Source organism: Mobula birostris, chromosome 6 (genome assembly GCF_030028105.1).
Source record: "Mobula birostris isolate sMobBir1 chromosome 6, sMobBir1.hap1, whole genome shotgun sequence".
In the NCBI taxonomy this organism is placed as follows: domain Eukaryota; kingdom Metazoa; phylum Chordata; class Chondrichthyes; order Myliobatiformes; family Myliobatidae; genus Mobula; species Mobula birostris.
Window position 1 is genome coordinate 44937097 of NC_092375.1, and position 144179 is coordinate 45081275.

Sequence of the window (144179 nt, forward strand, 5' to 3'; positions counted from 1 at the left end):
ACCCTTTCTATAGTTTCCACATCCTTCCTATAGTAAGGTGTCCAGAACTGAGTACAGTACTCCAAGTGGGGTCTGACCAGGGTCCTATATAGCTGTAACATTACCTCTCGGCTCTTAAACTCAATCCCACAGTTAATCAAAGCCAATAAACCATGTGCCTTCTTAACCACACAATCAACCTGTGCAGCAGCTTTGAGTGTCATAAGGACTCGGACCCCAAGAACCTTCTGATCCTCTACACTGCCAAGAGTCTTACCATTAATATTATATTCTGCCATCATGTTTGACCTACCAAAATGAACTTGCTCACACTTATCTGGGTTGAACTCCATCTGCCACTTCTCAGCCCAGTTTTGCATCCTATTGATCTCCTGCTGCAACAGTCTATCTGACAGCCTTCCACACTATCCACAACATCCCCAACCTTTGTGTCATCAGCAAATTTACTAACACATCCCTTCACTTTCTCATCCAGGTCACTTACAAAAATCATGAAGAGTACGGGGCCCAGAACAGATCCCTGAGGCGCACCACTGGTCACCGGCCTCCATGCAGAATATGACCCGTCTACGGCCACTCTTTGCCTTCTGTGGACAAGCCAGTCCTGGATCCACAAAGCAAGGTCTCCTTGAAATCCATGCCTCCTCACTTTCTCAATCAGTCTTGCATGGGTTACCTTGTCAAATGCTTTGCTGAAATCCATATACACTACATCTACTGCTCTACTTTCATCAATGCATTTAGTCACATCCTCAAAAAAATTCAGTCAGACTCTTAAGGCATGACCTGCCTTTGACAAAGCTATGCTGACTATTCCTAATCATACTATGCTTCTCCAAATGTTCATAAATCCTACCTCTCAGGATCTTCTCCATCAACTTACTAACCACTGAAGTAAGACTCACTGGTCAATAATTTCTTGGGCTATCTCTACTCCATTTCTTGAATAAAGGAACAACATCTGCAACCCTCCAATCCTCCAGAACCTCTCCTGTACCCATTGATGATGCAAAGATCATTGACAGAGGATCAACAATCTCCTCCCTCACCTCCCACTGTGGCCTGGGGTATACTTCGTCCGGTCCTGGTGACTTATCCAACAATGCTTTCTTAATATCTATATGCTCAAACTTTTCAGTCCACTGCAAGTCATCCCTACAATCGCCAATGTTCTTTTCCGTAGTGAATACTGCAGTATTCATTAAGTACCCCTGCCATCTCCTCCGGTTCCATACACACTTTTACACTGTCGCACTTGATTGGTCCTATTCTCTCACATCTTATCCTCTTGCTCTTTACATACTTGTAGAATGCCTTGGGGGTTTCCTTAATCCTGCTTGCCAAGGCCTTCTCAAGGCCCCTTCTGGTTCTCCTCATTTCATTCTAAAGCTTCTTCCTGCTAGCCTTATAATTTTCTAGATCTCTACCATTACCTAGTTTTTTGAACCTTTCATAAGCTTTTCTTTCTTCTTGACTAGATTTTCAACAGCCTTTGTATACCACGGTTCCTGTATCCTACCATCCTTACCCTGTCTCATTGGAACGTACCTATGCAGAACGTCACACAAATATTCCCTGAACATTTGCCACATTCCTGCCATACATTTCCCTGAGTACATCTGTTCCCAATTTGTACTTCCATATTCCTGCCTGATAGCTTCATATTTCTCCTTACACCAATTAAACGCTTTCCTAACTTGTCTGTTCCTATCCCTCTGCAGGTAGGTTAGGAAAATCAGGTTGCTGTTGCATTCAAGAGAGGGAATTTGTAGGATGCCAACAAAATGTCCTTTTGGAGCAACATGTAGAGCAATAGTTAATCCAGATCAGCTATTCTGGATTAGGTGTTGTGTCACGAACTGGATTTGAATAGGGAACTGAAGGCAAAGAAACCCTCAGGAGGCAGTGATCATAATATGATAGAATTCTCCCTGCAATTTGAGAGGGAGAAACAAATGTTAGATCTATCAGTATTATAGTGGAATAAAGGGAATTAAAGAGGCATTAGAGAGGAGTTGGCCAAAGTGTATTGGAATGGGACACTAGCAGGGATGATGGCAGAGCAGCAATGGCTGAAGTTTCTGGGAGCAATTCAGAAGGCGCAAGATAGATACACCCCAAAGGTTAAGAAGTATTCTAAAGGTAGGATGACACAACCTTGGCTGACAAGAGAAGTCAAAGTCAAAGTCAACATAAAAGCAAAAGAGATGGTATATGATGAAATATAAAGGTATGCTAGCCAATGATATCAAAGAGGTTACCAAAAAATTTTCTGTTATGTAAAGAGTAATTGAGAGGCAAAAGTAGACAAGGAACTGCTGTAACATGACACTGGCAAGGGAGTAATTGGGGACAAGGAAATGGCAGATGAACTGAGCAAGTATTTTGTATCAGTCTTCACTGTAGAAAACACTAGTTCAATAGTGTCAGGGGCAGAAGTGTGTGCACTTGCTATTACTAGGGAGAAGGTGCATGGAAAACTGAAAGGTCTGAAGGTAGATAAGTCACCTGGACCAGATGGACTCAACCCAAAGTTTTGAAAGAGGTAGCTGAAGAGACTGTGGAGGCATTAGTAATGATGTTTTAAGAATCACTAGATTCTGGAATGGTTCCAGAGTACCAGAAAATTACAAACATCACTCCATTCTTCAAGAAAAGAGGGAGGCAGAAGAAATGACATTATAGGCCAGTCAGCCTGACCTCAGTGGTTGGGAAAGTGTTGGAGTTGATTGTTAAGTATGAGGTTCTTGGAGGCACTTGATAACATAGACAAAGTTAGCATGGTTTCCCCTTAAGGAAAAATCCTGCCTTACAAATCTGTTCCGATTCTTTGAGGACATAACAAGCAAGATAGACAAAGGAGAATTGGTGAATGTAGTGTACTTGGATTTTCAGAAGGCCTTTGACAAGGTGCCACACATGAAACTGCTTAACAAGATAAGAGCCTGTGGTACAACAGGAAAGATATTAGCATGGATAGAGCATTGGTTAATTGGCAGGAGGCAAAGAGAGGGAATGAAAGGAGCCTTTTCTGATTGGCTGCTGGTGATTAGTGGTATTCTGCAGTGGTCAGTATTGGGACAGATTCCTTTTACGTTGTATGATGGAATTGGTGGCTTTCTAGCCAAGTTTGCATACTCTGCAAAGATAGGTGGATGGGCAGGTCATGTTGAGGAAGCAGGAAAGCTGCAGAATGACTTAGACAGATGAGAATGAGCAAAGTGGCAGATGGATTACAGTGTCAGGAGGTGTATGATCATGCACTTTGGCAGAAGCCATAAAAACATAGACTATTTTCTAAATGGGAAGAAAGTACAAAAACTGGGGTGCAAGGGAACTTGGGAGTCCGCATGCAGTATTCCCAAAAGGCTAATTTGCAGGTTGAGTCAGTGGTGAGGAAGGCCAATGAATGTTATCATTCATTTTGAGAGCACTAGAATATAAAAGGATGTAATGCCCAGGCTGTAATATGCAATGGTGAGGTCTCACTTGGAGTTTTGTAAGCAGTTTTGGGCCCCTTATTTAAGAATGGATGTGCTGACATTGGAATGGGTCCAGAGGACATTCACAACAATGATTCCAGGAATGAAAGGCTTGTCATGCAAGGAGAGATTGATGACTCTGGCCCTTACTTGCTAGAATTTTGAAAAATGGGGTGGGGGTGGGATCATCTCATTGAAACCTATTGAATGTTGTAAGACCTAGATAAAGTAAATGTTTCCTATGGTGGGGGAATCTAGGACCTGAGGGCACAGTCTCAGAATAGAGGGTCATCCATATAGAATGGAGACGAGGAGGGATTTCTTTAGCCAGAGAGTGGTGAATCTGTGAAATTCATTGCCTCAGGTGGCTGTGGAGGGCTGGCCATTCGGTGCATTTCAGTTGGAGTCTGATAGGTTCTTGGTTACTCAGAACATGAACGGTTTCAGGAAGGAGGCAGGAGAATGGGGTTGAGAGGGATTTGTATCAGCCATTATGAAACGCTGGAGTAGATTTGATAGGCCGAATGGCCTAATTCAGCTCCTATGTCTTATGGTCTTGTACTTAACTCCACTTTGCGAATAATCTTACCTCATATCTTTATTTGATTAGAATGCTTGCTTTTTAGTGTTTAAACACAGCAGCACCTTATCTACTGTTCTACTTTTGAAGTGTCTCATTATTAACTTTTGTCTAACTATTGACTCCAATCTAGTTCTATTTTAAACATATCAAAATTAGTCTTCCTCTGGCTATTTTTAAAGATATCTATGGTGTATACAACTGTCTAATTATTGTACATCTACACATCTGGTCTTCCTTGACACTCTCCCAAGGTATATACTCCATTTCATTCCATAGACTATGTTCAGCACAACTGCATTCCATGCAGGAATGTAAATTGATTAAAAAGGCTATTTAAAAAAAAATAAGAAATGCTGGAAACACCAGGGCAGGCAGCAACACAGATTTAACATCATTCAGGAAAGGGTTATCAAGTGAAAACTGTAACTGTTTCTCTTAACACAGATACAGCCTGACATGTTGTTTCCATAATTTTGAATTTCAAATAGTTCAAATGGTTCAATTTAATATTAGAAATTGTATATAGTATACAACCTGAAATTTTTACTCTTTAGAGACATCCACAAAACAGGAAACTGCAAAGAATGAATGATAGTAATATTGGAATTTACCGCACATTGCTCTGTGATGACATTGGTGCCAAGCTGTATGGGTCCTAATGCCCTTCCCTTGGACAACATCAGTGGCGTGGAGAGGGGAAACTTGCAGCATGGGCAACTGCCAGTCTTCCATACAACCTTGCCCAGGCCTGCGCCCTGGAAACCTTCCAAGGCACAAATCCATGGTCTCATGAGACTAATGGATGCCTATAAATATTGGAATTAACATATACTGTTTTTGTACTTTTTGTTTCCGGAATAATTATCCTCCTTCCTCAACTCCATTCAAGGCCCCTAACAGTCCTTCCAGATGAGGCAACATTTCACATGTAAATCTGTTGGGATTGCTCTCTGTACCTGGCACTCCTAATGCAACCTCAACAATGGTGAGCCCTGATGTAGTTTGGGCAATCACTTTGTCAGGTAACTCTGCTCCATTCGCAAGCAGGATATTTCAGTGACAAGCCATTTTCATTCCAATTCCCATTCCTATTCCAACATGTCAGATCATAGCTTTCACTACTGCCACGATGAAAGTTGGCAAATCATGTTGGAGGACCAACATCTCATATTCTGTCTGAGTAGCCTCCAACCTCATGGTCAATTTCTATAACATCCAGCTATTTCTCCCTCTCCTTCCATTCCCCACTCAGGCTCCACTGTTAACTCATCTCCTCACCGATCACCTCCACCTGGTGCCCCTTCAGCTTCCCTTTTTCCAATGGTCCACTCTCCTTTTCTATCAGGTTCTTTCTCCTCCAGCCCTTTACCTTGTCACGCATCATGTCCTAGCATCTCACTTCACACTTCCCCCTCCACCTCTTAACTTCTAGCTTATACTTCTTCTTCCCCCCATCTTCCTATTCAAAGTTCAAAAATAAGTTTGTTATCAAAGTACATCTATGTTACCATATGCAACCCTGAAATTCATTTCTTGTGGGCATACTCAGTAAACCCATAGAATAATAACTGTAATAGAATCACTGAAAGACCGTACTAACTTAGGTGTACAGTGTGCAAAAAACAGCTAACTGCACAAATGCAAAAAGAATTAACAACAAATATGCAATCAATATTAAGATCATGAGATGAAGAGTCCATAATGTGTGGGAATATTTCAATGATGGATAAGTGAAGTCATCTTTTTTAGTTCAAGAGCCTGATGGTTAAAGGGTAATAACTGTTCCTGAACCAGGTAGTCTGAATCCAGAGGATCCTGTACCTTCTTCCTGATGGCAGCAGCAAGAAGATAACGTGACCATGTGGTGAAGATCCCTGATCACGGATGCTGCTTTCCTATGACAACAATTTGTGTAGATGTGGTCAATGGTGGGGAGGGCTTTACCTGTAATGGACTGGGCCACATCCACTACTTCTGTAGGATTTTCTGTTCAAGAGCATTGCTGTCTCCATACCAGGCTGTGATGCAACCAGTCAATATACTCTCTGCCAGACATCTATAGAAGTTTGTCAAAGTTTTAGATGTCATGCAGAATTTCTGCATTTTTTGTTAAATTTAATTTTGGCTTCTTCCCCCTTCCTTTCCAGTACTGATGATGGGCCTCAGCCCAAAATGTTAACTGTTTATTCCTTTCCATAGATGCTGCATTGCATGCTGAGCTCCTTCAGGATTTTGTATGTGTTACATTGTAAGACATGACCGGCTCTGCCCAAAACCATACTGACTCTCCCTAAGTAGCCCATGTTCTTCCAAATACAAGTAAATCCTATGGCCAGCAATCTTCACCACAGCACACTGCCTATAATGTGTGTATTACCCTATTCCCCTTCTTAAATTTTGTGATACCAATTTGTCATATTTCCCAACAATGAATGAAATTGTCCACAGGGCAGACCAACAGGAAAATTGAACACAATTTCCTTTTAAAATTTTGAGGTGGAGATTCCCTATAATTTCTAATTGTACCAAAGCTTGATCCAAATTATATTTTTGACTTTCACCCCCCTCCTTTACTTTGCTAAGGAAAACCGGGAAGGGGCTGCTGCTAACTCTCAGCTGACCTCCTGCGACAAGCTTTAAGATGATCTGTCAATGGAAAATCCATTACAAATTCCATTGAACTTCCATAATGACAGATGATTCATTTCAGTGGAATAGCTTTAAGCAATTAACAAACAGAATGAAAACTGTCAAATGATTAAATTAATTTTAGATCATTCATGAATTTTGAGGTTACTCAGACCACATCTCTGTTATGCTAATCCCAGCATACAGACCGCTCATCAGACGCTCCAGACCAGTTCTGAAGCAGGTGAAAACCTGGCCAGCAGGAGCCATCTCTGCTTTTCAAGACTGCTTTGAGCACACTGACTGGCACATGTTCAGGGAGGCTGCAACCGATGGCGACTCCACCAATTTAGAGGAGTACACGGCATCAGTGACTAGCTACATCAGTAAGTGCATTGATGACGTCACTGTGTCCAAGACCATCACTACACGTTCTAACCAGAAGCCATGGATGACCGCGGAGGTGCGTGCGCTGCTGAGGACCCGTGACTCCGCCTTCAGAGCGGGCGACAAGGCAGCCCTAACAACAGTGAGGGCCAAACCGTCCCGGGCCATCAGAGGGGCAAAGCTTGCATATGCCTAGCGAATCCACAGCCACTTCCAGGACAGTGGTGACACGCGGCGCATGTGGAAGGGCATTCAGGACACTACCAACTACAAGACAACATCACCTGCCTGTGCTGGTGATCCCTCCCTCCCAGATGTGTTGAACAACTTCTACGTTCGTTTTGAGTCAGAAAATAATGTGGTGGCGAGGAAGACCATTCCTCCTCCCAATGACCAGGTGCTGTGTTTTACCATGGCCGATGTGAGGAAAACTCTACGCAGGGTCCACCCACGGAAGGTTGTTGGATCAGACAATATTCCTGGCAGAGTGCTCAGAGGATGTGCAGACCAACTGGCAGATATTCTCACTGACATCTTCAACATCTCCCTGGGCAGCGCCATCATTCCTATGTGCTTCAAGGCCGACACCATCGTCCCCGTGCTGAAGAAGTCTTCAGTGTCCTGTCTCAATGACTACCGTCCCATCGCACTCACTTCCATCATCATGAAGTGTTTTGAGAGACACATCAAGACGCTGCTGCCCCCCTCACTGGATCCCCTGCAGTCCACGTATCGTCCCAACCATTCAACAGACAATGCCATTGCCATCACCCTCCACCTGTCCCTAACCCACCTGGACAAAAAAGACACGTACATTCGAATGCTGTTCATAGACTTCAGTTCAGCGTTCAACACAATCATTCCTCAGAAACTGATTGGAAAGCTGAGCCTACTGGGCCTGAACACCTCCCTCTGCAACTGGATCCTAGACTTCCTGACTGGGAGACCTCAGTCAGTCTGGATCGGGGGCAGCATCTCCAACACAATCACACTGAGCACGGGGGCCCCCCAGGGCTGTGTGCTCAGTCCACTGCTGACCCACGACTGTGCTGCAACACACAGCTTGAACCACAACATCAAGTTCGCTGATGACACAACCATGGTGGGTCTCATCAGCAAGAACAATGAGTCAGCATACAGAGAGGTGGTGTAGCGGCTAACGGACTGGTGGAGAACCAACAACCTGTCTCTGAATGTGAACAAAAGAGATGGTTGTTGACTTCAGGAGAGCATGGAGTGACCACTCTCTGCTGAACATTGATGGCTCCTCCGTTGAGATAGTTAAATTTCTTGATGTTCACCTGGCAGAGAATCTCACCTGGTCCCTCAACACCATCTCCATAGCAAAGAAAGCCCAGCAGCATCTCTACTTTCTGCAAAGGTTGAGAAAAGTCCATCTCCTGCACCCCCCCCCCACCCCATCCTCACCACATTCTACAGAGGTTGTATCGAGTTCATCCTGAGCAGCTGCATCACTGCCTCGTTCGGGAATTGCACCGTCTCGGATTGCAAGATCCTGTAGCTGATAGTGAGGTCAGCTGAGAAGATCATCAGGGTCTCTCTTCCTGCCATTACAGTCACTTAAACCACACGCTGCATCCGTAAAGCCAACAGCATTGTGAAGGACCCCACACACCCATCATACAAACTCTTCTCCCTCCTGCCATCTGGCAAAACGTACCGAAGCATTCGGGCTCTCACAACCAGACTGTGCAACAGTTTCTTCCCCCAAGCCATCAGACTCCTTAATACCCAGAGTCCAGACTGGCATCTACATCATTTATTATTATATTGTAATTTGTCCTCTACTGTGCCTATTTGTCCTGTTTATTATTTATTGCACTGCCCTGCACTGTTTTGTGCACTTTATGTAGTCCTGTGTAAGTCTGTAGTCTAGTGTAGTTTTTGTGTTGTTTTACATAGTATAGTGTAGCCTTACGTTGTCTCACTTAGTCAAGTGTAGTTTTGTGTTGTTTCATGTAGCACCATGGTCCTGGAGGAACATTGTTTCATTTTCACTGTGTACTGTACCAGCAGTTTATAGTTGAAATGACAATAAAAAGCGACTTGACTTGACTTGAGGTAAACTTCCCTGGGGAATTCCATGCAGAGATACATGCTGATACTTGATATTAAAAAGTCCTTGCTGAACAGGATCACAAAGGAAACTGAAACTAAAGCAAAGGAATGACTCAGAAGCTAGCAGCTGGTTTGCTGGCTAGTGTCAGCAAAAGTCTATGAAAAACCATGTCAGTCGTCCTGTAGGTAAGCTGTTTTCATTAATTGTTCAAAACAAAAACAGATTAAAAATCAGGCTGCTCTGCTGCATTCATACTTGTTTAGACAAAACTAGGCACAACTGTGAGAATTGTGACAACTTGTTATAAGCAGATTGTGTACAGTATATTCTGCCTGTATCTTTCACCAGGTAATCAGTCTCAGCACTGAAAGCAAGAACAACTTTGCAAAGGACACCAGGTGAGATTGCTAGAAATCAGGAAGATCTGGTTCAGTCATATAAATGAGTCAATAGACAATTTCCAAAATAGCCCCTTTTAATAGATAAGTCATAGAGGTCTTAACAATTACACTGTTCAGGCAAAAGTTCAGCTGAAGACAACATCGCCATTAACTCAAGAGTACAATATCACATTAGATGGAAATCTTTTTGTAATTTAATTTTGTGAAACTTGCAATCTTGGCACAAAGCAGCCGCTCAGATTATCGTTAGTAAACTATGTGCTCCAATGGCCACCATAATTTCAGTAGCATTAAAAATTGATTTTTACATGACTCCAACTGGGCATTTGAAACATTATGATCGGGATTTTATGTTGAATCACATCATACAAAAAAAAGACTGCATATAGTCTTGACCAAGAAGTTTTTGTAATGCCAATATTATGTATATCTTCAGACTAGTAAAAGATGAAAGCCCCGATAGCTTCTATGAGATAATCACAGGTTCAATTATATAAACATGCTCCAAATGCCTTTTATAGAACTGCACAATGTCCTTGTTCTACTGAAATGGTGTTCATTCTATCAATTTTGATTTTACTTAACACACCCAGCTATTAAACTACCCATATCAGCTAAGGGGAAAATGTAAATGTTATGGTGATAAACTTTACATTGATTAGGGATTGCATTGCTCAACTTCTCTGTATGTCACTATGGAAAAATATATTTTCATACAGTATTTACCATAACTCACAAGGCTGGTTCTAAAAATGTTTTCAATCACAGAGGTAAGATTAAAGGTAACATATCTTTTAAAAAATTATCAGTCTTTAAACTAATTTCTTTGTTGACATTAGTATTATTACGTACACATACAGTAATTCTGATCATGTTAAATTATCAAATGGATTCTGTTTGTAGCAGATACACGTTGCCAACATTTGGGCTTGTGTCTCAACCAGCCAGTACAAAAGTCGCATGGAAACAGAACAACTTGAAGACAACAGATCCATCCACAATGAGGCACAATTTTGATTGTAACTTCCACTTCTTCCACTGTACTGGCACACTTACCAGCCCTTGTGGCGTTGTTTCAAAATATGAAGCTATAATCGGGCCAACTTGTACAAATGGTTTTCCAGCGACTGCTGAGAGTCCTAATGGAAAACATACATACAACAGGGGGAAGAGGCAGTCTTTTGGAGATGATGATTATTATTTTTTGATCCCTGTGCTGCACAAACTGATCCCTGTTAACCAGATTGGTCCATGGATCAACAGCAGATTAAATAGTTAATTTCAGGAATGTCCAATTGTTGTGTTCATTGATCTGATGCTGTGCAATCCAGCTCTCATCATACAGAGAGAGTAGTCTCCACAGTACTGGCAGCCTAGGGCAATAAGTTAATCACTCCTTAGCTCAGTGTTTCATATAAAAGACACCGTTTCATCAACTGTATTCAATGTCTCTGATCTAGATAGGGAATAGTTGTAAACCATAGGAGTTTTATCAATAGCTTATACATTTGTTGCAATTGAAAACTTCTGTTGCTGTGCATTTGAACATTCATAGTAGTAGCAAGGATTTGCCACTTATGCCCTCTGACCAAATATCAATGATCTAAACATTGCCTCGACAGCAGTCTGCCTACACCCAGATAACTCTTCGCTCCTTTGCTTGGTGTCCATCATTCTGTGAAGAGTTCCAAAAGCTTATAAATACTCAGGGAAAAATGTGCCTCCAAACCTTAAACGAATAACCACTTATTTCTGATAATTCCACATTTATGGAAACATTCTCTCCACACTCATTCTATCAAGGCACCTCAGGATCTTATGTCTCAAATCAAGTCCCACCTCACTCTAAAACCGAGCAGATACAAGCTAGTGTGTCTTACTTCATTCGGCAACTCATCCAATGAAGGTATCAGTCTAGCAAAGTCTCTCTGGACTTCAGATACATTTATATCTTCCCTTAAATGATACTGTACACATTACTCCAGATGTGATCTCAAAGACCTATATACTTATGTATAACTTTTTTTTTAGAAATACCTTTGCAATAAACAATGTTATTAGCTTTCCTAACCACTTGTTGTACCCGCAAACCAACCTTCCATGAATTATAAATTGGGACATCCAGATCTGACTCTCAGAACTCCGCAACCCCTCATTTAGACTGTTTAATTTTTTCCTCCTGCAAAAATACACAATTCATATTTTTCCGTATGATACATTTGCCAGATATTTCAATCTATATATATCTATTTGTATTAGCTATATCCTTTTTACAAGTTAGGTTCCTATACAACTTTGTGTCAATTTAGCAATGATACCATCATTTAATTCATATCCTTTACCAAAATTGTACCAGGCTGAAACCAAAGTTCAACAATTTGCACAAAACCACTTCACTTGTAATTGCAAATTTCCAAAGTTCTTCCTTCTCTATTCCCAATTAGCCATTTCTGATGTTAGCTTCACCTTTATTAATACTGACACAAAATGCCCATTTCATTTGACCGCATTTCCAACTCGCTTTTTAAAAAAATCGGCCAATGCTCAACTTTTTAAGGTCAACTATGTTAACTTTTTATACCTACAAAAAGTTTTATAATGGTTTTACAATTTTAGTTCTAAATTTCATTCCTTTTTAGTCTGTCATTTTTTTTCTATCCATTCCCTGACTTTGCACCCACATTTTTACAGTTTTATGCTTTAAGGTTGATACCGTTCTATTGTTTTCAGTTAGCTGTAGATAATGTGTCATATTGGTCCTAGAATTTTACTCTGCCAGCACAGATAGACAGTGGTCTTTCTTCCATCCCATTTACTGAAAATTGTTCACCTAGCAAATTTGCAGATTTAAAAAGAGCTGACAACATCTGACCAACAGCTAGTGAGTGCAAGAGCTCTTCAAACATTTAACTTTCTCTGTGGCAAGATGTTTGTCTTTTCCAAAAACCGCCCCTGTCAGTTAGCTCATTAAGTAGCATACAGCTATTAAACAGCTTAGCACATTGTAAAATTCTCATGAATAGGAAAACGTACATTTAAAAAAGTTGAACATTAGTCAGGGACTACGGAAATAGTAGGTACCTCTTGGCCCTCAGCGGCTAACCGGTGCTCCTGCTACCACCATTTATTGTGTGATCCAATACTACTTTACATCTTCTAAAGCTGCAAGATCACAAATACTTAAAACCTTCATACAACATCATATATGCATAGATTTTTTTTTTGAATCTAGCAAGTTTAAGCAGTAACTTTGACAAAGAACATCATTCAAAACTTACACCACGTAACCAAGCACATGAAGGTTTTGACAGTGGAACTACTTTATAAAAGCCTTTTTCACCTCAGTGCAAGCAACCTCAACTGGATTCCAAAGGCAGTTATAAATAACATAACTCCAGCAGTCTGTGACCTGCAGAGAGTAATGAAGGTGACAGAAGCAGTCATGTTATCATGGGTGCAAAATTTAGCCAATATAATGTGAACTCTTGTGCTAATATGCTAATCGTTTTTATTTCTGATTTCTACCATCCACAGCATTTTTATTTTGGATTACTATACAAATGGTGCTCCATTTCCAAATGTTATACAAGCTGGATGAAGGCCCCATAAGTTTGGGAAAAGGGCTTGCTTTGTGACTAGCTTTGCTTCTACCTGAGATTTACAGTAACATTCTTCAGTACAAATAGGCTTTCCCCTTCTTTTGAAGGAGCTAGGCCTCATCTCAGCCAAATCAGCTGTTACTATTTGTTATTATGAGCCACCCCGCCCAGGCAGGATTGCTCAGACACGAGACTCTTGGTGGTATGTACTCAAGATGAAGGAGGGGTGGGGTAGCATTTATCCCCATAACATTGTGATGCCTTGTACAGTGCAAGAGGAGTGATGCAGTTTTTGTAAAGGTGTGGAGGTGGGGGCAACAACAGTATCGTCATGGTGATGGACTCACTAATCTGGTTTCCAAAGCCATTCAGTTCCTTGTTGCTTTACATTCTGGATCTCAGAATTTTGACTCCTATCTTGGCTTCAAAATGCCTGCCCCCTCCCCCGCTGGCGTTTTCAACATCACATGCTCTGTTGCAGATAGAGTCAGGACTCTCCTACTGCACAGCGACGTCTGAATCCATTAGTCAGCATTGCTCAGTCTTTCCAAAACATTCTGCCAGATGAGGTAAAGCAACAACCAAAAACATCTTGCACTGTTTGTTCAGGTAGTTCACCCAAAAGCTGCAGCTTGGCTGTAAGCAGCAGTCATTGTTGAACTGGTACTACATCTTTTGCAAAATAGGGCAATGCTCCTAATTTAACACTACAAACATACAAAGCAAGGTGTCATAGGAATTCTCAATCCCAAAGGACTGTGTTGGCTCAGACACCGAGTAAATACTGGCCAAAAATCAGTGGAATTCAAGACACCAAATAAGTGAAGAGTCAGAAGTACAGGCTGGAAAGACCATACAACAGAGGAGCAGAATTAGCCATTCGACACATCTTGCCTTGTCTGCTGTTCCATTATGACTGATTTATTATCTCTCTTAATCCCATTCTCCTGCTTTCTCCCAGTAAACTTTGAAGAACCTATCAACCTCCACTTTAAATATACCCAAGGACTTGCCCTCCACAACCCTCAGTGGCAATGAATTACACAGATTCACCACCTACTGGATAAAAAAAATTCTCATTTCTGTCTAAGGGGACATCATTGTATTCTAAGGCTGTGCCCTTTGGTCCTAGACTCCCCCACTATTGGGAATATTCCCTCCACAATCACTCCATCTCTGCCTTTCAATACTGATAGGCTTCAATCAGATCCCACTCATTCTTCTAAACTCATGCGAGTGGAACCCCAGAGCCATCAAACATTAAAAATACATTAACCCTCTCAATCCTAGGATCCTCATGAACCTCCTCTGGAATCCTCTCCAATGCCAACACATCCTTTCTTAGATAAGGTGCCCTGCTCACAACACTGCAAGTGCGGTCTGACCAATGCCTTACAAGGAAAAGTGGAGTAATTACCACAGTAGAACAAATTTTAAGGGCCAAGTGATCAATTTCTTCTCGTCTTTTATATAAAGGAGGCTCCACTTCAAAATCTCAGTCCTGCAAATTGAGCAAAGCAATTAACCAAGAGGTGCCGGAGATGGAGTACAGGACAGCTCTAACCTACCCCATGCTACTGTACTGGTTTGATTCTTCCGAGAGCGAATCAGGATTAAAGTGGAAACTTAAAAGCAAGTTCTGTATCACAAAGTTATGAAACAAACTTAAACAAAGAACAGAGCTAATGAAGATTGTGAAAGCAAGTGAAAATTGTAAAATGCTATCAGGGAGACAATGACAGGAAAAAAGTAGGGTCAGGCAAAATGACAAATCGATGCACACAGTGAAGTGCAGAGTTGGGCATAGAAGAATTGAAATTGGATTGGCTTGATTCATAGACAGGAATTGAACAACGTCCACAGAGAGTGAGCATAGTTTGGAGACACCAAGGTTCAGAGAGCTGGCTTCTGGCCTCCATTTTTCTAATGATCTGCTGGTGTTTCCAGGAAATGTAACATATTGCCATGCCATATCTTTGATACACAGGCAGGACAGAACAAGAGATGAAACATTCCTGTAACTTTCTACTTAATTTCAGGTGTGCTGGATAGCTGCTTCAGGAATCAAAGTGCAGCAGGCTCAGCACCCATAAGGTGTTATAAACCAGGAAACCTTGAAGAGCAGAACAAACCACACCACACTGAACCCTTTTGCCCCAATTTTGCCATAGATACGAGTTTAGTGGTAGGGCTGGAGCAGGAAAGAACTAAAGAAACAGAAGGGTGCGAGACAGAAATCAAGTTAATAGATGATTAGTGTGAATATTAAAAAAACACCTTTTACTGCAGTTTGCCATGAGATATGACAACAAATAATCATGAACACCAACGAACAACTTTATGTAATAAATAGCTTGGTACAACTATGCCAATTACAGTGGCAAGTAAAGAGATACAGGAGTTTCAAACAATTTGAATAAAATTGTATTGTTCATGAGCATTGTAGATAATTTTTAAAAAAAGTTTTTATACTATGAAATATACAAATCTGCTGGTAAAACCTCACTTAGCAAATTAAAGAAACATATTTAAAGACCAAAATAAATTTCAGTAATTTAGCACTTTGAAAGAAACATCTTGAATACTTTGGAATATATTTACATATGATAGAATAGGGGTTCCTAACCCCTTTTTTATGCCTTGGAGCCTTATTATTAACCGAGGGGTCCACAGATCCCAAGTTGGAAATCCTTGCGATACAGAATGAGTGCCCTACAGTTTTCCATTTGGTTTCCTGCAGAACCAAGCTCATGAAATCACACAGTAAATTACAGGAAAAATGGGAAGGGCTAGAGTGAAAAAAATATTAAAGTATAACAGATATTTGATTTTTCCTTTTCCCCAGATGAACCTGGGATTGTGGACATGGCACTCACATTCTTTACAAGTGTGTTCCATTTTTATTTTTAAAAAATGATCCAGCATTACTAGTGCAAAGCTAAAGCCCACAGGGTGAAATTCCATTAACAGTTTTTCAGATGAAAGAACAGACTTTGTTCAAGCTTGATTAATATTTCCTTCCATTACTATACCCTACATAAATTACCCTCAGGCACACCAGCTGAATTGCACCACCGAAGGGTCTATCTTAAGCAAGCTGTTTTCATAGATCAAGTCTAATTTAAAATACTCTCAATCAAGTCTAATTTAAAATACTCTCATGAAGGACAAAAGAAAATCAGAGTTAACCACATCTTAGCAACCACTGACAAATGTCCAGACAGACTAGGTGTAAAGGAAGTATGGGGAGGAATGCATATATTAATAACTTAAACATCTGTTGCACAATGAAACTCAACACTGACAATATTCTAAGAAAAACAACATCAGGACATAATGCTGGTAGTTTCATGATCAGCAAGTCTGGCTGGATTTTTAAAAAATATAAACTTGCACAATTAGACAATCTGAAGAGGAAATGTTTGAAGATACAAAAAAGGCAACCATCATAAGTCTGGCAAACACATACAAGTCTGCAGAAAAAGAGTTACAATTCTCTTAAGTGAAAGAAGATTTAAGTAAGTGAACAATTGTAACTGTCAGTGGTTCTAATTTGAACTAATAAATTATGTTGTAAATGCCAATATTTAAAAGGCATGAGATTACAATTCTAAACAAAATATCAAGTTCAAAGTACACTTATTATCAATTTATAAATTATACACCTTGCGATTTGTTTGTTTACAGCTAGCCACAAAGAAAGAAACATTAAAAAACCCAAATAAAAAAACCAAAACTACTGCGCTGAGGGAGAGGGAAATCACACACACACCCCATGTAAACAACAGGAGCAAACGACAGCATTTTGAACCAGATGGAGCCCTTAGATCCGGTCCCAGAGTAGGCCCAAGCCTCAATCTCAGTCCATTATACTAGCAGGGCAAAAACTTCGCTAAATGTATCAGTAATTATTTTACAGACTCATGAATATTCCAACTAAATGGAGTGTTCACTCACCTGTACAAAACAAGGTAACTCACACACACATACTTTGCAGAGATGCGCTCTGCCTCTTCAGATCTGTTGCACAGGACTGCTAGTTTAACTTCTCTGGAGATGGTTACATCTCAAGTTTTAACTTCTGCAGGTGGGAAGTCAGCAGCAGTTGTAGCTATTGTACTGCTTTATGACTAAACATTCAAATCTGGGCTCTCACCCACTGCAGGTTCAGTGTGTGAATGCCTTTAAAGGTGTATTGCCATTTCAACAGCATGAGGAATTTAATAGTGCAGTGCAAGATTCCTGTTAGCAAAACATAGCCTGCCATTCACTGATGCTAACAAGGTTATGGCACCACTGGAAAACAGAAGTTTTAGCTGTCGAACAATTTCACCCTGTGATTTCCACACTTGGTCGGCAAAAAAAAAGGAAAGTATGTACAGTCCCTACTACGGGTGGCTCTTTAGATCATTATTAGGAGCAGAAGGCAGTACGACTGGCTGAACTTCCTTCCACCACCAATGTGATGAGACAGTGAACGGACACAGCTGGCTGACTTCCTGGTGAGGAGGTCATGAAAATTCACACTAATGCTGTGAAGATCGACACAATGTTAAATCTCTGCACCAAATTCGATCTTTCAACTATTGCACCAGGTATTTTAGGCCTATTTGTGGGGGGGGTGGGTGTTTGGTGCTGATGACGAGACACAGCTCTCATTCTCCAAATGTCCTCGGTATACAAAATAGGGGAAAAGGGCTAGTTAACGAGATTCCTCATTTATTTCACACCTCCTGTATAACCATGATGACTGTGGAGAAATGTGCATTCTAGAAAGAATGTAGCCACAGATAACGGTAGTCTTTCATTTGCAATACAAACTGAGGACTGGAAGGAGTACTGCCTTTCTGGCAAATATACCCAATTGCTCAAGAACTAGTCTTTACACCTGAACTTTTAAAGAATTCAGAAATGTTAGTACTGCAAGGGCAGACTATGTTGCAACAATGAAAAATTGTATGAATTGACTACAGCCTTTGGCCAAAGCATCTATGGCAACGTGAAAGACAAGTTACCGGATGAATACATTAGATCATGCAGCAACTATAAAAGGAAGAGTTGATGTTTCAGGTTTAGACTCTTCAAATAAGCCAAGTAGAAATTATCTAATAATTTACTGTGTCATTGTTTCAAAGTTCAAAGCACATTTATTATCAAAGTATGTAAACTGCATACAACCTTGAGAATCATCTCCTTACAGGCAGCCACAAAACAAAGAAACCCAATGGAACACATTAAAACGAAGAGCGTCCTACACCCAATGTGCAAAAAAAGGAACAAGTCGTGCAAACAATAAAAAGTAAGCAAATAACATTCAGAACAGTGAGCTCACAGCCATGAAGCCAATCACAGATGATCCAGGAGACGGCAAGCCACAGCCTCAGTTCAGCACAGAGATGAACCGCTGAGCATTGAACTGAACCCCAGTCTGCCCTTGGACACTAGCCCCGACACCCTGACCTTTTCAATCTGGCCCATTGCTTAAGTCGGCCAAACCTTGGGTTGTTCCTCGCTCTTGGGCCTGGGCCCTGCCACTTTGATACGCTCTTGGGCCTGGGCCCTGCTGCCTCGATTTGGCTTGTACCCACTCTTTCCAATCTGGCCCAATGCTTAAATCAGTCAAACGTTGACTCTTTCCTCTCTCTGGATCCATTGCTTCCAATCAGCTTCAAGTCCGCTCCAGCAATGGCCATATATTGGCTCATTCTGTGTTCTTGGGCCCGGGCTCCACTGCCTTGATTCAGCCCGCACATGCCCTTCCAACTTCTGTTCACACCGCAAAAATGCCACGTTGTACATGTGGTTCAAAAGCTCATCTCCGAAAGTGAAGTTACAGGCTATTGACTGCTGTGATCATTTTCCAGAAAAGTGTGATTAATAAAGTAGTTAATTGTTTAGACTCGAAATGCAAAATATTCTAAGAAAAAGCCAGGCATGTCATAAGTGGATTGTATTGGAGTTTGTTGTATTATACCCATCGTTCTCTAGTATAAATTTTAGTTTGTAATACACATTCAAAGACAGCAATAAAACGTTTCCCCATTTATTGAAATTCATCACTTCAAATGGAACTTCATGCCCTGCCCAAAAGCAGCAGAGAATATATTTCTCTCTGGCAGAAAAGCTCCCCACTATTCGGTACACTTTTCTCCAATGAGAAAGATTTTAAGAACATGCTGAACACATCTTGTTTATTCCCCTAGCCTCTGCCTTTTTAAAGCTGGAACTTGTCACTTTGCATAAAATTACCTCTATAATCGTCACACAATGATTTTGAACTTGCCTTGGCAAAGCAAATACTTATTCATATTAGCATTCAAGAGAATGGAGTTTATTGCGCAACCCACCAGTGGTAATTTGAAAGCACAGTAATATGGTGTCTGACCAGCAGGCACCAAGGTAGTGTGGCTTGGTCCAGCTCTACTTGACAGAAATGGCAAAGGTGGAAGAAACTGGCAGTATCTCCGTAGCATGACTTATTGCAGTGAAAAATAATAAATTTGCAAAAATCACACTGCCATTCCCAAATTATTTTTACTCAACTCAAGACTGAACATGGCTTTCTTAAAAATAATTACAAATCATTGCATGAGGCCAAACTTTTAAAGATTTGACATTTTCTTTGTCGTCCTCAAATGTCAGCATACAGGTAGTTTCAGTAGTTTCTCTCCAGTGGTCACTGAACAGTGCAAAAGATCTCAGCTCAGGCATTTCCGGAGTAACCCACGTCGCTCATCTATCGGTACATTTCCTCCTCTAGGTATGCTTGGAGAAGCGCAATATCCGATGGCACAGGCGAGAATACCAATCAATAAGGCACTGCCAATCCCATACAACAAAGGCATCTTAAAGGAATCTAGTACTAAAAGAAAAAGTGGAAACAATAAGTTAGTACATCTTTCTTTGGTCTGCTATCCTTCCTGCATTAAGCCACTTATTTCTATTCCAGCACCTTATTATTTCCAAAATGTACTTTGAAGTTTCTTTTATTCACCAAGTTGTCCAATTAAACACTCATTTCCTTGGTTCTTAATATTAACTTTGTAAATATCTTATAATTAACTTTCAGCATTTTAATATTTCTCACAATTTTTAAGCTTCTGCTACTCTCATATAACTTTGATAGTCCCAGGCTCAGGAAATTTTCACCTTTAGAGAATCACACGTTATATGCCACCTAGAAATGCACAATGCTAAAATATTCTTGTAGATATCTTCAGCATTAACTGGGATTCCTTTTTATTGAAGAGGTGTTATGTCATCAAAGCGTCTTTGCTTTTCAAGATAACCAAAAAAAAGCTACGTTTTTAGTTCAAGGTATCTGTCTTAACAAAATGCTAACCATGAAGTGGCCCAACAGCTTTTCCTCAGTCACTCAATACCAGGTTTATTATCAATGCCCAAGCGTGGTAGAACCCGCCATGAATCTTGGTCCACATAATATTGGCTAATTTCAGCCAGGTTTCATTTGATTCTGTGATCGCTCTTCGTACCCCAAGCCAGATAAAAAGGCAAAATATAGATTGCTCCAAATTAAAATAAAAATTGAACTATAATACATTTTCCAGCATGCAAAATTTAAGAGAATTTATTCTTCCTGTACCCTTGTCACTTTAAACATTGACAATTATATGAAAATACACATCCCATTTCCTACCAACTTTGGAGGAAAGACGGGAAGAAGGTATATTTTTTCCACCAAATTACATTCACACCCTTTGCACCCACTAAAAACACATGGATCATCAGAATCTCTGGCTTCTCCTTTCCAAGCAAATTGAAACTAACCTGAAATATCAACGCGTACTGAAAGTATCCCAGATTGTTGTGGTGGTATTTTCTGCCATGTTCCAGTCTCAGATTTTATCCACGGTGCCACCTTGCAAGAATAATCTCCGGAAAAATCGCTATCGGAGCAGTGTAAGCGCAGACGGAATTGCTGCATGCTGGTTCGCTCAACGCTCATGCTGCTGGTACCAAAGCCTTTCAGATATGTCACCACTGATCTCTGATCCACAAACACCAAAGGACTCTGGCTGACATTAAAAGAATGTCGTTGGAAGAACCACTCCACCTCAAATAAAACATCTGAGGAAAGTCAATAAATTATTTGGATTAATAAACAGTCTACAACATACATCTAAATTTGATTCAATCCCATTTATAGGATCCACAGTATTGGATGCTAATATTAACTTCTGGATTTGAGTAATGTTACTCAATTAATTTACTAACCTAGAAAAGGACACTCGTATAGGGATATGCACATTTACCCGAAAGGGTGTTAGAATATTATTTACGGACAAGAAATCAGTGATGGAATTAGAAAATTAGTAATCAGTATAGACTTCTGTCCAAATTGCCTTCCAAAAAGAGCACTGTTCATCTTTTACAATGGGAAGGGAGGAGTCAATGACATTGTGATTGTTCCTTAAAAATAAACCCAGATGCATACAAAATACCCTCAACCAATACCTCACAGCAAATCCAATATCCTGGCTTATAATAACATGAATAAGGCAGATCTGATTGCCCATTTTAAAAATAAGATTTTTCCAATGCTCAAATTTCACAATATTTTGCGGTATGTGCAGTTGAAAGTGTGATCTAGATAGTGCTGGTGAGGGGAGAAGAGCATTGTGACCAAAACGTAAACAACCAACCAGCTATCTTATTAACCAAATAAACTGAGTAAGCTGAGGACTTGAGAAATTAGTAGAGGTAGTGGGGGAAATTTGTTGAATTTAATGTTGATTCCTTTTTTGTATCTGATTTGGAGGAGAAAATTAGATTAAAAGCAGGACACAAAGGGAGAAAAGTTTACTTCAAGCTTTTTAAATATCCGTAACCACTTACTAGAAAGGATATATCCTACAGTTGCTTTAATTAGGTTTCAGTGCCAGAGATATTCATTAGCAAGGATCAATAGTTTCTCTTTCCTTAAAAATCAATTTGATATCCAGGCCAGTATTAACATGTGCCAACATAAAATATATCAGAGACATTTCTTGTGTTACTTCAAACCAGTTCCAATTTCTGGTAGCAAGTTAGGTTTACAAGGATCATGCAGGACCAGAACCTTCACTGCACTCAATGGATTTCATGGAGCTAAAGAACAAGTGGCTGATTTTTGCAAGGTTAATTACGGCACCTTGTACTGCACCTTGGCTGCAAATTCTTGATATCTGTACTTAACCATGCACCATCAACATCACCATTATTTTGAGAGCAGTGGAGTAGAATCTCAAAACAACACTGAACCTCTGCCTGTCACAGATTATTCAGCTGCTAATCTGAAAGTCACATACCAGAATAGTTCTATATATTTTAAATTAGTACATTAGTAAAACATTGATTAGGGACACTGCATTAAATATATTCTGAAAGCTCAAAAGGTTTATCAGTGAAAGTGGGTAAAGCTTTAACCTATTACGGGGTACAGTCATCATAACAAAATTTCAGTAGATTAATTATCGCAGAGTAACTGAATGCACTCAGTCATGCCAACCATCAGACAAACTGAAGAAACCCAAAGGTCATAGAACAGTACAGCACAGGAACAGGCCCTTCAGCTTGCAATATCTGTGCCGAACCCACGGGTATTAATTTTGTACCACCTTATTCAGTGTATTTTCATTTTGGAAGAACTTCAACTGTAACACCAGTTCAGACATGAGTTCTAAGCATATAGTATCCTGGAGAGCTGTGAATAAGACCAATAGATACTTCAACCTCTCTTACAGAGAAAGGGGAGAGAGGAATGGGGGGAAAGAGCATCAAAAAAAATTGGTTGGAAGCAAGGGATTTAACAAAGAGACACCTAAAACCCACTGATTCAAAACTTCTGCCAAACTTTTGGCCATAAATGTGGAAACCCTGAGCTTCCACACAGTTGCCTTCATTACAGACACAGTCTACATTGGTATCATTGGATTCAGTGGTAGAGGGCATCAGCCATGCAGTTATTCAGCTGGGAAATCTGACAGATGAACCAGTTCAGAGACTCCATTCATTTCAATGGAGAGGAATATCAAGCAGATAACTTTCAGCTAGTTTACATTTTAAGTCAGTTAATTTGAAAATTGAATTAAAGTTCTTTTTTGGAATGGGCTCTTAAATGTTTCAGTCAATTCATTTTCCTTAAAAATGCAATAATTTATTAAACAATAAATGCAACATTTAGTGTTCGTAAATGTTCACACACATACAAGACATTCCCAGATATTCGAGCTGTGACAACACTGACAGGCTTCAGGTCAGAGGTCACTGGTTGTGCAGGCATCTGTGCAATTCACAGGAGGCTGGTTAAAAGGTCTGAGCTGAGAAGGCTGTCACCGGGGCGGGGGGAACAAGCTAAGGGTGGTTGGTGAGCAGTTCATAACTCTGATGAAACTCTAGGTCTGCTTTTGACACAAAGGATGGGGAGCATTTAAAATGAAGAGCATTTTTTCCTTCAAGTCCATTGACTTTATGCAACCTGCACATCTGATAAATGCAACATTCCCTAAAGTACATACATTTTGTGTAAAAGACAAGTAGTGGGGCTGTATGAATTGAATCAGAACAAATTCCTAAATGGCAGCAGCTGTTATGAGAAATCACAGTAGCTTGGTGAAGACACAAATCTGCTGAATGTCAATCAACCCAGTGAAGTTATTCTGGCACTACACACCATAATAGTTCTAGAGTAAGCTTTCTAAAATTACCTGAGGTGTCTGGTATCTCTGACAGGTCAAAAGTGCAATTCATTTCCAAAGTCTCTCCTTGGTACACATGAGGTCTCTCAGACTCCAATGTCACGTTAAACTGAGGTGCTATAGAGTAAAATGAGACATTAATAGACAAGCAATGGTATTTATAAATGCTCATTAAATGCAAGCATATTTTTAAACTTTGGAATTGCATTTAGTAGAAGGAAGATAAACAAATTGTACTTTACACAACTTAAGGTCTAGAATAGAACAACTAAAAGAACTCTCAGTTTCTGTGATTGGGCAGCACTGAGCACTGGATATTAAAAGACAAACCATTTTCCTAGCAACCCTTCCAGGGATTATTTGCCTTTGCTGGTGCACAATTCTGTTGATATTGACTGATTGCACAGTTCCTTCAGCAGCACCTTTCCTTCACTGAGAATTGTTGGAAAGCATGGAAACCATGAGCAGGAAAATCTAATTGTGACCAAGTTGGAAAGGTCTTGAAATGGAGTGTGCAATCTTCCCCACTACAAAGCTTGCCGTCTTAGGTGGTGGTGCCTTTCTCTGCACAAACAATACAAGTCATGAAACTATCTGTTAGCCAAAATACTGGAAGAAACCCTGTTCTCTTCTTTGAAGCCATGGATCTTTTACTTCCACTCACGAGTTAAAAATACCACATCAGGTCAGCAACTTGAAATGTGTTGGGGAGGGGGGGAACACCATTATTTAAACTCTAAAGAAAGCAGAGAATAGTGACCTGCTGGCCTATCAATAGAATGGGGCAGAACTAATAAGGATTTATGATAAGGAAATTGTATGCAACAATTGTGATAGTCTATTTTGTTTATATGTGGTTGTAACTGGAAGAAGAGACGAGGAGCAAATGGATGCGAGAATGTTCGCATTAAGGGTTATACACACGCACGGACTGAGGATTGCTTAATGGAGAGAAAGCGTAAAAATCATCCTGGTCATTTTTGGTTTGGGAGGTTATAATTTGTGGGGTGCCAGAGGGATCATTGCTGGTTCTGAACTGTTCACAGTTCATATTAACAACTTGGGCAGAGTGAGTTCTAGGAAACAAATGAACTGCTGATCATATTGTTTCTTGTGTTGTAGTCCTATATCATAGAAACAGGCCTTTCAAGCCCACTTTTCCCTCCCACTGCATTCTACTACTCATTAGGGGATAACACATCTTCAGAACATTCATAATCACCTCCAGTGATACTTGATGCAAAGTATTGTTCTTACGTATGTGCCATTTCCTCATGATCCTCTTCCTTCCATAGTGCTCTATGGTGCTGCTGGAGCTGACAGTCCCATGGGAAGATCGCTTGGAGGAGGCCTTTGAAAGGAAGCTCTCCAAGTACGCAGGACTGGTCAGCAACTGTCAGCAGGCTGGATGGAGAGCGCGGTGTCTCCCAGTGGAGGTTGGTTGTAGGGGATTTGCAGCCCGTTCCTTAGTTAGAGCCTTCAGCATTTTGGGCATCGAGGGAGAGAGGAAGAGGAGAACCATCCGCAGTACCACCGATGCGGCAGAGAGGGCCTCAAGATGGCTGTGGCTCAAAAGAGGGGAGCCATGGAGTCTTAAGTAGCTAGCCATCTGGACACAAGCTGGGGTCTGATCAGCCTCGGCTGGGTCACCTGGAGGAGGTTGTATGATGTTGAAAGACCCGAAACACCCGATGATTCCAGGAACATCACTGAAGATGTGTCCAGAAGCATCAGTAGATGTATGTACACAGTGTTTGTTTTGATGTCTGCCAGTTTTCTCAATTTTTTTTTTAGCATTTTTCTCTCTTTTTATCTTTCTAATCTCTTGCTGTTATTTTTGTTAAATTACCAATTCTTCAGTCTACCACTAGCCCTTGCATTCTCATCCAAGGCTTCCAAACCTTTTTCATGCCATGGACCAATACCGTTAAGCAGGGGTCTATGGATCCCAGGTTGAGAACCCCTGCAGTCTTTCATTTGGTATTTGCTTAATTGCTGGAGTTAACCACAGATTTCTCCCTTTCCTCCTGGGATCCCATTTTCATATTAGGGCAGTGGAAGCTCAGCAGAAATGTATCCTATCATTTAGCTTATTCATTCAGTCAGTCCAGACCACTCTACCTTCATACCATTGTAATAAACATCATTTAGGCTGAGAACATTGGTTATGGATTCAGGGTACAGCATTGGTGCTGACTATTTGATCCACTTCAAGTTTATGCCAGCTGCCAAAAGAGCAAGATTCCAGACAATCACAAAAGCTTAGAAAATCTTAAATTTCTATGTACCTTCCCAAACTCAATCTTACACAGAACCACACTTAGATGATTAATTTTGGTCCAGCACCATTAACCTGCTACAATCTTCAGTGCAAGGTAAAATCCAGGACTTACCTGCTGTTTTAAAAGCGACAGCAATGGCATTTGAATAACTAGAAACGGCTTCAGACCACCTTCCATTTGCATCGGGAACCCATGCCTGTACCATGCAGTAATAAGATCCTTCATCAGAAAATTGAGTCCTGTACAGCCGGAAACGGAATTCCTTGTCACTGACTTTTTCCAAAACTAGATCTTCTGGTTGGTGGTTAATATTCAATTGCTCCAGCTTTACCACTGAATCCCGACTCAATGAGATCAATTTTTTACTGTCCTTTGCTTCAGTGAAGGCTGGTTCATTCATTGATACAACCACCGAATAATAAGGAACTTCAAGATGCTCTGCAGAAATGTTACATGTCATTTCAAAAGTGCTACCCTTTGTAGCTACTGGTTTTTCCTCTGTTGCTGTTATGCTTAGGCGTGGGTCTGAGGAGTAGAAGGAGCATAAATATTAAATGCTGGTCGAGGCAACTTTTTCATGATCCCTAAGTAACGACTCCTGAATGCCAAAGACTTCGTACACAATCATCTTAATCATTAATAATTCTACCACAGAGTCAGCACACAGTCCTCTGCATGTCATTTTTCCTAGCTCTCCCCAACTCACTCAGATGCTCATTGGGAAGGTGTAGAGGCCAGGCATATCTTTTAAAAACTGGCAGCATTAAAAAATGCGAAATAAGGATAAAATTAACCTATGCTGATCCAGTTTAACAGTCTCAACAGAGCACAAAATCATTTATAAATAGTATTACGTCTGAAAAAAGTTACGAGAGTTATATTTATGGTGTATAGTTTCAGAGAAAATAACAGCATAGCACCTGATGTGAAGAACAAACTTCCTACAGAATTTTTACCTTCAACTTTCCAGAACATATCAACACCGAGGGAAGATGATTCCTGTTTCTTCAACCACGTATTTCCTCGTTGTTTAATCCAGGCAGAAACATTGCAAAAATATTCTCCTCGGTCAGACGCAGATGCATGCTGCACCTGAAACTTGAAAATATACAGCCTGGGCTTCATGAAAGTAATCTCTCCTTTTTCAGCTCGCTCATTATACTGATTGCTCACTTTTAGTGTCAAATCTTGACCCATCGTTGCTATTGGGACACTCACTCTGGCATCATCATCCGACCCATTTGGCTTGAAATACCAAGTCACATCTAATCTTGCATCATCTGTGTTTTGCAAATCTAGCAATCGGCATTCAAACTCTGCTGGTTCTCCTGAGGAGCTGGGCAGCTTTATGGAGCTTAGGTGAACAGTATACGTAGGATCTGTGAATATGATTAGAGTAAAAGTTACTTTTAACACTTAAATGCTAATTAACGTATCACAACCTATTTACAAGTGATCCTTTAGGTAATTTTATTGTTATTTCAGCTGTACTTGAATCAATAAACTGGTCATAAATTTGCCAGTTCTATGATGCTTGCACAAGAAATTTGAATTAGCCAAGAGATAAAGAAGTCACAAGATTTTCAGTACTATTAGTACAGTACTATTGCAAGTTGCTTGAAGCATTTCTTGTTAGTTACGAAAAACAAAAAAAAGTCAAGTATGGCACAAGCTGAAAAAACAATTCTAATTCATATAACAATATATTAATGATAAATCTGTGGTTAAATTTGCACTATTAATCCTAGCTAGGTGCATACTATAATCTAGCTGTCACATTTAATTTGGTGCAATCCATTCATGAATAAAATAATTTATACACATACGTGTTTTTGCAGATGCAGGAAATCCTGAGTAATGCACACAAACTGCTGAAGGAACTCAGCAGGTCAGGCGGCATCAATGGAAAGGAATAAAGAGCCAATGTTTTGGGCCAAGACCTGATGAAAGGTCTCCACCCAAAATGTTGACTAGATGCTGCCTGACCTGATGAGTTCCTCCAGCAGTTTGTACATGTAACAAAAACAACTCCCAACTTTAGACACTTTAGGCCTTAATAATTCTGGCACAATGAGGCTGAGACCTTGTTAAGACAGAAATTCTCTTCTCCTTTCAACTTCCAGGTCCATATGTACAGCTGAGGCAACGTGTTGTGTCCTTGAGCAAGGCACTTAATCACACATTGCTCTGTGACGACACTGGTGCCAAGCTGTATGGGTCCTAATGCCCTTCCCTTGGACAACATTGGTGTCGTGGAGAGGGAAGACTTGCAGCATGGGCAACTGTTGGTCTTCCATACAAACTTGCCCTGGCCTACGCCCTGGAGAGTGAAGACTTTCCAGGCGCAGATCCATGGTCTTGCAAGACTAACGGATGCCTTTATGTACGTGTGACACGTTTGAGTATGGCATTAGTCAAGAATGTAGGGAAAAGACTCGGTTTACTTGGGGTACACAAAGGAGTTCTTTTCTTTCCCTTTGCTTATTAAATAAACTGTTCAGATCCAGTGCTCACTGTAAAACAGGGAAAGCAAGGGTTACTAGTCAGGATTTGAATATCATATAAATTCAACCACACGATTGTAGTAGGCTCTCACCAGGCAAGATTGTGCCTAAAAGATACATTCCTTTCAGACAAATGTTGGAATGCTCTTTCCACTGTATTGGCTTTGTTAAATCACAAGGAGTAAATAGGAAAACAAACACCCAACCCGTTCATAACGACAACCATTTGTTTACCTTTACAACATTAACTTCATTAAGTTCTATCATTTGAGTCCTGTAAAATGTAAAGTATGTCAAGGAGTCACCTGCAATGAACACAAGGTTCTCCAACTTCATGTGATGTGGCTAATTATATCCAATTACTCATGCATGAAAAACAATGAAGAATGTAATTACCTAGAAGTGCCACAGTGATATGGAGAGGATTAGAGGTTTTCTCTGCTGCTTTGATATATGGGGTCCAAACAGAGGCTGCACAGTAGTAATATCCACTGTCTGATTCATCAGCTTGTAGCACTCTCAGTCTGTAGTCATTACTACTAATTTTGTTCAAGGTGATAAAGTTTGAATCGTTAACTATTGCTGCAAGATTCATATGCACCAGAAGTTTCCCGCTTTGAGTGTCAACTGCTGGAGATGTGCTGGCATACCAGCTGACCTCAACACCAAAGTCTTCAGCACCTGTTACTGTGCAGACCAGATCAATCTCATCACCTTTGTTCAAAGTGAGCATCCTCCCACTTGCAGAGACATTTAGAGTCTGGGCTGTAATATAAAAATCATATTCTTTATTAAGATTTTTCCCATGAGTATTCCAAAAATCAACAGTCCTATTGTTTCAAAAACTTTGTAGCAGAGAAATGAGATCACCCATGAGGCGCCTCAGCAGTAACTGATAAAAAAAACAGAAGCTTGTTTGCACTGAACTAGATTTGCATTTGAGCATCTGTCTTATAAACTAAATACCCATCTCCTTTTCCCAGCTTTTGAACTTTTTCCAATGTTGATACCAGCAATAAATTACCTGAGAGCAATCCAGAGGAATCTCCTGATTGCCATATCAATCACCAATTTAAAAAGTGACTCAATTCTGTAAAAAGTGTCTTCTTGCTCTCTGACTTAATCTTTCCATGTGTAATCCACTTTTGGATCTGTGTCTTGATTCTGAGATATAATTTGCAAAAACATATTTATCTCCTAAAGAATACCTTTCAAGTTTTGAGCAGTTGCTAAAATTAATTATTTAACGTGCATCTTGCTTTCAAAGCCTTTGGTATCAACTGCATCCAAAATGCTGGTCCATTAAGCAAAATAGAGGATAGATATTCAGTGCTATTTGCATTAAGATCAAACCCATTCTAAATAAGAGATTTATTATGAATATGATCTACCTACCTAATGACTGAACGCCAATCGTTGCAATGTTTGTACTTTTCTCCTGAATTTTTTTCCAGCTGGAGCCACCATCCTTGACCCACTCTGCCGCCACACAAGAGTATACGCCACTGTCCTCAAGCTGCAGGTGGTCAACAAAGAGCTTAAAAATGCCGTTTCTTTCCAGGCCCATTCTAATATCGCCCTGCTGATACCTAGCTGCGTACGAACCGCCAGGCAGGAACTGATCGTTAGTGAAAGACAGAATGTCTTCTCTCACACCTCCATTTTTTGTCAGCTGCCATGTGACAGAAAGATGGGTAGAAACAGATGATGTTGTTGTTGCAACACACTGAAGTTCCAGGGCCTTCCCTTCGGTGTAGTTCCTTTTCGGCAGACTTCTGGACTTTGCAGGTGATACAGTAAGTTTATCAGGAATCACTGATAAAGAAATACACCATGATTACTCACAGAGGGAAAAAAAACACTAGAACGTTTAAACCGGCATTATATTTATGTAAAAATCAGAACCTGTTCTGATGTCTTACCAACAACCGCTGGTTCACATACCTGACAGCCAACTGTAAAACTGTAAGTCTCTCATCAAACCTTTTGTATGAAATTGTTAAATGAATGGTTGTAACTATTTTGGCTTATGATTAAAGCTCGAGCTCTTGTGACTCGGTGTGCTGCAGGGATCAATGCTGCATCCATTATTGTTTAGCAGCTATATTAACGATTTTGATGATTATGTGGTGAACTAGATTTGCAGATGATATCAAGAATGGAGGCATAGTAGATAGTGAGGAAGCCAATCAAAGCTTGCAGCTTGATCTCTACCAGATGGAAAAATGGGCTGAAAAGTGACAGATGGAATTTAATGCAAACAAGTGTGAGGCATTGCACTTTAAAAGGACAAACCAGGGTAGGGTTGCAAAGTGAATGGCAAGTCTCTGAGATCCGTCATTAAATAGGGGGACCTGTGAGCACCTATTCATACTTCCTTGAAGGTGCCATCACACGTAGATAGTGTCATAAAGAGAGCTTTTAGCACATTGGCCTTCATAAATCAGGGTATTGAATAGAGGAGTTGGGATGTAACGCTGAGTTGTACAAGACATCGGAGTATTATGTATAGTTCTGGTCATCTACCTCCAGGAAATATATCAATAACCTTGAAAGAGTGCAGAAAAAAGTTACAAGGATGTTGCCGGCACTTGGGGACCAGAATTATAGGGCAAGGTTGAATATATTAGGATTTTATTCCCTGGAGCATATGAGAATGAATGAGTTCTTAAAGGAGTATACAAAATCATGAGGGGTATAGAAAGGCATGCAGGCATTTTCCCTCAAGTTAGGCGAGTCTAGGACTAGAGGTCATAGGTCAAAGGGGAAATATTATGGGGAATCAGAGGGGAATCATCTTCATTCAGAGGGTGTTGAGTGTAGAACGAGCTGCCAGCAGAAGTGAAAGATGAGGGTTCAACTGTAACACTTAACAGAAGGTTGGACAGGTACATGGATGAGAGGACTAGGGTCTGGGTGCAGCTAGTTGGGAACTAGGTAGAAAAAACAATCAGCACAGACAAATTGGTCCTAAGGTCTTATTTCTGTGCTGTAGTGTTCGATGATGCTATAATGTGAGCAGCAAAAGGAAGCAGAGATAAGATGAGGAAGAATACCACATACTCAACAACACTTCAGGATACAGACTGTTTAACAGAATGAAGAATAGATATATATTCAAAAAGCATCTTGTAAAGAGAGATCAGCTTGCTAGATCTGTTTGGAAAGTTGGCAGGTGACACGACAAGGATATATAAAATTATGAGAGGTGTGTTAGCGTGGATAGCCAGATTTCACTTCCCATGGTCGGGGTGTCTAAAACTATAGGGTGACGAGAGGAAGGATGTTTAAAGAAATTTGGCTGGGTAAATGATTCATATCAAGTGTAGCTGGTCTCCGGAATGAACTGCCAGATGAGGTGGTGAAAGCAGGAACAGCAACCTTTAAGAGGCACCTAGACAGGTATTTAAGCAACACACATCAAAGTTGCTGGTGAACGCAGCAGGCCAGGCAGCATCTCTAGGAAGAGGTGCAGTCGACGTTTCAGGCCGAGACCCTTCGTCAGGACGAACTGAAGGAAGAGTGAGTAAGGGATTTGAAAGTTGGAGGGTGAGGGGGAGATCCAAAATGATAGGAGAAGACAGGAGGGGGAGGGATGGAGCCAAGAGCTGGACAGGTGATTGGCAAAAGGGGATACGAGAGGATCATGGGACAGGAGGTCCGGAAAGAAAGACAAGGGGGGGGGGACCCAGAGGATGGGCAAGAGGTATATTCAGAGGGACAGAGGGAGAAAAAGGAGAGTGAGAGAAAGAATGTGTGCATAAAAATAAGTAACAGATGGGGTACGAGGGGGAGGTGGGGCCTAGCGGAAGTTAGAGAAGTCGATGTTCATGCCGTCAGGTTGGAGGCTACCCAGACAGAATATAAGGTGTTGTTCCTCCAACCTGAGTGTGGCTTCATCTTTACAGTAGAGGAGGCCGTGGATAGACATGTCAGAATGGGAATGGGATGTGGAATTAAAATGTGTGGCCACTGGGAGATCCTGCTTTCTCTGGCGGACAGAGCGTAGATGTTCAGCAAAGCGGTCTCCCAATCTGCGTCGGGTCTCGCCAATATATAAAAGGCCACATTGGGAGCACCGGACGCAGTATATCACCCCAGTCGACTCACAGGTGAAGTGTTGCCTCACCTGGAAGGACTGTTTGGGGCCCTGAATGGTGGTAAGGGAGGAAGTGTAAGGGCATGTGTAGCACTTGTTCCACTTACACGGATAAGTGCCAGGAGGGAGATCAGTGGGGAGGGATGGGGGGGACGAATGGACAAGGGAGTTGTGTAGGGAGCGATCCCTGCGGAATGCAGAGAGAGGGGGAGAGGGAAAGATGTGCTTAGTGGTGGGATCCCGTTGGAGGGGGCGGAAGTTACGGAGAATAATATGTTGGACCCGGAGGCTGGTGGGGTGGTAGGTGAGGACCAGGGGAACCCTATTCCTAGTGGGGTGGCGGGAGGATGGAGTGAGAGCAGATGTACGTGAAATGGGGGAGATGCGTTTAAGAGCAGAGTTGATAGTGGAGGAAGGGAAGCCCCTTTCTTTAAAAAATGAAGACATCTCCCTCGTCCTAGAATGAAAAGCCTCATCCTGAGAGCAGATGCGGCGGAGACGGAGGAATTGCGAGAAGGGGATGGCGTTTTTGCAAGAGACAGGATGAGAAGAGGAATAGTCCAGATAGCTGTGAGAGTCAGTAGGCTTATAGTAGACATCAGTGGATAAGCTGTCTCCAGAGACAGGGACAGAAAGATCTAGAAAGGGGAGGGAGGTGTCTGAAATGGACCAGGTAAACTTGAGAGCAGTGTGAAAGTTGGAGGCAAAGTTAATAAAGTCAATGAGTTCTGCATGCGTGCAGGAAGCAGCGCCAATGCAGTCGTCGATGTAGCGAAGGAAAAGTGGGGGACAGGTACCAGAATAGGCACGGAACATAGATTGTTCCACAAACCCAACAAAAAGGCAGGCATAGCTAGGACCCATATAGGTGCCCATAGCTACACCTTTAGTTTGGAGGAAGTGGGAGGAGCCAAAGGAGAAATTATTAAGAGTAAGGACTAATTCCGCTAGACGGAGCAGAGTGGTGGTATTTAACTGATCAGGGCACAGAGGAGTATAGAATTAATGCAGGCAAGTGAAACCATGAACATAGTGGGCTGTAAGTCCTGGTTTTATGTGGCTAAGCTCCATAAAACTATTGTCATTGTTGTTTCTTTTCACACCTTGCAGCACATTGGGCAACATTTTTTGACGTTTCCTTAGGATTTGTCTGTTTTATTTATTAAAAGGCTGAGTTGCTAGCTTAACACTCAACCCAGCATGGATGGAAAGCAGGCAAGGGCTCGGCCGGATTCGAACCTGGGACAATTTGTCTCAAAGTCCAGTGCTCTTACCACTACGCCACCAGCCGGTTCCATAACTCTATAGGAACAGGTAAAAACCGTAAGGAGAAAACATTACAACAGGATGGGTAATCAAGCGGTGGGAATACCTCTAAATAGTTCAAGTTCAATTGTTAGTCAATCATGCATGCACATGTATACAGCTAAATGAAACTGTTTCTTCAGGGCAGAAGTGAAAAACACTGCGCAGACAGTCACAAAAATAACAGCACAAGTGCCTGAGAAGCATGTCTGACGATTGATGGTGCATGGGATGTTGTAATGAGTTCTCTTTAGCTGTAGACAATCAAATTAGCCAGCCTCAGTTTGTAATTGACTTAGTATATCTCTCTCTCTTTTAAGTTATCTGACCTACTGGGCAAGTTTTAGCTTGGGAGTAGCTTTCAATGGAGACAGAGGACATGAGACCAAACTATTCCAGGGTCGATGAACTGCAACTCTGTTGCATTTCAGATTGCACAATTTTGACGCAGCTCCATAACAACATCAAAAGTAACCTTACTCGATTTCAGGGACACAACTCAGGTTCAGAGGAACAAAAACACAGATCAGGTGGCATTCTACAGGGTGGGTGTACAAAGCAGTGCACAAATAGTACAAGGAGAGAAATCAGCCACATCTGAATTGAATCTCAACAAAGCAATTCAAGTGAAGAGCCCAGAGGGCTGAACCTCAGGTGCTGAATATGGCGAATGAGTAGGGAACTCAAATAAACAACCCATTCTCCATGTCAGGTACACAATTAAGTCAATTTATACAGTAACAAAGTCTACCTAGCTTGTCCAAGAGAAACAAAGACAAACATGCCCACACAGGGAAGACACAAAAGAAGCCTTTATTTACAGGATGAAAGCTATAAACTGAATCTGCTGACTTCTTTCCCTGATTTAGCTGGATTCACTCATCTATTGTCTAATAAAAGATAAAGATTAGCTTTATTTGTCACATGTACATTGAAGCATACTTTGAAATGCACCATTTGCACCAGATCAAGTTTGTACCCGGAGGAAACCCACTCAGTCACAGGGAGAAGATACAAGCTCCTTACAGACAGTGACAGGAATTGAACTCCGATCTAAGAACATAGAAATCTACAGCACATTACAGGCCCTTCAGTCCACAATGTTGTGCCAACTATGTAACCTACTCTAGAAACTGCCTAGAATTTCCCTACTGCATCGCCCTCTATTTTTCTAAGCATGTACCCATCTAGGAGTCTCTTAAAAGACCTATTGTATCCGCCACGACCACCGTTGCTGGCAGTGCATTCCACGCACTCACCACTCTCTGAGTGGAAGAACTTACCTCTGACATCCCCTCTGTACCTGTGTACCTACTTCCAAGCACCTCAAAACTATGCCCCCTCGCGTTACGTCATTTCAGCCTTGGGGAAAAAAGCCTCCGGCTGTCCACATTAGGAACCCTAATGTCTGTCATCAACTTATACACCTCAATCAGGTCACCTCTCATCCTTCGTTGCTCCAAGGAGAAAAGATCAAGTTCACTCAACCCATTCTCATAAGGTACGCTCTCCAATCCAGGCAACATCCTTGTGAATCCCTTCTGCACTCTTTCTATAGTATCCACATCCTTCCTGTAGTGAGGTGACCAAAACTGAACATAGTACTCTGTGGGATCTAACTGAGATCTTATATTGCTGTAACATTACCTCATGGCTTTTGAACTCAGTCCCAAGGCTGATGAAGGCCATCACACCTTACACCTTCTTAACAACACTGTTAACCTGCTCAGCAGCTTTGAGTGTCCTTTCGACATGGAACCCAAGATCTTTCTGATCTTCCACACAGCCAACAGTCTTATCATTAATATTATATTCTGCCTTCAAATTTGACCTACTGAAATGAACCACTTCACACTTACCTTGCTGTGAAGTGTTGCACTAAACACTGCGCTACTGTGCTGCCTTCATTGAAGATTAGCGGGGTAAAGCCATTGATGAATACCAATGAATGATAAACCAATGAAGATTTTGTGACCTGGCTTTGAGTAACAGTTATCCCAATTCTAACTAAATCTGAAAAGGCAAACAGAGCAGAAGAAAGAAAGAAGTCGGTCGAAAGCAAAGTTATTGGGAATACTGAGCACGTCAGGTAGCATCCATAGAGAGCCACTGTAGTAAAGTGGGTAGCATGACGCAGTTACAGCTTGCCGCATCGAAGTTCAGAGTTCAATTCTGGCTTCCACTGGAAAGAGTTTATATGCCCTCCCTGTGATATGCATGGGTTTCCTCCGCGTGCTCCAGTTTCCTTGCATAGTCCAAAAGTACCACTGGTTAGTAGGTTGATTGATGATTGTTAATTGTCCAGTGATTAAACTAGAGTTAAAATAGGTGGGTTTCTGGGAGGCGCAGCTCATATTGGACCAGAAGGGCCGGATCTGTGCTGCTCTCTAAATAAACAAATAAATAAAAAGAGAAAATGAACTCAAGCTTCAAGTACATCTCTCTGTAAAGTGCGGCCAAGGTTGTAAACAATATCATCTAGCCAATAGGTCAGCATGGGAAATTGGAGGGATTACATCTGAATAAAGGCATATAAAAACAGAAATGAGGGCAGTTAGAGAGTGAGACTACAAAAAAGGAAGTAAAAATTGTGCAATACACAGCTATCGGACATGTCTGGTTGGTCTGACAGCTTAAGAGAGAGAGATACTGAATTAATAACAAAGTTGAGTTGGCTAATTTGATTATGCACAGGTACAAAAAACTAAGTTAACTGAAGTTGGAGAATTCAGGGAGGTCTGGAAGGATACAATAATACTCAGACTGAAGAGGAGTTGCTGTTTCTCATGCTTACATTGAGCCTATTTACAAGTGTGCAGGAGGACACAGACAGAGGGGAATAGAAAGAATTACAGTAGCTTGCATGACGAAGCCCAGGGTGGTCCTGAACACTGGTGCTCGACAAAGCGTCTACCCAATCCATGTTTGCTTTCTCTAATGCGGAGGAGACAACATTGTCAACACTGTACCCAGCACATTAGATTAAAAGACATGCAAGCAAATTATTTCTTCATCTGAAAGGATAGTTCAGGTTCTGGGGGAAGTGAAGGGAAGACGTGAGAGGACAGATGTTGCATTTCATGGGAAATCGCTTCAATAAGGGAAGTGGTTGATGTAAAATGAAGAACAGATCAGTAAATCACATGGGGAATGGTCTCTTCAAAACATGAAACCATATTGAAAATGGCAGAACTTGTAAAGCACGAGGCTGATGAGGAAGAAGGCAAAGCCGAAAGAACCTTTGGTCTAAGAGCAGAACTGCGGGAGATAGAGGAGGACAAAGGTCACTGACAACAGTGTAATCATCAGTACGAATATAGAGAAAGTGAAAGGAAGCAGGACCAAAACAACTGTGGAATTATGTGGGTTTGCAGAGAGCGTTTGTCACTGGTCTGTCCCTGAGACCAGGTGAAGGTGAGAGAAGAGTGGAAACTGGCAGAAGGACCAATAAAATTTGCATGTTTTGTATGAGCGCAGGAAGCAGAGCACCAACAGGGCGAGTGCCCTGGAAACAGAAGAGAGAGTAGGTGCTCGGGTAGGACTTGAAAGGACGAGCATTTCAAATGTTGCACTGCTCCTGCCTGTGCAATTTTCTGTAGTTATATCTTAGGTATGAAATAAATGATAATGAAGAGAAATTCATTAACTTCCACCCCGCCCACTTTCACATGCAATGGATTATCCTTCATATTAACATGCTTGCATTCCCACCCACCTCTTCCCTTCCTGTTTTTTGAAGAAGCCATTCTCCTTTGTGATTCTCCCATTTACTCTTTGGTCTCCACTATTTTTTTGACAACTTCCCATGCAACCTCCTGCCTTTCCTCTTTCCTAGATCCAAGTGGCCCTTCCAGGTGAAGCAGCAATTCTCTTCAAATCCATCAAGATATACTTCGTGCTCATGGCATGCTTTCCTGTACTTCTCAGGAAACAAACATAAATAAAGCAACTGCTTATCTGTAGCCCTGAACTTTCTGTTGCCTGGCACTTTAACCCCCGTCTCACTTGGAACTGTCTGTGCTCTCCCACGCTGTTACAACATGGCTCAGTGCAAGCTTGGGGAATGGCATCTCATCTTCTGCCTGTCTAGGCAATTTTGCAGCCTTCAAGAATTAATGATAAATTATTCAAAAACATGCTGGCTATTCAGAACAACACACACAAAATGCTGAAGGAGCTTAGCAAGTCAGGTAGCATCTATGGAGAGGAAACAGCAGTCAATTTTTCAGGCTGAGACCTTTCATCAGGACTGGAAAGGAAGGGGGAAGGAGTACAAGCTAGCAAATGATAGGTGAAGCCAGGTTTTTTTTGGGGGGGGGAGAGTTGTGAGTAGGGGAGGGGTTTGAATTGAGAAGCTCCGAGATGCGAGGTGATAGGTAGAAGAGATAAGGGGCTGAAGAAGAAGCAATGTGATAAAAGAAGACAGCGTACAATGGGAGAAAGGGAGAAGGGGCAGCAGAGGGAGGTGTTGGGCAGGTGAGAAGGAGTAAGAGGGGAGCTAAAATGTGGAATGCAAAAAGGGAAAAGGGGGAAGTGGAGAAATTACTGTAAATTGTACAATGTGATGCTCAGGCCATCAGGCTGGAGGCTGCACAGATGGAATATGAAGTGTTCTCCGCCTGAGAGTTGCCTTCTACCGCCACAATGAGGCCATGGACCAATGTGCTGGATTGAGAATTAAAATGGGGAGTGGGAGGCCTCCACCAGGAAAGCCTGCAGAAGGTGCTTGACGAAGTGGTCCCTTAATCTGCGTCGGGTCTCAATGATGTAGAGGAGACCACACTGTGAACACTAGATACGATGAGCCTAACAGACTCACAGGTGAAGTGTTGCCTCACCTGGAAGGACTGTTTGGGCCCTGAATGGTGGTGAGGATGTGGTTTGGGGCAGTACAGCACTTACCCCACATGCAGGGCAAGTGCCAGGAGGGAGATCAGTGGGGAGGGTCGAGTGGACAAAGGGGTCACGTAGAGTGTGATCCATATGGAAAGAGGGGAATTGGGGGAAGGGAAAGATGGGTTTAGTGGTAGGATCCTGTTGAAGATGGCAGAAGTTATGAAGAATGATGTGCTGGATGTGGAGGCCCATTGGGTGGTAGGCAAGGACAAGGAGAAATATCCCTATTATGGATGCGGCAAGATGGGTTGAAGGTGATCTCTAGGAAATGGAGAAGACGCAGGTGAGGGCAGCATCGATAGCAGAGAAAGGGAAACCCTGTTCTTTGAAGGAGGAAGACATCTCTAATGTTCTGGAATGGAAAGCTTCATCCTGAGAACAGACGTGGTGGTGACAGTGGAACTGAGAAAAGGGAGTGGCATTTTTACGAGCAACAGGATGGAAGAGATATGGTCAAGACAGTGATGAGAGTCTGTAGGATAATAAAAGATATCAGTTGATAGTCTGTCTCCAGACACAGAGTTTGAGAAAGGGGAAACAGATGTCAGTGATGGACCGAGTAAATTTGAGGCCAGCATGGAAGTTGTAGGCAAAGTTGATGCAATTGAAATACTCAGCAAGGGTTCAGGAAGCAGCACCAATGCAGTGCAGAAAGAGTTGGAGAACATTACCAGAGTAAGTCTGCCGTTGTTTTTGTTTGGTTTAATTAAATGTAATATTTTAAAGTGGGTGAATATCTGCTGGATAGTGGTGCTGGTATCACCTGTCATTGTTAGGGGAAAGGGGAGTGAAAGAAAGCTCTATTTTGTTTTAAATCATTGAAATACTGAAAATGGATTGGTTATTGTAAAGAGGCACTCAAAATGTAACAGAGTTTACTGCACAATTTATAATACTTACCTCTCAAAACCACAGAGGCTTCATAATTTCCACTACTATTTTCATCTGTACTGGGTGTTTGGCATTGATATTCCCCATCATCTTCAAATTGAGCACTTTTTAAGTGTAGCTCAACAGAGTTGTCACTGAGTCTCTTTACCCAAATCTCATTTTTCTGAATCTTCTTCTTGTATTTAGGATCTGAATACTCTGGTTCCAGTGTGCTGATGATCTTTGATTGCTGGTGGTTACGAGTCACAATCCAATCAAAATTTTGTTCAGTCGGTCCTTGATAATCACTGACGTTGCAGGGAATGCTGACTGTGGTGTTCACCACACGGTACAGGGGACCACTTGGGACTTGTACAATACGTCCCAAGGTCAGGTCTGCAAGAAACAAAAAACAAACAATAAAAGGAACACTCTTCAGGTGAGATGTAGAGTATTTCACCAAATCCATGCCAACATAAATTCTGTACATGTCTAGAAATGAGAAAAAACATGAATCTCAAACAAGACTGAAATCTCAAACAAGAGAAAATCTGCACATGCTGGAAGTCCGAGCAACACACACAAAATGCTGGAGGAACTCAGTAGGCCAGGCATAATCTACGGAAAGAGTACAGTCGAGGGTTTTGGCCTGAAATGTCGACTGTACTCTTTTCCATAGATGCTCCCTGGCCTACTGAGTTCCTCCAGCATTTTGTGTGTGTTACACTGACTGGAATCCAGCCTCTTTAGGTAAACTGCTGCTTACCTAGCAAATTACCAGAAACACACGAAAAGTTTGTTACAGAAGGGCATTTATTAGTACTAGAAATCTCTAGCATATTTCACAAGATACAACTTCCGGTTAGGATCCACATTTTACATCTCGATTTGTACTTCTTTCAAGACCATTCTGGTTACAAGTGAGTCAGTGAACTCATCATTAAATTGGTTTCCTAACTTACACAGCCAACTAAAATCCTGTGCAACTGGCTGTATAATAATAGACCCCATTGTTCAAGGTATCATCGAAGCACTCATACACTGTACACTTGCGTACTTCATTCTCTTTGTTACTCTGAGCCAATGCACAATGGTCATTTGAACATGACAGGAGCAACATGAAGAACAATATAATGGACCATGATTTGCTGTGATCGCACAATTAATAGGATCACCCATATGGCTATTTAAAATGTGCAATGCATGTTCATGAAAGTGCATGTCAATAATATCACAGTGAGGAAATTAGGACTCTTAGGTCTCAGAACAAGGTGAGCAGCTATGCATCGCCATAAGCAGTCAGACTAAAAGACTACAAACAATGCAAGCTGCATGCTAAATCAATAACACCTTTTAATTTTCAATGTTGAACAGAACTTTTGACAGTAAGTGGGATTCCTCAAATGATCAAACAGGTATTTGGGCAGAAGTTGACAAGATTCAACACTGTCAACATGCAGTTTTCCATCCACCATGCAAATACAACCACTGAAGGGGACTGGTAAAACAATGAACAGCCATTTAACAGAACTTACAGATTTTCCACATTTTGTTTTCTATTTGTTTGATCCCGAATCTGCTGCAACACAGAACAGTACATCATAGCAAAGTCCATTTGGCCCACAATGTTGTGTTGACCTATATAAAACTATTCTATGATCATTCCAACCCTTCCTACACAACCTATAACCCTTCATTTTTCTGACATCCATGGGCCTATTTAATAGCCTTTTAGATGGATTTTGCCTCCAGCACCGCCACTGCAGGGCGTTCCAGGCACACACCACTCTCTGTGTGCAAAGAGACTACTTCTGACATCCATCCTGAACTTTTCCTCCACTCACGTTAAACAGATGTGTTCTGATATTGGCCACCGCTGTCTTGGCAAAAAGATGCTGCTTGTATACTCTTATCAGCACCTCCCGTAATCTTATACACCTTTCACCTCATCCTTCTTCACTGCAAAGCGAAAAGTCCTAGCTTGCTCAGGATACGTTTTCTAATCCAGGTAACACTCTGGTATATATCTTGTGCACCCTCTCTGAAGCTTCAAAAAACATCTGCTTCAAAAAGGATCTAGTGCTTTCCCGGCGTATATCATGAATAAACTCTTGGGCTTCCAGCCAGGTACAGGTATCAATCTTCATGAAGACAGCAGAGTTTGTCAACATCAGATATAATCGATACCTGTACCTGACTGGAAGCCCGAGAAGAGTTTATCTGCTTCAGAAAGTTACGCTTCCAAGTTCCTGCTTAGTACCATTATAATTAGCCCTCCCCCAATTAAATATTGTCCCACATCATCTGCTCCTACACTTGCTCATTGTATGCTAAAGTTCAGGGATATGGAACCATTTGTCTCACTGATACCTTTGAAGAAAAGTATGGAACAGGAGCTTCTGAAGAGATGAGATAAAAATACTGTGCCTGTTTGGATTATTGAATAAACACCATCAATGCACACACAGTTCATTGGAAATAAATTTTACAAGGCTATAGCCATCCATAAGATTTCAACATTTGATAATTTTAGAACATAGAACAGTACAGTGTAGTATGGACCCTTTGGCTCACACTGTGTCTACTCCAAGGTCAATCTAACCCTATATCTATGTGCCTCAGTCTTTGAAATGTACCTATTGTATCAGCATCTTCCACCACCCAGCAACACATTCCAGACATTGATCACTGTGTTTAAAAAGTCTACCTCTAACATTTTCCCTAAACTTCCCTCTATTCATCTTAAACAGATGTCCTCTGGTATTGGTCACTGCTGCACTGGGTAAAAGGTACTGGCTGTCCGATGTATGCATCTCATATTCTTATATACCTCTGTGAAGTCACCTCTCACCTTCCTTTGCTGCAAAGAAAAAAAGCCCTAGCTCTCTCAACCTTTCCTCACCAGTCATGCATTCTAATCCAGGCATTAGCCTGGTAAATCTCCTTTGTCCTTTCTCTCTAATGCTTCCATTTGCTCCCTAAAATGAGATGACCACAACTGAACACAATACTCCAGCTGCAGTCTAACCAGAGTTTTATAAAGCTGCAACAGGACCTCCGACTCTAACTCAGTCCCCTGACTAAACTTGCATGGCAACTTTGAGGGACCTATGGACATGGACTCCAAGATCCCTCTTTTCCTCCACACAGCTAAGAATCAAGCCATTAACCTGGCACTCTGTCTTCAAGCTCAAACTTCCAAAGTGCACAACTTCATCCCTTTCTGGTTTGAACTCCATATGCCACTTCTCTGCCCAGGAAATAATCAACACTGGTCCACCTGAAAATGTGTGCTTAGCCCACTGCTCTACTCTCTCTACACTCATAACTATGTGGCTAGGCACAGGACAAGTGTCTATAAATTTGCCGATAACACAGCTATTGTTGGCAAAATTTCCGATGGTGTGAGGAGGTAGAGTGGTGTTGCTGCAACAACCCTTGCACTCAACGTTGTTAGGACTGAAGGATTGACTGTGCACTTCAGAAGGGCAAGACGAGGGCACACATACCAGTGCTCATCGAAGGATCAGAGGTGGAACGGGTGTGCAATTTCAAGTTCCTGGGCATCAATATCTGAGGATCTATCCTGGGCCCAGCATATTGATGCAGTTACAAAGGCGGCACAACAACGGCTATACTTCAATAGGAGTTTGAGGAGATTTGGTAGGTCACTGAAGACACTCAGAAGAGTCTACAGATCTACCATGAAGAGTATTCTAACTGGCTGCATCATCTTCTGGTATGGGGGATGGGGCACTGCACAGGATTGAAATAAGCTGCAGAAAGTTGCTAACTCAGTCAGCTGTATTATGGCCACTAACCGCCCCAAAATCCAGGGCATCTTCAAGGAGCAAAACCTCCAAAAGTCACTGTCCATCATTAAGGACCCCCATCACCCAACCGTCTTCTTATTGCTACCATCAGGGAGGATGTACAAGAGCCTGAAGGCAGATACCCAACAACTCAGGAAAAGCTTCCTCCGCTCTGCCATCACATTTCAGAATGAACACTGAATCCACGAACACTACCTCACTGTTTTCTTTCTCTTTTTGCACTATTTAACTTTATTTACTGCAACATATTTTTTGTGATGTATTGTAATGTTCTGCTGCCACGTAACAACTAGCTTCATAACATATGCCAGTGATATTAAAACCGATTCTGATTGAGGTTATAGAACATAGAAATCTACAGCACATTACAGGCCCTTCAGCCCACAATGTTGCGCTGACCATGTAACCTACTCTAGAAACTGCCTAGAATTTTCCTACCAAATAGCCCTCAATTTTTCTAAGCTCCATATCTCAAGACCCTATTGTATTGGCCTCTAACACCATCACCCACCACTTTCTGTAATAAATTTACCCCTAACATCCCCTCTGAACTTACTTCTAAGCACCTTAAAGCCATGCCCCCTCCTGTTAGCCATTTCAGTGTTGGGAAAAAGCCTCTGGCTATCCACATGATCAATGCCTCTCATCATTTTATACACCTCTATCAAGTCAGCTCTAAGCCTCTTTCACCCCAAGGAGAAAAGGCCAAATTGACTCAACCTATTCTCTAAAGGCATGCTCTCTAATCCAGGCAACATCCTTGTAAATCTCCTCTGCACACTCTCTATAGTATCCACATCCTTCCTGTAGTAAGGTGACTTTCTAGTTCATGGTGAACGAAGCCGTTGAGGCAGACCAGGATACAGATATATTGGGACTGGATATTGTGGTGCAATTCCATACTGCTGTGGTAAAAATGAATAATTCTGGGGAGCTATGTGACATGGCTGTTGGGCTTCAGACAGCAATACATAAGACAAATGACAGAAAATCTGCAGATGCTGGAAATCCAAGCAATGCACACAAAGTGCTGGAGGAACTCAGCAAGCCAGGCAGCATCCACCGAAAAGAGCACAGTCAATGCCTCAGTCCTGCCGAAGGGTCTCAGCCCAAAACGACAACTGTACCCCTCCTCCCCCACAGAGTTCCCCCAGCATCCCGTGGGCAATACATATGATATTGTTGCATACTGCTGAAATGGCGGAAAACTTTGTTGTCCTGGGGCTAGGTGTGACTGAGGCAGAGCTGTTTCTTGGCCTCAATCATACCTAGCCCCACAACAAAACTTGCAGTTACCTGGGACATATCCTGTCTGGCCCCCGGGACTTATCTATCCTAATGCTTTTCAGAACCTCTAACACGGCCTCTTTCTTAACCGCAACGCTGGCCTGTTCTGCACCAAGCTCACATTTTTCAAGGACGCACTTCTGATTTTATAATGTAATTTATGCAAGTCTACCATAGCCCTGGAAAAGAGTGCTAACACCATTGAGAATCTAATCACTTTTAACAGCAAAAGTACCCCCAAATGCAAACTAAAATTAGAAATCTAAATATTTGTTCAGAGCACTACAACGAAGCCCTCAGTTAAGGTTGTACACCCACCTCAAGACGTCGTTTTGAGAACATTGTATCTTCAGAGCCTAAGTTTGGAATCTCATTTCTTGAACTCCTATATCCAAAGTTCTCTTTAAAAAAAAACTTTAAACCTTCAAATGATCCAACAGAACCTCATCTTCAGTTTTGAACTTTCCAGTTGAATGACATTATCAAATCAAAAAGGAACACAAGGACAAGGTCACAGAGATGAACAAAGGATCTGCTGCGCAAGCACACAGGTGAAAGCATAGCTGAGCTTTCTTATCCTCCAACGAAGAACAAAGTAGCCATGAAAGTGTAACTGATGAACTTTGATCAGTACTCAGCGCCAAATTTTATTGCACATGATGGTTTCCAGGCTACCAAATTATGCAAGGTGCATAGCACAAAAGGAAAAAAATGAACACTAGTCTTAGAGCACAGCAGAAGGTTGGGAAGCTAATCCATAAGGTGCCCAACACCCATGGATAAGGAAATGGTTTATATGCTCAAAGTAGTTCCATTTTCTGTGTTAATGTTTATCTAGTTATGTAATAACACTTCCCTATCAGTAAGAATATTTCTCTTTTAAGTTTATGTACAAGAGGGATCACTGATGCATCAATATTAACTGGAACTTCATCCAAACTTTAGTGCAAATACTATTAATTGCTGTTGTCAAATGAATGAAGTTCATAAATTTAATTTATACATTCAAAGGTCACGTTAAGTTTCTGGCAGGGAAGGCATTTGTCATCCATTCCAATTATGAGTCAAACACACCTCTCCCCTTGCACTCTCTAACTGCCTTAAGTGGGTTGGATTCAAGTACACTTTCCAGTGAACAAGTCAAGTTCCAGTTGTTACAAAAGATGCAAATTACACGGGGTTAATTTTGCATCTTTTTGAATATCTTTGTGCAGTTATCTTTATGCATGGGGTAGATTTGTTCTCAAGTCCACTCGAGGAAAAAGCGTGAAATATAGCTACAAAAGAGTGATAAGACCTGCCATCTGGAAAAATTCTTATCAACAAATCCAGTTAACACTAATGTAGTAATGTCAAGGCAAATAGAAACTCAACAGTCTGTGACAGAAGACAAGATGTGAACTTACTCATTCTTTGCAGGAATGGATGTGAAATTTCCATTACACCCACTGCATGTGGTCTCTCCTAATAAACTAATTTAATTACCTACCTGTTCTGAACTTTAAATTTGAGTTAGAGATATCTGGCTGTGCTGTCTCTAAAACTACGACAGCTTGGGATTTACAATGCCTTCCATGAAATATAAATGCTGTTAAGAATTCCATAAATATAAACCAGATTTTCAAAGCCTGCATTGCTTATCAATAAGCTGACTGAATACAAGCCGTATCCTTCCCATGAAGGACAGAACCTGGTCCTATTAATGTAGTCTCTTCTAAGGCAAGATCTATTAAGAGAGGTGGAAATTAACAGGAGTAGAAGACTTGCAACTCAATCATGCATTTTCAATCATCTTGCTGGGTAAAATGGAGTGATTTAGAATCTAGGATTACCTAGGATTATGTTTCACTTTATGGATTTCTTTGTATCATAGCTGACACTTTTGTGCATGAATGAGTTCACAAATGTAAATGCATATATCATTAGAACATAGTGCTGGCAAGATCGACAGACAGAACTTCAGAAGGAGCTCACAGTTGTAAAGGCTGTTATTATGTCCTTTCATAGACATTGCTGCTAGACCTAATGAGTCTTTATTTTCTATTTTCCTTTCAGATTTCCAGATTTGCCATTGCCAAAGATTACTGCAAGTCAATTTTATATCTGTTTCAAGGAGAAATAGAATGAAAGCTTGTACAATAGTACTGTGGATATGTAGAGACTTCCTATCCAACAAGTCCTATGGCACAATAATATTTAGTCAGTCCAGCCTTATGAATTTTAACACTCCTTCACACTGGTTTCTGAAGCTGAACCTGACAGCTGCAAAACATGAAAAGTTGCAGAGCATTAACACTGCAAGGATATTCCTGATCACCATAGCAACTTATTTATATAAACAAATAACTTCAGGTCATTGGGATCCTTCATCTACATATACCCGAAAGAACAAACTGCTGCTTAGGAAAAAAAATTAATTAAACCAGGCAGGAAAACTGAGTAAGATCTGTCAACACCAATTTGGAGACATTTGTTTTAAGAAACTTGCAGAACAGAAAGAGGCCCCATAGCCCACAAGATTGGCAATGACCATCAACGACATATTTATTCTAATCATACTATACCCATTTTCCCCACATCCCCGCAGATTCCACCCCTTGCAAGCACACTAGAGGCATCTGCTGAACAGTCTATTTCTACAGTGTAACATTCAGCATTATCATGTAACTGCAAATGCTTCACAAAGTTGATTTTAGTGAAGCACTTGGCCAGCGATTTCACCATGCTGGACACTAAGTCAAACATCACAAACTAAAAATAAACATAACAACAACTTATTTACGGAGCACTTTTCATACAATATAGTTCAAAGTGCTTCACAATAAGGTAAAGTGCAAACATGACAATAAGAGACAGACTTATCCCTGCAATAACTTTAAGAATTTCTCCCCGAAATACACAGTCATTCACGAGTCAGGTGCCAACAGAATTTACTGTCTTGCCAAACATTGTGGGCATGCGATGTTGGCACAAGAACATGTGTCGACACATGTGCAGTGCCCCATCACATGGTCAGCTGTGTTGGTTGTTAATGTAAGTGTACATTTCACAGTATGTTTCAACGTACGGGTGATAAGTGAATCCAAGTCTGAATATTCACTGCAAATTATTGATCATCAATTCCCCTTCACTAATGTTTCTGTGTGTTATGGCAAGACAGTGATGTCTATAAAACTTCTTAGAAATGGTTTTGCTGTGGATACTTGAGCAGCTCTCAGACTTGAAATTTGAAGATGAATCGCAGAAAATTACTATATGTTCCTGTATTCTCTGAAGGGTCAATGGTATTGGGGGTGAACTGCAGACATTTTAATTCCACCAAATACTATTCAGTTCAGTGATCTAATATCAAAAGAATTTTGAATACATATTAAATTCTACTTGTTACTGAAATGTACACTGGCCTAAAAGCTAAAGAAAGGAACGAAAACACTTGCCCTCCTACACCATGAGGTCCGAAGTTTCTTTCCAGTTAACTTTGTTGCACACCCTGTTGATACTTGGTCTTGATTTAGAAAACATGATCTTGCAAATGGTTGCAGGAATTCGAATTTATAAAATAGCTCAAGGATTTATTTGGATGTATTCAGAATTAATGCAAATGAAAAGATTAACGCTCTTAACAGTGCTCTTGAAGGATCTAGAATTAACCGTAGGCAGTATAACGCACACAGAGGATTTTCTAGACAGTTAACTCCAAGCAGAGCCAGACAGTGAATAGGACACGGTCTGGCAGGAAGCAGCCTTGGACAGGTCATTGCAGCACAACCTTCATCTTTGCCCCATATGGGCAATGTTGAGAAAACCGCGTCAAGGAGCGAAGACGTCACACGACTAGAATTTCCTGGTAGTACCACATACCCCTCAGCACACATTTGCTTTCAACTGTTGTGCCAGCAACAACTACCTCAATAAAGCTGGCTTCTACCTGTCTATGAAGGTCAAGTGCAGTGCTTGCCCTTCCACTCAAATAGTATCACGTGAATGGGCAAGAACTGATCCCACTCAAATGCTGAAAAAACCAACAACCATCCGAACCGTGACTCTCCATTAAGTTGGCTCTCAGTAAAAAGCCGTGGAAAATTGAACTAAATGAAATAAAAATGTAAAAACCTGAAAACTAGTGAATTCAGTTAACAAAGATATGTTTAAAGTATTTTCTTTATTCCTGCTCTATTGCAGTAAATGGTATCATTGTTCTTGTGCCAGTCCTGAACTGGCTCAGATTCAGAAAGCAAATTCCCCAACCCAGATGGTGGAGAATTGCAGGAAGTTACTGCTCCACAATTGGACTCTATATCATGGGGAGTAGCCACTGACAAAACCAATACCACCTGCAAAGACCAGGATTCCTGCGTTCGTGTACACTCGTGCAAGAGTCTCAGATCTCCATTGGAGAATATTTCTCATCAAAGTCCACACCAAAATAGAACATAGAACATAAAATAGTACAGCACAGTACAGGCCTTTCGGCCCACAATGTTCTGCCGACCCTTAAACCCTGCCTCCAATATAACCCCCCACCTTAAATTCCTCCATATACCTGTCGAGTAGTCTCTTAAATTTCACTAGTGTATCTGCCTCCACCACTGACTCAGGCAGTGCATTCCACGCACCAACCACTCTCTGAGTAAAAAACCTTCATCTAATATCCCCCTTGAACTTCCCACCCCTTACCTTAAAGCCATGTCCTCTTGTATTGAGCAGCGGTGCCCTGAGGAAGAGGTGCTGGCTGTCCACCCTATCTATTCCTCTTAATATCTTGTATACCTCTATCTTGTCTCCTCTCATCCTCCTTCTCTCCAAGGAGTAAAGCCCTAGCTCCCTTAATCGCTGATCATAATGCATACTCTCTAAACCAGGCAGCATCCTGGTAAATCTCCCCTGTACCCTTTCCAAAGCTTCTACATCCTTCCTATAGTGAGGCGACTAGAAATGAACACAGTACTCCAATTGTGGCCTAACCAGAGTTTTACAGAGCTGCATCATTACCTCGCAACTCTTAAACTCTGTTCCTCAACTTATGAAAGCTAACAGCCCATATGCTTTCTTAACTACCCAATCTACCTGTGAGGCAACTTTCAGGGATCTGTGGACATGTACCCCCAGATCCCTCTGCTCCTCCACACTACCAAGTATCCTGCCATTTACTTTGTACTCTGTCTTAGAGTTTGTCCTTCCAAAGTGTACCACCTCACACTTCTCCAGGTTGAACTCCATCTGCCACTTCTCAGCCTACTTCTGCATCCTATCAATGTCTCTCTGCAATCTTCGACAATCTTCTACACTATCTACAACACCACCAACCTTTGTGTCGTCTGCAAACTTGCCAACCCACCCTTCTACCCCCACATCCAGGTTATTAATAAAAATCACAAAAAGTAGAGGTCTCAGAACTGATCCTTGTGGGACACCACTAGACATAACCCTCCAATTTGAACCTACTCCCTCCACCACGACCCTCTGCCTTCTGCAGGCAAGCCAATTCTGAATCCGCCTGGCCAAACTTCCCTGGATCCCATGGCTTCTGACTTTCTGAATAAGCCTACTGTGTGGAACCTTGTCAAATGCCTTACTAAAATCCATGTAGATCACATCCACTGCACTACCCTCATCTATATGCCTGGTCACCTCCTCAAAGAACTCTATCAGACTTGTTAGACACGATCTGCCCTTCACAAAGCCATGCTGACTGTCCCTGATCAGACCATGATTCTCTAAATGCCCATAGATCCTATCTTTAAGAATCTTTTCCAACAGCTTTCTCACCTCAGACGCAAGGCTCATTGGTCTATAATTACCCAGACTATCCCTACTACCTTTTTTAAACAAGGGAACAACATTCGCCTCCCTCCAATCCTCCGGTACCATTCTCATGGACAACGAGGACATAAAGATCCTAGCCAGAGGCTCAGCAATCTCTTCCCTCGCCTCGTGGAGCAGCCTGGGGAATATTCCATCAGGCTCCAGGGACTTATCTGTCCGAATGTATTTTAACAACTCCAACACTTCCTCTCCCTTAATATCAACATGCTCCAGAACATCAACCTCACTCATATTGTCCTCACCGTCATCAAGTTCCCTCTCATTGATGAATACCGAAGAGAAGTATTTATTGAGGACTTTGCTCACTTCCACAGCCTCCAGGCACATCTTCCCACCTTTATCTCTAATCGGTCCTACCCTTACTCCTGTCATCCTATTGTTTTTCACATAATTGAAGAATGCCTTGGGGTTTTCCTTTACCCTACTCACCAAGGCCTTCTCATGCCCCCTTCTTGCTCTTCTCAGCCCCTTCTTAAGCTCCTTTCTTGCTTCCCTATACTCCTCAATAGACCCATCTGATCCTTGCTTCCTAAACCTCATGTATGCCTTCTTCTACCTGACTAGATTTTCCACCTCATTTGTCACCCATGGTTCCTTCACCCTACCATTCTTTATCTTCCTCACCGGGACAAATTTATCCCTTACATCCCGCAAGAGATCTCTAAACATCGACCACATGTCCATAGTACATTTCCCTGCAAAAACATCATCCCGATTCACACCCGCAAGATCTAGCCTTATAGTCTCATAATTTGCCCTTCCCCAATTCAAAATTTTCCTGTTTTCTCTGATTCTATCCTTTTCCATGATAATGCTAAAGACCAGGGAGCGGTGGTCACTGTCCCCCAGATGCTCACCCACTGAGAGATCTGTGACCTGACCCGGTTCGTTACCAAATACTAGATCTAGTATGGCATTCCCCCTAGTCGGCCTGTCAACATACTGTGACAGGAACCCATCCTGGACACACTTAACAAACTCTGCCCCATCTAAACCCTTGGAAATAATCAGATGCCAATCAATATTAGGGAAGTTAAAGTCACCCATGATAACAACCCTGTTATTTTTGCACCTTTCCAAAATCTGCCTCCCAATCTGCTCCTCAGTATCTCTGTTGCTACCAGGGGGCCTATAGAATACCCCAGTAGAGTAACTGCTCCCTTCCTGTTCCTGACTTCCACCCATACTGACTCAAAAGAGGATCCTGCTACATTACCCACCCTTTCCATAGCTGTAATAGTATCCATGATCAGTAATGCCAGTCCTCCTCCCCTTTTCCCCCCTGTCTATCCCTTTTAAAGCACTGAAATCCAGGAATATTGAGAATCCATTCCTGCCCTGATGCCAGCCAACTCTCTGTAATGGCCACTACATCATAATTCCATGTATGTGTCCAAGCTCTCAATTCATCACCTTTGTTCCTGATGCTTCTTGCATTGAAGTACATGCACTTTAGCCCTTCTACCTTACTACCTTTACACCCTTTATTCTGCTTCTCTTTCCTCAAAGCCTCTTTATATATTAGACCTGGCTTTACTCCATGCACCTCTTCCACTACTCTATCGCTCTGGGTCCCATCTCCCTTGAAAATTAGTTTAAACCCTCCTGAACCATGCTAGCAAACCTACCTGCAAGGATATTGCTCCCCCTCGAGTTCAGGTGCAAGCCATCCAATCTGTACAGGTCCCATCTTCCCCAGAAGAGATCCCAATGATCCAAAAATCTAAAACCCTGCCCCCTGCACCAACTCCTCAGCCACGCATTCAAATGCCATCTCCTCCAATTCTTACCATCACTGTCACGTAGCACTGGCAGCAATCCTGAGAACACCCCCCTTGAGGTCCTGTTCTTCAGCCTTCTGCCTAGTTCCCGAAACTCACACTTCAGAACCTCATCCCTCTTCCTGCTTATGTCGTTGGTACCAACATGTATCACGACTTCTGGTTGCTTTCCCTCTCGTACCAGGATGTCGTACACCCGGTCAGAGACATCCCGGACCCCGGCACGCGGGAGGCAACAAACCATGCGGGTGTCCTTCTCACGTCCACAAAATCTCCTGTCTGCTCCCCTGACTATAGAGTCCCCAGAGACGACGGCTCTCCTCTTCTCCGTCCCACCCTTCTGCACCACAGGGTCAGACTCAGTCCCTGCCACTGTGGCTCACACCTGGTTGGTTGTCCCCGCCAACAGTATCCAGGATGGTATACTTACTATTCAGGGAAATGGCCACAGGGGTGCTCTGCACAACCTGTCTACTTGCCTTCGCTTTCCCCCCCTCTGACTGTCACCCAAAGACCTGCTTCCGGCAGCCAAATATAGAGCATGGTCTGGGGAAGCAGAGTTTAACGAAGTTGTATGCAGAATTATGTAGCAATTTTAACCAACCCAAGCACTATTTACTGCAATAGTGAAACATCATGATCAGTTTGGTTTAAGATTTAGGTAGAGCCAGCTTGAATCACTACACTGGAACAAGCAGAGCAACAAGTCCATTGGGGGGGAAGGAGGAGATTTTCTAGTTCAGCATCGAGAGAATTGTTATTTTTGTGGCTGCTAGATTGTGCTGCTTTGTGATATTCAACATTATCCATCATTACTCACTGGCTGAGCTCAGGTTTAATATCACTGGCATGTATCGTGAAATTCATTAACTTTACAACAGCAGTATAATGAAATACATGATAAATAAATATAGAGAAAATATACTGAATTACTGCAAGTATACCCACGTCTGTTAAATAATTATGTTAAAAATAGGTAGGGCAAAAAAACCAGAAATAAAAACAATAGTGATGTAGTGCTCATGGGTTCAATGTCCATTTAAGAATCTGATGGGAGAGGGGAAGAAGCTGTTCCTGAATCGCTGAGTGTGTGCCTTCAGGCTTCTGTACCTCCTACCTGACGGTAGCAATGAGAAGAAGGCATGTTCTGGGTGGTGGCGGCAAAGTTGTTCATGTTTCCGTGGCTCCAAATGGATAAATTAATAAAATTAATATTTTACTCATAGCATGAGCATGTTGGCCACATTGCAGAGGAAGATCCAAAATGGTTCAAAGGGGAAAATAGCTTTACTTTCTTTTAGGAACAGCAATGTAAATGCAACAACCTCTGAAAGTAACAGAGCTTTGAAGTGTATCGAAGCATTAGAATTATTAAATCAAGGCTGTTTATATTTTTGCGTGGAGTTGAGATGCGAGTAAGAGGGTAGGAACCTGTTGCTGGCTGGCATGACGAGAAGATTTTTGTTGCTTTTACCATGGTGCCTCTGTTGATGCTTAGGTTTTGATTGGTATTTATTTTAGAAGGAAAAAAAACTCTTCAGTTAATGGCCTTCATTTGAAAGTGATAATTTAAATGACAGTCATTACATATTCATTAACTATTTGCAAAGAATTTCGACCTAGAACACTTGAAAATTAGCCAAAGATCCATTTTCCTGTGACAGTTTGAAATGAGATATTGGCTCAGGACAATTTGTCACTCTGGAGGAGACCCCATCAGTGAAATTTGGCTTCAACAGTGGAGTAGATTTCCTGATACAGAGACTAACTGGTCACAAGATATATACATGGCTTTCTTAAACACAAGAGATTCTGTAGATGCTGGAAATCTAGAGAAACACACACACAAAATACAAGAGGAACGCAGCAGGTTAGGCAACATCTATGAAGTGAAAGGAGCAGTCAACATTCCCAACCAAGACCTGATAAAGGGTCTCAGCCTGAAACATCAACTGTTCATTTAAATGCTGCCTTATCTGGTGAGTTTGTCCAACATGTGTACACTGTCACACTGAAAAACCATGACTGCAAGGTGGCCATTTGATTTTACTTTCAATATGATTAATGTTTATAACAACCCAAGATAAAGAATAGCTTTATTTGTTTCACATACGTCAAAACTTACAGTGCAATGCATCATTTGCATCGACACAACTGTGCTCCCTCCTTGCTACCGTATTGGCTGCAAAAAACCATTAGACATATTGCAGCTACATGACATTTCAACCAAAAACAAAAGTGAAAACAGGATCTTTTCAATCCTGTCATGGTCTCATTTAAGCCATGAGCCAGACAAAACTTCTGGATCATCACAACTACGAAGGTGTTCGCAGATCCACCCCGCTCCAATCACATTGGAGTGAAAATCAAAAGCTCGGTTGCAAAAATTACTTTTCAAAAGGATCTTTCTCTGTTTAGAAAGACCGCTAAACAGCTTTTCTAAACAGGAAAACAACATCCTCACTTATTTGGAGCCCAGTGACACTATAGCAGAAATCGTGTTACATCACCCTGCCAGTCAGAAAACCACCCACACTGACTAGGATTAGAAATGAACAGAATCAAACTGTACATACAGTAAACATTCAAAGGTCCACCAGTGGAAAATCCCGAAGGCTTGGCACCTGAACTGCAGATGGAGATTGCTACGCTCCCCACCCTCCAGGGATCTGAATCCCATGCCCCCAATCCTGGCAGCTGCACTCCTCAAATATAGATAGCTTTTGGAAGATTTATTACATTGTGTAGCTTCTTAAAAAAGCAAATGGAAGGGTGGGTAATAAAAAATAACATCTAATAGTCCTGAAAATCTGCCAGCCTGGCACTAATGGACCAGATTTATTTATTTATTGATACAGCGCTGAATAGGCCCTTCAAACCATGTCGCCAAGCAATCCCCCAATTTCATCCAAACCTAATCACAGGACAATTTTCAATGACTTATCAACTGGTACATCTTTGGATGGTGGGAGGAAACTGGAGCACCCGGAGGAAACACCCGCCTTCATGGAGAGAACATACAAACTCCTTACATGCAGTGGCAGCAATTGAACTCGGGTCACCTATACTGTAGTTGAAGCTTTCCTGTTAGCTGTTTTCTTTTAAAAATAACTTCCCAATTTATCCGGCTGAACAAGGTTAAAATTTCACCTGTCTTAGAACATGCACTTCATCAGCACTTAAGTAGTTTTGATACCTACAATGTTATTTGTGATCACATTTCAGTGGCACCATGAAGGTTATTTCTATTGCTATTTAACTAGAAAAGATTCTCATTCAAAAGGACATATATAACATTTTCTGTGGTAATTAGTAGCAATGTGGAAAGACCATTTTTATTTGGGGAAAAACTGCATTCAGTTAAACCTGCTCAAGCAGCACAAAGTTTAGATGAACACGGGAAATACATTGCAAATTTCATTGGTAAAATAAAGTAAATGAACGCATTTAACATTCTTGTGGGAATTAAGTGTCCGTTTCCTATTAACAGTTATGGAAGGAACACACAATGTAGAAATCAGACAAGCATTTAACAAAACAGTGTAACTTCATTAGTGGAATATTAACTTCCAGATAGATTGGAAAAAGTAGATTTGTGGCTGATCTGTGAGTCAGTCCACATCACAGCCTTTTCTCTATATCCTTTAGGTATGAAAACTCGTACAAATTACATTCAGAATTGCTGTCACAGTTATACAGACAATATTTATTTATTTCTATTTAGCGATACATAGCCTGCTGGTGGTATAGTGGCATCAGCACTGGACTCCGAGGCGAATGGTCTCAAGTTCGAATCCGGCTGGCTCTTTTCACGCTTTCCATCTATGAGCTAGCAACTCAGCCTTGCTTAAACAAAAGGTCAAATGCTACAGAAATGTCAAAAATGTCGCCCAATACATCACAAGGCGCGAAAAGGAACAACAATTTAGCGATACAGTGCAAAGTAGGCCCTTCAGCTCTTCGAGCCACACTGCCCATCAACCCCCAACAAACCTGATTAACCCTAACCTAGTCACAGGACAATTTACAAGGACCAATTAACGTGCTCAGTACATCTTTGGACTGTGACAGGAAACCAGGGAAAACCCACAGAGAGCTCATGAAGGCTCCTTACAGGTGCTGCCGGAACTGAAATCTGAACTCTGGAAAGTCCCAAGCTGTAATAGTGTCGGACTAATCGCTACATTTTTTTCCCCTCTGTAGAATTTGCCTTTGCTGGCATGGATATTCTCCTACATCTCAAAGACACGAGGATCAGTAGCCCAACTAGCTACTGTAAGTTGCTCTTAATGTGTGAGGCAGTTGTCGAGAATGTGAAGAGAATAAGAAAACGGGATTAACGTAGGAATGGTGCAGAAAGGTGGTTGATGGTCAGTGTAGACTTGGTAGGTCAAAGGGCTTGATCCCATGCTGTATTGCTCTATGTTAAACTACGTAGCATTAGTTGCCTTTTTTCTCCCCCCAGATAGAAATCCAAATAGCTATTTCTACATTTGTAAGAACTGAGAAAAACACCGAGCTTCATTTTTTAAAGATTTGGCCCCCTATTCTTAGACCCTCACTGTCCACCCACAATTCTCTTTAATTTCTCAAAGGCCTGGATTAAGAAACCATTTAATTATTTAAATTCCAGACAACCCCATTTTCTGTAATCTCTTCAAGCCAAGCCTTGGAATCTAGTTACCATCTTGGTGGATCTAACATTTTCTCCATGCAAAGCTAACACACTTTATCAAAAAAGATGCTGCTCAGCTATGCTTGCATGGCGTTGATTGCAAACTAACCAGGATTTTGTACGACCTTATTCCTTTGGATTTTTACCCGTTGTACTGAAATGGCCCAAATTTAAAAGTTCATTATGGTTATTCCAGGTATCACTCTCTAAATTAGCAATGATTCACATGCCCCTGCCCCTCCATTCTAATCCTTCTAACCACTCAGCATTTTAAAAAAGTCTCCAGCTTGTCTCTTTAATGTCTAAAAATGGATGATCTCCTATTTGTCTTGGTTGAAATCCATTTGCTGGTGTTGCTCATTCACTCAGTCTTTTAATCTCTAATTCAATGTCTTCATCTATGTGACTGACAATGTCACTTACTTCTCTATCATTTGCAAGCTTGGATACAGAGCCAGTAATCAAACTCAGTTATAAAAATAGTGAATAGCTGGAGTTACAGCATGCAACCCTGATGGACACCACTTGTCACTTCTGCCACTTTTAAGTGCACAGCTATTATTCTCTTTCCCTGTTCAGTCCATTTCCCAGCCAGATCAATAAACTGCATTCAATTTCACAAGCTTCAGCTTCAGTTAACAAACTTATGAAGGGCAATCCGAAATTTACACAGGCTTTCAGAAGACATCTGATAAGCATTTTCCTAATCACTTAGTTACATTTCTCATTTCATTTATATGGTTACTGTGTTTGAATGATCTCTCTCAATCTCCTTGATGCTGTTGGACGACGATGCTGGAACAAGGCTTAATTGACACGGTTTGTCGACTATGGACACTAATTCATGTTTATAATGTGTTCTAGTTTCGGGTCACTCCTTTTTTGTTGCTAGCTTGGGTGATTTTGAATCAAGGCGGCCTGCAGATAACGGACACTGAGCCAAATTGAACGGAACTGAACTGAAATATGCCTTTTGATTTTAGGTTTTATATCCTGTGTTTTCACTCATTCTTTTGCCATTTGCAAGTGGGGGGGGGAAGGGAGGTTTGATGATTTTTTTCTTTGAATAGGTTCCATGACTCTTTGTTTCATGACTGTCTGTGGGAAGAGCTGTATACTACATTTATACTTAGATAATAGATGCACTTTGAATCCTCTGAATGTCATGCTAACATGAATGTCCTGCTGAAATCCGGAGGAAAACACACGGGGGTGATCACAAAGCCGAGGAAAGAGGACCGGGTCGAGACAACAGAGTCTTTTAGAGAAGAGGAGTTTGGTGGGTAATACCGTTCCAGCTGACCGGAAGTACACTGAGAGCGGTAAGCGTAAAGGAACTCGATGCTTACTGTTCTGGCTAACAACGGATGGTGCAATCCGGAGTATATTACTATCGAGGAATGTGTTTGCAGACTGGATATTGAACTTTTTACTGTTGGACTTCGGCCACATTCCACCGTGATACAACACTTGGCGGCACGGGAGGTCATTCTTGCCTGTGGCCATCGAACGTGCAGCTCCTCCCATGGAGGGTCAGACACCCTGAGCCAATAGACTGGTCCTGGACTTATTTTCCATCTGGCATAGTTTGCATTTTGGTGTTTGATTGTTGGGGGTTTTTGTACTGCTATATTTACGCTCTATTCTTGGTTGGTGCGGCTATAACGAAACCAAATTTCCCTCGGGATTAATAACGTATATCTATCTATCTAGGGCATTTTCATCAGTCCATCTCCCCAAATTTCTCTGTAATCTATTCTCTCAAGCCCATCAACATCCTGGTTCCCTTTACCCTCTCTCCCACCCACTTTAGGTAATTTACAGTAGCCATTAAGCTATCAACCAAATTCAGGGTAGTGGGGAGAAACCCACACAGAATACATACAAGCTCCACATGGACAGCACAGGAGATGAGAACTTAATTCACGTCACTGGAGCTGTGTTACAACAGCAGTAACTACTACATTACTTCAAAACGTTCTGTCACATCACACAACTTCCAAATTTACCCTAGTTCTCTGACCAGCTTTAAATAGAAGTTGATCAGCCACAGAACACTTCAATACAATTTCCCAACAGATATCTGGCAGAAAATTTACCGATTTTGTCCCTGAACTTAAATCATTATCACTGTCTGATAAGCACGACCACACTGAACTAAACACATTCATTCCGAAATCTGAGCTGGTTTCCTCCTTTGTTGGTTCTAGGGCACTTATTCCAGTAGAACATCCCATTTTAAACTTGTTTAAGTCTACTTTAATTAATCTATATAGTAGTTAAAATTCTTCTATTAAAGCCACTTTGCTTTTGCCACATATTTGTCAGCTTTATAAACTCAAACCTATGCATTGATCCCATTTGAGTTTTAAATCCTTTACACTTGCCACCCCTGAAGTTTGTTCTGAATGAGGCAGTTTAAAAAAAGTCAAACCACACTGACAGCCAACTAATAGATACATGGAGGACAACGGCCTCTGTCTATATTCACATAAGAAAACATAACTTCAGTATTTCACACAGCAGTACTCCTTACCTCCGGTAGGTAAAGCAATCACTGCACAGGTTAAAAAGGTTACTTTTTCTTAAAAAAAAGATTCTACTGGGAATTAAAACAAAATTTAGTAGAGAATTATTGTAAAAATATTTCTATAATCATAACTTGTTCTTACTTTTGGAAATTATCAAAACATGCACTGCTCACAGCTATGATTTAAAACTCTCAATTTCAGGGTTTCCTTCCATGCAGTTTGATGTGAAAATCTGAAATTTGTTGTTAGTGATGCAGCACTCCACCACAATCTTCTCATGGAAGGCACCCAAATGGAAACAATCTTTGCATGATCTTGCTGCAAAATACAGGTTTCCTCCGCCATCCGAAGGTAGAGCGTTCTTATGAAACGGTTCGTAAGCCGGAATGTCGTAAAGTGAAGAAGCAATTACCATTTATTTATATGGGAAAAACTTCTGAGCGTTCGCAGACCCAAAAATAACCTACCAAATCATGCCAAATAACATATAAAACCTAAAATAACAGTAACATATAGTAAAAGCAGGAATGATATGATAAATACACAGCCTATATAAAGTAGAAATACTTCTCTACAATCATTGCCGCACTGTTCTCCGTAGCGAAAATCTCACGCAAGCGCTCTCGGCAGAAACAATCTCTCCAGTAACCCTTAAGCTATGAAGCTGCCAAATCATACCAAATAACGCATAAAAATACAGTCTATATAAAATAGAAATAACGTATGCACAGTGTAGTATCACTTACGGGAATCAGGAAGACAGCGCCCAGCACACTGATGATGGTGTGTTAGGCTGAGTCATCGGAGGTTGGGGTGGTGCAGTGGCCCCCAACCTCCAGGCTGCCAACCGATACGTGAAGCATGCAGTGGTGCAGCAGTAGCTGGGACGCACCCAGCACATCTTTAAGAAAAAAGCTGAAATAAACAAGCTAATTAATTAGGTGCCGCCCGGCACGTAAATGTCGGCCCAGATCAGAGGCGAAGCAATCGGCAATCGCCTCTGATCTGGGCCGACATTTACGTGCCCGGCAGCACCTAATCAATTAGCTTGTTTATTTCAGTTTTTTTCTTAAAGATGTGCTGGGTGCGTCCCGGCTACCGCTGCACTGCTGCATTCTTCATGGCAATGTATCCGAGGTTGGGGACCACAGGGGTGGTGGGACACTGGGGTGTCATCTCATCGATCAGGGCAGGCAGGTCATCTTCTTCTATGTCTGCATGCCTCGATGTCAAAGGTCGAGGTTTGTCGTCTGTTGTGGTTGATGTGGAAGGCTTGCTGGACTGCTTAGCCTCGCGCATTTTTCTATCATACAGTTCTTTGTAAGCACTCAAACCATCTTGCAAATAGGTCCTAAACCAACGTACCCTTTCAAAATTAAATTTGTACTTTATCATTGCAGTGAAAATCTCACAGTTGCTTCACGTTCAGTTCCTGGACGACTTCACTTTCGGTCTGTTCGCTACTGCATTTGGTTTCGATTGTTATCCTTTCCTCTTCCAATTGCATCAGCTCTTCATCTATCAGTTCTTGGTCATGGGATGCCAAAACCTCTTCAACATCATCTTCGTCAACTTCCACAAGCCAAACTCACTTGGTCCTTACTTCGTTCACCACGATCGAAACACTTAATTATATCTAGTTTTACACTAAGTGTAACACCCTTACGAGCTCTTTTAGGCTTTTCTGATACCTTAGAACTCATCTTGCTAACAGCTACTCAGAGGCACGTGTTTAAGCAATGCCAGCGAGAATGCCGTTCCGAATCTGGGGTGCACGTTGCTTTTTATCACGCGCTGCCTTTTTTCATAACACTGCAAACACCTTCTGTTAGCGAAAACAGGTAACTAATGTAGGTCTTTCGTAACTGTGAAGTTTTGTAAAGCGAACGTTCGAAAAGCCGGGGACACCTGTATTCTACAAGCGCTGCACATGTGTGACATGAGGTATTGAATTCATAAATGAAAAAAGCGCTGCTTAGCAAACCTTCTGGTCCAAAAACAGAACTGGTCATTGACTTCAGAAGTTAGTGGTGCACATACTCTTGTTTACATCAACAATACTGAGGTTGAGATGTCTGAAAATTTGGAGTTCATTGGACTGAATATCATTAATAGCCTGTTCTGGTCTAAGCACGTAGACAGCATGGCCACAAAAGCTCATCAATGCCTCCACTTCTACAGGAAACTAAAGAAATTTTGGCATGCCCCATTTGACCCTCACCAATTTTTTTTGTAGAGGCGCCACAGAAAGCATGCAATGCAGATGTGTCAAGGCTTGGTAAATCAACAAGTCTGCCCAACACTACAAGAAACTGCAGAGTTGTGGATGAAGCTCAGCAAATCACAGAAACTAGCCTCCGCTCCATGGCCTCTGTCTATATTTCTTGCATCCTTGCAAGGGCTCCATTTGCTGCAGCACCGTTTGTGAGGGCTCCACTCGGCGCCTTGTGAGAATCCAGTCTGATGCCTTCATAACCACTTTCCGACATGAGCATTCCATGCAAACCGAGGCCAATCGGCAGCTGGCTTCAGAAAGAGGAAGCTACCATTAAACCCGCATGGGGAAAGCTTTCTGCTGTTTCACTATTGACTACAAGCTATTCCGATTTTGTCATTTATCCTACAGACCACAACTGAGATGAAACAACATTATTCAGAGTTACATGCCACAGCATGAAAACACAAAATGCTCAACATCTGTATCAACAGGTGAAACCTGTTGATCATAATCCCATCTAACTTTCCATTTTCTGAAGGATCAGGCCATGTGAGCTGGTGTCAGTCAGCACCTGGGGCAAAAGTATTAGGTGACAATTACTAGATCAGAATAGCTATGATAATGATATCATCTTTCCCCAAACAAGCCCACACTGAAATTACTTTCCATATCCACTAGCTGGCTGCACAAAAAGCTGCTAATGACATTTACATTTACTTAATTATTCCCTGCCTCCGTTCCACATCTACCTTCAAGATGCTGCTTTTTAAATACATATTCAGCGTGGAATTAAATCTCTTTTCATGATCTGCTTGATGGTACAATCGAGAACACTCAATGGCGCTATTTCATTTTATCAATCTTCAAAGCTGGAGGAAATATTCTGTTGGATACCAAGCTGCCTCCAAATGATGGAAAAGGGTGGCACTTTAAGTAATCTCTTCTTAAACATCTTTCATTACACATTCAATGATTCAAATTGTTATTTTAATGACAGCTGCGTTTTTACACATCTAATCCACTGAGATATTTATCACTTGAAGATTTTGTTATGGTTCAATCATAAAAAGAACCATTTTACAGTTTAAACCCTCTTGTCCCACTCTTGTGAAGACAAGAACACGAGGAAACAAGAGCATGATTAAGCCTCCTGGCTTGTCAAGCGTGCCCTGACATTCAACACGGTCCCAGGCTTAAATTCTTCCTCTATGCCAGATCCCCACTGGCTTCAATTCCGTAAATTTTCAAAAATTCGTTTACCTCCGCTTTAAATACTTTGAAGGAGCTATGTAGTTTAAGTTGTTTAATTTCAAGTAATATTCGCTTTACTTTCACCAATGCATTAAAAATTAATTCCAAGATTGATTTGTAAATATACTTTTCAGGTGAAAACATCAGATTACACCTCTTTACATCAGACTCTGACATTGGAGATCAATCAAGTGGTTCTTTTGTAACTTCTTCAGCTAATGAAAACTTTATTTACTTTCCAGCAATCAGAATTGCTTGCAATGGCTGAAGTGCAATCCAAACAAGGCAATATAAATTGTTATCATTCCTTCCTAAAAATAGAAATACTTTCATTAGGCAGTTCAATACCCCTGCTGATTTTGTCATAAACTGGCTGAATACATTTAGTGGCGAGTTCTGGCTTGCTTTCAATCTCACCATTGCTTTCTTCCCTCACCCCCCCCCCCCCCACCACGATCATAATTATGGATATTGCATGCAGTCTACAATTATTCCTCATTTTCCATTTATTTTACCTGCAGTTGTTCAGTATTTACAGGAATGTAAGATAAAGAAGCAGGATTGGGCCATATTGCTTCATGCCTACTCCTCCACACAATACGGGCAGTCCATACATATGAATGAGCTCCAATTAAATTCATTTCAATGTGCACACATACATTGATAACTAGCTTTTTTGCCTCTCTCCACTTTTAGTAATTTTTTTTGTCGCTCTTCTGATGCCATTCATTACAATGCTACGGAGGTGCAACTAGCATTCAGTGACTTTTCTCTGTTTTGTTACTTATGGACAAAAAACCGACTGATGGACCTCCGCGAAAATGGAATCCATTGGTTACCTGTGGGCAGCCTTGAAAATGTAATGATCCAGCTTTTCCAGTTTCTAGAGCAGAGAATTCCAACCAGAAATATTTTTCCTTACCATTTTAAATGGGAAACTACAATATCTTCTGAAATTATGAACCCAGTTCATGAGATGAATGCTCATAGTATTTAAATTCTCAAACCTCAGAACATGTTACAATATGAAAACCCTTTTTATTTCTAAGCACCAAAAGAGTATAGATTATAGGTCCAAACTGCATTCATTGCTCATAAGACAACCACTTCATCCTAGCAAATGACCTTGTGATCCTATTTATAACAAGTTCCAAAGCAAGCTAAATGAATTAAATAAAAGGGACAAAAAAACTATATGCATTCCTTCAGCTCCATAAACCACACAGTCAAGGACAACATTCCAATCCCAATTCCATACCTGCACCTGCAGGATTATTTCCAGCTTCCTGTACAAGATCCTTCAGTGCAGCAGCTTTTTACAGGTTTATATAACCATATAACAATTACAGCACGGAAACAGGCCATGTCGGCCCTTTTAGTCTGTGCTGAACTCTTACTCTCACCGTCCCACCGACCTGCACTCAGCCCATAACCCTCCATTCCTTTCCTGTCCATATATCTACCTAATTTAACTTTAAACGACATCAAACCTGTCTCAACCACTTCTGCTGGAAGCTCATTCCACACACCTACCATTCTCTGAGTAAAGAAGTTCCCCCTCATGTTACCCCTAAACTTTTGCCCTTTAACTCTCAACTCAAGTCCTGTTTGAATCTCCCCATTCTCAATGGAAAAAGCCTATCCACATCAACTCTATCAATCCCCCTCATAATTTTAAACACCCCTATCAAGTCCCCCCTCAACCTTCTACGCTCCAAAGAATAAAGACCTAACTTGTTCAACCTTTCTAACTTAGGAGATGAAACCCAGGCAATATTTTAGTAAACCTCCTCTGTACTCTCTCAATTTTATTGACATCTTTCCTATAATTCAGTGAAAAGAACTGTACACAATACTCCAAATTTGGCCTTACCAATGCCTTATATAATTTCAACATTACATCCCAACTCCTATACTCAATACTCTGATTAATAAAGGCCAGTATACCAAAAGCTTTCTTCCCCACCCTATCCACATGAAATTCCACCTTCAGGGAACTATGCACCATTATTCCTAAATCCCTCTGTTCTACAGCATTCTTCAATGCCCTACCATTTACCATGTATGTCCTATTTTGATTAGTCCTACCAAAATGTAGCACCTCACATTTTTCAGCATTAAACTCCACCTGCCATCTTTCAACCACTCTTCTAACTGGCCTAAATCTCTCTGCAAGCTTTGAAAACCTACTTCATTATCCACAATGCCACCTATCTTAGTATCATCTGCATACTTACTAATCCAGTTTACCACCCCATCATCCAGATCATTAATATATATGACAAACAACATTGGACCCAGTACTGATCCCTGAGGCACACCACTAGACACCATCCTCCAATCTGACACACAGTTATCCACCACTACTCTCTGGCGTCTCCCATCCAGCCACTGCTGAATCCATTTTACTACTTCGATATTAATGCCTAACAATTGAACCTTCCTAACTAACCTTCCATGTGGAACTTTGTCAAAGGCCTTACTGAAGTCCATATAGACAACATCCACTCCTTTATCCTCAACAACTTTCCTAGTAACCTCAGCAAAAAATTCAATAAAATTTGTCAAACATGACCTTCCACGCACAAATCCATGTTGACTGTTCCTAATCAGACCCTGTCTATCCAGATGATTATATATACCATCTCTAAGAATACTTTCCATCAATTTACCCACCACTGACGTCAAACTCACAGGCTGATAATTGCTAGGTATACTCTTAGAACCCTTTTTAAACAATGGAACAACATGAGCAATATGCCAATCCTCCGGCACCATCTCCGTTTCCAATGCCATTTGAAATATTTCTGTCAGAGCCCCTGCTATTTCCACACTAACTTCCCTCAAGGTCCTAGGGAATATCTTGTCCGGACCCAGAGACTTATCCACTTTTATGTTCCTTAAAAGCGCCAGTACTTCTTCTTTAATCGTCACACTTTCCATAACTACCCTTGTTTCCTTTACTTTATACAATTCAATATCCTTCTCCTTAGTGAATACTGAAGAAAAGAAATTGTTCAAAATCTCCCCCATCTCTTTTGGCTCCGCACATAGCCGTCCACTCTGATTCCCTAAAGGACCAATTTTATCCCTCACTATCCTTTTGCTATTAATATAACTGTAGAAACCCTTTGGATTTATTTTCACCTTACTTTCGTAAGATTCTTTTTACATTCTTTATATCCGAGCATCTCATTAACTCCAAGCTGCCTATATTTATTGTAGATCCCTCTCTTTTTCCGAACCAAGTTTCCAATATCCCTTGAAAACCATGGCTCTCTCAAACTTTTAACCTTTCCTTTCAACCTGACAGGAACATAAAGATCCTGTACCCTCAAAATTTCACCTTTAAATGATCTCCATTTCTCTGTTACATCCTTCCCATAAAACAAATTGTCCCAATCCACTCCTTCTAAACCCTTTCACATCTCCTCAAAGTTAGCCTTTCTCCAATCAAAAATCTCAATCCTGGGTCCAGTCCTATTCTTCTCCATAATTATATTGAAACTAATGGTATTGTGATCACTGGACCCGAAGTGCTCCCCAACACATACTCCGTCACCTGCCCTGTGTCATTCCCTAACAGGAGATCCAACACTGCCCCTGTTCTAGTTGGTACCTCTATGTATTGCTGCAAAACACTAACTTGTACACATTTGACAAACTCCAAACCATCCAGCCCTTTTACAGAATGGGCTTCCCAGTCTATGTGTGGAAAATTAAAATCTCCCACAATCACAACCTTGTGCTTACTACAAATATCTGCTATCTCCTTACAAATTTGCTCCTCCAATTCTCGTTCCCCATTAGGTAGTCTATAATACATCCCTATAAGCATCACTACACCTTTCCTATTCCTCAATTCCACCCAAATAGCCTCCCTAGACGAGTCCACTAATCTATCCTGCCAGAGCACCGCTGTTACATTTTCTCTGACAAGCAATGCAACACCTCCCCCTCTTGCCCCTCCTATTCTATCACACCTGAAGCAATGAAATCCTGGAGTATTTAGTTGCCAATCACACCCCTCCTGCAACCACGTTTCACTAATAGCTACAACATCATATTTCCAGGTATCAATCCATGCTCTAAGCTCATCCACCTTTCTTACAATGCTCCTAGCATTAAAATAGATGCATTTAAGAAACTCTCCACCTCTTACTCTCTGTTTATCCTTAATGGAGCAAACAACTTTGTTATCCCCCTACATCTTTGGTCTGAGTGCTCCTGATCTCTGTCCCCTGCCTATCCTCCCTCACACACTGTCTACTAGCTTTCTCTATTTGTGAACTGACCTTCTCTCTCCTAGTCTCTTTAATTTGATTCCCACCCCCCAACCATTCTAGTTTAAAGTCACCTCAGTAGCCCTCACAAATCTCCTCGCCAGGATATTGGTCCCCCTAGGATTCAAGTGTAACCCGTCCTTTTTGTACAGGTCACACCTGCACCAAAAGAGGTCCCAATGATCCAAAAACTTGAATCCCTGCCCCTTGCTCCAATCCCTCAGCCACGCATTTATCCTCCACCTCATTGCATTCCTACTCTCACTGTCGCGTGGCACAGGCAGCAATCCCGAGATTACTACCCTTGTGGTGCTTTTTCTCAACTCCCTTCCTAACTCCCTGTATTCTCCTTTCAGGACCTCTCCCCTTTTCCTCCCTATGTCATTGGTACCTATATGTACCACAACCTCTGGCTCCTCTCCCTCCCACTTCAGGATATCTTGGACGCGATCAGAAACATCCCGGACCCTGGCACCAGGGAGACATACTACCATCTGGGTCTCCGGACTGCGTCCACAGAATCGCCTATCTGACCCCCTTACTATCGAGTCCCCTATTACTACTGCCCTCCTCTCCCTTTCCCTACCCTCCTGAGCTACAGGGCCGGACTCTGTGCCGGAGGCACGGCCACTGTTGCTTCCCCCACGTAAGCTGTCCCCCCTAACAGTACTCAAACAGGAGTACTTATTGTCAAGGGGCACAGCCACTGGGGTACTCTCTATTACCTGACTCTTCCACTTCCCCCTCCTAACCGTGACCCACCCACCTGTCTGCCTCCCGTGGCCCCGGTGTGTCCACCTGCCTGTAACTCCTCTCTATCAACTCCTCACTCTCCCTGACAAGACAAAGGTCATCGAGCTGCAGCTCCAGTTCCCTAACACGGTCTCTTAGGAGCTGCATCTTGGCACACTTGGCGCAGATGTGGATGTCCGGGAGTCTGGGAGACTCCACGACCTCCCACATCTGGCACTGAGAACAAGAAACTATCCTCACACTCACACTTCCCCTCTCCTCCTCAAATAACAACAAAAAGTGAATACCAAACCTTCCTCGCCTCACCCGATCCCGCCTAAGCCCGTTGAGCCAAAGCCCTTAAGCCTTCACTCTGCTCCTGGCTCACTCTGCTGCCTGCAAAACGACGCTGCCCGCTGTATAAGGCTCTGTTCCTTTTAAATCTTCCGTTCTTTACTGCCCAATGTCACACGCCTGCGCAGTCCCGCATCTCTGAACGCCGATGGGAAAAAAAACAAAAACTTCAAATACACAGCCTATATAAACACTTTTCTACAATCATTGCCGCACTGTTTGCTTCATTAAACTCCAGTTTTCTTTTCTTCCTACCAGTTATAACTTCATATTTTACTCCATCCACCACTTTTTTTGTACAACCCTTAATCCCTTTTACAGATTGTGTTTTCTTCACAACTTGGCTTTCCCACCTGTATTAACAACAAATTTGACAATGAGATAATGTCATCCCAAATCATTAACGTAGATTTTAAATAAACCAGTGCTTTATAAAAACTCAACAGTACATCCTGCAATATAAAAGCAAGGATGTAAATGTTGAGACTTTATAAAGCACTGGTGAGGCCTCACCTGCGGTATTGTGTGCAGTTTTGGGCCCCTCATCTTAGAAAGGATGTGCTGAAACTGGAGAGGGTTCAAAGGAGGTTCACGAAAATGATTCCAGGATTGAATGGCTTGTCATATGAACAACATGATGGCTCTGGGCCTATATTCTCTAGAATTCACAAGAATAGGGTGACCACATTGAGAACTATTAGATGGTGAAAGGCCTTGACAGAGTAGATGTGGAGGGGATGTTTCCTGTGGAGGGGATGTTTCCTATGGTGGGAGAGTCTAAGACCAGAGAACATAGTCTTAGAATAGAGGGAGCCCTTTTAGAACGAAGATGAGGAGGAATCTCTTTAGCCAGAGACTGGTGAATATGTGGAATTCTTTGCCACAGGCAGCTGTCGGGGCCAAGTCTTTATGCATAATTAAGGCAGAGGTTGATAAGATTCTTGATTGGTCAGGGCATGAAGGGATATGGGGAGATGGTGGGAGACTGGGGCCCAGGGGAAATTTGGATCAGCCATGATGAAATGGCAGCGCAGAGACGATGAACCAAATGACCTAACTCTGCTCCAATATCTTGAGACCTCAGTAGACCCTACTAGATGCAGCTTTACAACCTGCAAATCCCATCTGTGTTTCCTACTGGTTAGTCTTCTATCCATGCTAATATGTTTCCTTCCGCAAGCAACTCTTGCTCTGAACAATAATCTATAATGTGGTATACTATCAATCTCTTTTAGAAATTCAAAAGCACCAATCCAATGGCATCATTCTGTTTGCTATATCCTTCAGAAACTATAGTTAATGAAACACAATCCAGCAGAGTGAACAGTGCTTCATGTTTTTTCCTCCCAAATGACCTGCCTTCTAAATGACTACGTCCTTAATAATTCCATCACAGCACTTTCCAAATGACAGTGATTAGGCTCGCAAGCTTAAAGTTTCTTAATGCTCTCCTCCTTTCTTAAACAGGAAAGCACCTTGCAACTTTCCAATCCACTGACTTTTTCAGAATCTAAGCAGCTTTGGAAAAATCACGTTTGCAGAGCTACTTACTTTGAGAGTTTAGATGATAGGACAAAGTCTTGAAAATTTACCAGTCTTTACTTCCACCAGTCTGTGGCTCTTTAGCACCTAGCAATAGAGTTTTTATCCCTCCTTCTCCTTCACGCACTATACTTTATTGTCTACTACTGTGAAATACAAATCATTTGTTCTAAGTCCTTGCTATTTCCCATCTTTACCTTATTCAGTACACTTAAAATCTTGTATTTGTTGGTTTGTATTTCATACTAGCTAACTCTTAGGATATACTTTCCCTTTCATTTAAGTTATCTTTTGCTGACATCAAAATGCTTCCAATCTTATCTACCATTAATCTTTGCCTTTACTTTCAGTTTCTTTGTACTGAGCACTAAATATAAACTGCTAAACCACTACTTTCAATTTCAGTGTCCCACCTAATGACAATTGTGACCACCTGTACTGCATTGACTGTTCAAAATAAAGTTACTCATTAACTAAAAACTGTACTGTTCCCAGCACTGAAGATCTGCATCATTCTGCCCTGTCTATACTCATTCAAGGATTAGCTTTATTTGTCGCATGTACACTGAAACATACAGTGAAATACATTGTTTGCATTAAATCAAGGCTTGTGCTGGGTAGCTCACATTTGTTGCAACACTTTCTGCGCCAACATAGCATCCCATAACTCACTACTGCTAACCCTACAGCTTTGGAATGTGGGTGCAAACTGAGAACAGACAGCACCATTCGCAGTAGCAAAAACAGAAGCTGATCAATGTTTGCTGGCAATGTAATAGTGTTTCACTAACCACTGTGCTATTCATATAAACAATCAATTATTTTCCTGCAAGTTTTCTTTTGCATAAACTTTGAAGTATAAAATGCTATATGGAAACTTGTCAAAAATGTTTTTGACAAATGTTACACATCATTTGCTATGATCCAATGGTGCACCACCAGAGCCAAGTGGCTTATCAAATCAGATTGCAAATGATGCTTTTCAATATGGTATGAAATGCATTTTTTAAACTTTATCTTTTGTTTTAAGCACTTGGGATGATCAGCATCTAATGCAGACCCCAACTGCCCTTAAATTAAGTGGCTTTTTAAACCTCTTCAGCCAGCGTTTTAGATTCAGGAGTCACAAAGGTCAGGGTGGGTAATGTTTTCCTACAAAGAGATCCAGATGGGTTTTTAATAATATCATTATTCATGATTAGGTTTTCCTTAAATGCAAGATCATTAAATAAATTTAAATTCCACAGCTGCCACTGTGGGATTGAACATGGTTCTCTGGACTGTCACTTCATTATCGGACAGGTAACAACCACTATTTCACCGCTGTCACTGTAAGGATGCTGCTCTAATTTACTGGTGATAAACAATTCCATTACATCACACAAAATGAAACATAATTCATATCCTTGTGTCTGTTTAGTCATTCTTTAAAACACAAGTACTATATTATCCAATTCCTATCTAATGGACCTCCATTTATGGTGATAAACAGGAACTTAGATATACTCTTTAGTTTCTCCAACAAATATCTGCCCTGATGATTGGCTTGGCGCATTTTTCACCCACCTATATTTCAGTTCATATACAACACAGCCATACATTTTTAAATTGGATATTACATTCTGAATATATTGCTCATAATTTCCCTTGATCTCAAATCAGTTTGAAGCTTTGATGTTACTTCATTTGTTATCAGTGTGAACTGAAAGGATTTATTCTATAATTGGTTAACTCCCCCACCACACACTAATCTGATTTAAAGAAATCTTTGGGTACAAACTCACTTCACTCAGAAGTTGGAGGTAATAAAACACATGGGTTTGTGATTGACAGAAGTCTGTAGTATTGCAGGAGAGGAGTTGGGGTTACATGCTTGGAAAATTCTTACGTCCTACACCTCTCAAAAAAAGCTAACAAGCAATGAAGGTTTTCGTTCAGGTAGCTCTACAACAGCCACAGACAGCATGAGAAATAAAGGCAAGACGTAACAGTGAAAAGCGCCATCTGTACATGGGCACATGAAATAAGGAACTTTATCTACACCTATTTACTGTGCTCATATCCAGTTGATAATGCTTCTCCATTTCAGTGGTTAGGGATTTATTGCCATTTAACTACTGTTGATCAAAGCACTGGAAATTTGATTGATTTTACCACAATGCTACCAATAAACAGTGTGAACCGGGTTTTAATGAAGCTCAAATCAATAAAAAATAAATAATGCATCTAAATGGTATTCTGCATCCAGGAGAGAATGACAGCATTTAAAAAAAAAATCATTAAGGGAATTTCTGAAAATCCGGATGTGCCTCTCCAGATTAGCAATGGAACTAGCTGGGCTACAGAGAACTACTACCTCTCAGTATTTTATATTTTGTTTCCCCATACATTACAATCCATTCCTCCGCACAAAATATTAAACCCACTTTGAATACTTTACCCTTTCACAACAAGAACAAGATCTCAGGACTAAAAGGCAAGTTGATTGTTTTAAATGATGAGATTAATATTTCCTAGTAGGGGATTGATTGGTGCCTGATGTTAATTCTGCACACTATAATTCACTTTAAAGACCCTACTCCCCATTTGATTGCATTATTCTAGAATAAACTCCCCAAATTGTTATTGCAGTACTAATGGTTGCTGAAATGATTGAGCTCTGGTGTATTGTAAAGTATAAAACTGATGTCCAGTAATTCAGTTATGTGGTGGAAACTGAGAACTCCACAGAGTATGAATGGAATTTGGGAACTCCCCAGTTAACATTTCTGCATCAAGATTTAAGCAACTGACTCCTAGTCAACAAAAAAATAGAAGAAATATGAGAAAACCAAGAGTCACTGGATCCCTCAAGCCTTCCCTGCCATAGAATATGATCCTGGCTGATCTTTCCTAAGCGCTACCTCCTCTTCCATGCCAGTTTCCCATATCACTTGATTCTTTTCCAAAATGATACTGCTCCCTCTTTAAATACCCCCAAATCAGGCAGCCTCCGCACAGATAGATCAGACTTGGTGTGAATGTGATGTTGCACATTAGTGTTGTTAGTTTCAGTTTTCACATTATTGGCTCATACAACTTTATTGTAAAGCTCAATCGCTACCGCACAAATTCTACTACAATGAGCAAGGATAAAAATATCACAGTGTGACAGTAGACCCACTGATGAAGACTTCAATTCAGTCTTGCATTCTCTGAGATATTTGGCCAAACCAAGATACCAGCTGATGAAATTTTAGTATGCAATGTGAGGTTTGCTGCAGTTGTGTCAAACCCTGCCCTAAAAACAAAAGCAGTACCAGTCAGTTATCTGAAAAACTACCCGTAGTGCAAGAAATGGGACCCTGTACAGAGTCTGTTAGGACAAATGAAAACATGTCAACTTTAAAAGCTTGAAAGCAGTTGATTTGTACATTGGAACCTTCAACAAACAGCAATCTGAGATGTTCATTCCAGGGTAAATATTTCATCTGCAAATGAAGCCTTGGGATCTTTATTAGTCATGCTTGAGAGTTGGGACAGAGAGAGTTCTTGCAACAGTGCAGAGTTTTGCATGAGTATTAGTGTCAAACATGGTTCAGATTTCTGGAGCGCAACATGACTCTGTGACATTCTGCTTCAGGAGGTTAACTCACTTAAATCTTACTAAAACTGGATGCAAATATGCTTTCTTGCTCATTGTACCACTGAACCATTCCACTGAAGGAAAAACATTCATTCCACTTTCAATATGCAAGCCCGTGTTTTGCACAATAGAATTTATTACACCCATTTATATACATGAGTTGTAAAAATGTCAAGCAATAGTAGTTAAGTAGAGCCAAAGAACTTAGTTTCTTGCCACTTCAATCAGGATTTTTAAATTTACCAGCTGACTTAGTTATATTATTCTGGAGTATAACCATTGCAATATCCACACCTTCCTTTGTCATCTGCTGGAATTGTTTCACATTATGTTGGTGAGTCCCAGAAATTATTGTGCTCCCATCTAATGATTATTAGGAAATGCAGGATACTTAATAGAAATCTGCTTACAGAATCAAATAAGGACTCCCAATTTCAAGCAGTCCATGACTCATTTACATTCCTAAACCATTTAAAAAAAAAATTATCTGGTAAAACAAGGAATTGGGTAAAGGAATTAAATGCTCACAAAATTACAAGCAATGCTGTGGGTATAATGCTGGTTTTATTCACAAACGCAGCAGAAATTTTTAAAAGGAAAACAATTCTGCTGTATTTAAATGTTGTTTTGATTTGAACTATGAAATGCAATCATAGGATCCACTATATGGCCAATTCATCTCTCCAGCTCAATTTTCCTGCATTGTTTTAAATATTCCTCAATGATAAATAAAATACCTTCTTCCTTTTAAATATGCAACTGATTTCTTTTTAAAAGCATTACACATTTGTTACAATAGCCACTTGTGGTAAAGCATTCCAAATTTTAATAACGCCTTTATGCCCATCCATGTTCTGGTGATAATCCTAAACATATGTTTCTTATTACTAGTCTACCAACTGCTAGAAACAATCATGTACTTTCTGAACGTCTTTCCAAGTTCCAAAACCACAAATGAATCTGTCCAAAGTCCTTTGGCTCTAGTGAAACAAATCATCAATATTTAATACACTTCATGAAACTTCCAGTTTTGATTCCATGAAATCTCTGATTTTCTTTTCCATGACTAATCTATCTTTTCTATAAAACACCTGGAGAGAGTTATGCTGGTGGTGATTACATTCCTAGAAAACAATCTGTATCATGATTTTCTATAGCGCTACGCTGTGTCATTTGAGCAGACCTCAAGAGAGGCAAGTTGAAAAAGAATTTTTTTTCTATCTACCTTTTATGCACTCCCCCAAAACATTCCATGAAAGCCAACTTTAACCCACATTTGTGAATTCTGCAAGGGCAACTTTCCATGAAATGAGTGGCCATAATACAGGATCACTAGTATAAACACAAGTTTCTGCAGATACTGGAAATCCAGAGGACGCATACAAAATGCTGGAGGAACTCAGCAGGTGAGGCAGCATCTATGGAAATGAATAAACAGTTGACGTTTGAGGCTGACACCCTTCATCAGGACTGGTAGTATAAATCCAGTCTCCAGAATAAATCTATTCAGCACCGCTAGCTGATTACAGCACAGATGAATTGCATTTATAGGAGACTACCACTTCAGAAGTAAATGGTTATTCTGAAATTCCAAATTCTTGAGCAATCACTGGCTGGGATTGAGGACATCATAAACCAAGTAAAGAGGCTCCAGAAGAAGATGGAACAGCCAGAAGCTATGGATTATGAGGAATGATTAAACTAGACAAGAGCCTTATAAAAGAGCGGCAAACAGATCTTGAGTCAAAATCTAGCCTAACCATAACATTCAGGGTAGTGGTTGCTGGAGTAAGTACGAAAGAAATGAGACACAGATTTTCTTTCCTTACAACACAGGCGTAGGTTATTCGGCCCATCGAGTATATCATCAAGGTTATCAAGTCCCTCGGTTAGAGGACAGTGTGGGCATGTCTGGAAACACCACGCCGGTCAATTGGTCTAGAGTAACACAAGTGATCCCTGAGCACGGACATCAGGTTAGCAGGCCATCCTGTGATGCCTGAGGTCAAGGACAGCAGTCACAGGGTCCTGATGACGAGGGCCAGTGAGCCTCTATGCATGGTGGAGGATAGCATGGGGTTTTGCGTGTTTGTCTCAGCTGAACATTGTGGGCAAGCTATGTTAGCAGTGGAAATGTGTCCCTTAAACTATACTGGTTATTAATGCAAACAATGCATTTCACTGTACGGTTCGATGTACATGTGACCAGTAAATTTGATCTAATCTAGATTCTGAATCTCACAACAATATCATCCATCCCATTCTCCACTTATTTTCCTCTAATGCACATTCTGCACAGTTCCAAAGATTCTATTATTGAATTGAATTGACTTTATTACTTACATCCTTCACATACATGAGGAATAAACATCTTCGTTACGTCTCTGTCGAAATGTGCAATTTACAGTAATTTGTAATAAATAGTATGTACAACCGGACAGTCGATATAGCATAGAGATACAATTTTATCAGCGTGAATTAATCAGTCTGATGGCCTGGTGGAAGAAGCTGTCCCGGAGCCTGTTGGTCCTGGCTTTTATGCTGCGGTACCGTTTCCCAATGGCAGCAGCTGGAACAGTTTGTGGTCTGGGGCCCCTTTTACACAGCTGTCTCTGTAAGTGTCCCGAATCATGGGAAGTTCACATCCACAGATGCACTGGGCTGTCTGCACCACTCTCTGTATAGTCCTGTGATTGAGGGAAGTACAGTTCCCATACCAGGCAGTGATGCAGCCAGTCAGGATGCTCTCAACTATGCTGTTGTAGAAAGTCCTTAAGATTTGGGGACTCATACCAAATTTCTTCAACCATCTGAGGTGAAAGAGCCAGTATGCACAGACGATGTGAGATCCTCAGTGAAATGTATGCCGAGGAACATAAAGCTGTTCACCCTCTCAACCCCAGATCCATTGATGTCGATGGGCGTTAGCCTATTTCCATTTCTCCTGTAGTCCACAACCAGCTCCTTTGTTTACTGATCTGCATTGAAAGATGCAATATAATCTTCAGACCTGCATGTTGTTGGAATGAGAGAAAAACATCACTGCACCCAGTGGAAACCCACAAAGTGACAGGAAGAATGTGCATACTGAACACAGGCAGCTCTGGGGGTCTGACCTGAATCAGGATCAGTTCTCCCCTTGTCACCATATACTTGAAAATAATATCAAAAGGAAATGCAAGGTAACTTAGAACTATGTTCAAAGGATAATAATGTTAAAGGTCTGCCCATAGATGATGCAGGAGAGAGCAGAATACGCAAGGAAATGGTAGACTTTAATTTGAAAATATAGCGAAGCTGTTCCATTAAGGAAGAGGAGAGCAGTTTACAGGAACCTATAAGTGACTTAACAGGAGGAGCATGATTTAGGTAGCTGATTTAGGAACTGTGTCTTTGGTTTTGAAAAATACAAATGTTACTTCTTTATTTAATAAAGTGAAGTAGAAACAAAATAACATGCAAGTTTAACATCAATTACGAGGGAAATTTTATGCCCAAGATCATCTGATCAAAAAAGCCCCAGCATGAATTTCAGGAAGGAATGTTAAAAGTTGCATGTTACATTGTCAGTAGAAATGAAACAATTTTTAAAATTTATTCACTTATGGGAAGTGGACGTGGCCAGCTAAGCCAGCATTTATTGCGTATCCCTAGTTGCCCTTGAGAAGGTGGTGATGAGCTAACGTAATATATCATTCTACTGGTGGTTTGGAGAGGTACACCACTTGGGATACAGAGGGGTTGATTGTGCTCATCTAGATAGTGGAATGGAGTACTTTGAATGCACCTGAGGAGAGAGTGTCTCATTTTAAACATTCAACAATACCACTGCAACAATAGTCTGGAAAAAAAAACCTCTAATACATCACCAAAATCCCAAACAAACTGGATTACTGCGAGTTTTACTGTAGAAAGGAGTTAGCACGACACTACTACAGCTCAGGGTGCCAAGCCAGAGTTCAGAGTTCAATTCTGGCTCCTTCTGTCAGGAGTTTGTACATCATTCCCGTGAATGTGTGGATCTCCTCCGAATGCTCTAGTGTCTTCCCACGTTCCAAAGACGCACAGTTTAGCTGGTCATTGTAGATTGTCCTGTGATTAGTCTAGGGTTAGCTGGTCATTGTAGATCGTCCTGTGATTAGTCTAGGGTTAGCTGGTCATTGTAGATCGTCCTGTGATTAGTCTAGGGTTAGCTGGTCATTGTAGATCGTCCTGTGATTAGTCTAGGGTTAGCTGGTCATTGTAGATCGTCCTGTGATTAGTCTAGGGTTAGCTGGTCATTGTAGATCGTCCTGTGATTAGTCTAGGGTGAGCTGGTCATTGTAGATCGTCCTGTGATTAGTCTAGGGTTAGCTGGTCATTGTAGATCGTCCTGTGATTAGTCTAGGGTTAGCTGGTCATTGTAGATCGTCCTGTGATTAGTCTAGGGTTAGCTGGTCATTGTAGATCGTCCTGTGATTAGTCTAGGGTTAGCTGGTCATTGTAGATCGTCCTGTGATTAGTCTAGGGTTAGCTGGTCATTGTAGATTGTCCTGTGATTAGTCTAGGGTTAGCTGGTCATTGTAGATCGTCCTGTGATTAGTCTAGGGTTAGCTGGTCATTGTAGATCGTCCTGTGATTAGTCTAGGGTTAGCTGGTCATTGTAGATCGTCCTGTGTTTAGTCATTGTAGATCGTCCTGTGTTTAGTCTAGGGTTAAATAGGTGGGTTCCGGGTGATGCAGCTCATTGGGGCAGAAGGGCCTGCTCCGTGCTGTTTACCCAAACAAGTAAAATAAATCCATCCAAATGTATATAATCGAAGCTTAACCTCTGGAAGATTAGCCAACACGTACGTTCGAATGCTGTTCATAGACTTGAGTTCAGCATTCAACACAATCATTCCTCAGAAACTGATTGGAAAGCTGAGCCTACTGGGCCTGAACACCTCCCTCTGCAACTGGATCCTAGACTTCCTGACTGGCAGACCTCAGTCAGTCCAGATTGGAAGCAGCATCTCCAACACCATCACACTGAGAACGGGGGCACCCCCAGGGCTGTGTGCTCAGTCCACTGCTGTTCACTCTGCTGACCCACGACTGTGCTGCAACACACAGCTCGAACCACATCATCAATTTTGCCGATGACACGACCGTGGTGGGTCTCATCAGCAAGAGCGATGAGTCAGCATACAGAGAGGAGGTGCAGCAGCTAACTGACTGGTGCAGAGCCAACAACCTGTCTCCGAATGTGAAACAAGACAAAAGAGATGGCTGTTGACTTCAGGAGGACACGGAGTGACCACTTTCCGCTGAACATCGACGACTCCTCTGTAGAAATCGTTAAGAGCACCAAATTTCTTGGTGTTCACCCGCTCCCTCAACACCAGCTCCATAGCAAAGAAAGCCCAGCAGCGTCTCTACTTTCTGTGAAGGCTGAGAAAAGTCCATCTCCCACTCCCGATCCTCACCACATTCTACAGAGGTTGTATTGAGAGCATCCTGAGCAGCTGCATCATGGCCTGGTTCGGAAATTGCACCATCTCAGATCGCAAGACCCTGCAGCGGATAGTGAGGCCAGCTGAGAAAATTATCAGGGTCTCTCTTCCTGCCATTACAGACATTTACGCCACACGCTGCACCCATAAAGCAAATAGCATTATGAAGGACCCCACGCACCCCTCATACAAACTCTTCTCCCTCCTGCCATCTGGAAAAAGGCACCGAAGCATTCGGGCTCTCACGACCAGACTACATAAGTTTCTTCCCCCAAGTCATCAGACACCTCAATACACAGAGCCTGGACTGACACCAACCTACTACTGTATACCCTCTACTGTGCCTACTGTCTTGTTTATTATTTATTATTAATTATTGTAGTGCCTGCACTGTTTTGTGCACTTTATGCAGTCCTGGATAGGTCTGTAGTCTAGTGTAGTTTTTGTGTTTTTTCTTATGTAATTCAGTGTAGTTTTTGTACTGTTTCATGTAGCACCATGGTCCTGGAAAACGTTATCTCATTTTTTTACTATGTTCTGTACCAGCAGTTATAGTTGAAATGACAATAAAAAGTGACTTGACTTGAATGGAACAATATTTTTAAACTGGGTTACAATATGTAAAAGAATTATGATTAAAACAGTGAAGGCATAGATCAGTCAGAGTACATCTAAAGGCACATCAATTTCAAATGGCTGACTGTCACATTCCTTCATCATTTTCCCACCCATCACTGCCACATATCTTCTGTGGCAATGACAGCCATGGGAACTTCAAGGTTGAATGGAATCCAAGTTTGCTTTCGAGCTTCACCCTTGAGACTTCATTATTAATTTTGCTGTCAATGACACCACACAGATGGGGAGAATATTCAGTGAAAACATTTTAACAGGCCAAGAGGAGAAGCCAGCACAATGTGAAGCACCAGCACAGAAAGACATCAAGGTGTATGTAAAGTCTATGAAAGGCAAGTGTAGATCAGTGAAGGTGGCAAGGTTGGTAGAAATAATGGGAGAAGATCAAATTGCATCATATTAGCCTTCCCAGTGTTCTTCATTTATGCATAAAGGTGTTCAGAATTTCAAAGAAGGTTAAGCTTTAATAAACACAACTGGAGGCATTGCGCAAGAAGATTTTACTCCATTCTTCCAAGTTAAATTTTCAGATCAAAGCCAAATAAAATACAAAGCAAAAACAAAAACGGCTGGAATATTTTTGTGAGGCATCAGTCAGTGCCCATTACGGTCCAGTAAGATAATTGTCTTTCATTGCACCTAATCACAGAGTCAAGATTTCACAGAACATTTCAAATCCAATTAAAGTACTTTGAAGCTTAGTTGTAGCTCTGCTGACAATGGAAATGGAACAAAGTAATTATAATCCATTCTTTTAGTCCTGGAGGTTTGGAGAGAAATATATCATTCAGGATATTGCTGGAACACCCTGCTCATCTGGACATTGCAATAGAGTATTTTTTTAAAATAGGACTTTCACTACATCCCTGCTAACAATGCACACTATTGCAATGAGGCATCATCCTAGATTAATTACGTGCGAGTGTAAACATTTCAAGGTAACCTTGTGGAAAATAGTAGAAATATTGAGTCTCTGTACAATCTGACCTTTAGATATGTTGGATAGGAATGTTTCTGTAAACAATAATTTTAGCTACCACAAAAAAAGTGACTAATTCAGACACAAGGAATGCAACAATACATATTTTTATAGAGAAGCAACAAAGTTTTACACTGCCTAATGTACATTTTAGTTGATTGAAAAGCAGGCATTTTGTGCTACAATAGGCAAACACCGTAGAGTAATATAACCACTGGACCAAAAATTACTGTTGGCTGGCAGGCAGGCCACAAGCTGCCGTTTAGCTGCAGAACAAATCTCAACATGTTCCAGACCTGCAACACAGAAATACAAAGCATGCTGGGGGTCACAAAGGGCATCTTGCTTTGCCAAGACTTATAAAAATGTTCAGATCCCAATGGTTGTATCTGCTACCATACTACTCAGCTTTATGCCAGGCATAACTGCTGCATTTTATAAGGTATCCTTTATTTGAATAAAGTTAACAGCCTGAAGATAAGGCAAGTAATTTTGTGTTTTTTAAAATATCACTGTATAGTATAGTTTGTCTAGTTGGGAGTGATTACATAGATCTGTTTAACTTTTTTATTATTTTAATCAATTTCTCCTCTAATTAGAGACATTTTAAAATGTCTCAGTGTGAGTGATGCTCAGGTCTGGTTGCCACTCTCAGCTCACTCTGCTTATGAACAGCTGTGGAATCAAGGCCTCGACGTTATTATGAAGCCCAGTTGCACGATTAGCACAAGGGACAGGTATAGTAAGAGGGCCGATGTGTGGAACTGAAAGAAAGGATGTTACATTAAGGACCTGTATTGAGGACAATCCAACAATTAACACCAACTCAGCTCCAATGGAAAAAATGAATTGGATGACTGCACTTCACAAAATGAAATTTTCACAGATTTTCATTTTACCAAGTGCCTTTATCCAATGTTTACAATAGAGACAGCAGGAGGCGGCTATTCACTCTCAAACCTGCACCAGCAGTGAAATTCATGAAGTAACCAAGATCATGGGTGATCGCCCACAAAAAAAGTTTTCCTGCATATATGCTTATCTCTTGAATCCCTTAAATATCCAAAAAACTTTAGTTTTGAACATTATCTGTGACAGACTTTGCTGTACTCTGGAGTGGAGAATTTAAGTTTCCCATTTCCCCTAGTAAAGAAATTTCCCTTCATTTCAGTCCTAAATGACCTATTCTTTACTTTTAGTGTAACCCCAGTTTACAGACAGCTGAGGGAAACATCTTCCCTCATCTACACTTTTGAGTCCTGCAGGACTTCTGTACATTTTCATGAGGTAATTTCTTTTTCCCCTACACTCTGGATTTACGATGAGCGCTCATGCTGAGCACCATGGATGTTTAGAAGTAGTCTATCAATCTCTCCTGATAATACAAACTTACAATCCCAACAACATTGCTACATTCCCCCTACAGCAAGTGCGTTCATTTTTAGATGATGAAACCAAATTGCTATGGCATACTTCAATGCTGGCCTCACCAAAGTCTTATATAAAATTACAGTAACACTTCGTCTTTATTCAAACAAATGCCAACTTAGTATTTGCTTTCTTTAACTGTTTGCTGCACCTATGCATTACCATTCTGTGATTTGTGTACATGGTCTCTTTGAGCGTCCATACATCTCAATCGCTCACATTTAATAAGCTACACTTTAATGAACTGTGCAGTTCTCTGCTTGATCAGCAATCTCTACATTGTGTTGTAATTTATCATGTCGGTGTACTCTTCAGAGTTGTTCTGAACAGTATCTTTAAATATTAAATTAGAATTACCTGGTCAGGAAAGGGACAGCCTTTGAAATCAGATCACATCTGATTCCCAATTATTTGTATTCACAAAGTTATGAAATTTCAGAACACTAGTCCTTTATCCTTCTCAGAAATAGGAGTAGACTATTCAGCCTGTTGTGCCTCTACAGCCTGCCAGTGAACACAGGTGATCTTTTACCTCAGTGACAATTCCTGCAATAACCCAAATACCTTGCATCTCGAGAACGTAATATTAACATTAAAACATTGTGAATATTTAGATATATTTAATATCTTTTCATATATAAAATTCTATTTATCTTTTTCTTGAATACATTCAATGACTGTACCTCTACAGTAAATTATTCTTTTAAAATTGCTACCCTGGGAGTGAAGAAATTTCTTCTTTGCCTTAAATAACTTTTTAAAAAAAATGTAGGTCCTTCCAGACCAAAAGCCAATGCAATCAGTTGATGGGTGAACTGAACTTAGTACAAACTACAGTTCCAACACAGGATTTGCCCACCAACAGTGAAATATTTTATGCCTAGTCAGAATGTGGTAGAGGTGTATAAAGCAAGGATAATGAGAGGGAAGGAAATTCAAAAATGATGCAAAGCCAGTACAGGTAGCACTTCAAAACAACCACAGCAAAAGTGGAGTCAGCATATGCACTGAGAGTACATCTGTCATCAGATTAACTCCTGATAACAACAAAGAAAAAATAGAGTAAATTGTTCTTCTTAGACTCTTGACCTCATAAGCCACATCGCTGTGACCATACACTTTGTCTACCTTTTCTGCTGTTACACTTTTCTCTGCTTTCTGTTATTATTTTACCTGCGCCTTGGTACATCCAACAATAATTAAGCAGTTCTTCTCAGAACCAACTCAGGTAAAAGTACAAACAAGAGAAAATCTCCAGATGCTGGAAGTCTGAGTAACAGGCACAAAACGCTGGGCGAATTCAGCAAACCAGGCAGCATCTTTGGAAAAAAAGTACAGACGAAGTTTCATCCCGATGCTGCCTGGCCTGCTGAGTTCCTCCAGTATTTTGTGTGTGTGTGTTGCTCAGGTAAAAGTAATTGTTCAGTCCTGATGAAAGGTCTTGGCCCAAAACATTGACTATACTCTTTTCCATAGATGCTGTCTGCCCTGCAGAGTTACTCCAGCATTTTGAGCATTTTGCTTTGACTGCCAGCACCTGCAGATTTTCTGTTGAAATAGATCAGATGCATTTCCTTCCAAAGAGAGCTACCGTTGATGTCTTCCCAAGTCAACTATGACTTCCACACCTGTACACTGCATCTTGGAAGTCAGAGGCAATGTGGGTCATTTGATACTAACAAGCTGATTTCCCACTTCATTGCTGGACTTGGAATGGACTGAGTTTTCCTCTTCCTATACTAGCTCTGATGAAAGGACATCAATATGAAATGATAAATCCCTACAAATGCTGTCTGACTTGCAGTATTTACATTTTCTGGTTTGTTTAATCAAAGTGAATATAATGTCAAATTTTTTACAGGCAACTAAAAGTTAGAACCCTCAGGTATCACCTGACAGAAGCACTTGTGTTCAGCTCTAATCAAGAACCCAATTTTGATCCTGGTGTTGGAGACAGAAGACAGAAAGACCATGGACAAAGCCAAGGGGTATGAGATCTGGCATTTGTATCCATGAATGGAGATTCTCTAGGAACTGTGCCATGGAAACATAATACAGATAGGATAAATAAAGTGTGGAAAGAAACCAGCTGCCTTCTGCAACTGGGAAACTTTCCAGTTCAGATTCAAACAGACTTATCACACGGACATTGAAACATACAGTGAAATGTATAGTTTGCTTTTATAGTCAACACAAGCTAGGGAGAGGCTGCGGCAACCCATAAGCGTCAGTACAAATTCCAGTGCCAATGCCAACACAGCACACCCATAATACTCAGCAGAACACAGCACAAGACAAAAACAACAGCAGCATTACAAGAGTCTTTTCTCCCTCCCTCCCACTCACAGACAGACAGTCCTTGAACACCAGGACAGGCCTCTGGGTCACCACCCGACTCTGACTTTCCCAGTGGACTTACGACTAGTACACCCAGGGCTTTGGGCATCAGGCTTCAATTTCTGCACTTCCAATTGACCTTTGGCCTTAGATCTTCAGTATTGACCCCAGTACCCAATGATGGATCCCCAAACTTCAGGCCTTGAACTCTGGAGTCACCAATGATGGACCAAACTCCAGACTTGGCAGCTCAGTATCCAGGGAGTCACTGGCCCTCCTGTCTCTGGAGAAGGAGGGGAAACTTGTAGACCTGGTGTGCCACCATTCCTTTTCCACAGTGCTTGCCAGCCTGGCATCTATGGATGTCCTTTGTCACACATCCACGATGCAGGCTTTTGAGCACAAAGAGAAGGCCCTGACTTCTTTGGTTACTTGCCCACATTGCTGGCCTTTAAACGCAGAGCATGGATTGGAGACCTAGACTCCGGCCTGACTTCTAATTCCACAACACCAACACTCACTCTCCTTTCTGATCCCAAAACATCCCTGCGAACATCAACCTCCATGGAGACCACAGCTTTAATATTGCTCATTCATTGACTCCATTATAAGCAGGGCAAAAGGAAATCCAGTGACACACATCATTCCGTTCTGCACTTTCACTACCCTATTCTTTTAAAATGAGGACAGAATTTCTGATTTCAGTATTTTGGGTTAATGTTTCTGTATACAGCTTTAATCACAAATAGGGACTCATTCAAGGAGCAATGCCTCAAAAAGGCAGCATCCATCATTAAGGACCAAGTCATGCCTTGTTCTCATTGCTACTATTAGAAGGAGGTACAGAAGCCTGAAGACACACACTCAGTGATTCAGGAAACACACATCAAAGTTGCTGGTGAACGCAGCAGGCCAGGCAGCATCTGTAGGAAGAGGTACAGTCGACGTTTCAGGCCGAGACCCTTCGTCAGGACTAACTGAAGGAAGAGTGAGTAAGGAACAGCTTCTTTCCTCTGCCACCGAGTTTCTGAAACCATGAACACTACCTCACTACTTTATTTTTATTTATGCACTACTTATTGAATTTACATATATTTACTGTAATTCACTTTCCCCCTCTATTATGTAATGTATTGTACTGCTATGGCACATGCAACAAATCTCACGACATATGCCAGTGATATTAAACCTGATTCTGAAGATAACAGGAGTTTTGCTTTAGCTTGCAAATATTCAATACAAAATTAAAGTTCTAAAAGGTATTTATTTAATTTGCTCATAAATTTAAAAGTTGTCCAATTGCTTTCACACTGAAAACACAGCAAAACAAGCAAGCATTAACACAGCACAAGTATAAATCACATTCCACTGCTTTCATGAACCTACCTAGACTGCTGAGGAAATCAGTCACCCAAAAGTCAAACACTTCCTTGTGCAAGAGCAAGGAGAAAAGTGAACATGATTTAGGAGTGTCCAAGCACATTTTTTTCTGAACTGAAGAAGTGAGCAAATGTTTGATTACTCTCTTTCTTTCAGTTGAAATAAAACGCTTTTGTACAATTTGAAGTTGGTACAAAGGCAAACTCTGTCTGGTTGCCAAATGGAAAATGTATCTCAACAGCATACGGACTCTGCAGCACAACTCAGGCAGTCTCAAATGTCTTATACCCTAATCATAACAACCGCTTGATTTTTCTTATCTACATGTCAAGACTCTAGCAGATTTTGTTCATTACTTGGTTCTGACACAATGGCAACAGTGAACATTTAAATGAAACTGAAACACATGACACCAAATTCAAAACAGAAGGCAAAGGTCTGTTAAGTTGTCTCTCGGGAGCAGAGATTTATATATAATAAACATAGAACTGTAACAATGTCCACATTTATGCTGGCAGCGTTTGCATTATTTGTCCCTCAAATCTTGCTAAGGTAAAAATCCCTTAAAGACATGAAGTGTCTGCTCATTGGTGAGAAAATTACCATTATCATTCTTAGTGATATCATTGGATATTATTCCAGGACAAGACTTTCATGAATTCTATTTTAGTAGATATACTTTCCAAAAAATGTAAAGTTCTACATCAAAATTTGCACCCATACACCAGGTATATCACTTTCCTGTTGCAAAAGTATTTGTCCAGCTAGTCTAGTTACATTAGGAAACATTGCAGACATAATCTGGGACCCAAGCAACAAACTTGGTGTTTTCAATAACCTGATCCACACACCCCCAAAATTCAAAGGAGGAAAAGACTGCATGGAAGATCAGTGTCCTAGTGTTGAGGTACGCCTCTACTGCCTCTTCCAAATAGGACTAATGCAACACTCTGCCAAACCTCCACCCATGTAGTTATGGAGATGTCAAGTGTGAAGTGATGAATTTGGTAAAGTTAAAAGCAGGGCTGGGCGTACTCAGTTAACATCAGGATCAGGAGAAGAATTGTAGAATAGAGAGACTTAGAAGTACATAGTTCCCTGAAATAATGACACAGGTAAACTAGGAGGTGGAGAAGGACCCTGGCATGCTTATCTTCACTGGATCCGAATCAGGTTTATTATTACTCACATATGTCATGAAATTTGTTGTTCTTGCAGCAGCAGTATATTGCAATACATAAAAAAAACTAAACATTACAATTTAATTTAGTTAGATATAAAAGGTCAATAAATAGGGATCAAAATAATGAGTGGTGTTCATAGATCGTTCAGTAATCTGATGGCAGAGGGGAAAGAAGTTGTTCCTAAAGTGTTGGAACATGCATTAGGGTACTGACTACGAGAGTTGGATGGTTGTTGTACAATAGCAAGGTTGTGATTAAGTTTAAGAGAGTATGGAGAAGATTCATAAGTCTATTTCTGGGATTGGCGGCCTCCAAGGAGAGTATGAGATTGGGACTGTTCTCCCTGAATCAGATGAGGCCAAGGGTGGAGCTTACTGAGATTTACAAAGTTATGAGAGACTACTCACAGTCATTCTCCCCAGGGTAGAGGTCTAAAACTAGAAGGTATAGGTCTAAAGTGGTTCACATTTAAAGGGCAACTGAGAGGCAAGTTTTTCCACAGATAGTACAGGGTACATGGAGTGAACTGCCTGAAGATGTGCTAGAGTTGGGTAGAATTACAATGTTTAAAAGACATTTGGATAGGTTCATGGACAGGAAAGATTGAGGAACATGGGCAAATGGATCAAGATAAGGAAGACACCTTGGCTGGAGTGCTTTATAACTCTATGACTATTGCAATGTCTTCTGGACAGCCTTCCATTTTCAACTCTTTATAGCTTCACCTGACACATGAGCCATATCCAAGTCCCATTCACCTCTACCTTTGAACTATGGTGGTTCCCAGTATCCCAATTGCCTCAGGTTTAAACTTTTTCTCATGCATGCTCATATTGTTTGCCCTTCTGTGTCCCTCCTCAGCCCTGCACAACCTATTTTTGTGACATCCTGTGCATCTTCAACCCCTTTCTCATAATTATAACTTTATATTCAGCTAGCTAGGATTTAGACACTGAAATTCCCTGCATAAACCCTTTCATTCAACCTTTTAAAAGTCTCCTATAGTCTGCTTCTGTAATCTTTCAGTTTTTCCATCTAATTGTGCTTGGATTCAGATAATTGTTGGTTGATCACAATGAGGAACCATTAGATTTTGTCTGGTAAAAATGGATGATTTGTAAATGTATAAGGTTACAAATTAACAATAACTGTGTCGGTAATGTAAAAGGGTGTGATTAGCACAGTAATACTGTACTTCAATAAGAAGATTGAAAACTTGCAAAAACCCATACAAATGCAATTGGAAACACAATACCATGACCCCACACATACTCCTCACAAGAAACAGCTGCCAACTTCCTTGTAAAACTTTTTAGGGCATCACCATAGCAACAGTGAGGTGTACAAAAACATCTGGTGTAAGTTTTTCCATTTTGAGGAGCTTAAATGCATTCTGTAGCAAATACTATCAGCAGCATTTGAGGTTAGAGCTCAGACAGACTAGACTACATGCTTATTCAGATTTGAGGTTGTAAGAGTGAAACCAAATGATCTTGAGAGTTCTCATCCAGGGTGAATCATTCAAGCTGCATTTGCACTGTGTACAGGATTCAATGGCAGTATCCTGTATAAGGAAATCTCTTAATCGCTGTGGTAGGTTTTGAACAGAAACAGATCCCGATTTTAAGTGACAGTCATTTACGTCAAGAACATGGGTTACTACACAGAAATCCCATGCTGAAGTTAGATTATCAGTATGTGTTATTGTAGAACCTATTTATGAAACACAGTCTTTGGCTTGAAGACCTTGCTGAAATGCAAGATGCACGCAATTAAGAAGCCTTCAATTTTAAAAAAGCAGGCAGAGAACAAGCCACCACACTACCAAACATGGAGCATTGCAAAGGGCAATCCATTGTGTACCGCAATCACTACTCCCTTGTCTCCTTAAGATGTACATGTTCATTTCTGAAACTCGTTAAGGATCCTACAGTATGTAAGGTGAAAGAATTGTGTAATTCCGAATCAGACAGCATATTGGACTGCGGGGTTGTACCGCATGTAATTACTATATTCAAGCGGTGCCCAGCCTCCTCTTATTCGTGGAAGGTTGATGTGGAAATGATTTTTTCAAAAAACAGTTTAAAACTGGTAAAACAGAACAGACGGTGAGAACTTCTTGTCGGAGTGCAGAGTCGCATGTTTGAAATCAGTGACACATTCGCTCACAACGTTAAAATATCACTATCATAAACAATGGGTACAGACCATTCCGATTCTACGGTGTCTGAAGACTGAAATTACAGCAACTCAATCAAAGACAGTCTGCAAACTCTTAAATCACTCCTAAAGGCTCTGAATCCCGAAAGAACAATCGCCAAGACTCTGCAGTTTTCCAGATTTCAAGATCGTGAATTAACCATGAAATAAAACTAAATTCCCCTTGTCTAACCTTCCCCCCACCTTCACAATCCACGCAAAGGGTGGCAGCAATGAAACAGGGCAACCCCTCCCCGTAATGTTCTGGGCAGCGTCGATAACGAGTTGGAAATACAGTCGTTCAGAAAGGACTATCTCAGAGACAAGCGCCACCGGTAGACAGCGGCGGTGGGGGCTGCTGAGCCTCGAGTCCTCAACGCGGAGAAACTCCACACCAGCTGTGGACCCTCATCTTCCCCACACCCACAGCGGCTCTCCCTCACCAAAACGCCGTACTCACCGTCCCTACCACAGCCAGCTTATCCCCGGCAACCCCCCACTACCCCAACCCTTCCCACCCCGCCCCCCCCCACAGCCGCGACCATATCATCCTGCCGCTACACTCCAGATGTTTCGCCGCACACTCGCCTTTGTAACAGCCGAGCCACAAAACTCACCCCAGTTCAGCGCCTGCAGTAGCAGAAATAACCACGCCGACCGCCGCATGTCCTTCCAGGATCCGTGTCCTTGTGGGATCCACTCGATGCCGGCAGCCTCTCCCCGCGCTCGCAGCTCCCAGCCTTTCCAACACGTCACGCTCTCGCTCCAGGTGCCACTTTCTGTAATATTAGCAACTCCAAACCGCAACCCTTAAACTTCAATTAAACTAAAAAAAAATAAACAACTTTGTAAACTTTCTTTGATAATCTACTGCGACACTTGATGAAATAAAACCAATTGTCAGGTACTCCCAAGTTGCTACTCTCTGAACCCTGGAAGGCGGGCCGTAGACACCATGCGACAGCACCAAGGAAGTGTATCGGGCAGGTAATTGGCGCAACGAGGGGAGAGGGCGCGGCCAGCGGTCGTGGACCTCCGGCCGAAAAAGGGAATCCACCGACCCCTTTCCCGCCTTGCGGGAACTCGTGATTTTCTATCTGGAGTGTGAAGGCTAGTGCTGTTTTTCAAAATAAGCTCATAGTTTGAAAGCAGCTAGACTTACATTTACATTAAGGTTTCCTGTTACGGAATTGCACAGGGCTCACTCTTGCTTATGAGTGTGTTTCATCCCTGCAACTGAAGGATCTAATTGTTCCGATATGGATAGCGTTTTACTGTTGATGAACTTGTTTGATCAATCGTCTTTCAATTTTTAGATCTAATTTGGATTTCTCAGGTTTCAGTGTTATCAACCACAATGGGTAGGTCGTGAATTCGGGTTACAGAGATGAACGAAATGAGTTCCTGATGGTCTCTTAGGTGCTATACTAAGAGTGCTACATTGTTAGCAACGCTTGTCCTTGTAAAGGGTAAAAGATCCATCCTTTAATAAAGGGGAAATATACAAGGGCAAAGAGGAAGTCCTCTTCATGTTATATAGTATAGAATCTATGCTGCCACTGCCACAACCCCCACCACTTTCTCCTTATTCCATTATCCTCTTCTGTCAGATTTCATCATCAATCCTTTGTCACTTCTGCTTATTGACTCTCATCTCCTCACGTCATTCCTCTTGTCCCTCTTCTTCACTCACCTGGATCAACCCATTACCCACAAGCTCTTCCTCCAACCTTCCTCCCCACCTTTTAATACTGCCTCTCCCCCCTCTTTTTTTTACAGTCCTGATGAAGAGTCTCAACCTGAAATATCAACTATTCATTTTCCTTCATAGACCCACTGAATTCCTCTGATGCCTTTGTGCACTACACCAAAATTAAGTGTTGTCGTATATTTAAACTAGAGTTGCAGAGGATGGGAACCAGAGTGCCAGAACAAGGCTGTGGTTGTGGAGACAGATGTTGTTAAGACCTCAGAAAAAGTCAGAAATCGAAAGGTTCAGCATGGTGGGACTATAATGTTCTGAGCCATGTATATTTCAATGCAAGAACACAAATGAGCTCAGAGCAAGTCAGGGTGGACAAATCCCCTGGGCCTGACAAGCTGTTTCATATGACCTTGTGGGAGGTAAGTATAGATATCACAGGGGCTCTAGCAGAGATATTTAAATCATCCTTAGTGACAGGTAAGGTACCAGACAATTGGAGGATAGCTAATTCTGTTCCACTGTTTAAGAAAAGCTCTAAGAATAAACCAGGAAATTATGGGTCGATGAGCCTGACATCGGCAGTGGAAAAGTTATTGGAAGGTATTCCTAGGGACCGGGTATGTGAATATTTGGATAGACAGGGATGATTTGGGATAGTCAGCATGGCGTCATGTCTAACCATATTTAGAGTTTTTTTTGAAGAGGTTACCAGGAAAGTTGATGAAGCCAAGGCAGTGAAAGTTGTCTGCATGGACTTGAGAAAGGCATTTGACAAGGTTCCACATGGGAGGTTGGTCAAGAATGTTCAGTCGCTTGACATTCAAGATAAGTAGTAAATTAGATTAGATATTGTTTTTGTGGGAGAAGCCAAAGAGTGGTAGCAGATGATTACCTCTCTGACTGGAGGTCTGTTTCTAGTGGAGTACAGCAAGGATCAGTGCTGGGTCTGTTGTTGTTTGTCATCTGTATCAACAATCTGGATAATGATGTGATTAAAGGGATCAGCAACTCTGCAGATGCCACCAAGATTAGGGGTGTAGTGGCCAGCGAGGAAGACTATCACAGCTTACGGTGGGATCTGGACCAGGTCAACAAATGGGCTGAAAAATGGCGGATGGAACTTAATGCAGGCAAGTGTGAGTTGTTGTACTTTGGAAGGACCAATCATGGTTGGCCTTGTACAATGAGTGGTAGGGTACTGAGGAGTGTGGTAGAACAAAGGGAACTGGGACACAGGTCTATTATTCATTGAAAGTGACATCACAGGTAGATAGGGTTGTAAAGAAAGCCTTTATAGATCTAAGTATTAAGTATAGGAGTGGGATGTTACTTTGATGCTGCAGATGATGTTAGTGAGGCCGGTTCAGAATCAGATTTAGTATCACTGCCATATGTCCTGAAATTTGTTGACTTTGCAGCAGCAGTACAATGCAATACGTAATGGAGAAATAAAAACTGAACTACAATATGAATTTACTGTATATTAAGTAGTTAAATAAGTCATGCAAAAAAAAATGTAATGAGGTAGTGTTCATGGGTTCAAAGTCCATTCAGAAATTGGAGGCAGAGGGAAGGAAGCTGTTCCTGAATCATTAAGTGTGCGCCTTTAGACTTCCGTACCTCCTTCCTGACAGTAAGAACGAGAAGAGGGCATGTCCTGGGTGTCCTTGATGATGTATGCCACATTTTTGGGACATCACTCCTTGAAGATGTTGTGGATTCTACGGAAGCTAATGCCCATGTTGGAGCTGACTAATTTTCCTACTCTCTGCAGCTTACTTAGATCCTGTACCGTAGTTCCCCTCCCCCACAACCCCCGTACCAAATGCAGCCAGTTAGAATGCTCTCCACAGTACATCTGTAGAAATTTGCTACTGGACGATAGTCATTAGGGCAGCTCACCCTGCTCTTCATGTGCACAAGTATAATTGTTGCCCCTTTGAAGCAGATGGGAACTGAGATTGGTGGTGTAGCAACAACCTTGCACTCAACGTCAACAAGACCAAAGAGCTGATTGTGGACTTCAGGGAGGGTAAGATGAGGGAACATAAACCAATCCTGATAGAGGGATCAGAAGTGGAGAGAGTGAGCAATTTCAAATTCCTGGAAGTCAATATCTATGAGGACCCAACCTGGTCCCTACATATTGATGCAGCTATAAAGAAGGCAGGACAGCAGCTATATTTCTTTCATAGTTTGAGGAGATTTGGTTTGTCAAATGAAACACTTGAAAACTTCTACAAATACACTGTTGAGAGCATTCTGACTGCCTGCATCACCGTCTTGTATGGGGGCGGGGGGGGTTGGAGTCTACTGCACAAGATTGAAGTAAGTTGCAGAAACTTATAAAATTATTCATCTCCATCATGGGCACTAGCCTCCACAGTATCCAAGACATCTTCAAGGAGTGGTACCTTAGGAAGGTGGCGTCCATCATTCAGGACCCCCATCAGCTAGGACATGCCCTCTTCTCACTGTTACCATCAGGAAGGAAGTACAGAAGCCTGAAGGCACACACTCAATGATCCAGGAACAGCTTCTTCCCCACTGCCACCCAATTTCTAAATGGACATTGAACCAATGAGCACTACCTCACTACTTTTTTTATTTCTTTTTTTTTTGTTCTACTTATTTTAACTGTTTAATATTAGACACATTATACTTACTGCAATTCAGATTTTTTTCTCTATACAGTATTTAATTATCATGTATTTCATTGTGCTGCTGCCATAAAGATAATGAATTTCACCATATATGCTGGTGATAGTAAACCTGATTCTGATTCTGATTCACAACTTCCAATTGTAACAATGAGAGATTGAAATTGTCTTTGAACACCCTCCCCAGTTGGTTTGGAGTATTGTGTACAGTTTTGGTCACCTACCTACAAGAAAGATGTTAATAAGATTGTAAGAGTACAGAGAAAATTTACAAAGATTTTCCTGGGACTGGAGGATCTGAGTTATAAGGAAAGATTGAATTGGTTAGAACTTTATTCCCTAGAACATATAAGACTGAGAGGAGATTTGATAGAGGTATACAAAATTATGAGGGTGTAGGGCAGGTAGATACAAGCAGGCTTTTTCCACTGAGGTATGGTGAGAGTACAATTAGAGGTCATGGGTTAAAAGTGAAAGGTTTAAGGGGAATTAAGGGAAATTTATTAACAGAGTGGTGACGGTGTGGAATAAGCTGCCAGCGCAAGAGGTGGATGAGATTTCGATTTCAACATTTAAGAGAAGCTTGGATAGGTACATAGATGGGGTAGAGGTATGGATGGCTATAGTCTGGCGGCAGGTTGATGGGACTAGGCAGTTTAAATGATTCAGCTCAGACTAGATGGGCCAAAGGGCCTGTTTCTATGCTGTAGTTTTCTATGACTCTATTTCATTGCTGTTTGTGAGTTCTTTGTGTGCAAATTTACTGCTACTGGCCCTAAGTTGCCATACAGAAAAAATATCGTTATTTGGGTTTGTAAAAACTTGTACTTAATTGTATATTTGCTCAGAAATGCATCTCCTGTCAAGATGGGTTGCCTAATAGGAGGTATTATTTCTACTCCATTTCTGCTATTACATTCTGTTAATTTGAAACAAATTATATTTTGGATCTAGAGTCAGGTTTATGGTGCTACTGACTAAGAATGAACAGATTGTTGAATTTGCATATGTACATCTTTTTAAGTTGCGCTTGGCCAGTTAATTGGTTCTAAGTGTATTGCCCTCCTATAAATGAAATGCTAATCTGTAGCAAAATAGAAGGGAGGACCAGTTATAAAGACCCTATAAAGTGTGCAAAACACGGTCCAAGTGTCACTATGAGTTTGTATGGAAGAGCATTTCACTGAGGGAATTGCGGATGCCTTCAAAACATAATGTTATTGAAATTTATGCTGATCCGTTTGGCTCACTTCTTTGAAATTGTCATCAAGGTTATATGTACAAGGATTACTATTAAGTAGTTCTTAACTCCACATTCTGGGGGGAAAAAATCACTCTCTAACTCTAAGTATTTGCTGCTAATCAACCTCTTTACCTCAATCTTCATACAAACATTGCTCATATTGTTTGAATGACAATTTCCTGGAATTAATATTAGGTCTGACTTTTGCCAGTCTGAACTTGTCTCCTTCCATTACTACATGTTAGTTTGAAGTTTTGTTTTCATTTACCGTTTTTTAAACTGGATCTGTCAATTTTTCCCCTGTTAACTCCTTTTAAAGCTGAAACGGGCAATCTTGTCTAGCCTCTTCTCTAGATTTCTGATATGTGGTGTTTGATTCAGGCAAGTTGCCTTGTAGGCAGCTACTGCCATTTTATATAAATGACTTCACTTGAAGGTAAAATCATCTGGTATGTAAAACTGATTCCATCAGTATTCCGTGGCAATCTAGATTATAATTCTGCCGCTCCCTTCCCCAAAGAGCTAATACCTTATCTCTGCTACGAACTGTAACAAGTACATAAGAAGCAAAAACAAATGTAAACCAGAATGTTGTTGCTCTGACCCTGCAGCCTCCAAAGATTCACTATCCAATCGGTGGAAAATTCTCCCTGAAATCCACCCTGAATGGCTGATCTTTTATTATGAGAACGTGACCTCTGGTTCTAAATATCACAGCCAGGAGAAATGCCATCCTCACATCTAACCCATTAGGCTACCTGAGAATTTTATATATTTCAACGAAACCAATGAAATATTTGAGAGCAAAGAATCTAGTTAAAATACAGAGGAGGGTGAATCTTTGGAATTCTTTATTGTAGAAGATGTCATCTTTGTAATGAATGACAAAGCAGGCTCAAATGGCCAGTTTGCCTACTACTGCTCTGAACTCTTATGTTCTTATTCTAAATGCTAGGAAGAGTATGCCCAGTCTGCTTAAGGTCTCATTATAAGACAAATTTGCCATCCCAAAATCATTCATTGCAGTCCCTCTATCACTATTTGTTCAGCAGTTAGGGAGAAGATGTCTTACCAGAGCCATATATAATTGGACCAGTTTGTCCTGTTGGAATAAAGGCCAGCATGCCTCTGACTTTTATACCCATATGTTAATTTTCAGCAATGCATGCACATTAGGTACCATTGAACACCAGCACCTTTTATCTTCTCACCTCATCTGTATCCAATATTTCTACCTATTCTGTGAAAAATATTACCTCATTTGTTTTCTTCCTATGGGTGAAGTTGAAAGGAGTTATGGAAAAGGGGAATGGTTGGATTGACTAGACTAGTTTTCCTAGAATTTAGAAGATGTTTACTTGGTCCTCTTGTGAGGAACCAGGAACCACCGTTTTCAAACAAAGGGGACTGTAATATGAAACAGGGAAGGGCTAATATTTTTCATCTCCCAGTTGATCAAAAGTCTTCGGAACTCTTTCTTAAAGATTGCTGGAAACAGAATATTTGAACATTATTAAGGCAGCGGTGGACAGATTCTTTGTAAGCAGTGAGATGAAATATTACCTTGGTTACAGGAATGCAGAATTATGCTTGAAGTAATGTTTGCTGTGATCTTACTAAATGAAGGGCAAATTCCTTAAATTCCTTATTTTTAATCCTAATTCAAATGTTTGTGTGTAAATCAATCATGTTTTAAATTGCAGCAAGAGTGAGGCTGTGAACTGAGCAGAGGGAATGTCCTTGGGTGGAGATTGAATGAGGTGATGGAGTAAGAAAGGGTGATATAGATTTAGTAATCACAGCTGATCTGCCTGGATTTGTGAATGGAACGGGATGAATAAGGACAGAGGAAGTGTGTGTGTGTGGGGGGGGGTGGTGGGCACAGATGCAAAAAACAAAAGTGCCAGAACTGTATAACGTTAAAACACTGAAGTTTGTGGAAACCTAACATAAAAGAGAATAATGAAAATATATACCAGGTCAAGCAACACTTGTCAAGGCAGAAAAACTGAGTTAATACTCCAGATTGATGGCCTTTTGTTAGTACTGGCTAACTGCGGTACATACAGGAAAGACTGCTTTCCTGAAATAGTCGCATTCAGCTTTGGGTCTAGAATGCTGTAACCTGCCCAACCGTAACATAAAATACTGTTTCTCAAGACTGAATTAGCGTCATTGGAGCAGTGTGAGGGAATCACAGACAGTGAAGTCACGGTGGGAGTTAGCTGGAAAACTACAACTATGGTGGAAATTCTATCCACTTTGCAGATTGAATGGAGTTTAGTTTCTCCAAAATCGAAATGAACTTACTGCGAGCAGCAAATGCATTAAAGCTGACTACAAAGAACTACAAGTGAATTGCTTACTTATTTGGAATGAGTTGTTGTGTCTAAAAAGTGGAGTAAAAAATATGAAAGCTACAGGTTGCATGAGAAGATGCCATGTGAAACTGTGGGTCAGGATGAAAGACTGAAGCAGGGAGTCATTTAGGAATTGTACCCTGAAGCACCTTCAATAACTCCAAAAGACTGAGGTTTGGTAAAATACTGAAAGGCTTTTATTCGCTGTACAATACGACCTCCACGGTGAGTGTCTGCCCCCGGACTGAGGGGGAGGGGCAAGGCAAAACACCTTTATACAGAACTCTGTGGGAGCAGCCACAGGGGCAGACAGCAGAGGAGCGTGTCCAGACAGTTAACCCAGTTACAACATATATATACGGTTTACCACATTCACCCCTCCATTTTTTTAAAAAGAGTCCCGCGGGGTGAAGTGACTGACAATATTTACAACAAGTATATTTACAGGTCCAGTCTATCAGGCGGTCGAGTCCGTCGCTGTGATCTACGTAGCACCAGTGGTGATTGCATCGGCGACGGTGGTTGTGCTGGCTCAGGCCTGACTTGAGGTACCAGCACATTAGGCATTGTTAATCCCTCATGCATGTGCATTGCGCCCGGTATGGGAGTGTCGCGTGGTGTCTGTATAGGGCTTGGAGTGCACGGTGTCTCGTAGGTACATACATTGGTGGGTACGGCGTCAATAGTCACCACGGAGTGTTCAGGGTAGGGGCCCGGAGTTCCTGCGGGCGCGGATGGAGACCGTGTCCTCCTGCCCATCAAATAAAACCACGTAGGCATACTGAGGGTTCGCATGAAGTAAGTGAACCCTCTCGACCATCGGGGAGTATTTATTGCTCCTCGCATATTTCCAGAGCAACACTGGCCCCGGGGACATCAGCCAAGTTGGTAGGGTGGTTCCAGTGGTCGACTTTCTGGGAAAAGGAAGGAGCCGCTCATGAGGGGTGTCATTGGTGGCTGTGCATAACAGGGAGCGGATGGAGTGGAGTGCCTCGGGAAGGACCTCCTGCCAGCGGGAGACCGGCAGTCCCTTTGACCTGAGAGCTAAGAGTGTGGCTTTCCACACTGTGCCATTCTCCTTCTCTACCTGTCCATTCCCCCGGGGATTATAGCTTGTGGTCCTACTGGTTGCAATTCCCCTAGCCAGCAGGTATTGGCGCAGCTCGTCACTCATAAACGAGGACCCTCTGTCACTGTGGATATAGCATGGGTATCCGAACGGAGTGAAGAGCTTGCGCAGGGCTTTTATAACTGAAGTGGTAGTGGTGTCGGGGCAGGGGATGACGAAGTGGAACCGCGAGCACTCGTCGATAATGTTAAGAAAGTACACATTGCGGTCGGTGGAGAGAAGGGGGCCCTTAAAGTCAACACTCAGTCGCTCAAAAGGCCTTGATGAGTTGTGCCTTTTCGGGTTGGTAGAAGTGTGCTTTGCACTCTGCGCAGACTTGGCAGTCCCTGGTCATCATCCTGATCTCGTCAAGAGAGTAGGGCAGTTTCCGGGCTTTCACGAAGTGGAAAAGCCGGGTGATTCCCGGGTGGCAAAGGTCTACATGTAGGGCGTATAGCCGGTTGATCTGCGCTCTGGCGCATGTTCCCTGGGATAGAGCATCGGAGGGCTCGTTAAGCTTCCCAGGCCTGTACATGATGTCATAGTTGTAGGTGGGGAGCTCGATTCTCCACCTCAGAATTTTATCATTTTTGATTTTGCTCCGCAAAACATGAATGCGACTGAGCGCTGGTCAGTTAGCAGGGTGAACCTTTTGCCGGCAAGATAGTGCCTCCAGTGCCTAATAGCTTCCACTATGGCCTGGGCCTCTTTCTCCACCACGGAGTGCCGAATTTCAGGGCCTTGAAGGGTACGGGAGAAGAACGCCACTGGTCTTCCTGCCTGGTTGAGGGTAGCAGCCAGTGCAAAGTCGGAGGCGTCACTCTCTACTTGGAAGGGAATGGCCTCGTCCACCGCATGCATTGCTGCTTTGGCAATGTCCCCTTTTATGCGGTTGAAGGCTGCGCGGGCCTCGGCAGAAAGGGGGAATGTGGTGGACTTGACCGGGGGGCGGGCCTTGTCTGCATAGTTAGAGACCCATTAGGCGTAATATGAAAAGAAGCCCAGGCACCTTTTGAGGGCTCTGAGGGTATTGGGAAGAGGGAGTTCCAACAGGGGGCACATACAGTCAGGGTCAGGGCCAATGACTCCGTTCTCTACGACACACCCAAGGATAGCAAGTCGGGTGGTCCCAAACACACACTTGTCCTTGTTGTAGGTGAGGTTGAAAGCTTTGGCCGCTTGGAGAAATTTTTGGAGGTTGTTGTTGTGATCCTGCCGGTCGTGACCGCAGATATGATGTTATCCAGATATGGAAACGTGGCCTTCAGTTGGCACTGGTCCACCATCCGGTCCATTGCCCTCTGGAAGACAGATACACCATTCGTGACACCGAAGGGGATGCGCAGGAATTGATAAAGCCTGCCATCCGCCTTGAAGGCGGTGTAAGGGCGGTCCTCCCGGCGGATGGGGAGCTGATGGTAAGCGGATTTTAGGTCTATGGCTGAGTACACCTTGTACTGTTCTATCTGATTGACCATACCCGCAATGCGGGGTAGGGGGTACGCGTCGAGCTGCGTGAACCTATTGATGGTCTGGCTATAGTCCACGACCATCCTATTCTTCTCCCCATTCCGAACAACCACCAACTGCCCCTCCAAGGACTTGTGCTTGCCTCAATGACCCCCTCCCTGAGCAGCCGCTGCACCTCCGACTTAATGAAAGCTCTGTCCCCCGTGCTGTACCTCCTGCTTTTAGTTGCCACAGGTTTACAATCAGGGGTCAGGTTGGCGAACAGCAGTGGGGGAGGGATCCTGAGGGTGGAGAGGCCGCAAGTGGTGTCGGTAGTGTGGCAGTTGGCATGGTGTTGGGTGGGATGTGCGGGTCGGTGTGTGTGGGTGGTCAGTAGTGGGGTACGTGACATATCTCTACAAAACTGGGGATTTACGACAGTGATTGGTGGGAGGGGCCTGTCATACTCCATTGTCACGCCTTTCAGGTGGCTCTGGAAGTCGAGCCCCTATAGCACCGGGACACACAGTTGAGGTATGACCAGTAATGTAACGTCTTGATATTCTGTGCCCTGCACCACTAGCGTCGCTACACAACCCCCCCGGATGTCTGTTGTATATCACCCGGAAGCCATGGCGACCCTCTGACTTACCAGCCGTATCATGAGTCCACAACACTGCACCGTGTCCGGGTGGATGAAACTCTCCGTGCTGCCCATGTCAAACAGGCAGCTTGTCCTGCGCCCCTCCACCAGGATGTCCATCATTGACCTTGCAAGCTGGTGGGGAGCGCTTTGGTCAAGGGTCACGGAGGCCAGAATTGAGTCACTGTCTTGGTCCGGCGCGGTGGGGTGCCTCGTGAGCACCCACCTGTTGGTCGTAGGCGGTGCGAGGTAGCACCGACCAAGATGGCCGCCCCCATGTCTCGCATGTGGTGGTGGTGTGCAGGGAAGATGGCGACCCCCACGTCTTGCACGCGGCGCTGCTCAATCCAGCTCGCGGTTTTGACTTACAGACCTTGGCAAAGTGGCCCTTCTTTCCGCAGCTGGAGCAGGTAGCTTGTCGGGCCGGGCAGCATTTCCGGGGGTGCTTCTCCAGTCCGCAGAAGTAGCACTTCGCGGACTCACGACTGGCGGCAGCCGAGGTTGATTCGCCGGCGGGTTGCGGGGTCTGCGGCGCCCATGAGGCCATCGGTTGATTGCGTGCCTGGAGAGCCTCGGAGTTGTGCAGAGCAGCCTCCAACGTATCAGCCAGCTCAATTGCCGAACTTAGGGTAAGATCGGCTTTTTCCAGCAGCTGCTGGCGCACATACACTGACCTGGTCCCTGTGATGAAGGCATCTCTCACTAGGAGCTCTGCATGCTGTGCCGCCGTCAGCTCCTGGCAATTGCAGGCCCGCACGAGCGTCCGTAGGACCTGGGCGAACTCAGCACTTGATTCCCTGGGGCATTGTTGCCGAGTCGCTAAGCGGTGCCGAGCATAGACGCTGTTTATCAGCCGCAGGTATTGTCCTTTGAGTGCACTCGTCGCACCATCGTAGCTCGGCTGGTCACTGATCAGCGAGTAGACCCATGGACTGACCCTGGAGAGTAGAACTCTACGCTTCTCTACGGGGTCGGTCACTTTAATCTCCTCTAGGTACGCTTCGAAGCAGGCCAGCCAGAGCTCGAAAGCATTTCCAGCTTCAGGTGTTTGAGGATCGAAATCTAATTTGTCTGGTCTCAGTGCATGTTCCATGCTTTAAAATGTACAGCGAACAAAATTGAAGCACCTTCAATAACTCCAAAAGACTGAAAGGCTTTTATTCGCTGTACAATATGACCTCCATGGTGAGTGTCTGCCCCCGGACTGAGGGGGAGGGGCAAGGCGAAACACCTTTATAGAGGACTCTGTGGAAGGAGCCACAGGGGCAGACAGCAGAGGGGCGTGTCCAGACAGTTAACCCAGTTACAACATATATATATGGTTTACCACATGCCCTTTGCACTGTCTGAGGAGATGTTGTAAGTTAATCACAATGAAAACCATGTGTTAAGGCTATTAGAAAATGACTGATATTTGAAATAAGATAATTTGTTTTAGTAAATGGCTAAATGGCCTCTTTCGGTCTTCTGTTCTCTAGAAGTGGCACAATAATGGTATCGAGGATGTTTGTAATGGTTTTACAAAAGTCAATCAAAGGTTTGTAATGGTTTTACAAAAGCGGAATCAAAGGATATGGGGATAAGGCAGGAACTGGATACTGATTGTGGATGATCAGGCATGATCGCAGTGAATGGCGGTGCTGGCTCGAAGGGCCGAATGGCCTACTCCTGCGCCTATTGTCTATTGTCTATAAAAGTGCGGAAAACACAATACTGAGGTGAAAAATTGTAAGTGATGAAAGGCCAGGCGGAATCTCCTTTATTAATGGGAATCTTTGGAGACAAAAAGATCCAGGTGCTACTAAGTTTAGAAGTGATAAGGAGAAAAGGATTGAGATACAAGAGAAAATGTGCAGATGTGGGGAATCCAAGCAACACACACAAAATGCTAGCCGAAATGCTAGTCCTGCTGAAAGGTTTCGGCCCGAAACGTCGACTGTTTACTCTTTTGCATCGATACTGCCTGGCCTGCTGAGTTCCTCCAGCATTCTCTGTGGGTCGCAAGGATTGAGATACCTCAGCACCAGGAACAGTGACTGTGAGTTGTTCTTTCTCTTTAATGTTATCAGATCTAGTTATGACTGTAACTGATGAAAGAGAACAATATACGATCAAATCTAAGCCAGTCAGAATCAAAGTAAATTTATTATCAAAGTAGGAAATATTGAGGTTTGTTATCACTGACATGTGCCATGGAATTTGTTATTTTGTGGCAGCAGTACAGTGTAACCCATAAAAATTATAATAAGATGCAACAAGAAATTTAAAAAAATAAATAAACAGTGCAATAAGTGAGGTAGTGTTTATGGGTTCATGGTCCATACAGCAATCTGCTGACAGAGGGGAAGAAGCTGCTTCTAAAATACTGAATGTTCAGGCTCCTGTACTGCCTCTCTGATGGTAGCAATGAGAAGAGGGCATGTCCTGGTTAGTGAGAGACTTAATGATGGATGCTGTCTTCTTGAGGCATCGCCTATTAATAATGTTGTCAATGGTTGGGAAGCGTAATGGAGCTGGACGGGTTTACAACCCCTGCAGCCTTTTATCCGATTCTGTACAGGGACCCCTCAGTGCCAGAGGGTGATGCAACCGGTCAGAATACTCCCCGTGGTACATCTGCAGAAATTTGCTAGATATCTCAAAATAACTGAGTCATTTCTGAACCAACTTAATACTGAGGAGTTTGATATTCTGCTAGTTACCCCGGTGTGGAGGATGACTGAACCCCCTACAACATCTGCACTGTCCATTCATTGGGTAACAACACTTCAGTGTAGTGGAAGGTGTTGCATGCATTGGGGTGTATTGCTGGAAGAGCAGACTGCAACGATGGTGGGGATTAAATGCTGACAGCTGATAGTGATTGCCACACTAAATTAATAATAAGTTAAATTAATTAATAAGTTTCCGCACAGCATTATGCAGGGAAACGAAGCAATGCCATTCTGTGAATCTCACAATTGAAGCTGTGAGTGAATTGGAAATTTATTAAATGACATTACAGTGATCCAAATTGTTTTGATGCCAGAAAAGGCATGGAACAGTTTCTAGGCTTTAAGCAGTGTCCCTATAGCTGAATTATGAAATCCTGAATGGAAAGGGAGATGAGGAAGTGGGGATTGTATGGGCATCTGTGAATGCAGGTCCAAATCCACTAGGTCACTGTGGAAGAGTTTACCTTGAACAGCATCAGTTGGATTCCCAGAGATGGCAGTGAAGGTCTTTGTTGTTTTCATCACAGAGCAGAGGAGTCACCTTTGAAGATCTATTGCTGGGCTTTGCAGGGTTCTAGAGGTTCTGAAGACAGTTGTGTGATCTAGGCAATACTTGATGCTTACTTAGGTCAGACGGTATTAATGGAATGTGGTTATTGAGATTTTTGGCCTCCAAAGTTCAGGACTTTTCTTGCAACTGCTGGCTCTCACGCAATATCCAAGTCTACTCTACTGAACTGCAGTCAAGCGCATTGGTACGTATCTCTGTTTGGAGCTGACCATCCTGGGTATCACAAGAGGACTGTCCCAGGAGACTGGTGGCAGGCACTGGAACAGTATCAGGGTGCAGCCCACATGAAGAAGCACAAGAACTACACAAGATTAGATTTTGATTCAATCTTTCAGCAAGTTTCATCTGTAATCAGATATTCTGTTTTTATTCCATTTGCACTGCTGGTGTGTGAAACCTTTTAATTGACTGTAGATTCTTCTCATGTTTTACATCCCTCATTCCCTCATGCTTACTTCACCGTGGCCAGTCAGCCAAATGTGCCGTAGGGCTTGTGGAGCAGCACAAAGCACAAGATGACTGTCTTTGTACATGAGGCACTTTTACTCTGCTGTCATCTGCCACAAGAGCATGAAGTCAGTTCCTTGTGCAATGCTTCTCCACTGTTTTTCACCCCGTCATTGGGGAGAACAGTGAGTCTCAGTAGTCTGGGGTGCCGTGAGGCTATAGAGTTACCCAGGCTGGAGTCTGGTAATAGGGATCAATTATGTTGTCAGCAGAGCCTCCTGTTGTTAGGATATGTTACAGATATCCACACAGTGGCCACTTTATTAGGTTTGCCCACTCGTTAATGTAAATATCTAATCAGCCAATCACCTGGCAGCAGCTTAGTGCGTAAAAGAATGCAGACATAGACCTGCAGTTCTGTTGGTCAAATATCAGAATGGGGGAAGAAAAGTGATCTAAGAGACTTTGACCATGGAATAATTGTTGGTGTCAGACGGGGTGGTTTGAGTACCTCTGAAACTGCTGATCTCCTGGGATTTTCATGCACAACTGTCTCTAGGGTTTACAGAGAATGTTGTGTTAAACAAAACAGCATCCAGTGGGTGTTAAGTAGCGTTGCAATAACAACTTTACACTCAGTGTCATCAAAATCAAGAAACTGATTGTGAACTTAGGAAGAGGAAGTCAGGAACATGCATTAGTCCTCATTGAAAGGATGAGCAACTTCAAGCTCCTGTGTGTCAGCATCTCGGAGGATGTGTTCAGTGACCAGAATGTAAATGCAACCATGAAGTAGGTGCACCAGCATCTCAACATTCTTAGAGGTTTAAGGAGATTTGGCATGTCATTGAAGACTTTTTCAAACATCTTCAGACATACAGTGGAAAGCATTGCAGAATGGTATGGAAACTTCAAATTACAGGAATGCAAGAGACTACAGAAAGTGTGGAACCAGCCAGTGTCATCACGGGTGTAGTTCTTCCACACACTGAGAAGACCTTAAAGAGGCGATGTCTCAGGAAGGTAGGACCTATCATTGGGGATCAACCTTGTATCCTGACCGTGCACTCTTCTCATTGTTGCCTTCAGGTTGGAGGTACGGGAGCCTGGAGGCCCACACCTCAAGTTTCAATAACAGCTTCTTCCCCACGGCCATTAGGTTCTTAAACTGACAAGAAACCGTAATTCTACTTTAGATTACATTTCATTCAACTTGCACTAATGTTCATATGTTTCTTTTGTCATGCAAGTTTTGTATAATTTGTGCTGATTTCAGTTTTAGAGTCTTGTCATCTTCAGAAGTTTTCTGATGACTCTGCCATAGTTGGATGCATCAGCAAGGGAGATGAGGCTGTGTACAGGGCTACGGTAGGAAACTTTGTCACATGGTGTGAGCAGAATTATCTGCAGCTTAATGTGAAAAAGACTAAGGAGCTGGTGGTAGACCTGAGGAGGGCTAAGGCACCGGTGACCCCTGTTTCCATCCAGGGGGTCAGTGTGGACATGGTGGAGGATTACAAATACCTGGGGATACGAATTGACAATAAACTGGACTGGTCAAAGAACACTGAGGCTGTCTACAAGAAGGGTCAGAGCCGTCTCTATTTCCTCCGGAGACTGAGGTCCTTTAACATCTGCCGGACGACGCTGAGGATGTTCTACAAGTCTGTGGTGGCCAGTGCTATCATGTTTGCTGTTGTGTGCTGGGGCAGCAGGCTGAGGGTAGCAGACACGAACAGAATTAACAAACTCATTTGTAAGGCCAGTGATGTTGTAGGGATGGAACTGGACTCTCTGACGGTGGTGTCTGAAAAAAGGATGCTGTCCAAGTTGCATACCATCTTGGACAATGTCTCCCATCCACTACATAATGTACTGGTTGGGCACAGGAGTACATTCAGCCAGAGACTCATTCCACCGGGATGCAACACAGAGCGTCATAGGAAGTCATTCCTGCCTGTGGCCATCAAACTTGACAACTCCTCCCTTGGAGGGTCAGACAGCCTGAGCCAATAGGCTGGTCCTGGACTTATTTCCTGGCATAATTTACAATTACTATTTAATTATTTATGGTCTTATTACTATTTAATTATTATGGTGCAACTGTAAGAAAAACCAATTTCCCCCGGGATCAATAAAGTATGACTATGACTATTTTATGTTTGTCATGTTTTGTAGTGTACTATGCTGCAGCAAGAAGCTGATTTTTATGGCATTTATACCCTGGGTGTGCATGTCCATGACAATATACTTGAATGTGATTTTGCTGCATGATCAGTGTTCAGTGTGAGCAGGGAGAGTGGTGTGCAGCAGTCTGGCCACAAATGAAAGTTTAGGGAGATCAGCCCTTTAAGTAGCTTTGTTTCTGACTACTCAAAACAAAGCTCTAGTTCTTCTATTAGTGAACAAGGACAGACATTTTTCAGCCCAGTGTGGTTTCAGATGGTGAATTCTGAACACTATCCAACTGCTGATGTCATTTAGGCATTTTAGGTTTTCTCAGACATCTCAATGTCATGCGGTTTGGTAAGTTAATTGGCCACTGTGGGAGTGAAAGACAGAATCTGAAATGAGTTGATGGGAGTATGGGGAGAATAAGAAAAGATAGGTTCTTGATCGTCACTATCGACTCAGGGAGCCAAAGGACCCATTTCCATGTTGTACATTTCTCTAACTTAATGACCCATTACTTTGTGGACATCTAACAGAGCAAAGCCATAAAGCTTTGGGGTGATGGATTTCACTGAGAATATCTACTGCAGTGAAACACTACAGACGATAACAATTAGAACTACAATATCACCAGAGTGTAAGGCTGCACAAATTAACACCAGTAATATTCCTTGGCTCTGGGTAATTCTATAACTTGTTCTTGCAGGTTTTACATTATGGTTGCTTGACATGTTGCACATTTGTGGATTTTATTTTCAACCAAATGCTCTATTCCAAGAATTTAATTTTCACAATTACTCCATGGCCTTTCTAAGCAACATCCATAATGCATTCTATAAGTGACAATGTGATTGCCTCAACACAAGATGTGAGATAGATGCATTTGAGGATTGATAGCAATCTTGCGATATGTGCAATTTAGAGAGAGGATGCTGCAGTTTCGCTTTCATGAGGTAACCTTGATTTTGGCAGTCACACGCATTTGCTGTAACCATTTTGTTATTCTGTAACGTTTTTCATTGTCTGCTGGTTTGATTATTGGCAGTGTCTGAGTGATCCTTGCAATATGAAGAGCTGATATTGTATCAAAACACAGAGAAGTATCATAGTCATGTTAGAATGTCATCTGGATTTGGAGGTCATTTGCAACGAAGAAGTTTCTAGTAAAGAAATATCCAATAGCATTTCCTCAGAGTTAGAATAAAATTACAGTGAAGGTTTTTATAGGTTTGTTTATACATCACAAATGTAGGTGCACCAGTATCAACCAGTACTTTAATTCATGTTTTACAAATATTCACCTTTCCCCATAGCCAAGTGTTCTGATGAGTGTGATGATTAATAAGTGCATAAAGATTGTCAGAACAATGTAATGCTAAGTTTCAAAGCTTGATGTTATGGCATTTAACAAACACTTATCAAAATAGCCACAATGATTAACAAATGTTGCTTCCATCTTTGCCATCCATTTTTGGTAACAGCCTCGCTTAAGCAAACCAGAACGACTGAGTCAGCCTGATTTGAATAGGGATAACAACCAGTAATCAAAATCGATGTTGCTTAAAGCCAACCTATAATCAAAAGCAGTCACATGGAGAGCAGTCTTCTCCCTCTGATTGCCTGCTTTCCAGAACCGTGCAAATCCTGTAAGAAGCCAGCCTTTCTATAAACGTACATACAGACGTTCCCAGCTCTGTTTATGGTGACTCCCTTGCTTGGAGACTGCATGTGCAGGATAGGTTTCACAAGTTATTTTGTTAGGAAGAGGAATCAAATTAGTTAAGTCTCAAGGCTGACTTCTCTTCTCTGGTACAGAAATGCAACCAAAAATGACTGTAAGACATCCGTTCTTTGTGTATGTTTCTGGTTTGCATAGCTGTAAAATAGGCCAACATTGCATCATGGAAATACTTTGAAATAGTATTTGCTTCATAATGCACTTCACTACAGACTGCCATTTAATATTAAATATTAGTGGCTGAGTAAAGAAAATGAACCAGAATATGTGTAAAATAAAATCTTTAAAAACCATTACAGACTTAACAAAGTGCTTTCGTCAAAATATTAATTTAGCCATTAATGCAAAAACTAAGATGAATGAAATCTCAATGGCAGGGAAGCTATGAAGTTGAAGGTCTGAAAGTTCCTTCATGATGGGGCAAATGCAGGAAGGTAGTGCTTCATGTGGAGCTTGCTGAAATTTTCTACTATTCACCAAGTTCTGTTACACACACAGAGTACCACCCATCATGCATGTTAGGCCTTGTGTGAGGAAATTCAGAAACAGGTCATTCAGGTAGACGAAGGAGGACTTGGCCCAGAATTGGGTTGGGGAGTGTTCATAGCAGGGGATGGAAATGCTGGGATCATAGCATTCAGCGGCCTTGGTGATGGGGTAAATATTATGAAATGAAGCAGCATCAGGGATGGAGCGTTGGTCGAGGTAGTAGCATCAGGGAATAAGGAAGGGCAGATATAATTCAGTTATGGAGCATTTGAACATGGAATTGTGTGATGGTTGTGGATTGGTTGGATGTGATTTCCTGTTGTTAATAGGGTTATTCCTATATCACTCAGTTAGCTACCCCCACATGGGAGGAGTTCACATCATGTACAAGCAGAGTTATCTATAAAGTTCAGTTGAATATCCTGCAAGGTTAGCGCCCGGGTGTCTCTGCACTTTCCCTCAGTATCAAACACAACATGGTGACAGAAGTGGTTGACCGTCAATGAATTGATGCTACAGACCAAAGGAGATCCTCAACCAGAAAGAATTTACAGTAAGACTGTTTTTATTTGCGTATACCTGTGAAAAATATCCAGAGACTTAATTTGTTAATTCTATGCACCATGAGGCTAAGCTGAGAACTGGCCAGGGTTGGTAGGCAATGCCTCAGGCTGCTCCTAAAGTCGATACATTATAATACTCTGTGTGCCACTAGCCTGGGGAAGTGCACAGAGACACGGACGCAGCAGAGAAGTCAGTCAAACTCTCAAAGAGAGAAAAGAAGACATTTGTGGTCCAAATAAATAACATAATAAACAAACAAACAAACAAACAGGAAAATGGAGCAAATGCCTGCAATACTGATATCTACTTACCTAATAAAGCCACCTGAGACATTTGATTTCTCTAAACCAGCAAACTTTAAGAGATGGCACAGATGCTTTGAGAGGTTTAGGGTTGCAAGCAATCTCACTCGGGCTTCAGAAGAGCATCAGGTAAGCACACTGATATACTGCATGGGTGACAATGCAGATGACATCATAGGTGGATTAGGGCTGACAGATGCTTAGAAAAAGGAGTACAAAACAGTGCCGGACAAATTTAAAGAACATTTCACAGGAAGTGAAATGAAATATTTGAGAGGGCAAAGTTCAACTCCAGAAAACAGGAGCCAGATGAAAGTGTAAATGACTTAATCACAGCATTGTATTTCCTGTCAGACAACTGTGCATATGGAAATCAGAGAGTTGAGCTCATTAGAGACAGGTTTGTTGTCAGGCTACTAGACACCAAATTGTCAGTGAGACTTCAGTTGTAGGCAGATCTCACACCAGAGAAAGCTATTATTACAAGCAGAGTGAGAATGTTCACCAGCAACAGACAGAACTTGGGCATGAAAATGATGCTGGGGTAAAGCTAGAAGCTGTGCAAAAAGAAGGGTACAAACAAAGTGCAGTCAGAAAGAGGTGACAGTAGAGCTCATCTCAAACACTACAGACAAGCAGAACAAAGAGCAGGTAAAATGTCTAACTGCAGGAGAAGCGTCAAGTCTGCATTCCACTTCAAAGTGCTTTGTCCAGCACAAGAAGAGGAATGCCTCCAATGCAATAAAGTTGTTTTTATAAAAGCTAGTGTCACTCAAAAACAGTTCTTCAGAAAGTCAAAGAAGACCATGATTCTGATGAAGAGAGAGTTTCTGTGGGGCTCTAGATTCAAATAGACAAGCTGGTTGTACTACAGTTCATTAGCAAAATGTGGCTGTGACACTCAAAATGGACACTGGGGCAGATGTCACAGCCATCCCTGAATGTCTATTCACAAAGCTGATGAAAAAAATAGGCATTATGCTGAGCCCAATGAAGAAAGTGCTGTGCTTCAGGGGCCAGGGAAACGTAAGCACTGTGTGAAAGGAATGTTTACTACTTCCATCTGTAAAAATGAGAAACACTACTGGGATGACATGCCATTGAGAAGCTGAACCTCGTTGCAAGGTTGGATTCATTAAACAATGTTCAGTGGCAGAAGAAGTACTCAGTGTTGTCCACAGGCCTCGGAGTACTGATAAAGAGCACCTTATCCAACTGAGGCCAGGAGTGACACTCTGACTACAGTGAGGCACATACCAGTCCCATTGATGAACAGAGCTGAACTTGAGAGAATGGAGGCACTTGACTGGAGTGAATTGACCGACTGACTGGTGTGTGGGCATTGTTCCTGATCCCAACTCAGATGGCACAGTGAGGATCTGTGTTGATCTAGCAAAATTGAATAATGCATTGAGGTGAGAGAAGTTTATTCTGCCCTCAGCTGAGCACATATTGGATATGCTGGGTGGAGCAAAGTTCTTCACCAAACAAGATGCTAACTTCTGACAGATATATTCAGCTCCTGAACCACAGAAGCTCACAACTTTTAGATTAAGTTATGAGGACACTCAGTCCTCATTTATTGTCATTTAGAAATGCATGCATTAAAAAATAATACAACATTCCTCCAGAATGATATCACAAGAAAACACAGGACAAACCAAGACTAAAACTGAACAAACCTCATAATTATAACATATAGTTACAACAGTGCAAAACAATACCATAATTTGATAAAGAGCAGACCATGGGCACGGTAAAAAAAAAGTCTCAAAGTCCCAATAGACTCATAATCTCACGCAGGCGGCAGAAGGGAGAAACTCTCCCCGCCATGAACCTCCAAGCACCGCCAACTTGCCGATGCAGCACCATTGGAAGCACCCGACTGCAGCGGACTCTGAGTCCGTCCAAAAACTTCGATCCTCTGACCAGCCCTCCGACACAGCCTCTCCGAGCACCATTCTCTGCCGAGTGCTTCGACCCCACCCCAGCCGCCGAGCAACAAGCAAAGCCGAGGACTCAGGGCCTTCTCCTCCGGACATTCTGGACCACACAGTAGCAGCAGCAGCGAAGCAGGCATTTCAGAAGTTTCACCAGATGTTCCTCCGTTCTCTTACGTCTATCTCCATCAAATCAGGATTGTGCATGGCACCCTACTTGACAAATAACAGACATCAGCACCAGAGTGGCCGCTGCGAGCTGCGTCGCGCCGCCATCTTCTCCCGCCCTCACGGTATGGACGCTATACCTTCAAGAGATTCCCTTTTGGCATCTCATCAGCCGTTGAACACTTTCGGATGAGGTTGAACCAAATTTGGAGGGACTGGAAGGAGTAGTCTGCCACATGGACAATATATTCATCTTAAGAGGCTTAAGTGAGGAACATAACAAAAGAATGGAAGCTGTCTGGGTGAAGAAACTGAAACAGGCTGGAAACATCCTGAACAAAAGGAGATGTAAATTTGCAAAGTTGGGGATGAAGTTCTCAGGCCACCAGCTGTCCTCAGAGGGAGTGCAATCAGATTCAAACAAAGTGCCATGAATTCAGAACAGGGAACAACCTACAAAGGTATAAGAGATCCTCAGTTTTCTTGACATGACAAACCAGCTGGGAAAGTTCGTTCCAGATTTGACAGAGAAAACAAGACACTACGAGACGTCCTCTCTCAGAGAAATGTTTGGACCCAGACATACCATAGAAGTCATTCTCATTATTTAAAACAGAACTTATCTCTTCGCCAATATTAGTATTCATTGATCTGAATAAATCAACCAAGGTCTCAGGAAATGCCTCTTCCTTTGGCCTAGGGAGAGTACTCATGCAATACTGCAGTAGTGTATGGAAACCGATGGCATTGCATCATCAGCATTGACTCCCACTGAACAGCATTACACCCAATTCAAAAAGGTGATGCTGGCTCTCGTGTGAGCTTGTGAACGCTTCAACTGCTACTTTATAGGCACTAAATTCCTACTTGAAACAGACCACAAGCCACTTGTCAGCTTCCTCAGCTCGAAACACTTGGATGACTTACCTCCACGTCTGCAAAGATTCAGAATGAGGCTTATGTCATACTGTTGCAAAATGAACCTGTCCCTGGCAAATCTTTCACACCACTCGACACTCTATCGAGGATGCCATGCAAAAGTGAGTGGACAGAAGCTGACTCCATCCTCATGGAAGATACCAACATCTGCTTAACTCAGGATTGTGAAAGCTTTCCTGCATCATAGAGTAAATGTGCTGAGTTAAAAAGGACCAAATCTACAGCAGGATCATGCAATACTGTGAGCATGGATGGCCAACTGTTCCAAAAGGAGCTCATGACCTCAGACCATACTGGCTTGAAAGAGACCCACTGACCATTCTTGATGCTGCTGAAGGGCTCCAGACCCATCGTCCCTGTTTCTATGCATGCCAAAATCATCAGTCAAATCCACCAAGGACATCAAGGCATCGGAAAATGTTACCTAAAAGCAAGGCAATCTGTGTGCTGGCCTGGTTTGAGCACACAGCTGGGAGATTATGTAAAGCACTGTGAGGCGTGCAGAAAACCACACAAAAATCATACTGAACCTCCCTGTCCCACAGAATTTCCAGACTTTCCGTGGCAAATTGCAGACGCAGACATCTTCGAGCTGAAAGGAGACAAATATCTTCTCACTGTGGATTATACTCACAGAATGTTGAGGTGTCCAAGCTGTCCTCTACATCCTCAGCAGCAGTTATACAGCATCTGAGAGCGGCATTCACTTGTCATGGGATACCTGACACTTGTGTCAGACAATGGTCCACAATTCAGCTGTTCAGAATTCAAAACCTTTGCTGGGGACTATGAGGTCAAACACTAGACAAGTGGTCCACAGTAGCCACAGGCAAATGGAGAAGCAGAAGGAGCAATGCAAACTGTCGGGAGCCTCCTACTGAAGTCAAAAGACCTGTCCAAAGCACTGCTAGCTTATCACTCCACACTTCTTGCGAATGGCTACAGTCCATCTGAGCTGTCAATGAGCCAGAGACTGAGAACAAACTTGCCCGATCTTCCTTCCCTTCTTCAATCTCACTTACCGGACTTAGACAAGGTGAGAAATTTTGAGACAACACAGCGTGAGAAAATGAAGAGCATGCATGATATCAGACATGGAGCAAGATCTTTGTTATCTCACTGCTCGGGAGTGGTGAAGGTGTTTGGGTTTCAGACCAGTTCACCAAAGGAACAATCGTCCACCAGCAGCACCACGATTGATTATGAACAGAACATCATAGGGTGAAATCAGGCAGAACAGGTGCCCGTTCTAGTGCCTTCAAAATCCACGTAAGGTAGAGAAAGAAGCAGAGTGGCCTAATCCTTATGACCAGAACCACTCGCCTGTTCAAGAATCCCCATCTGCTCCAACACATCCAGGAACCTATCCCAGATCGGATCATTTTCCTGACCCACCATGGAGATATACTCAATATCTTAATACCTTACGGCAAGTGATTAAAGAGGCAGAATAATCCTCTCACTTTGCCAGTGTTCAGGTAATCTACCCTGACCTCCATTAGATTTAGTGTTTTTTAAAAAGACTTCTAATGTTGAAAACATTTCACAAACGAGACTGTTCATAAAAAAAAGGAATTGATGAAAAAAAGGAGGAAAACAGAGAGAGACCATTAAAAACAAAGAGAAAGATAGATATAGGCAATTTTTAAATGTTTATGTAAGGAGCATATGTTATGTGCTATGGGTAAGGTGAATTGAAATGCTTAATTTCAGTGACTATAATTTCAGTGCATTTCTATGCACAATTTCATGGTCAAGAAGGGGAGATGCTGTGGTAGTTAATGGGGTTGTTCCTATGACACTCAGTTACCCACTCCCACATGGGAGGAGTTCACATATTGTACGAGCAGTGTTATTAATACATTTCAATTGGCTATCCCGCAAGGCTGGTGTCTGGGCTTCCCTCTGCACTGCCCTCAATATTGAACACAACATGTTGGAGCAGAAAGTTTGACGTACAATTGTGCTAGTATTTGTGGGAATGCTGTATACATAATTGTATTTTCTGATGGTGGGAAATGATCAAACAAAAATGCAGGAAATATGAGGGCATTGACAAAGAGGGGAATGGCAGAAAGAAAGAAAAGTGTTATTTACATAAAGCATATTATGTACATAAAATGAAATTGTCCTGTCACTGTTCTAACAGTGGACAAGACAAGACTGGGCTGCATTTGACTATTGCTGAAACAGACCTTGATCAGCTAAGGCCTGTTTGTGTGTAACTCACATGGGCCGTTCCTCATATCCACTGGATAATCTCACACAGGTTATGCAAACACACAAATGTCTGCTGCAGACATTTTGATACTGCTGTGTAAGTAAGCCTCTCTTCTTGTATTTTCACTTCTGGGCTTGGGTTATATTTGCAGTCTGTTGTTTTAGATAAAACTTTGTTGCAAAGAACAAAGTTGTTGAGTTACACCAGAAAAAAATCCCACCCCAGGGAATTTCCGCTGTTACTGTAATGAAAAATGTCGTCCTTCATAGAAAAAGTCTTATTGGGATAGTTTGACAATGTTTGATCTTAAATCCAAATATTCTCAAAATCAGTTGAAGATGGTTTAACATTATGTTTGATGCAAATACTGTTTGGTTTCCACATGTTGTGTTCTATAACTTCAGTTTTATTACATCTATCTTATGCTTCTCCATAACTGTGGAAAATACAAAAAACCTATCGCACAGGCTACTGAATTGTATTTTCCAGAAGTCAATTTAAAAGCACCCTAGTTATAGCTAGCGGCAAGGCAAATATTTTGTGTTGATGTGTCAATTGAAAGAGAACCAAATAATTTCAAAATGGAGAAGAAAACACATCAAAATATTTCACAAAGAATAAAGAAATGCAAATTGTTTCTTTAAAAATATTTATTTTTGCTATTTAGTGTAAAAAAATTGCAGTTCTGTGAATAGAGTAGTGAGTATTTCAAAAACTGAATTATATTAAATCCATTTCCCTCTCTGTTTAGATGCCATGGGCTACGCATCCCATGTTTCTTAAATTCTTTGTATTAACAAAGGAATTGGCTCTGTTTCATCTTTATGAAATGGAGAGGAAACCTTTCTCCTGTGGATAGGTCTCAGCATAATTGAATTTACAAACTGTTGTCATGGGCCAATGTATTTAAAATTGAGCAAAGTGCAAAAAATTATACCTTGGTAATGGAAATACTTCTGCTTTTCAAAATATCTCACTGCACAATATTGTACATTAGGTTGAAGGATATAATGCATGTATTATTTACATCCACTTAATGTACAAAATTAAATATTTTGAAATACTACTCTATCAACAGAACTACAGTCCTGCTGTAGACTGAAATGAGAAAGAATTGAATTGTAATTATACAGCATCATTCATGATCTTAAGATGTCCCTAAATACCTGCTCTGCTGAGGTTCTCCAGCATTTTGTGTGTGTAATTCTTGATGTGGTGACTCTTGACAAATCAAAATTAATTGGCCTGACTGACCTGAAACAGTGGTTGGAACCAGCCATTGCCTTACAGCAAGTCCCTGAAGGAGCCCAAGCTCTCATTTATCTTTTGTGGCTCCCAATTCACTTGCAGCTCAAGTATCACAACAATTTTACCACTTTTTCTATAAAGATCAGAGACATTTTGAACTGCTCTAAAAACCTTAATAATTTTAACAATAAGATAGTGTGGCAAAGCAGCCTAATTACAACTATACACTTAGCATTTGTAACTGGTGTGAATCAATTCCAAACATTAAACTAAGGTTAGAAAACAAACTACTTTTCTTCATTTATCTTTTAATAAAGGTGTGTATGATCCATATATGAATGGAAGCGCACAGGGCTTGTCAGCTATAGCTGGGGTGAGGTAACTGTCCCACCATAAGTTATGCAGGACCCTAGACTCTTTGTTAAGACCAGGGGCAAAACAGGAGGAGGAGGGCACCATCACCAAAGCATCCATCCATATGATTCAGTGTGTAATGGCTGAAATGCTGAATATACTGGTGCCCATGCTGAGTTAGCCGGCAGTTCTCTGCAGAATCTCCAGCGAGATGTTAATGAGATCTGACCCATTAACTCCTTTCCTCTCATCAGAAGTGAGCAGCCATGAATTTTCAACATGTTATGTTTTTTTCCCCCTGGAATTCTGGTATTTGTTAATACCTACCATCTAGTGATGTTAGTTATGAAATTTTCATTGGAAGGAGTCCTTGGAAGTATATGCAAATTTTCACTATGCTTTGTGTAAAAATAAGAGATGTTTGATTTCACTCCTCAATAACATTTCCAAGGTTATTTATGAAATGCAGCATCAACATACATTTTTTACCTGCCTGTTCTGCATGTGTGATAATGAACAACTCACGAGTTTGTTCTGTACCGATGGTTTCAGTGTAGATGGCAACACTCTGTCATGTTTGATTTCCCATTCTGACTTTCATCCCAGTGCAACAAACAAAATTCAGTGCTATAGGGAATAAGATACTGCTAACAGTCAGCTATTTGCTGTTGCTGGCAGGAGGAAAATCAGCTAATTCAAATTTCCAGTGCTTCAGAGGTTGGAGGAGCAAATGGGGCAACTCTCCAAATTAGAATCTTGAATAATTATCTCCTTGTGTGATGTAATGTATAACCAGTCCCTGGCAAGTCCCAATTTATTACCTAAAGTGGGTCAGTGGAGAAGGAAGTACTCTCACAGTCAATATAGTTGGTCATTGTTTCTCAGAATAGGGATTTACCATACATTTATATTGACTTTTTTCCCCTGTGGTTCTTCATTGTTCAGTGTGGTACCTTGGGGTCAGCACTCAACTTACAGCATTATTCTTCACACTCTCATTTACCCAGTTGTCTTAAGTCTGTACTGTTGCTGAGGTAACCACTACATTGTCATCAGCCCTGCACCAGACACCACTGTACCAGTCCTAGGTTGAAATTCTAGCTATTCTCTGTCTGCCAAACTTGCCACAGCATGTGGACTGAGTGATTCATGAGCTCATTGCAGACTTCTCATTCCAGCTCATATCCTGTGTACAGTTCTGCTTCGGTGTGCCTCTTCTATCAGAGGACATGGGTATTTGTTATAGCTGTGTCATAATTAAAGAGCAAACAGAATTCTTCCTGGCTTTACACATTTACTACTGACTGCTTTCAAGGTTGTGAGTCAGTTGAGGCACTTGTGCCCTCCCCTCAATTTCATGTGCAGGGAGGAGTCTCAGAAACAGTTTTACATCACCGTGAACCAGGAGCTGTACAAGCAGCAGTTGGACAGCCTCCAAGGGAAATTGACTCCTTTGTAATAAATAGGCAGTGCAGATCTTGTGATTACCTTAATGAGGAAAGCTGCACGGAAGAAAGTCCTTCATCAAGGAGAAAGTAGAGCTGGATCATTTTGCTTCGCTCCACCCTAATGAAGAAAGTTCAAAATAAATTTATAATCGAAGTATGTATATGTCACCATATAGTGCCTTGAGGTTCATTTTCTTGCAGGTATTCACAGTAGAGCAGAAAACTAAAATAGAATCAACAAAAAACTACACACAAACAAAGATCGTCAAATAACCAATGTGCAAAAGAAGGTGGCCCTGCAGATAATTGTTTTAGGCATGAGGGAGAAGGGATGTGAAGGAGATAACGCTGAGGCTTTATAAGACACTAGTCAGGCTGCACTTGGAGGATTGTCAACAGCTTTGGGGCCCCTTATCCAGAAAGGATATGTTGTCATTGGACAGAGTGCGGAGGAGGTTCACGAGGATGATTCCGGGAATGAAGGGGTTAACATATAAGGAGCGTCTGGCAGCTTTGGGCCTGTACTCACTGGAATTTAGAAGAAGGTATGAGGATTTCGTTGAAGCCTACTGAATGTTGAAAGAGCTAGATAAGGTGGATGTGGAGAGGATGTTTCTTCTGGTGGGGATATCCAGAACTAGAGGGCACAGCCTCAAAATTGAGGGACGGTCTTTTAGATCAGAAGTAAGGAGGAATTTTTTTTAGCCAAAGTGTGGTGAATCTGTGGAATGCTTTGCTGCAGCCTGCGATGGAGGCTACGTCCATGGGTATATTTAAAGCATAAGTTGATAGATTCCTGATTGGTCGGGGCATCAAGCACTATGGTGAGAGGGGAGGTGTATGGGGTTGAGTGGGATCCGGGATCAGCCATGATGAAGTGGCAGAGTGGACTCGACAGGGTGGATGGCCTAATTCTGCTCCTATGTCTTATGGTCTTACCAACAAGCAGTTTACCAGTTAATTAGTTAGTTTAGTTAGAAATACAGCATGGTAACAGGCCCTTCCAGCTCAATGAGCCCACACACCCAATTACGTCCATTGACCAATTCACCTATTAACCCATGTGTCTTTGGTCCACACACCCAATTACATCCGTTGACCAATTCACCTACTAACCCATGCGTCTTTGGAATGTGGGAGGAAACGGGAGCACCTGGAGGAAACCCAGACGGGTTCTGGGAGAACATACGAACTCCTTACAGATGGCGTGAAACTGAACCCAGGTTGTTGGCACTGTAATAGCATTATGCTAAGCTGCACTTGTTGAACTTTTACCATGTTGCTTTCAACCTTACAGGCATTCACTTTCATTAGATTAGATTATGAGGACACTCAGTCCTCATTTATTGTTATTTAGAAATGCATGCATGCATTAAGAAATGATACAATGTTCCTCCAGAGTGATATCACAGAAAAACAGGACAAACCAAAGACTAACACTGACAGAACCACATAATTTTAACATATAGTTACAGCAGTGCAAAGCAATACCATAATTTGATGAAGAGCAGACCATGGGCACGGTAAAAAAAAGTCTCAAAGTCCGGATCGATTCCCGATAGTAGGCGGCAAAAGGGAGAAACTCCCTGCCATAAACCTCCAGGCACCGACAACTGCCAGTGCATTGGAAGCACCCGATCACAGCCAACACTGAGTCCGACTGTCCATCCGAAACTTCGAGCCTCCGACCAGCCCCTCCGATACAGCCTCCCGAACGTCATCCTCTGCTGAGTGCCTTCGACCTTGCCCCGGCCACCGAAACAAGCAAAGCTGAGGATTCAGGACTTCTCCTCCAGAGATTCTGGACCACACAGTAGCAGCGGCAGCGAAGCGGGCATTTCAGAAGTTTCTCCAGATGTTCCTCCATACTCTTACGTCTGTTTCCATCAAATCAGAATTGTGCACGGTACCCTACTTGACACATAACTGATATCAGTCACCAGAGTGGCTGCGTGCGCTGCGTCACGCCACCATCTTCTCCTCCTCCCATTCTTAACTTCTTCAAGAAAGAATTATAGCTTACAATCATATGCTCATTCTTGTGGGTACTAACCTAGATAAAAAATGGTGTGAGGTTATATCTCTTTACAGGACTAAAGAAAATAACTTGGGTCCATTCAGTCCATTGCCTCGAGAGATAGCATGGACTCAATATCACAATGAAAACAATAGCCAATTGACCTAACAATCGTCACATCCTTGCAATATAGGAAGAAACCAGAAAACCCAGTGGCAACTTGCATGATCACAAGGTGAAAGTACAAACTCCACACAGCCAGCACCGAATGTCAGTACTGAAACCAGGTTGCTGGAACTATGAGCGAGTAGCGTTAGCTTCTGTGCCTCTGTGCAACCACATGAAGAGGTGTGTTTTAATGAGGACATCCAAAGAATGATCACTGATAGGGGTATTGAGCTCTTAAAGGGGTGCATTTGCCTCTCTAGTATCCATAGGATCGTCAACATGGCTTGGCTTGTGTGCCTTGTTCGTCATAATAATCTGCAGTATTGTGAGGTTTATCATTGCTCAGGAAAAGGCACCATAGCTATGTAAATAGAAGCATATGTACACTCCTTAACAACTGCCGTAAATAGCAACAAAATACAGTTAATCACTGATGTACTGTCTTTTTAATGTATTCTGCATTTGGCACTGAGGATTTAACAACTCATACCCTATGTAGCAGTTAAAAGCTGAGCCTTCAACCTAACATCCAATCAAAGTTCAAAGTAAATTTATTACCAAAGTACGGACTGTGTATGTCATCATATAGCACCTTGAGATCCATTTTCTTGCAGGAATCCACAGTAGAACAGAGAAATACAATGGGGAAAAAACTGCACACAAACAACCAGTGTGCAAAAGAAAACAAACTCTGCAAATAATCAATAAATAAAAAATACTCTGAACTCGAGTTGTAGAGTCATTGTCAGTGAATCTATGAGTTGAGAAATCAGTTTAGAGTTGAGGTGAGTGAATTTATTCATGCTGGTTCAGGAGCCTGATGGTTGAAGGGTTATAATTGTTCCTGAACCTGATAGTGTGGGACCTAAGGCTCCTGTACCTTCTTACTGATGGCAGCAGCGAAAAGGGATCATGGCGTGGATAGTGAATGTCAACGTCCAATTAGCTCTTGGAGTCCCATGTGACCAGTCAGCCACTGATGGAATGAACCACTACAAAGTTATTGCATTTTCTGCTGCATTGTTTGAACTTAGAACTCTCATCCTTTTATTCTAGAAAGGAACTGATTGTGTTTGGGGTTTGTTGGTAGGACCAGCTTCGGACGGCACCTTTGGTAGGCTCACTCTACAACACAGGACGCTGGAGGAGCTCAGCAAGTCAGGCAGCATCCACAAAAGAGAATAGACAGTCTACGTTCATTGAAAGTGTCATCCCAGGCAGACGGGGTCGTAAAGGAAGCTTTTGGTACATTGGCCTTCACAGATTAATGTATTGAGTGCAGGAGATGGGATGTTATGTGGGAGTTGTATAAGACTTTGGTGAGGGCAAATTTGGAGTATTGTGTGCAGTTTTGGTTACTACCGACAGGAAAGATGTAAGAGTACAGAGAAATTTTTTAAGCATGTTGCCAGGTATGTGGACCTGAGTTATAAGGAAAGATTGAATAGGTTAGGACTTTGTTCCTTGGAATGTAGAAGGTTAAGGGTAGATTAGAAAGAGATATACAAAATTATGAGGATTTAGATAAGGTAAATGCAAGCAGGCTTTTTCCACTGAGATTGTGTGGGACTACAACCAGAGGTCATTGGTTAAGGGTGAAAGGTGAACAGTTTAAGAGGAACATGTAGGGAAATTTCTTCACTCAGAGAATTGTCTCTTGCAAGTGTGTGCTCTGCCATTTAACTATTTCTGAATCTGACCATAGATCTCCAACGGCAATACTGTGAATCATTCTGAAACATGAAGGAGTTATTTTTTTTCCTAAGAAGTCGATTGTGCATGATTTAATCTAAAAATAAAACATTTCAAAGTGCTCTGGATCAGGAGTACCTGCAGTTTCTCCCTTCTGTTCTAAGACAACTGTCCTTAGTAGCATCAGGTTCATCAGGGAATAATTCAATTTCATGCACTTGTACACAAAGTCCCTGATGTACCCTAGAGTTCAGTTACATAAAGTCAACGTGACATTATCAGATTTCATTGGAGCAATCTGCACAGTTTACTAGTTTGTACTTCGATGGTCATAGTATTCTATTCTACTGGAAAAATCAAAGAATTGCTGATGCGAGAAATTGAAAATAAGAACAGAAAATGCTAAAAAATATTCAGCAAGTCAAGCAGCATCTGTGAAAAGAGAGACATTAACATTTCTCATTAGTTACTGGCCTGACCTGTAAAGCCTCTAGATACATCCTGGCCTGGAGGGTTAAAGAAGTGGGACTGTCATCAAAAGATCCAACATGATTCCTAAATGAGGATGAAGTGGGGGAACAAAATTACTGTTACTTCCTTATGAACTATGACTTCCTTATGGCTCATGGTCAAGTGGTTATGGCATCGGTCTAGTGATCTGAAGGTCACTAGTTCGAGCCTCAGCTGAGGCAAGCATGTTGTGTCCTTGAGCAAGGCACTTAACCACACATCGCTCTGCGACGACACTGGTGCCAAGCTGTATTGGTCCTAGTGCCCTTCCCTTGGACAACATCGATGGCATGGAGAGGGGAGACTTGCAGCATGGGCAACTGCTGGTCTTCCATACCACCTTGCCCAGGCTTGCGCCCTGGAAACCTTCCAAGGCGCAAATTCATGGTCTCACGAGAATAATGGATGCCTATTTATTTATGACAATAATAACTCTGAGGATTAAATGTAGGAGGAGGAGAGGAATTTGGATTCAAACATTATATTTAAAACAAAATAATCCTGCTGAGAAGCTCCGTATTTATTGAACATCTCTACCATTATTTTTCTTCCAGGGAACCTTTGGAGAAGTTGCTCAAGTTGAATTGGGTTAGAAGCTGTTTCATACGTCAGGAAGTTAAACTTCTGAAGTCTAAAATTTATATGAATGTGGTGGAGTATTATTTGGGTGGTGTGAAGGTATGAGTCAAATCAATGGAATGTTATCTTTGGGAGGATTTTATGTAGTTTATCAGTGTTTTGAAAGTTTCAGTGGTACATAGTGTAACTGTCAATTTAAGTAGACAAGGTTTTGAGCATAATGGGAAGGGAGCCACTTCATATAAAAAACACTGGGGGAACATTCTGGGAACCTGAAAGTGATGGTAATGGTGCTTTGGAAAGATAACAGTGTGTAAATGGCGGAAATGGGACCATGATTGCAGGCTATGAGAGTAGTGGGATGCAGTATTGAGACCTGGGAACAGAAGTATCATTGCCAGTAGGAATATTGGGCCTGGCTGTGCTGTACCTACCTTCTTTGCAAGCCTTGTGACACCATGACAACCAACAGGCCTTGGGTCTATGGCTATACTGCAAATGGAGAGAGCACGTGGTTACTAGGCCACTGAGTGTTGTGTTCTGTGACCAGTGACCACTGCCCACCCTGATTGCCTTTGTCTACAGAAGCTGCACTGTCTGACAATCTGAAACTTTTATAAGCAGTTGAAATTGATTCAAATATTAGAAACTATTACCAAATACATTAACATTAAATATTAATTAATAAATATACAGCAAATGAATGAAAAACTGGCAAATTGCCTGACTAAAGTAATCCTTTAATTAAGATCTATGACCCCAATCAAATAGATGGGGCTTCACACCAGCTTAACTGCTGTTGGAAAGTACCAGGGACCAAAGATTGTCTTGTGGTTTAAGTGAGGAATTTTGTCCTGATAGTAAAATGGTCTTCTAATTTAGATAAAGCAAAACTTAGGCCAAAACTTAACAGATTTTTATGGATTTATGATTCCCCATTTATGTTACACTTTAATTTTAAACAAAGTATAACTGGGTAACTCAAATGAACTTGTGATTATTAGAGATCAAGTCATAATGTGTTATTGAAAGGTCAGATACAAAGTGTGCCCAGGTGCCTCCTTAACTAATGGATTACCCCTGGATTTTAAGTGCAAGTGCCTGGAACCTGCATTCACAGGCAGAGGGTTGCACAACTCTCTCAAAACAAACCATAGGTACACTGACCAGAAATGGGATCCCACCACATTCCCCAGATGGTTTCAGCAGGCTCCCCTGAAATCGTAGCAGCTAGATGAACAAATAGGGAAGTGGTTTCATGATCAATAAAAAAGAAATGGGAACAAAACCTTCATCATACAGCTATCACAGGAAGACACCCTCTAATCAAAGCTTGCCTGTATGAGATAGTCCACACGCAGTGACCTCTGACACTCCCCAGAATGAACTCACACAAGTGCATTAGCACACTGCTTTCAAAGTCACAGACGAAGACTTCAGCTTCACTCTCAGAAATCTCGCCTCAAGACCTTTCTAGGTTGGCTCAGCTGCAATATGTCACACATTGGCACATTGCTGCATTACTGAAATAAAAAATCTCGACTTATCATTGTGCAGAATCTTTGGTTTTTGTTCAAAACAACATTCAGAGTTGGCAGGGCATTTGGCCACATTTCAGGGTGTCACAATAAAGGCATTACACACCTTTCGGGCAGCTCTCTGCAGGGAGAAAATGCCTCCTGCATGTATGTTCTTCAACAGCTCTCACTGCTTTCCCCACTCCCATGAGAGGACTCTGAACCTTGCCGCTCCCAGCATCGGAGCATTCTTCCCTCGCCAATATTCCTATTCGAGGGAAAAGTGCAGCTTCTGGAATAGCATGGCCCTTTAATATGACAAAGTACACTGGTAACAGAAGAAATTGTATCTGGGATCCCAAATGACCACTTCCACAATTGGTTTTAGAACTTTCTGCTTTTTGAAAGCAGAACTGGGGTGGTGGCTTTCTTGCTAGTAAAGTGGAAGAGTTGATTTTCTGTACCTCAATATCTCAGCTCACAAGTAAATGGGGAAAACAGCCAGACCTCGGCATTAGTCACTGTCTGCAAGCAAGGAACAGAAGATTAGGAAATATATGCTGACATCAATAAAACACTTATTGTCAATTTTGTTGTTTATTTAATATGATTTAGCTGTGTAATTGTGAAGGCAACCTGTATATGTGCTGCCCCCTCATGGTTACCTTAGAAACAGAGTTTAAAGAAGTAATGAATTAGTGATTACCTCCTTGTAGCCACACTTTGAACATCAATAAACGTAAAATCTGGGTGAATATACTGCTCAAATGGATATTTTGTAAGGAAACCCTGTTTCTTTTTCATATTTAGACAGACTTGTTTTAACTGGCTAAGCAACAACATTACTAATTCACACTGCCTTTGACCGTTCCTGATATTTTAAATGATAATACGTTCACAATCATGGCATGAGAAAATAAATGTCTTGTTTAGAATGTTTAAAAGTTAAACATGAGTATTTTAGGAAAAAAATGACAACTCTTGGTAAATCCAGCTTTAAACACCTTTGGAAATAACACAAACAGAAAAGATTGGACATATTCGAAAGGCAGGCAGCATGTGTGGAGAGATGTTGAGCTGACATCTCAGGTCAACGAACCTTCATCGGAATTTGTTAGTACCCTGATCAGCTGAACTTCATGTAAAATGACATACCTAAAATTATTAAAAGGTGGAATGAAAATTACACTTAACAAGATAGCAAGCTACAAGCAAAGTCTGATTTTCAGTCCTGAAAATTCAGTTTCTATCCTTGCTAATTTAAAATGAGTAAAATGTGTGATTTTAAATGGCAGTGTTAAGCCTAAACAAAGGACGAGTCACCAGTTATGGAAACGTGAAAGATAAACTTTTGACAGTTGGGTATTTCAGATGGTGAAGCAGCATTTCAATACTTTAGTTTGTAGTAAGTGAAATGCCTGCAACTCTCTATCCACAGGTTGTGTGGAATCCCTGAGACAACCTGTTGCATTCACTAAGCCTCGTCACTCACTTGTTTAATTGGACCCCCCAAAAAAATAGTAGTTTAATTTCCAACTTAAGTTTGAATCAAATGATCTCAGTTAAGGTCGTTAAGGCAGTATGTGTTGTGCTAGAGCTAGAGTGTGGGAAAATAAGAAAGGATGATTGACCAGGCAGGAAGTGCATGTATGTGAATGCCAACTGAGTGGATGACTGGACATAATTTTGACAGCAGCATGGAAATTACAACACAGAAGGCCACTCGACCTATCTTGGCCTGAACATCACTTAACTTGCTAGCATTCGTGAAAAGAATTGGTGGATCAAATAGATAGTTACCAATGCTGCAAAAACAGCTTGTTATTTACAGAATGGAAAATTAAATAAATACATCCTATTTATCATTGATACCAATCCTTTCATTCCTTATGTTTCATAAATGCAGGCTTACAAACCAAAATAAAATGAAATGTAAATAACTAAAGTGCTGTATAAAATGGCTGTTCACACAAAGAATCACTGCTGTGTTGGCACTAGCTTTACTGTTTCTTTCAAGAGAGAAAGCATTTTGGTAAATTGACTTTTGCTACAGAAACAGCGAGGGGCTTGAGTGAACACCCTGAGACATCTGTTCCATTTTGCTGCCTGTATTACATTCTCACATTTATCTCCATCCCCCACACTGAGAACATAGAATAATACAGTGTAGGATCAGGCCCTTCAGCTCTCCATCTTGTGCTGAACCAAACAAATCAGTAATCAAATAGCCAACTAAACTAATCCCTTATGCCTACACAATGTCCAAATCCTTCCATTTTCCTCAGATTCATCTCTAAATGTCTCTTAGAAGTCCCTAATGTATCTGCCTCTACCACCACCCCAGGTAGTGCATTCCAGGTACCCTCCACTCTCTGAAAAAAACTATGCCCCTCAAATCTCCTTTAAAATTGCCTCCACTCACCTCAAATGCATGGCCGCTGGTATTAGAAATTTTAATCTTGGGAAAAGGACACTGTTTACTCTACCTGTGAGTCTCTCTGTTGGTTGGGGTCTACCATGGATATTGCCTCCTAGCTGTCAACATGATACACAAGCTGGCACGAGAGCCTGGGTGATATGATATGGAGAGCAAGTTGTTACCCACGCAGCAGGTTCCTCCTCTCCACGCAGCTGATGAATCCAAAGAAATGGCAGAGATTGGTACAGTTTAGCACCAGTGGCATTGCAGGGTTTGCCAGTCAGCGTTGAACTCAACATTGGACTGCCTTAGGGACTCCAGCTCCAGATTTTTCATCAGGGCTTACACCCAAAGTCTTCCCTGTGAGTGGATATAGCTGCAAGGCAGCGGAAGTTTGAGAGCTTCTCTTCTCCTAGAAGAGCTGCCAACCACGGCTGATGAACCCCATCTGCCTGAAGTGACTGGTTTTAAGGCGCCTTTGTTCTTCCTGTTAGTAGAAATGGTTCTGCCAGTCCCAGTAGCTAAGCCACTCGTGAAGGCCAGGAGCTGGCCTGAAGTTATTTGAGATGCACACCATTGGGAGTATTTAACTCGACCTATGTTTCTCATAATCATGTAAACCTCTATCAGATCTCCCCTCAGCCTCTGCTGCTCCAGAGAAAACAACCCTTTTGTTCTCTAATCCAGGTTCTCTAATGCCCTCTAATCCAGCTGGGGTCTTGGTAAACCTCTTCTGCATCCTCTCCAAAGCCTCGACATCCTTCCTATAATGGTGTGACCAGAACAGTATGCAATACTCCAGATGCAGCCTAACCAGAGTTTTATAAAGCTGCAATATAACATCCTGACTATTGAACTCACAAGTAATAAAGGCAAGTATTCCATTTGCCGCCTTAACCACCCCATCAACCCATGCAGCCACTTTCAGGGAGCAATGAACTTGGACCCTGAGATTCCTCTGCTCATCAATACTGTTCAGGGTCTTGCTCTTAACGGTGTAATGTCTCTTTATATTTGACTTAGCAAAGTGCAACACCTTGTCTGGGTTAAACTCCATCTGTCATTTCTCCACCCATATCTGCAACTGATCTATATCCTGCTGTATTTTTTTTACCCAGTCATCTGTGCTACCCACAACACCACCAATCTTCATTTCATCTGCAAATGTACTCACCCATCGATCTATATTTTCACCCGGGTCATTTATATGCATCACAAATAGTAGAGGTCCCAGCATAGCTCCCCGTGGAACACCTGTAATCGCAGGCCTCCAGCTAGAATATGTCCCTTTAATCAACACCCTCTGTCTTCTATGGGCAAGCCAGTTCTGAATCTAAACAGCAAATTCACCATGGATCCAATGCTCCTTAATCTTCTGGATGAGCTTCCAATGAGGGATCCTGTCAAACACCTTACTAAAATGTAGGCAACATCCACAGCTCTATCTTCAACAACCAAATTAGTAAGGCATGACTGTTCTTGCAAAGCCATGCTGCTGTCTCTAATTAGCCATGATTTTTAAAAAGGCTCATAAATCCTATCCCTGAGAATTCTCTCCAGTAACTTCCCTAATATTGATGTGAGACTTACTGGTCTATAGTTTCTAGGATTATCCCTGGTTCCCTTCTTGAATAATGGAATAACATTAGCTACTTGACTGTCCTCCGGGACCTTGCCTGTGACTGGAGAGGAGACAGACATTGGTCAAGGCCCCAGCAACCTCCTCAGTTAACATACATCAAAGTTGCTGGTGAACGCAGCAGGCCAGGCAGCATCTCTAGGAAGAGGTACAGTCGACGTTTGGAGCCGAGACCCTTCATCAGGACGAAGGGTCTCAGCCAGAAACATTGACTGTACCTCTTCCTAGAGATGCTGCCTGGCCTGCTGTGTTCACCAGCAACTTTGATGTGTGTTGCTTGAATTTCCAGCATCTGCAGAATTCCTCGTGTTAACCTCCTCAGTTGCCTCTTTCAATAAGTTGGGGTATATCCCATCAGGCCCTGCGAATTTATCCGCCTTAATGCTCTTCAAGATACCTAACGCTATCCCCTCCTTTACCTCAAAATGCCCTAGCATATTCATACTCCCAGCATTGATCTCCCTATCCTCCACCTCCTTCTCATTGGTAAACACTGACGTAGAGTGCTCTTTAAGGACCTCATCCACATCCTTTGCGTCCAACCAAATGTTCCTCCCTTTACCTTTGAGTGGCCCTATTCTCTCCTGATGTACAGGTATGTATAGAATACCTTGGGATTTCTTTAATCCTACTTGCCAAGGACTTTTAATGGTCCCACCAGGCTTTACTAACTCCCTTCGAGTTCTTTTTGGGCTTCTTTATAATCCTCAAGGGCTCTGTTTGATTCTAGCTTCCGAAGCTTCACATACTTTTCTTCTTGACGAAAATTCATGACCTCCCTCGACATCCAATGTTTTCTTACCTTGTCATTCTTGCCCTTCCTTCTGCTTGAAAATACTTGTCCTGAAATCTGTGGAGTTGGTCTTTAAACACCCTCCACATGTCAGATATGGATTTGCCCAACAACAACTATTCCTACTTGACTCTCTGTAGTTCCTGCCTAACGCTCTCGTAATTTGCCCTGCTCATTACCCAACAGCAGATCCAGTACACCCCTCCTCTTGTTGGTGCAATAATAACAGGGTTGTGGTGATAGAGTTTAATTTCCCCAATATTGATTGGCATCTCCCCAAAGCAAGGGATTTAGATGGGGTGGAGTTTGTTAGATATGTTCAGGAAGGTTTCCTGGCACAATATGTAGATAAGCCTACAAGAGGAGAGGCTGTAATTGATCTGGTATTGGGAAGTGAACCTGGTCAGCTGTCAGGTCTCTCAGTGGGACAGCATTTGGGAGATAGTGATCACAATTCTATCTCCTTTACCATAGCACTGAAGAGAGATAGGAGCAGACAAGTTAGGAAAATGTTTAATTGGAATAAGAGGAAATATGAAGCTATCAGACAAGAACTTGGAAGTATAAACTGGGAGCAGATGTTCTCAGGAAAATGTCAAGATATACCCCAGGCTACTGTGGGAGGCGAGGGAGGAGATCGCTGAGCCTTTGGCAATGATCTTTGCTTCATCAATGGAGATGGGAGAGGTTCCAGAGGATTGGAGGGTTGCAGATGTTGCTCCCTTATTCAAGAAAGGGAGTAGATATAGCCCAGGAAATTATAGACCAGTGAGTCATACTTCAGTGGTTGGTAAGTTGATGGAGAACATCCTGAGAGGCAGGATTTATATTTGGAGAGGTGTAATATGATTAGAAATAGTCAGCATGGTTTTGTCAAAGGCAGGTTGTGCCTTACGAGCCTGATTGAATTTTTTGAGGATGTGACTAAATACATTGATGAAGGTAGAGGAGTAGATGTAGTGTATATGGATTTCAGCAAGGCATTTGATAAGGTACCCCATGCAAGGCTTATTGAGAAAGTAAGGAGGCATGGGATCCAAGGGGACATTCCTTTGTGGATCCAGAACTGGCTTGCCCACAGAAGGCAAAGAGTGGTTGTAGACCAGTCATATTCTGCATGGAGGTTGGGGATGTGTGGTGCACCTCAGGGATCTGTTTTGGGACCCCTTCTCTTCATGATTTTTATAAATGACCTGGATGAGGAAGTGGAAGGATGGGTTAGTAAACTTGCTGATGACAAAAACGTTGGGGGTGTTGTGGATAGTGTGGAGGGACATCGATAGGATGCAAAACTGTGCTGAGAAGTGGCAGATGGAGTTCAATCCAAATAAGTATGAGGTGGTTCATTTTGGTAGGTCAAATATGATGGCAGAATATAGTATTAATGGTAAGACTCTTGGCAGTGTGGAGGATCAGAGGGATCTTGGGGTCTGAGTCCATAGGACACTCAAAGCAGCTGTGCTGGTTGACTGTGTGGTTAAGAAGGCATATGATGTATTGGCTTTCATTAATCGTGGAATTGAATTTAGGAGCTGAGAGGTAATGTTGCAGCTATATAGGACCCTGGTCAGACCCCAGTTGGAGTACTGTGCTCAGTTCTGGTCGCCTCACTACAGGAAGGATGTGGAAGCCATAGAAAGAGTGCGGAGGAGATTTACAAGGATGTTGCCTGGATTGGGAAGCAGGCCTTATGAAAGCAGGTTGAGTGAACTCAGCCTTTTCTTCTTGGAGCGACGGAGGATGAGAGGAGACCTGATAGAGGTGTATAAGATGATGAGAGGCATTGATTGTGTGGATAGTCAGAGGCTTTTTCCCAGGGCTGAAATGGCTAACCTGAGAGGGCACAGTTTTAAGGTGCTTGGAAGTAGGTACAGAGGAGATGTCAGGGGTAAGTTTTTTTACGCAGAGTGGTGAGTGCATGGAATGGGCTGCCAGCAAAGGTGGTGGAGTTGGACACAATAGGGTCTTTTAAGAGACTCTTGGACAGTTACATGGAGCTCAGAAGAATAGAGGGCTATGGGTAACCCTAAGTAATTTCTTAAGTAGGTACATGTTTGACACAGCACTGTGGGCCAAAGGGCCTGAATTGTGCTGCAGGTTCTCTATGTTTCTATGACTATCTACATATTGATTTAAGAAACCCTCCTGACAAATTCTGCCCCATCTAAACCACTTGCACTAAGAAGGTCCAAGTTTATACAGTACTAGAGAAGTTAAAGTTCCCCATGGCATCAATCTTATTGTTTTTAGAACCAGAATCAGAATCAGGTTTATTATCACAGGCATGTGTTGTGAAATTTGTTAACTTAGCAGCAGCAGTTCAATGCAATACATAATATAGAAGAAGAAAAAAGAATAATAATAATAAATCAATCAATTACAGTATACATACAGTGGCATGCAGAAGTTTGGGCACCCGTAGTCAAAATTTCTGTTATTGTGAATAGCTAAGCGATTAAAAGATTACCTGATTTCCAAAAGGCAAAGTTAAAGATGACATATTTCTTTAATATTTTAAGCAAGATTACTTTTTTTATTTCCATCTTTTACAGTCTCAAAATAAGAAAGAAAGGAAAAGGGCCTGAAGCAAAAGTTTGGGCACCCTGCATGGTCAGTACTTAGTAATACCCCCTTTGGCAAGTATCACAGCTTGTAAACGCTTTCTGTAGCCAGCTAAGAGTCTTTCAATTCTTGTTTGGGGGATTTTCGTCCATCCTTCCTTGCACAAGGCTTCTAGTTCTGTGAGATTCTTGGGCCATCTTGCATACACTGCTCTTTTGAGGTCTATCCACAGATTCTCGATGATGTTTAGGTCAGGGGACTGTGAGGGCCATGGCAAAACCTTCAGCTTGTGCCTCTTGAGGTAGTCCATTGTGGATTTTGAGGTGTGTTTAGGATCATTATCCTGTTGTAAAAGCCATCCTCTTTTCATCTTCAACTTTTTTACAGACAGTGTAGAGTTTGCTTCCGAAATTTGCTGGTATTTAATTGAATTCATTCTTCCCTCTACCAGTGAAATGTTCCCCGTGCCACTGGCTGCAACACAAGCCCAAAGCATGATCGATCCACTCCTGTGCTTAACAGTTGGAGAGGTGTTCTTTTCATGAAATTCTGCACCCTTTTTTCTCCAAACATACCTTTGCTCATTGCAGCCAAAAAGTTCTATTTTAGCTTCACTAGTCCACAGGACTTGTTTCCAAAATGCATCAGGCTTGTTTAGATGTTCCTTTGCAAACCTCTGACGCTGGTGAGGGCTCAGGAAAGGTTTTCTTCTGATGACTCTTCCATGAAGGTCATATTTGTGCAGGTGTCGCTGCTCAGTAGAACAGTGCACCACCACTCCGGAGTCTGCTAAATCTTCCTGCAGATCTTTTGCAGTCAAATGGGGGTTTTGATTTGCCTTTCTAGCATTCCTACGAGCAGTTCTCTGGGAAAGTTTTCTTGGTCTTCCAGAGCTCAACTTGACCTCCACCGTTCCTGTTAACTGCCGTTTCTTAATTACATTACGAACTGAGGAAACGGCTACCTGAAAACACTTTGCTATCTTCTTTAAAAACGCAAACAACAGGAATTCTGCAGGTGCTGGAAATTCAAGCAACACACATCAAAGTTGCTGGTGAATGCAGCAGGCCAGGCAGCATCTCTAGAAAGAGGTGCAGTCGACGTTTCAGGCCGAGACGCCTGAAACGTTGACTGCACCTCTTCCTAGAGATGCTGCCTAGTCTGCTGCGTTCACCAGCAACTTTGATGTGTGTTGCTTGCTATCTTCTTATAGCCTTCTCCTGCTTTGTGGGCATCATTTATTTTAATTTTCAGAGTGCTAGGCAGCTGCATAGAGGAGCCCATGGCTGCTGATTGTTGGGACAAGGTTTGAGAAGTCAGGGTATTTATAAGGCCTTGTAATTTGCATCACCTGGCCTTTCCTAATGATGATTGTGAACAAGTCATAGCCCTAACAAGCTAATTAAGGTCTGCGATCTTGGTAAAAGTTATCTGAGGGCTCAAATCTCTTGGGGTGCCCAAACTTTTGCATGGTGCTCCTTTCCTTTTTTTCACTCTAAAATTGTACAGAACAATAATAATATACTAATCTTGCTTAAAATGTTGAAAAGAATGTTTCATCTTTAACTTTATGACTTTTGGAGATCAGTTCATCTTCTACTCACTTAACTATTCACAGTAACGGAAATATTGACCAGGGTGCCCAAACTTTTGCATTCCACTGTATATTGAATAGATTAAAAATCATGCAAAAATCAGAAATAATATATATCTAAAAAGTGAGGTAGTGTTCACAGGTTCAATGTCCATTTAGGAATTGGATGGCAGAGGGGAAAAAGCTGTTCCTGAATTGCTGAGTATGTGCCTTCAGGCTTTTGTATCTCCTACCTGATGGTAACAGTGAAAAAAGGGCATGCCCTGGGTGCTGGAGGTCCTTAATAACGGACACTGCCTTTCTGAGACACTGCTTCTTGAAAATGTCCTGGGTACTTCGTAGGCTACTACCCAAGATGGAGTCGACTAAATTTACAACCCTCTGCAGCTTCTTTCAGTCCTGTGCAGTAACCCCGCCCCCCCATTCCAGACAGTGATGCAGCCTGTCAGAATGCTCTCCACGGTACATCTATAGAAGTTTTTGAGTGTATTTGCTGTCGTACCAAATAATAAAGTATAGTTGCTGCCTTGCCTTTTTTATAGCTGAATGGATATGTTGGGACCAGGTTAGGACCCCAGGGATCTTGACACTCAGGAACTTGAAACTCCTCACTCTCTCCACTTCTGATCCCTCTATGAAGGTTGGTATGTGTTCCTTCATCTTACCCTTCCTGGTCCACAATCAGCTCTTTTGTCTTACTGATGTTGAGTGCAAGGTTGTTGCTGCGACATCACTCAACTAGTTGGCATATCTCACTCCTGTACGCCCCATCGTCACCATCTGAGATTCTACCAACAATGGTTGCATCAACAGCTAACTTATAGATGGTATTTGAGCTATGACTAGCCACACAGTCATGGGTATAGAGAGAGTAGAGCAATGGGCTAAGTACACACCCCTGAGGTGCACCAGTGTTGATCGTCAGTAAGGAGGAGATATTATCACCAATCTGCACAGATTGTGGTCTTCTGGTTAGGAAGTCGAGGATCCAATTGCAGAGGAAGGTACAGAGGCCCAGGTTCTGTAACTTCTTGATCAGTATTGTGGGAATGATGGTGTTAAATGCTGAGCTATAGTCAATAAACAGCATCCTGACATAGGTGTTTGTGTTGTCTAGGTGGTCTCAGGCTGTGTGAAGAGCCATTGAGATCATATCTGCCATTGACCTATTGTGGCGATAGGCAAATTGCAATGGGTCCGGGTCCTTGCTGAGGCGGGAGTTCAGTCTAGTCATGACCAACCTCTCAAAGCATTTCATCACTATAGATGTGAGTGCTACTGAGCAATAGTCATTAAGGCAGCTCACATTATTCTTCTTAAGCACTGGTATAATTGTTGCCTTTTGAAGCAAGTGGGAACTTCCGCCTGTAGCAGTGAGAGGTTGAAAATGTCCTTGAGTACTCCTGCCAATTGGTTGGCACAGGTTTTCAGAACCTTACCTGGTGCTCCATCGGGATCTTCCGCCTTGCGAGGGTTCACCCCCTCCTTTTACACCATTCCTTAATCTTCCTGCATATCTGTTCCTCAATATCCCAGTGTCTATATGGGGTGGGGGGAGTGGGGAGGGAGTATCTGTGGTACAATCCCATCAAAGTTATTGCTTCCATCCAGTTTTTGAGTTCTACCCATATTGACTCAGTGGACGAGCCCTCCATTATGTTTCCTCTGTGATATTGTCCCTGTTATCAATGCAACTCCCCCTTCCCTTTTACCTCCCTCTGTATCTTTTCTAAAACATCAAAACTGCTGGACATTAAGCACCCATTCCTGTCCCTCTCAACCACGTCTCTGTAATGGCCACAACATCATAGTTTCATATACTGACCCATGCTCTGTTCATCAACTTTACTCATAATAACCCTAGCATTAAAATACACATGCTTCAAACCATCCATCCTAAGGTATCTATTACTTTGTTTTTGCTTGTTTTTACTGACCCTGGCACCTACTTTCCTCTGCATCCTTCCATTTGCTGACCTGGTTGCTCCAGTGCCAATCTTGTTTAAACCATCCCGAGTAGCTCTAGTGAACCTCCAAGCCAGGATATTGGTTCCCTTGAGTTTAGGTGCAACCCATTTCTCTTATATAGGAGAATGTTTGCTGTTTATAACCAAAAATCATCCATGAGAATTCTCCAAGTGTCAGCCAATATACAAACGTTTGTATTTTATTTTTTACTCTATTTTTAGCAAAATAGAACAAATTTAGTGAAGAACGGAGAGGTGGGAGGGTAAAATTGGAGGTAACAGTGAATAAGACTTGCGTATCTTGTGTCTTTCAATCACAGCTAAATCTTGAAGTATGCAGCATTTTAGTTTTGGCAAAGCTTCTTAGTACAACTGGAATCCATAAGTTGCAAGAAGCTGGGATTGAAAATTATAAGAAATTGCTGCCTTTGGGTTTCCATGTATCCTGTACAGTATATTTGAACGCCAACTTTAGCTGACAGTGATGTGGCACCGTGCTCCATTCACTTAGTTGGCAATCACAGTGATCTTAAACCTACTGAATGAAAAACAGCATTCATTTATCATCAGACAAAAGTAATTGGCCAGCAAAGAAAATTGGGTTTGGGTTTGATTCCAACTGAAGTTCTGGGATGAAGGTTTTCTATTTTCCAGCTGCCAGGAAACAATACATTTCAATGTTCAATCTCTCAGTAGCCCTCAATATCAAACATTTGGATGATCAATCTCTGTAAAGAATAGTGCCTGTAGGAGATGGCTATGCAAAAGGAGGGAGGGATTAGACATACTGTATAAATATCAGTCAGTTTACTTCTAACCAACCTTCGTAATACGAATTCTGAAAGTACTTGGCACTGATCAAATGGAATAATATACCAGACTCCTGTACCCAGATCCTTCATATTGATGAGTGAAATGTAGCTCACTGTAAGGTTTCACTGCTAATGTAATGGCTTCTCTGTAATGTTCCGCTGCTGAGGTAATGGTTTCTCTGTAGCAGCATTGTCTGGGTTATGACTAGAGATGACTAGAAATCAGAGGTTGAAGAATACTGCAAGTCGTGCATTCAATGCATACGGTGGCAGACACCGCTTATGTGGGCAGCTCCCTTGTCCCACCTGCAGAGTGTGGGGTCTCTGGACCTGGTGTGTATGGATTTCCTGTCAACAGAACCTGATGTCTTAGTCATCACAGACCACTACACCAGATATGCTCAGGCTTTTCCTACCAAGGACCAGATGGTGTCTAAGGTGGCAAAAGTGTTATGGGAGAAGTATTTCATCTATTATGGCTTTCCTAGGTGGATACATAGTGATTAGGGACGGGATTTCAAGAGCAGACTCATCCATGAGTTACTGGGCATGCCTAGATTCGAGAAGTCGAGGACCACGCCCTATCACCCGCAGGGTAATCACCAGCCAGAGAGGTTTAATCAGACCTTGCTAGACATGCTCGGAACCCTGGAGATTAGCAAGAAGAGCAAGTGGAGTCAACATATTGGGCATCTGGTTCACAGTTACAATTGTACACAAAATGAAGCTACTGGGTATGCGCATATTAGTTGATGTTTGGGTGCGAGGCAAGGTTGCCCATTGACCTTTGTTTTGGGACTGATGAGGGTGACTTACCCCCGGAGACTTATCTGAAGTATGTGTCTGATATGAGAAGAGAGCTGAAAAGAGCTTCAAGGGAATAAGAGGAGGTATGATCAAAAGGTGAGGTTCTCCCAACTTCTGCCGGGAGACCGAGTCCTCATAAGGAATTTGGGGCTACCTGGAAAGCATAAGTTGGCTGATCGCCCTATGTAGTGGAAAGTCAGATGTCAAAACTACCAGTTTTCTGGGTGAAACCAGAGGATGGAAATGGCCCTGTCAAGATTCTCCATTGGAACCACCTTCTGCCTCTGGGACGAGGTGCAGGTAGACCCAGAGCCCGACTTGGAGCTTACACCTAGTAAGAGGACTCTGCGGAAATGCAGGAGAGGTTAGGCTGGCCCCCACCTCTGAGAGGGATACTGATTCAGAGGATAAGGACCGGGATGTGTGGTATATGCTGCCTTTCGCTAACTCCCCATTGATTGAGGAAGAGATTCCGCTGAGTCAGGGGAAGTTGGGGGGGGTAGGGGGCTATCTGTGGGCAGCCTGGATTGCAACAGGACCCTGCAGGGGAGGAAGTGGGGCTTGGCCACGGGACAGAGGGGTTCAAGTTGCAGATGGGCATGAGTGATAGGTCGGGGGAGGCCTTGCCAGGTAGACCAGAAGAATCCCCAGTAGTGTCTGAACCTGAAGAGTTAGGTGAGGGGGTGCAGAGGCCTCAGAGAATTAGGAGACCACCGGATAGGCTGGGCTATGTAGCACCAGGGGAGCGGAGTGTAACCCCTACTATTTTGGGGGCTACGTCACTGCCTTGTGCGCCGAATGTCAAGCTCTATAACAACCTACCGATGCTCGCCACAAAAATCGAGGCGAGAAGACTGCAACTAACGGGGCACTGTCTACGCCACCCCGAGCTACCTACCAGCCTAATCATCATACGGGAGCCCAAGCATGGGAGGATGAACCTTGGGCGCCCTCCCAAGACTATGGTCAACACGCTCCTAGAAGACAGTGGTGCGGCTAATGTAGATGAACTGAACACACTGATGAGGGAGAGGGAGAAGTGGAGAGTCCATCATTGTGCCCGACGCAGGCCCCCTAGGCCTGAGTCGACATAGTGGTATTAGTATGCACCTGAATTGGACTTTGTGTTTTGCAGAAAGGGTTGGCAAATTATCTCAACGTCATGAGGACATGACTAAATTTGGTTGGGGGAGAATGTAACATGCTGTACGGTTTCACTGCTAATATAATGGCTTCTCTGTAATGTTCCACTGCTGAGGTAATGGTTTCTCAGTAGCAGCAATGTTTGGGTTATGACTAGAGATAACGGGGCATGTTAGCCAGTGAGTGGGACGTTGTTCTTTTTTGAGTGTCTAGGAGCTCGGAATTCACAGTCTTTTGCCGGGGAGAGATGAGGAGAGAAGACGCAAATGGAGAAAGTAGATAAACCTCGGACAGAGTGGACGGAGTGAGGGTCCGAAGGTCAGTGATGATCGGAGGAGGTTGATGATGGACGAGTGGCCTTATCAGTGAGCTTCAACATTGCGCACTAGACTGTTTCATGAGAATAGACCCTTTTTTTTTGTTTTCTTTACTAACCATATAGTCAAATTAAGAATTATAAAGCTCTATCGTTTAATCACATATTGTGTACTGTTTGTTATTTCGTGGTACTGATTTGTAACAGGGGACACATTGCACAGCATCCACCCAAATGAGATTTCTTAAGTTTGTCCAGGCCAGGGTGCTATCATCCCCTATATCAAGCCGCTAGCCGAATCGAGAGTTGCAGAAATATCGGTGAATATTACTGAAAAAAGATAGTCATGTAAAAAGTTCTGTGAGAAAGATATGTTATTTGTGCTTAATTTACAATATTTACAATATTCATGACATTAAAAGTATGCAAACGTGGCAACATTGAAAGGGCTGTGGTGGCTCAAAGCCTACGACCTTGCTTAATGGGACAGAAACCTGCTCCCTAAGTTATTCAGCAACACCAACTATTGTAACATTATAATTTGAAGACTATAGTTTTCAACATTATAGAAAATGTCAGTTTGAATGTTGTGGAGACTTAAATAGTTGATTATTTTGTAGTAGAAAGGTAATATATTAAAAGTGACAGCTGTTATTATTCCCGCATTGACATCTCTGCTGAAATGACATAAAGAGGGAATTATTCTAATTTGCCAAGGGCATTAGTAATTTATCCATCAGTTTGGTTCACTGGACATCTTCCAATAAGATGGCAGCAGGATCGGACACAGCAGCGGCCCTGTGTCCAATCAAAGGTGTAATTGTTTATCCTTTCCATCTTGTTTGCCATCGCAAGTCACTGACAGTGACAAGACACTGCTGGTTATCAAGAACATCAAGTACAGGTCTACCTCACTAGCGAGTTGCAGGATAGTATTGGAGCTGAACTTGTTGCGTACCATATTGCAGCTTGCTTCAGCTAGGAACTGGGTGCGTGATCCAACGGAAGGTGTGCGTGATTGTCCTGGATGTTTTTGTTGTGATTGCAAGACCCTGTTGGATGTTGGTAATGTAAAATACTGTGAGTCCAATTGATTGGTTCATTGGAAAGACCAATGGCCGGGAGCTGCGTGGCGTTGGTTGTGGCGTGAATCAGGTCCTGGTTCATGCCTCGGGGTCATCTGTTGAAGCTGCCAAGGATGGAGACAACATAGGCCGCTATGTGCTGCTGGATTCCACGCTGGGTTGGGTGCTATACCCTCCCATCAGTGCTGTTCTCCAATATGAGGAGCTGCTGCAGGCTGTTCTTGCAGAAAAGTGGCACCATGCACCATCAATCTACAGACCATGAGACTCAGGGACTTAAGCTATATTATTATTTTTAATTATTTTTTGTAACTGTATGTTTTTCTGCTATAATAATTATATGTGCTGTATACTGTGTGTGACTGTAGGAGTTGCGTCTTGCGCCTTGGCCACAGAGGAGCTCTATTTTGTTTGGATATATTCACGTGAACTTCCACTTGGTCCACAGTGCTACGTGAGACAGTTGTGATTTGCTCCCATACGACAGACTTCAGTTCTGATTTTCACAGGTCATAGAAAATCATCAGGTTGTGTGCCAGCAAAGTGAATCACTTGGGTCTCTTTTCAGTATGATAGAGAGATTGTCCAACTGATCACATTGGGATATTGATAAATTGCATTTTTCATGATGCTAAGTCTCTCAGGCCTTTTAAAATGAGATTGCATTTACTGATGCCAGTTTTATTTGTAACACTCTAGAGAGAATTGTCCTTACAACAGACAATTGTAGCACTGTTGCTGTGCTTTGAGTGCCATACTCAGAGGACATTAGGCATAGAGGGAGGTCATACTGTCATACTAAATGCTGGGTTACTTAGGCCAGACTGGGTACAAGTGGCAAATTATCCTTCCTTGAGGATGATAGTGAACTAGGTTTTTAAACATCTTAATCTTTTCATATCAGTGTTACCCAGTGAGTTAGTCCCGTTTCGCCTATGTTTGGCCCATTGCTCTCCAAACCTCTCCTGTTCATGTAATCTAGATGAGATTTTAACTGTTGTCAATGTGCCCACTCCTACCACTATTTCTGGCAGCTCATTCCAAATGTGCACTACCTTTTGCATGAAGAAGTTGCCTCTAATGTTCATTTTAAATCTCTCACTTCTGATCTTAAATCCTCTTGGTTTTAGCAACCCCTTCATGAGGAAAAAGGCTATATCCTTTTAACCTGCCTGTGCCCCTCATCATCTCATATATTTCTGTTGGGTTATCTCTCAATCTCCTATATTCCAGAGAATAAAGTCCTAGTCTACGCAACCTCTCCTTGTAACTCAGACCTCCAAGTCTAGTCAAATTCCTGGTAAATATTTTCTGCATTCTTTTTAGTTTAATGACATATTTCCTATAATGCAGTGACTAAAACTATACATAATATTCCACAAGCAGCCTCACCAATGTCTTATATAATTGCATTCTCAGTGCCCTAAATGATGAAGGCCAACATGCCAAATTCCTTCTACACTACCCTATCTACCTGTGATTGCCCTTTGCTCTTACAATCCTTGGTCTCTCTGTCTCCACAGGGTCCTACCATTCACTGTATAAGTCCTACTCTGATTTGATCTTCGATATTTTTGATAACCTCATATTTTTCTAGATTGAAAGCTATTTGTCAATCATCAGCCTACCTGCCTAGATGATAAAGATGATCTTGTAATTTTTCATAACCTTTTACTCTATCTAAATCACAATCTATTTTAGTATCATCTGCCAACTTATTAACCACACCTAGTACATTCACGTCCAAATCATTTATATAAATTATAAAGAACAGAGGTCCCATCACTGAACCATGTGGTACACCACTAGACTTGGGCCTCCAGCCCGACAAACAACCCTTTCATGGCAGGCTAGCCTGAAGGACCTTGTCAAAAGCCTTGAGGAAATCCACATCAATTTAAACCAGGGGTTCCCAACCTCTTCTATGCAATTAACCGAGGGGTCCATGGACCCAGCTTGGGAACCGCTGATTTAAGCTCTTGTATCACCATTCCCCTGAGTTCTGCTGGCAGACACAGACTAAAATGGACCTGGTGAAGATCTCTGAACTCTATTGCACAAAGCAATAATGAGGTATTCTGGGGTGCAATTTAAAATAAAAACTGATTACTCCTGGCATATATGTGTCACAATAGGAATTTCTAACAACAGAGCTTCCCACAGAGGCCTGCAATAGAGAAGCTTTAAAAAAAGCTTTATATTTTATACAACTCTAAACACATGGTGTATTCTGAGAAAGTCTTATGATATGATGCTCTGACATACACCTAGATTTACTTGTGCAAATTCACAGTTAAAATGCAGAGTACGTTGGACTTTCTCATAAGAAAGACACAATGTGTTGAGAGTTGGATATTTCAGATTTAAAGATTCTGGAGAGTGGAGCAACTCAAAGCCTCCTCAAATAAGTGACTCATCCTCACTGATCCTTGGTCCATGACTGCTCAGAGCGAATAAGGGACATTCAGCATTACCCACTCATTCATCCAGTCAGGTACCTCCTCTTCCACCTGTGGAAAAGTCTGTGGCCCCTACATTCACCTCATCATTCACCTCCAAACCTTAGATCTGGACTGGAAGGAGGACTGTCTGATCCCAAGGTACTGCTGAAGAAGTAAGATTATATTAGACAATCAATCTCCTCTGATCCGTAATAGGTTGTTGCCCTCACAAATCTATATTAAAATTTTACTGTTTCTGATCTGCAGTAATTTGTTGATTTCCCTTGCTCTAAAACAAAACATTGCACACTCTTAATCTGTGAGAATATTTTCCACAATCTTTAATCCTTATTTTGAAGTGCGTTAAAATAGTTCCAAGAGACAGTTCTGAATAGTTTACAGGATGAGCTGCATTGCTGAAGTCTGTTTACGTTAATTGCATGTATGTAAAGGTGAAGCATTACCCCGAAGATCTGACTCCTTGGGATGAACTGTCCGGAAAGTCCTGCTTTTTTGTGAAAAAAACCTTCTGATATTAGACATAATTGGATAAACATGAGTGAGTACAAAATGACCTTTGCCTTTTAAATAAGCACAATCCTAAAATTTTATTCTGAAGACCAATTGTGAGCTGGTGAAGGGATTGGAAGTGACCTTTTCCTGTTTCATGAAGTCATTACAAGGTCGTTTAATCTCTGCTAAGGCACAATTCTCCTGATATATGGATTTCACTTCAGGCCTCTAGAGCATCTATCCACAAAGAAAAGCCTCTCTGAGATCTCATCAAGCAACAGAATGCAAATATGCAAAAGGACATTGCTTAGTATGTCACGACAAACTGAGCATGTTCTTTCTTTAGACTGGGCATCAGGGAGCTGCTGTAGCTCTTAATTTGTGACACTGTCAACACTTGATCAGCTCCCTGGCAACATCAAGCTAGATGGATGGCTTCAGGGCAATCCCATCTATCCTCTTTTACCATGGCTGATTACACAGGTTGCTATGTCAACCAGCAGGACCGAGGAGAATGCAGTGAGGCCCAAGTTTGACCAAGGGGGATCACTGTTTTGAAATAACACATTCATTTTCTGGTGTGGCTGGAAGGGTGCATGTTGTGAGGCGGAGAGAGATGGAGTGGAGAAGAAGAATATCACTCGCACCAGAGGAAGCGTCGGAGGGAGTAATTGTGCGCCTTTGATAATGTTACAATTGCAGACTTCACCAACAAGTAATGACTAATGGAATGAGGCCCCACAGGGACGAAGAAGATGAAAAGAGACTCGAGGACGGTTGCTGCTGAGAATTAAGTGTTGGAGAATAGGAGCCAGCCAGCTCAGCACATTGCAGCCACATTCTGCCAGAATGATGAGTGGGCCTTCCACTTTTGCTGTTGCCAATCCCTCTTTGAAATTCACAGGAAAACTACTGTTGCTAACTGGAGCCGTGGTTGCCAGGTGTACCTTAATAATGAACAGCAACAGTCCCACTGAAGCTTACTGGTCCTGGTTATCCTTAAGGCGTCAGCCATCCAAAAGTTACTGTGACAGAAAGTTCCATGTATTTCTCTGGATTCAAAATTCAGTGAAGGGTGGTTGTGACAGGAGAGGAAGTTGTGGTACGAGCATTCCCACAGGAATCTAAATTACCCTCGACAGTATCTTGCATTCTCTTACATCTGAGTAGCAATTTTCTAGGTATGAGCTGTATGTCTGCTGCCTGGCTGTCCAAGAAATTGGTATTTTATGTTATTTGTGTATGCCATGAGCAGCCTGCAGGAAACTGGCAGGTGGAAATGGAAGGTGGCGATGCATTCAACAGGCCTGTGGGAAAGAATTACCACACAGTGAGAAACATCTCCACAGCCAGTTGCGCAGAAGTCCCAAGGCAGCAAGGGAACTAGTCTTTTAACGTCTTTTTGCAGAATGATTAAATTAAAGAGGCACATGCACTATTAAATTGTAAATAAGCAATCACTTTTAAGATAGTCAAATTTCACGTACTTTATTTTTCAAATTCTGCATGTTGTGAAGTTGTTTTGAACCATTAAATCGGTTACAAGTATATTTTCATTATGTTTATCATTCTATGCACAGATCTAACTTTCTCTTGAATTGTTCTTCATACTTCTTTTCAAAAAGGTGTTGAGTGAAGCAATACCTGAACTGGATTACTAAGTGGTATCAGGATGATGATCTGAGTTGTCACTTCACAAAGATATCTGTTTTCCAGGGCAGGAAATTTGCCCCCTTTACCCAGTCTGGAATACA

The 144179-nt window shown here is 41.9% G+C and overlaps 1 protein-coding gene across 1 annotated transcript; it reads right to left on the reverse strand.

Annotated features, from left to right (window-relative positions):
- Positions 1 to 9617: 9617 nt before the first annotated feature.
- Positions 9618 to 90314, reverse strand: LOC140199011 (prostaglandin F2 receptor negative regulator-like). Its single transcript, XM_072260386.1, has 9 exons — positions 89986 to 90314; positions 39844 to 40209; positions 30039 to 30458; positions 29040 to 29408; positions 27096 to 27518; positions 26251 to 26664; positions 23867 to 23974; positions 20949 to 21248; positions 9618 to 20022 (listed from the first exon to the last, which is right to left on the reverse strand). Exons 1-9 carry the CDS (start codon positions 90032 to 90034, stop codon positions 19859 to 19861), a joined length of 2613 nt encoding a protein of 870 aa, XP_072116487.1. The 5' UTR covers positions 90035 to 90314; the 3' UTR covers positions 9618 to 19858.
- Between the last annotated feature and the right edge of the window lie 53865 nt (positions 90315 to 144179).

Excerpts from the sequence above, each read along its gene's own strand:
- LOC140199011 (XM_072260386.1), bottom strand. The coding sequence starts at position 90,034 with ATGCGGCGGTCGGCGTGGTTATTTCTGCTACTGCAGGCGCTGAACTGG. Across the intron at positions 26,665-27,095 it reads TATGTTCTGGAAAGTTGAAG|ACCCACGCCTAAGCATAACA; the intron begins GTAAAAATTCTG and ends TCTACTCCTCAG. Across the intron at positions 20,023-20,948 it reads AGTACGCGTTGATATTTCAG|TACTAGATTCCTTTAAGATG; the intron begins GTTAGTTTCAAT and ends TTTTTCTTTTAG.